This window comes from Panulirus ornatus, chromosome 15 (genome assembly GCF_036320965.1).
Source record: "Panulirus ornatus isolate Po-2019 chromosome 15, ASM3632096v1, whole genome shotgun sequence".
NCBI classification, from domain to species: Eukaryota; Metazoa; Arthropoda; class Malacostraca; order Decapoda; family Palinuridae; genus Panulirus; species Panulirus ornatus.
In genome coordinates, this window is record NC_092238.1 from 32,527,678 (window position 1) to 32,641,902 (window position 114,225).

At 35.7% G+C, this 114,225-nt stretch overlaps 2 protein-coding genes and 1 pseudogene across 2 annotated transcripts; 2 read left to right on the top strand and 1 right to left on the bottom strand.

Moving 5' to 3' along the window:
• The first annotated feature begins 3,305 nt into the window (after window positions 1-3,305).
• Window positions 3,306-44,874, top strand: Gcat (Glycine C-acetyltransferase). The gene is made up of 8 exons (XM_071670733.1): window positions 3,306-6,361; window positions 8,201-8,418; window positions 12,015-12,116; window positions 17,116-17,323; window positions 24,482-24,668; window positions 28,788-28,983; window positions 37,904-38,081; window positions 43,960-44,874. Exons 1-8 carry the CDS (start codon window positions 6,337-6,339, stop codon window positions 44,115-44,117), a joined length of 1,272 nt encoding a protein of 423 aa, XP_071526834.1. The 5' UTR covers window positions 3,306-6,336; the 3' UTR covers window positions 44,118-44,874.
• On the top strand, window positions 29,180-30,422 carry LOC139753830 (cyclin-dependent kinase 10 pseudogene; annotated as a pseudogene).
• A 2,685-nt stretch (window positions 44,875-47,559) lies between the features above and the next one.
• Window positions 47,560-72,367, bottom strand: LOC139753831 (type 2 phosphatidylinositol 4,5-bisphosphate 4-phosphatase). The gene is made up of 6 exons (XM_071670734.1): window positions 72,254-72,367; window positions 61,718-61,893; window positions 59,208-59,417; window positions 56,837-56,886; window positions 53,725-53,870; window positions 47,560-49,162 (listed from the first exon to the last, which is right to left on the bottom strand). Exons 1-6 carry the CDS (start codon window positions 72,354-72,356, stop codon window positions 49,077-49,079), a joined length of 771 nt encoding a protein of 256 aa, XP_071526835.1. The 5' UTR covers window positions 72,357-72,367; the 3' UTR covers window positions 47,560-49,076.
• Between the last annotated feature and the right edge of the window lie 41,858 nt (window positions 72,368-114,225).

A 114,225-nucleotide genomic window follows, 5' to 3' on the forward strand; every position in this document is an offset into this window, starting at 1 on the left:
CAATAGCTTCATTGTGCAAGCTTCTTGTACATTCTGTTCTTCAATTTTTCCCATTCTCCAGGGATTTTATCAAACCTCCAATATTTCTCCCAATATGTTCCCACTACCATTCCAGTTAGTTTATTTCCAAATACTTAAACTCATCCCCAACTTCCAGTTTTTAACTACACCATCAAATCCCACACCCTGAATCCCCATTATATTAAATACTTCCTTAATGTTTATGATTAAGTGCTAATATGCTTGTTTTACTAAATATTTATTTTTTCGTACATGTTTGCTGAGAGGTAGTTCTCAGGACAGATGAAGAATGGCCTCATTTGCTCACATTCACTCTAGCTTTCATGTAAAATACATAAAGCCAGACAATATTATCCACAGCCAAGCCTCAGAGTGATCCCGGGATCATGTAGCATCAATTCCTATGGTGTTCCCAGGAATCATTTAGCAGTAGCTCCCACCTCTCAGAAGAATTGTTCAATATCCCTGTCATAAATATGCTTTAAAAATGTAAAGATTGTGATCAGGTCACCCTTCACTCCTCTTTCTTCCAGGTGGACAAATTTAAAAGCCTCCAGCCATTCCTTGTGAGTCAACTCTCCTAATTCTTGTACTAAATTTGTAGTGTTCTTAATTTTGGTACTGTATCTGTTGCCTTTCTCTGGACCTTTTCTGTGTATATGTTTTTGAGGATTTGCCAAAACTAAGCCTGGCACACGCTTATGTCAGTAACAGCTCATTCTTGTGATATGATTACTTTCACAGTTCGGATATGTGTTCTTGTGGTGTCAGTACTGGCATTGGTCGGTTATGTATTCTCATGGCGTCATTACTGGTACTGATTGGGTTGTGTTCTTGTGGTGTCATTACTGGCATTGGTTGGTTATGTGTTCTCGTGATGTCATTACTGATACAGATTGGGTTGTGTTCTCGTGGCGTCATTACTGGCACTTGTCAGGTATGTATTCTTGTAGTGTCATTACCTGTACTGGGTAGGTGTGTGATCTTGGGGTGTCTTTGGTGGCACTGGTCGAGATATGTTCTCTTGGTGGCACTGGTTGGGTGTGTGTTCTCGATGTATCACTAATTGCACAGGTTGGGGATGTGGTCTCGTGGTGGCACTGGTTGGGCACAGGTCAGGGATATGTACTCGTGATGTCATTAATGACATGTGTCGGGTGTGTGTTCCCATGGTGTAATGACTGGCACTTGGCATGCGTTCACGGAATCATTCCTGGCACTGGTAGTATGTTTGTAACTGTAATGTTGTGAGGTTTATTAAGTAAATGTGTGATGTTTAAAGATATGCAGTGTAATCGTGTGTGTGTATTTTTGTATCGGAGTTTTCTAATTGTAAGTTACGTAAGTAATAGATATTTGGATTATTTAGTGTCTTATTCAGGAGTATATAACAGACCTCTCTTTTTTTTAGCACCAATAATTTTATAGTTTGTGAGGGAGTTTGACGTATGGTGTACGGGAGGCTAGCCGACATCACTCACATTGTGTCACCACTTCCCTTACATGCCGCACTCATTTTCCGGCCATTCCTCCCTCTCACTGTCGGGAACTTCAGTGAAGAGGGCTAATGGGAAGGTGATAACAAGTAATGGTGATGTGAGAAGGAGATGGAGTATTTTGAAGGTTTGTTGAATGTGTTTGATGATAAGAGTGGCAGATATAGGGTGTTTTGGTCGAGGTGGTGTGCAAAGTGAGAGGGTTAGGGAAAATGATTTGGTAAATAGAGAAGAGGTAGTAAAAGCTTTACAGAAGATGAAAGCCGGCAAGGCAGCAGGTTTGGATGGTATTGCAGTGGAATTTATTAAAAAAGGGGGTGACTGTATTGTTGACTGGTTGGTAAGGTTGTTTAATGTATGTATGATTCATGGTGAGGTGCCTGAGGATTGGTGGAATGCTTGCATAGTGCCATTGTACAAAGGCAAAGGGGATAAGAGTGAGTGCTCAAATTACAGAGGTATAAGTTTGTTGAGTATTCCTGGTAAATTATATGGGAGGGTATTGATTGAGAGGGTGAAGGCATGTACAGAGCATCAGATTGGGGAAGAGTAGTGTGGTTTAAGAAGTGGTAGAGGATGTGTGGATCAGGTGTTTGCTTTGAAGAATGTATGTGAGAAATACTTAGAAAAACAAATGGATTTGTATGTAGCATTTATGGATCTGGAGAAGGCATGTGATAGAGTTGATAGAGATGCTCTGTGGAAGGTTTTAAGAATATATGGTGTGGGAGGCAAGTTGTTAGAAGCAGTGAAAAGTTTTTATCGAGGATGTAAGGCATGTGTACGTGTAGGAAGAGAGGAAAGTGATTGGTTCTCAGTGAATGTAGGTTTGCGGCAGGGGTGTGTGATGTCTCCATGGTTGTTTAATTTGTTTATGGATGGGGTTGTTAGGGAGGTGAATGCAAGAGTTTTGGAAAGAGGGGCAAGTATGCAGTCTGTTGTGGATGAGAGAGCTTGGGAAGTGAGTCAGTTGTTGTTCGCTGATGATACAGCGCTGGTGGCTTATTCATGTAAGAAACTGCATAAGCTGGTGACTGAGTTTGGTAAAGTGTGTGAAAGAAGAAAGGTAAGAGTAAATGTGAGTAAGAGCAAGGTTATTAGGTACAGTAGGGTTGAGGGACAAGTCATTTGGGAGGTAAGTTTGAATGGAGAAAAACTGGAGGAAGTAAAGTGTTTTAGATATCTGGGAGTGGATCTGGCAGCGGATGGAACCATGGAAGCGGAAGTGAATCATAGGGTGGGGGAGGGGGCGAAAATTCTGGGAGCCTTGAAGAATGTTTGGAAGTCGAGAACATTATCTCGGAAAGCAAAAATGGGTATGTTTGAAGGAATAGTGGTTCCAACAATGTTGTATGGTTGCGAGGCGTGGGCTATGGATAGAGTTGTGCGCAGGAGGGTGGATGTACTGGAAATGAGATGTTTGAGGACAATATGTGGTGTGAGGTGGTTTGATCGAGGAAGTAATGTAAGGGTGAGAGAGATGTGTGGAAATAAAAAGAGTGTGGTTGAGAGAGCAGAAGAGGGTGTTTTGAAATGGTTTGGTCACATGGAGAGAATGAGTGAGGAAAGATTGACCAAGAGGATATATGTGTCAGAGGTGGAGGGAACGAGAAGTGGGAGACCAAATTGGAGGTGGAGAGATGGAATGAAAAGGATTTTGAGTGATTGGGGCCTGAACATGCAGGAGGGTGAAAGGCGTGCAAGGAAGAGAGTGAATTGGAACGATGTGGTATACCGGGGTCGACGTGCTGTCAATGGATTGAACCAGGGCATGTGAAGCGTCTGGGGTAAACCATGTGTGGGGCCTGGATGTGGAAAGGGAGCTGTGGTTTCGGTGCATTATTACATGACAGGTAGAGACTGAGTGTGAACGAATGGGGCCTTTGGTGTCTTTTCCTAGCGCTACCTCGCACACATGAGGGGGGAGGGGGTTGTTATTCCATGTGTGGCGAGGTGGCGATGGGAACAAATAAAGGCAGACAGTATGAATTATGTACATGTGTATATATGTATATGTCTGTGTGTGTATATATATGTGTACATTGAGATGTATAGGTATGTATATTTGCGTGTGTGGACGTGTATGTATATACATGTGTATGTGGGCGGGTTGGGCCATTCTTTCGTCTGTTTCCTTGCGCTACCTCGCTAACGCGGGAGACAGCGACAAAGCAAAATATATAAATAAATATATATGTTCATTACACTTGGTCGAGATCTCCCGCGTTAGCGAGGTAGCGCAAGGAAACAGACGAAAGATTGGCCCAACCCACCCACATACACATGTACATAATTCATACTTGCTGCCTTTATTCATTTCCTTCTCCACCCCGCCACACATGAAATGACAACACCCTCCCCCCGCACGCGCTGGAGGTAACGCTCGGAAAAGTCAAGGCCACATTCGTTCACACTCAGTCTCTAGCTGTCATGTATAATGCGCCGAAACCACAGCTCCCTTTCCATATCCAGGCCCCACAAACCTTTCCATGGTTTACCCCAGACGCTTCACATGCCATTGAGTTTGTTACTGTAGTACTAGTTATCAGTCTGTTGATATATTCATGTGCCAATTTGTCAGTTTTATTATTACTTGAACAAAGTGGTTTCGTGTTGTATACCATTTTGCTCTATTAATGTGCTCGCACTGTATTTGCCTACCACGAACAACTACGTCTAGGAAATACACACATTAATTTTATACATTAAAGTGTGTATTCCTCAGTGTAGACATACAGTATACACATGCATAGTGCCAAATGTGAGACGGCTTGGAGAGCCGAGGCAGTTGGTGGTGGTGTGTGGAGAAATGATCGTGATACCTGGGGCAGTTTTTTTTTTTTTTTTTTTTTGTCAGGTTGCACAGACTGTCATTATTGCGGTACACACTGGAAGGTCACCTTTTCTCTGCATGTTTCTGTATGTGTGTGTGTGTGTGTTGATATGTCTGATTTAATACTGTATTTTTGTGAAGTACGAAGGGAAGGAATAATGCGAGCAGCGTCAAAAAAGACGTAGATTGGCCTAGTACGGCGACTTGCAGTTTTCATGACGTCTAGCTATGTTCTGTGAGCGTTTGTCAAGTAATCCTCAAAGTGTTGGTTACACGTAAAGAGCTCTGGATTTTATTGACCGTATGTTGTAGGCCATATTAACAAGAAACATCATCATATGGACATACCTTGGGACACACTCGCGCAAGCTTGTCATGGTATACAGGTGCTGTTCCCCAAGCCACAAAAAAGACTGTAGACACGTGAATGTCATTGGCCGTTTTTTTACTGTTATTCATTGCATTTAAACAGGAAAGGTTTTTGAACAACCCTATATATTTCTACTTAATTACACGAACACGCAAATTATATATATATATATATATATATATATATATATATATATATGGTTGAAGGTACTGTAGTTCCAACGATGTTGTAAGATTGTGAGGCATTGGCTCGAATTGCGGAGGGTGAACGTGTCGGAAATGAAAGAGAACAATATATATATTGAGGTGGTTCAAATGAAAAAAAAAAAAAAAAGAGAACGCTCTTGTAATAAGGAGAGTGTGCTCGAGAGCAATGTACTGGATGTGATGCGAGTATGATCCACCGTGTTTCTGTGAGGATGAGAGATGCCAGTTAAATGCAATCTTGTATGTTTGGTCTACCTGCGTTAGTGACGTAGACATTCACTAGTTTCATGTGGATATCGGCCTTCTATTTTTTGGGAATGGAAGTTACGAAACCGTCTGTGGTGTCATTCACCTTGGCATCGTGTTGACGTAAGCACACATATATATATATATATATATATTTATATATATATATATGCTCGCCATTTTTCTTGTTAGCCTCATTTGCGTACATTTATTCATTCTTTGTCTTTAGTTATTTGCCGAAACCACAGCCCCCTATCAACCGTCAGACCCCACAGACCTTTCCTTGTATTACTGTGACAGATTTATATGCCCTGTTTACAAGTTTATATGCTTATTCGAGTATGCAGATACTCCAAATCATACCAACGCTAGTCATCAGTATTTGATAGTCAAGGATTGCAAGTTTACTATTTTAGCGCTGAAGTGTGATTGTTTGATGGAACTTGCTGGTTTCCATGGAACGTCTTAGTATACTATTAAAGCGTTGAATAGTGAACGCTGTGTAACTTGTGTTTTCCTTAGAACGCATGAAGATACAGGATATATATATTAGTCTACATTTGCACTAATATGAATGCATGTATAAGAGCGTTGCCAAACAATGTGGCATTACCTGAAAAAACGACGTCCACTCAAGTATTTTTGGCCGAGTGTGGTTGGCACATGCCCGATTCAGCCAAGACTCCCATTGGTCGAGCAGTCGGGCGTCACAAACACTGCGAATTTTAATTTTTCGTTACATAGGGTAACCAACCAACCAGTCATACATGAAATTATATATTTTCCCTTGTATTAAAGTGTATTTAGAGCCATGTTTAACATGTGTATACTCTTGTATATGTATACTCTTGTATATGTGTATGTATAGATATAGGAAAATGTTTGGGAGTTTGCACTCCGGCCATATTAGATAAGTATCGCTAGAGGCGAAATCTTCCGCAGGAGCTCTCTCCAGTCTTCTTCAGCTCTGGCTGAGGAATGATCACCATTTCTCATATTTCAGCTGTTGGAAATATTTTTGATATTGTTTAGAGTTCATTTAAGATAGTGTTGGCTGTACGAATACGTAGTGATATTTGAAGCCTCGCCTCAAAAGAAGCGGGAGAGACGTGGAGATACCTCGTGCTAGGCGGAAAGGTGCAGGACCCGCATCCATCGTCAGAGATGGCAGCATTTATCATTAGAAGAGGTAAGGGTTACATCTCTCTGTCTCTCTCATATATATATATATATATATATATATATATATATATATATATATATATATATATATACACATATATATATCCTCTTTTTCAATCTTCCCTCAGTCATTCTCTCTGGCCAAACCATTTCAAAACACCCTCTTCTGCTCTCTCAACCACACTCTTTTTCTCTTTTATTACCACACATCTCTCTTACCCTTTCAGTACTTACTCGATCAAACCACCTCTCGCCACATATTGTCCTCAAACATCTCATTTCCAACACATCCACCCTCCGCACAACCTTATATATAGCCCATGCCTCGCAACCATATAACATTGTTGGAACCCCTAGTCCTTCAAACATACCCATTTTTGCTCCGAGATAATGTTCTCGCCTTCCACAAATTTTTCAACGCTCCTAGAACCTTCGCCCCCTCCCCCATCCTGTTGCTCACTTCCGCTTTCATGGTTCCATCCGTTGCTAAATCCACCTTCAGCTATCATAAACACTTCACTTCCTCGAGGTTTTCTCCGTTTAAGCTTACCTCCCAATTAGCTTGTCCCTCAAGCCTACTGAATTTAATAACCTTGCTCTTATTCACATTTACTCTCAACTTTCTTCTTTCTCACACTTTACATGCAGCACTCAGGAACCTAGTGATATTCACCATTAAGGGCCACATATCCTGAAGTATTGCTATTTATATGCCTCTGTGGGCAGAGTGCTGGGTAATTTGGAAGTAAATGCTCTATTTTCTTTAAGGTATTTGTATCATGGACATGAAGGGTCTTGCAATATGTTGAAACTGTTTGTAGTCATTTAAAGCTACCTAGTTATTTCATTGTGACTATTTTTCAGTGTTATATTTCTTTGGGGTGGGATCTGTGAGCAGATGTTGCAGAAAAATGAAGTAGGGGCAAGGTTTTTATTTCTTCCTGGTAGTTGGTGGATACTTACAGAATACTAAAAAGGTCTAGACCCATATAAAACTCATGGTCCTGATGAAATTTCATCATATGTGCTGAAGACGTTTGAAGATGCATTAGACAAATCTCTTAAAATACTGTTCAAGATATCACTGGAGAAAGACAAATTGCTAAGGGATTGAGCATAGTTACGCATCATTTCTGTGTATAAGAAAGGAAACCAAGAAGAGGCACTGAACTTCAGACCAGCCTTAGTCAGGTGTGGTCCCAAAGATTTGGAAATGATAGAAAGCAACCATGGCAAACAGTGAGTGTTGTATGGGAGAGTGGTGATTAAGGGGATGAAGGCATATACAGAACATCAGATTGCGGAGGAACACTGTGGTTTTAGGAGTGTTGGAGGATGTGTGGATCAGATGTTTGCTTTAAAGAATGTGCAAGAAATACTTAGAGAAACAAGGATTTGTATGTGGCATTTTTGGATTTAGAGAAAGCATATAACAGGATTGACAGAGATTCCTTGTGGAAGGTCTTATGAATGTATTGTGTGGGAGAAAAGCAACAAGAAGTAGTGAGAACTTTTTTTTAGTGTAAGGCATGTGTCAGAAGTTTTGGGGAGAGATAGAGAGACTAGACTGGAGATATAAGGGTGGAGTGAAAAACATTTTGAGTGGTTGGGTCCTGAATATGCAAATGAGTGAAAGGTACCCATGGGATAGGGGGCTGTGGCTTTAAAGCATTGCACATGACTGCATGAGAATAGATGAGTGAATGTGGCCTATCTTTGTCAGCTCCTAGCGCTTTCTCATTGACGTGGGAAACGATGGATATGAAAAAAAGGAACATATATGCTGATAGCCACATAGAAAGTGAAGCACAACTCTTATTAAAACTCATGTGAAGTAACATTGCAGGGCCAGGCTACTTGAAGTGTTGCCAAACAGGAGTCCGTTTGAGCCATGCGCAGGCTGCTTGTCGGGATATCCTGGAGGGTGAACTAGAAGGCATCAGGGAAGCAGGCACATGGAAGACTGAACGTGTCATCACCAGTAAACAAGCAGTAAAAATCAGAGTTCAAGGAAAGGAGTCTGGAATTCTTAACTTCTGCTCCAATAATTACCTTGGTCTTTCAGTAAGTAAAGTTTTTGTTTATTCTCTATCTTCTGCTTCAATATTTGCTATCTATATATCTATCTATCTATCTCTGATGCCTGTTACCTCTGGGAACTCCCTCAAGGAGGTGGCCACAGCAAAAGAGTCTCCATAACTGGTGAACTCCATTGCCATTCTTTGCTTTTAGTACCTCACCCTTAACAGGCCACTGGTAGAGGGCTGCTCTTGAGGAGTATTTCCAGAGGCTCTTACCTAACGTTCTTTCTGACTCCTACCCGATCAATCTACCAAATGTTCCAACTGCTAATTTACCTAATGTTCCCTCCTAATATTCTTACCTACTATCTCTACCTAATGTTCCTACTTACTACTTCTATGTATTAATCCTACTGTTTTGCCATAAGGCAGGGCCAGCACATATTACTCACCACAGGAAAATTTAGACATACGAAGAATGAGTTGTGTGAGTTGAGTGTTGTCATTTATTATCTCTGACAATGCGAGATTGTACATTTGTGGGCAGAATGCCGGCAGTCCATGTGTTGGTAAGGCAGAAAGAAAAGACAGTTACCTGAGTCAAAGGAGTGCCACTTGACAACTACTGAAGTGTTGGCTTTCTACACAGAAGTCACTAACCCTCCCAATACCCAGGCTGGTGGTAATGGTTATGTACCTGTTTGGTTAGTGGCAGCCTACCAACTATTAGTATATTTGTTTCTGTATTTTAGTTCTAAGTAGCTTTTGTAAATGTAAATCACCCTTCCCCACATATGAACATTCTGCATTAGTACATCAGTTTGCATCCAAATAGTTATTTAGCAGATTGATAGTTCTAAGATGGAGTGAGCTACTCGTCAGTTTTCAGTAGCTCATAATTACCTGGAACGGAGACCCAGCTCTCTTACTGGCAGTGGAATCATGGTCATTATTATTGTTTCCTTCAGTATATGAATTCAGAGTCAACATCAAAATCTGGTGATGTATTGATGTGTTGATAATATATTTTAAGATAGTTCCATATTTTATCAGTCTTTATAAGCTCAGCTCTTATATGTTACTTGTCTTTTACTTTTGTGTGGGTCATTTCCCTAGTGAGCAAGGTAGCATTGATTACTTTTATTCATCTGTTTGTACTCTACGGGGAGGGAGTTTTACACTCTTGGGGCCCCATCTCCTGAACATTCTTCATTGTCAAACAGGTTCTTTGATTTACATATGCTGTCTGCACTAACCATGTCTTTAGTAATTTTATTCCGTTCATCTGCGACTTTATACTGTAATGGTACTTTTTTACATCTTTTTGAACAAGTTATTTGCTTGATTTCATGTTATGTCCTCTGCTTGTCCTGTCCCTTCTTTTTTCAAAGAGCTGTTTATTGTTTATGTCATCAATTTGGTTGAAAAACTTAAAAGGTTTTGATTAGGTCACCTTGCACTCTTCTCTCCTTCAAGGGGTGCAAGATTAAAGGTTTAGGATTTTCCTGTAACTCACTTAATGCTGGTACCATCTTTGTTGCCTTTCTCTGGACCTTCTCATTTAGCTCTTTGCACTTCTTTAGATGCAGTAACCAAACTTTTGAGGCACTTTTTATTTTAGATCTTATGTAGGATATATCAACAGCTTGCTATTCTAACATTTGCCAGCAGATGGCATGTCTCTTTAACTATTCCTGTAATGTGGGACTCAGGTAACAGGTTAGGGATGATGACCCCCAGGTCCTTCCAGCACATAGAATACCAAAGCTTATTCCTTGCTAGGTAATTATCATATTGAGGCCTTCTTTCAGTTTGTTGTATCCTTATGACTTTATATTTAGTTGGGTTGGATTTCATCAGCCATGTATAAGACCAGCTTCAAAATCTGTGAGTATATGCAATCCTCTTTACTTCTTTCCCCTATGACCTTTGCGTAATTAAGTGGGAGTCCATACCTGTAGGCAAGTCACTTACATAGATCATGAAAAGAATGGTCCCATAACAGAACACTGCAAGTGAAAAATTGCCTTTTGTGAGGCTTTGTTCACTAGGTATACAGTCTAGTCATGGAACTTATGACTTGTTACTTTTTAGGAGTGGCACAACCTTAGGCAGCTGAATTCTTTAGAAAGACGTAATGGGTAATACCAAGACTTTATCATAGAAATTGGTCTTAGGGTGATTATGAATATTTATCATAGAAATTGGTCCTGGGGTGATTATGAATACTATATAGAATAAATTATCTATCATGCCACATTATCTCATTGATGCATTACTTATATTCAAGTTTTTGGTGTATTCTCAAATCATTAGAATTTGTATCAGTATCCATTTCTTTTCCCGTACAGTATCTGTATGTAGATGGTGAAATATTGTTGATTGTCCCATTTTTCATTTGCTCATATTTGTTTTCATTCAAACCTGTTAGGTTCGCTTCTACCCTTTTAATATATGATATCCAAATCTCTTAGCAGTTTTTCATGATCATCATTTTCCACTGCTTTGCTTACTCTCATGTCATTTGCAGAATATCTGACTATATTCTCTCTTATTACCTTTTTTATGCCTGCTATCATAATTTTGAGGAGTATTGAAGCTAGTACTCTTCATTCTGGTACACCTGAAAGAACATCTATTTGTTAGAAGTTCTTTGATACATTTTCCTGTTTTTCCTTTTATATTTTGATCTGCCACTTTCTTTATTAGTATATACTTCATAGTTTATCAAGTAATTTTGCAAAATCAAGTTTAACGAAGTCTTTTCTTTTCCCATTCATTTATGTTTCATTTATGCTGTTATAGTAAACTAGTAGATGTGTTTGTATGCTTTTACATTGTCCAGTGCTGTGCTGTCCCTCATTTATGGGTTAGTGTGAAAGATGATTCACAATGAGTTTTTTCATCACTTATTTAATACTTTAAATATTTACAGTGTTGAGTTGACTGGTCAGTTATTTTGGCAGCAGTTTGGTTTCTTTGTGAATTGGTGACTGAAGAGGGAGTAGAAGGATATAGTGAAGGATGCTTTGGGGTTTTTGTGCCTGTACATTCAAGAGAGTGAATGGCGTGCATTAGATGAAATGAATTGAATTGTACTGTTTTTTTGTTATTATTATCCCAGAAAGGGACCTAATATTACCCAGGGCAACCTTTCCAGGGGCTCCTGCAGCTCAAAGACTGCACTACATTTGATAAGCAGCAGGGACAGAATGGAGTCCTTTGAAACAAGAAATTCTTTGACAAAACTATTTTTTGTCAAGTGACAGTGATACAGCCTAGCCAAAGTGATTTTTCTCTTGCAATTTAATGTAATGCAAGGGAAGTCTGGTAAAGCAGAACTAAGGAATTGTATAATTATAATGTATGAGGGGTATTGTACTTTCATTGGGCTGAATCAGGACAGATGAACAGAAGAGATAGACTGTGGAGTGGTATTTGTGGTTTGGTTACCTATGTTGTGCTCTGGTTTTGGTGCATTAACACAATAGATAGAGACTGAAAGTTTGCAAGTAAGGCCATTATTAATTTGTTTCCTTAAGGCTACCTTGCTAAGGTAGGAGATTTAGGTAGGTTTGAAATAAAAATTGATTTTGCATATCTTATAAACCTAATTGTTTATAATGTTTTCTTCCTCAGAGCCATCCAGAAGTTATTCGAGCAGGGAAGGATGCACTCGACAAGTATGGAGCAGGACTCTCTTCTGTCCGTTTTATTTGTGGTACACAGGACATTCACATGGTGAGTATGTTGGTAAAGCGTTAACTAAAAGATTTCAGTGTGCAACAATGGTCTTGGTTTCATTACTGCATTTTACTGAAATATCAGTCATGGTAATTGGTTTGGTGAAGAGAGGTGGTGCAAATCTTGCATAAGATGAATTTTGCAAAGTGACTGGAGTGGTTAGGATTATGGTGAGATATCTTATGAAGGGGATGGCTGTGCTGCTGAATAGTTAGTCAGGATTTTATCTGAATGGATCCTGTTGCCACCCTGCCACACATGAAATGGCACCCCCTCCCCCCGCCTGCGCATGAGATAGCACTAAGAAAATACAAGAAAGGCCACGTTCGTGCACACTCAGTCTCTAGCTGTCATTTTAATGCACTGAAACCTCAGCTTCCTTTCCACATCCAGGCCCCACAAACTTTCCATGGATTACCCAGGACGCTTCACATGCCCTGTTTCAGTCCATTGACAGCATGTCGACCCCGGTATACCACATCGTTCCAGTTCACTCCATTCCTTGCATGCCTTTCACCCTCCTGCATGTTCAGGCCCCAATTGCACAAAATCTTTTTCACTCCATCCTTCCACCTCCAATTTGGTTTCCCACATCTCATTCCCTCCACCTCTGACACTTATATCCTCTCTGTCAATCTTTCCTCGCTTATCCTCTCCATGGGACAAAACCATTTTGATACACCCTCTTCTGCTCTGTCAACCACACTCAACCACAGGGAGATGGAGTTAGTATTTTGAAGGTTTGTTGAATGTGTTTGATGATAGAGTGGGAGATATAGGGTGTTTTGGTTGAGGTGGTGTGCGAGGCGAGAGGTTCAGGGAGAATGATTTGGTAAACAGAGAAGAGGTAGTGAAAGCTTTGTGGAAGATGAAAGCCGGCAATGCGGTGGGTTTGGATGGTATTGCTGTGGAATTTATTAAAAATGGGATGACTGTGTTGTTGACTGGTGGGTGAGGATATTCAATATGTGTATGGTTCATGGTGAAGTGCCTGAGGATTGGCAAAATGCATGTAAATTGCCATTGTACAAAGGCACAGGGGATAAAGGTGAGTGTTCAAATTTCAGAGGTATAAGTTTGTTGAGTATTACTGGGAAATTATATGGGAGGGTATTGATTGAGAGGGTGAAGGCATGTACAGGGCACCAGATTGGGGAGGAGCAGTGTGGTTTCAGAAGAGAGGATGTGTGGATCAGGTGTTTGCTTTGAAGAATGTGTGTGAGAAATACTTAGAAAAGCAGATGGATTTGTATGTAGCATTTATGGATCTGGAGAAGGCATATGATAAGAGTTGATAGAGATGCTCTGTGGAAGGTATTAAGAGTATATGGTGTGGGAAGTAAGTTGCTAGAAGCGGTGAAAAGCTTTTATCAAGGATGTAAGGCATGTGTACAATTAGGAAGAGAGGAAAGTGATTGATTCCCGGTGATTGTCGGTTTGCAGCAGGGATGCGTGATGTCTCCATGGTTGTTTAATTTTTTTATGGATGGGGTTGATAGGGTGGTGAATGCAAGAGTTTTGGAGAGAGGGGCAGGTCTGCAGTCTGTTGTGGATGAGAGGGCTTGGGAAGTGAGTCAGTTGTTGTTCACTGATGATACAGCGCTGGTGGCTGATTCAGGTGAGAAACTGCAGAAGCTGGTGACTGAGTTTGGTAAAGTGTGTGAAAGAAGAAAGTTGAGAGTAAATGTGAATAAGAGTAAGATTATTAGGTTCAGTAGGGTTGAGGGACAAGTCAGTTGGGAGGTAAGTTTGAATGGAGAAAAACTGGAGGAAGTGAAGTGTTTTAGATATCTAGGAGTGGATTTAGCAGCGGATGGAACCATGGAAGTGGAAGTGAGTCAGAGGGTGGGGGAGGGGGTGAAGGTTCTGGAAGCGTTGAAGAATGTGTGGAAGGCGAGAACGTTATCTTGGAAAGCAAAAATGGGTATGTTTGAAGGAATAGTGGTTCCAACAATATTATATGGTTGTGAGGCATGTGCGGAGGAGGGTGGATGTGTTGGAAATGAGGTGTTTGAGGACAATATGTGGTGTGAGGTGGTTTGATCGAGTAAGTAATGAAAGGGTAAGAGAGATGTGTGGTTGAGAGAGCAGAAGAGGGTGTATTGAAATGGTTTGGTCACATGGAGAGAATGAGTGAGGAAAGAGTGACAAAGATGATATATGTGTCAGAGGTAGAGGGAACGAGAAGTTGGAGACCAAATTGGAGGTGGAAGGATGGAGTGAAAAAGATTTTAAGCGATCGGGGCCTGAACATACAGGAGGGTGAAAAGCATGCAAAGAATAGAGTGAATTGGAACGATGTGGTATACCAGGGTTAACGTGCTGTCAATGGATTGAACCAGGGCTTGCAAAGCATCTGGGGCAAACCATGGAGAGTTTTGTGGGGCCTGGATGACACTTATATATGTAATAATATGTATGTTTCCCGCATCAGGGAGGTAGTGCAAGGAAAACAGACGAAGAAAGAACTAACTACCCACATACACATATTTATACATAAATGCTAACACATGCACATATACATGCATATACATTTCAACATATACATACATATACACACACAGGCATATACATATATACACATACTTATTCATACTTGCTGCATTCGTCCATTCCTATTGCCACCCTGCCACACATCCTGGAAAGGACAAAAGAGGCCACATTCCTTCACACTCAGTCTCTAGCTGTCATGTGTAATACTGAAACCACAGCTCCCTTAACACATCCAGGCCCCACAGACCTTTCCATGGTTTACCCCAGATCCTTCACATGCCCTAGTTCAATCTATTGGCAGCATGTTGACCCCAGTATACCACATCATTCCAATTCACTCTATTCCTTGCACGTCTTTCATCCTCCTGTATGTTCAGGCCCTGATTGCTCAAAATCTTTTTCACTCCATCCTTCCACCTCCAATTTGGTCTCCCGCTTCTCCTTGTTCCCTCCACCTTGACACTTATATCCTCATTGTCAGTCTTTCCTCTCATTCTCTCTATATGTCCAAACCATTTCAACACACCCTCTTCTGCTCTCTCAACCACTCTTTTTGTTTCCACACATCTCTGCTACCCTTTCATTGCTTACTCGATCAAACCAGCTCACACCACATTTAATCCTCTAATATTTCATTTCCAACGTATCCACCCTCCTCCGTATCTATAGCCCATGCCTCACAACCATATAGTATTGTTGGAACTGCTGTTCCTTTAAACATGACCATTTTTGCTCTCCCAGGGGTGAATGAAAGGGAAAAAGAAGAGGCAAGGGAAAGTATTTATGAATATTAAAGGAAGTGAAACACCTGTTTTAAGATGTGCCAGGTCATAGTTATAGGAAAGACATGAAAAGGTAGACTTTCAAAACTGCAGTGTGGGGAAAGCAACAATTTATTATCAAACTGGCTCATCCTTAAGTTGCCAATGGCCACACAGTGATGTCACGACACAGCATCTTGCCAGTCATTGTCTGGTCTAGCTGGTGGTGGAGGCAAGCAAGCAGCTATCTTTTGAGAGTAAAACCCATAGTGATGTCTATATTAAGGAGGACATTGTACAAGGCAAGTGGATCAAGCTTCGGAGTTAGCCTAGGAGAGTTGATAAGTTGGACTGCTTTTGACTTGACTTTGTCAAGTAAGGATGCAAAGATATAAATGGAGCAACTGTTTGTAGACCGTTCCATAATGTTATGATCTGGAATACTCATATTAGTATCTTCAGTGTCCATGATAAGTGTTATATCATTTGGAAATAATAAATTTCGTCGGCCTAAGTGTGATTGGAGTTAATTGAATGTCACATATGGTCAGTAGTTTGTTTAATTGTTCTCATTCATCTGCTAATGCTTTGTTATCATGTTGGAATTTTGAATCATCATCCATATTGTAAACCATTCGTTTTTTTCTATTTTATAAGATAAGAATTAAAGGTACTTGACCAAGTTATTGTTGTTTCTGACCTGTTTGTATTCTTTAATATCTTTTCAATTTTTTTTAATACTTTATTGAACTCTTCCATTTCTGTTTTGGGTGATTTGTAAGTAACATTGTTACTAGTGTTTATGGCTGGAATGTTTATTGTTTGTGATTTACATATCTTGTGAAATAGATTCAGTATCTGGTTAACTTTTTTGCTTACTATTGACATGCATTGTTGAAACTTAGTTGGCTTAAATTGCAAAATCACTTTGCCTGATTTTGTCTCTTGTCAACTTTAAATGTCTCATATCCTTTAGAATCAGCTTTGCTTTTGATTTTCTCATTCATCCATATTTCAGTTAGGTTGACAAGTCTTTTCTGGAATTGTTTGTGATTCATCTTAGCATATTCATGTTTAATATTTTCCTTGGTAAGCTTCTTGTAATCTCAAGTAGGAGGGGAAGACCAAGTTGATGGAAAGATAAAAAGGCTATGAGGTGCAGAGCCTGCACATTTAGGATGTGAAAGGCATGCATGGGATAGAGAAAATTAGGACAATGCTTATAGGGAGTGACATGCTGTCCATGGACTGAAGCAAAACATATGAAGTGATGTGGGAAACACAGAGTTAGTCTGAGGCTTGGCTGTGGATTGTAAGCTCTGGTTTCAGTGCATTGTTCTAAACAATTACTGATTGGATATAAGTGAGGCCTTTATTTTCATGTCTTCCTTGCTAAGACATGAAAGAGCAAACAAAGATTAAAATTAATTGTTTTGAACACACATCCAGTGAGTGTTATACTGATGGTTATTTCAGATGAAAAGGAAAGTACAACTTGCTCAGTGAAATAACTTTTTTATTGAGCACTTTCAAAAACACTTGTGTAAGTAGGGCAGAGATGTTGTGGCCTAGTTTTTTCTTTTTTCAAAAGCAGTTACAGCACCATTAGTGTTGCAGAATTTAATATCTTTTTACCACTTTCATCCTGAAAACCAAATAATTACACAGATCATACATGTAGTAAAGTTCAAAGGCTCTGAAACAGTATTTTTCTTAGTGTATTTGAATCTTTATTATTACAGGATTTGGAAGAGAAAATAGCAAGATTTCATGGTCGTGATGATGCAATATTATATGCCTCTTGCTTTGATGCCAATGCTGGACTATTTGAAATATTACTTACACCTGAGGATGCTGTACTCTCTGATGAATTAAATCATGCCTCAATAATTGATGGCATTCGACTTTGCAAGGCCCGTAAGCTTAGGTACCAGCACAAGAATATGCAAGGTATGTTATTTTAATGTTAATCTTTGTAAAGGTGTATACATAGATATACATAGATGAGTGAGGAAGCAGGATCATTAAGCATCAATGGTTTCAATGATGATTGACAAGTGTGCAGAGGAGAGGTTACAGGATGTTAATAAACATGATGAGAGAGGTAGCAGGTAGAAAGTCAGATTGTTTCTTGATGGACATGAGAGTGAAAGTTGGGATAGGGACCTATCAATTTATGTTTCATTGATTTTCACCATTTTTAGAATAACATTCATGGTCCATTAACATCTTTTTTTTTTATTTATGTAAGTTTGGAATAACACGACCATTATCAGGCAGACAGTGCAGTGGTATAATGTCTCCAGTGCTGTGCGAGAAGCACTTATACACATTGTGTGGATACAGTATGTAGCCTTTGAGTGCTATAGTACTTTGTGCTGCTATATATTATTGGGTAAGATTATTACTTAGGAAGGAAATTATGCTCGCAAGCAAATTTTCAGTATGGACAAGACCATATTATCGTGAAAGAGAATGCCTTTGAGAATGTACATTTCCCTTGAAAAGAAGATGAAACCAGGAATCAGTGCTGCCAAGGATCACTTCATGCTGTTTTGGGTGGGGGGGATGCTGACTGCTAGGTGACTGCAGCTTAAATCATTAATGGTCTACAATTCAGAAAATTCCAGGGGTTGTAAAAGATACATGAAGCAGTATTTGCATGTCTATTATTATTATTCTAATCTGAAGGGGTAGATAACAGGCATAGTTTTCTGTGATAATTTTGCTACAAAGTTCCAGATAGAGCTGAAGGAGTATTGTGTGAAAGAAAATATAAGTTTGAAGATTCTCATTCTTATCAGTAATGCCCCTGGCCATTTACCCACAATACAAGACATTTGTGAGAACATAAATGTAGTTTTTCTTCTGTCCAACACTACATTAATCCAGTCAGTGGACTAGGGATGACATCTGCTTTTAAGTCCTACAATGTAGGGAGAACATCTGCAAAGCCTGTGAAGGCTACATAGAATGACAAGATGACTGTGAAGGAAACCACATTATTCCTTCTCAGTCTGATGCTCTGCGTATATCATGACACTTTCAATTGCCAGTGTGCGATAGAACTTAGCAGGTGCACTTAGCAAACTTATGTAGTTTGAACACACATTTGTCTTTTCCACTTTATACAATAGCCCTATATATGCTTTCTGCTAATTCTCAGGCTCCTCACCATGATCCATATATGATTATTTTTTTTTGATATACTTAATCGTCATCTCCCATGTCAGTGAGGTAGCACAAGGAAACAGATGAAAGAATGGCCCAACCCACCCACATACACATGTATTTACATACACACCTACACACGCATATATACATACCTATACATTTTAACATATACATACATATACATACACAGACATATATATACACATGTACATATTCATACTTGCTGCCTTCATCCATCCCATTACAACCCCACCACACATGAAATGGCACCCCCCCCTCCGTGCATGCGTAAGGTAGTGCTAGGAAAAGGCAACAAAGGCCTCGTTCATACATTGAATATCTCCACCAACCAGTCAACAACAATCACCCCCTTCTTTTTATAGATTCCACTTTAGTACCATTCAAACCCACCACCTTGCTGGCTTTCATCTTCCACAAAGCTTTCGCTACCTTATCTCTGTTTACCAAATCATTCTCCCTGATGCTCTCACTTCTCACACCACCTCGACCAAAACACTCTACCATCAAACACATTCAACAAACCTTCAAAGTACTCTGTCCAACTCCTTCTCACTTCACCACTTCTTGTTATTACCTCCCCATTATCCCCCTTCACTGATGTTCCCTTTTGTTCTTATGTCTTATGCACTTTATTTACCTCCTTCCAAAACATCTTTTTATTCTCCCTAGAATTTAATGATGCTCTCACTCCAACTCTCATTTGCCCTCTTTTTCACCTTTTGCACTTTCTCTTGACCTCCCACCTCTTTCTTTTATACATCTCCTAGTCATTTGCACTATTTCCCTGCAAAAGTCGTCCAATGCCTGTCTCTTCTCTTTCACTTACAACCTTACTTCATCATCCCACCACTCACTACCCTCTCTAATCTGCCCACCTCCGACCTTTCTCATGCCACTGGCATCTTTTGCGCAAGGCAAGCCATCAGTGCTTCCCTAAATACATCCCATTCCTCCCCCACTCCCCTTACATCATGTGCTCTCATCTTTTTCCATTCTGCTCTCAATCTCTCTTGGTACTTCCTCACACAAGTCTCCTTTCCAAGCTCACTTACTCTCACCACTCTCTCTCATCACTCTCTTTGCCCCAACATTCTCTCTTCTTTTCTGAAAATCTCTACAAATCTTCACCTTCACCTCCACAAGATAATGATCAGACATCCCTCCAGTTGCCCCTCTCAGCACATTAACATCCAAAAGTCTCTCTTTCACATGCCTATTAGTTAACACGTAATCCAGTAATGCTCTCTGACCATCTCTCCTACTTACATATGTATACTTATGTATATCTCTTTTTTAACCAGGTATTCCCAATCACCATTCCCTTTTCAGCACACAAATCTACAAGCTCTTCACCATTTCCATTTACAACACTGAACGCCCCATGTACACCAGTTATACCCTCAACTGCCACATTACTCACCTTTGCATTCAAATCACCCATCGCTATAACCCAGTCTCGTGCATCAAAGCTGCTAACACTCTCACTCAGCTGCTCCCAAAACACTTGCCTCTCACGATCTTTCTTCTCATGCCTATGTGCATACGCACCAATAATCACCCATCTCTGTCCTTCTACTTTCAACTTTACTCATATCAATCTAGAGTTTACTTTCTTACAGCGACAAAGTATAATAAATAGATAAATAGATATATGTATCCTCTACCACTTCTGAAACCACACTGCTCTTCCCCAATCTGATGCTCTGTACATGCCTTCACCCTCTCAATCAATACCCTCCCATATAATTTACCAGGAATACTCAACAAACTTATACCTCTGTGATTTGAGCACTCACTCTTATCCCCTTTGCCTTTGTACAATGGCACTATGCACGCATTCCGCCAATCCTCAGGCACCTCACCATGAGTCATACATACATTAAATAACCTTACCAACCAGTCAATAATACAGTCACCCCCTTTTTTGATAAATTCCTCTGCAATACCATCCAAACCTGCTGCCTTGCCGGCTTTCATCTTCCGCAAAGCTTTTACTACCTCTTCTCTGTTTACCAAATCATTTTCCCTAACCCTCTCACTTTGCACACCACCTCGACCAAAACACCCTATATCTGCCACTTTATCATCAAACACATTCAACAAACCTTCAAAATACTCACTCCATCTCCTTCTCACATCACCACCACTTGTTATCACCTCCCCATTTGCGCCCTTCTCTGAAGTTCCCATTTGCTCCTTTGTCTTACGCACTTTATTTACCTCCTTCCAGAACATCTTTTTATTCTCCCTAAAATTTAATGATACTCTCTCACCCCAACTCTCATTTGCCCTCTTTTTCACCTCTTGCACCTTTCTCTTGACCTCCTGCCTCTTTCTTTTATACATCTCCCACTCAATTGCATTTTTTCCCTGCAAAAATCGTCCAAATGCCTCTCTCTTCTCTTTCACTAATAATCTTACTTCTTCATCCCACCACTCACTACCCTTTCTAATCAACCCACCTCCCACTCTTCTCATGCCACAAGCATCTTTTGCGCAATCCATCACTGATTCCCTAAATACATCCCGTTCCTCCCCCATTCCCCTTACTTCCATTGTTCTCACCTTTTTCCATTCTGTACTCAGTCTCTCCTGGTACTTCCTCACACAAGTCTCCTTCCCAAGCTCACTTACTCTCACCACACTCTTCACCCCAACATTCACTCTTCTTTTCTGAAAACCCATACAAATCTTCACCTTAGCCTCCACAAGATAATGATCAGACATCCCTCCAGTTGCACCTCTCAGCACATTAACATCCAAAAGTCTCTCTTTTGCGCGCCTGTCAATTAACACGTAATCCAATAACGCTCTCTGGCCACCTCTCCTACTTACATACGTATACTTATGTATATCTCGCTTTTTAAATCAGGTATTCCCAATCACCAGTCATTTTTCAGCACATAAATCTGCAAGCTTTTCACCATTTCCATTTACAACACTGGACACCCCATGTATACCAATTATTCCCTCAACTGCCACATTACTCACCTTTGCATTCAAATCACCCATCACTATGACCCGGTCTCGTGCATCAAAACCACTAACACACTCATTCAGCTGCTCCCAAAACACTTGCCTCTCATGATCTTTCTTCTCATGCCCAGGTGCATATGCACCAATAATCACCCATCTCTCTCCATCAACTTTCAGTTTTACCCATATTAATCGAGAATTTACTTTCTTACATTCTATCACATACTCCCACAACTCCTGTTTCAGGAGTACTGCTACTCCTTCCCTTGCTCTTGTCCTCTCACTAACCCCTGACTTTACTCCCAAGACATTCCCAAACCACTCTTCCCCTTTACCCTTGAGCTTCGTTTCACTCAGAGCCAAAACATCGAGGTTCCTTTCCTCAAACATACTACCTATCTCCTTTTTTCACATCTTGGTTACATCCACACACATTTAGACACCCCAGTCTGAGCCTTCGAGGAGGATGAGCACTCCCCGCGTGACTCCTTCTTCTGTTTCCCATTTTAGAAAGTTAAAAAATACAGGTGTTTGCTTTGAAGAATGTATGTGAGAAATACTTAGAAAAGCAAATGGATTTATATGTAGCATTTATGGATCTGGAGAAGGCATATGGTAGAGTTGATAGAGATGCTCTGTGGAAGGTATTAAGAATATATGGTGTGGGAGGCAAGTTGTTAGAAGCAGTGAAAAGTTTTTACCAAGGATGTAAGGCATGTGTACGTGTAGGAAGAGAGGAAAGTGATTGGTTCTCAGTGAATGTAGGTTTGCGGCAGGGGTGTGTGATGTCTCCATGGTTGTTTAATTTGTTTATGGATGGGGTTGTTAGGGAGGTGAATGCAAGAGTTTTGGAAAGAGGGGCAAGTATGAAGTCTGTTGGGGATGAGAGAGCTTGGGAAGTGAGTCAGTTGTTGTTCGCTGATGATACAGCGCTGGTGGCTGATTCATGTGAGAAACTGCAGAAGCTGGTGACTGAGTTTGGTAAAGTGTGTGAAAGAAGAAAGTTAAGAGTAAATGTGAATAAGAGCAAGGTAATTAGGTACAGTAGGGTTGAGGGTCAAGTCAATTGGGAGGTAAGTTTGAATGGAGAAAAACTGGAGGAAGTAAAGTGTTTTAGATATCTGGGAGTGGATCTGGCAGCGGATGGAACCATGGAAGCGGAAGTGGATCATAGGGTGGGGGAGGGGGCAAAAATCCTGGGAGCCTTGAAGAATGTTTGGAAGTCGAGAACATTATCTCGGAAAGCAAAAATGGGTATGTTTGAAGGAATAGTGGTTCCAACAATGTTGTATGGTTGCGAGGCGTGGGCTATGGATAGAGTTGTGCGCAGGAGGATGGATGTGCTGGAAATGAGATGTTTGAGGACAATGTGTGGTGTGAGGTGGTTTGATCGAGTAAGTAACGTAAGGGTAAGAGAGATGTGTGGAAATAAAAAGAGCGTGGTTGAGAGAGCAGAAGAGGGTGTTTTGAAATGGTTTGGTCACATGGAGAGAATGAGTGAGGAAAGATTGACCAAGAGGATATATGTGTCTGAGGTGGAGGGAACGAGGAGAAGTGGGAGACCAAATTGGAGGTGGAAAGATGGAGTGAAAAAGATTTTGTGTGATCAGGGCCTGAACATGCAGGAGGGTGAATGGAGGGCAAGGAATAGAGTGAATTGGATCGATGTAGTATACCGGGGTTGACGTACTGTCAGTGGATTGAATCAGGGCATGTGAAGCGTCTGGGGTAAACCATGGAAAGCTGTGTAGGTATGTATATTTGCATGTGTGGACGTATGTATATACATGTGTATGGGGGTGGGTTGGGCCATTTCTTTCGTCTGTTTCCTTGCGCTACCTCGCAAACGAGGGAGACAGCGGCAAAAAAAAAAAAAAAAAAAAGAAGATATATGTATATATACACTAAATATTCTAACCAATCAACAGCTCAGTCACCTTTCTTAAGAGATTGAACTGCAACACCATCCACTCTAGCTGCCTTTCCACACTTCATCGTACACATTACTTTCATCACCTCTCCTCTCTTCACCAAACGTTTTTCTGTGACTCTCATTTCACGCACCTCCCTTACCCAAACAACCTACATCTGCCACCCTAATCATCAAACACATTCATCATTCCCTCAGAATACTCACTTGTACTAGCACTATTAACCTCCTTTCAAAATATCGTATTCTCCCTGAATTTCACTGATATTCACTCACCCCAACTGTCATTTGCCTCTTTTTCAACTCTTGCGTCTTTCTCTTCACCTGCTGCTTTCTCTTGTACACCTCCCATTCATTTACACTCCTTCCTTACTTGTAAGTATCAACTATACATCTCCCAGTCATTTGTCCTTCCCTGTAATTACCACCCACACATGTCCTTTTCCACTAGCAACTCTACTTCGTCATTCCACCACTCGCTACCCTTTCTCTCTTGCGTGCATCCCATCTTCCACATGTGATGCACATCTCTTGTACATGCCATCACTGCTTCCCAAAATATCTCCCATTCTTCATCCACTCCTCCACCCACTCATGTCCTTTTCCACTAGCAACTCTACTTCGTCATTCCACCACTCGCTACCCTTTCTCTCTTGCGTGCATCCCATCTTCCACATGTGATGCACATCTCTTGTACATGCCATCACTGCTTCCCAAAATATCTCCCATTCTTCATCCACTCCTCTTGCTTCATTTACTTGCCACTTTTGCCAGTTCTATACCCAGTCTATCCTGATATTTCTTTACATGTCTCTTTTCCAAACTCACTCTTTTTCACTACCCTCCTCTCATTAATATAATTTCCTTGTATGATGTCTTTTCAAATATGGATTTATTTCAAAGTCTTTCATAAGATAGTCTAATGTTAACTTTGTGATAAGAAACAACAGCATTGTAGTCTAATGTTTACTTTGTAATAAGAAACAGCAACATTATTTTTTCTGTAGACCTTGAGACCAAGCTCCAAGAATGCAAAGATGAGGCCCGCATGAAAGTCATAGCAACAGATGGCGTGTTCAGTATGGATGGTAACGTGGCTCCTTTAGCGGAAATGTGTAATCTTGCTGACAAATACAATGCATTAGTTTTTATTGATGAGTGCCATGCTACAGGATTCTTTGGTGCTACTGGAAGGTTAGTTATGGTTCTCAAAACATTCATTAAATTTGAACCTGAAGGCAGTATTGATTGATTAAGACAATGGTTATATGAAGTTTACTGTTATTGAATATATATTGCATGTTAAAGCAATGAAATATTCAGTTATATAAGTAAAATTTATGTTTCATAAGATTTTGAATTTTATGATATAGGCTGTTTATGTGTGGATGGGCTATTCTTCATATGTTTCCGGGCACTACCTCAGTGATGCGGGAAACGGCAGTTAAGTATAATAAGTAAAAGGAATGATTTTATTTTTATCATACTTTGTTGCTGTCTCCCACGTCAGCAAGGTAGCGCAAGGAAACAGACGAAAGAATGACCCAACAACACACATACACATGCATATATATAAAGCCTGCACACGCACATATACATACCTGTATATTACCATGCATACATACATATACATACACAGACATATACATATATGCACATGTACATACTCATACTTGCTGCCTTCATCCATTCCCATTGCCACCCCACCACATATGAAACAACATATATTTTATTTATTTATTTATTATACTTTGTCACTGTCTCCCGCATTTGCGAGGTAGTGCAAGGAAACAGACAAAAGAATGGCCCATCCCACCCACATACACATGTATATACATAAACGCCCACTCACGCACATGTACATACCTATACATTTCAATGTATACATACATACACAGACATATGCATATATACACGTGTGCATATTCGCACATGCTGCTTTCATCCATTCCTGCCGCCACCCTGCCACACATGAGATGGCACCCTCCTCCCCCCGCGTGCATGCGAGGTAGCGTTAGGAAAAGACAACAAAGGCCAGATTCGTTCACACTCAGTCTCTAGCTGTCATGTGTAATGCACCACAACCACAGCTCCATTTCCACATCCAGGCCCCACAAAACTTTCTATGGTTTACCCCAGATTCTTCACATGCCCTGGTTCAATCCATTGACAGCACGTTGACCCCGGTATACCACATCGTTCCAATTCACTCTATTCCTTGCACGCCTTTCACCCTCCTGCATGTTCAGTCCCTGATCACTCAAAATCTTTTTCACTCCATCCTTCCACCTCCAATTTGGTCTCCTACTTCTCCTCGTTCCCTCCACCTCTGACACATATATTCTCTTTGTCAATCTTTCCTTACTCATTCTTTCCATGTGACCAAACCATTTTGATACACCCTCTTCTGGCTCTCTCAAACACACTCTTTTTATTACCACACATCTCTCTTACCCTTTCATTGCTTACTCTATATCAAACCACCTCACACCACATATTGTCATCAAACATCTCGTTTCCGACACATCCACCCTCCTCCGCACAACCTTATCTATAGCCCACGCCTCGCAGCCATATAACATTGTTGGAACCACTATTCCTTCGAACATACCCATTTTTGCTTTCCAAGATAATGTTCTCGCCTTCCACACATTCTTCGACACTCCCAGAACCTTCAGGCCCTACCCCACCCTGTGACTCACTTTCGCATCCATGGTTCCATCCGCTGTTAAATCCACTCCCAGATATCCAAAACACTTCACTCCCTCCAGTTTTTCTCCATTCAAACTTACCTCCCAATTGACTTGTCCCTCAACCCTACTGTACCTAATAACCTTGCTCTTACTCACATTTACTCTCAGCTTTCTTCTTTCACACAACCAGATTCAGTCACCAGCCTCTGCAGTTTCTCACACGAATCAGCCACCAGCGCTGTATCATCAGCAAACAACAACTGACTCACTCCCCAAGCCCTCTCATCCACAACAGACTGCATACTTGCCCCTCTCTCCAAAACCCTTGCATTCACCTCCCTAACAACCCCATCCATAAACAAATTAAACAACCATGAAGACATCATGCACTCCTGCTGCAAACCGACATTCACTGGGAACCAGTCACTTTCCTCTCTTCCTACTCGTACACATGCCTTACATCCTCGATAAAAACTTTTCTGCTTCTAGCAACTTGCCTCCCACACCATATACTCTTAATACCTTCCATAGAGCATCCCTATTAACTCTTATCATATACCTTCTCCAGAAACACCTGATCCACACCTCCTCTACCACTTCTGAAACCACACTGTTCTTCCCCAATCTGATGCTCTGTACATGCCTTCACCCTCTCATTCAATACCCTCCCATACAATTTCCCAGGAATACTCAACAAATTTATACCTCTGTAATTTGAACACTCACCTTTATCCCCTTTGCCTTTGTACAATGGCACAATGCATCCATTCTGCCAATCCTCAGGCACCATGAACCATACATACAATGGATATCCCCACCAACCAGTCAACAACACATTCACCCCCTTTTTTTTAATAAATCCCACTGCAGTACCATCCGAACTTGCCGTCTTCCCGGCATTCATCTTCCGCAAAGCTTTCACTACCTCTTCTTTGTTTACCATACCTTTCTCCCTGACCCCTCTCACTTTGCACACCACCTCGACCTAAACACCCTATATCTGCCACTCTGTCATCTAACACATTCAACAAACCTTCAAAATACTCACTCCATCTCCTCACATCACCACTAATTGTTATTACCTCCCCATTAGCCCCCTTCACCGATGTTCCCATTTTTTCTCTTGTCTTACTCACTTTATTTACCTCCTTCCAAAAACATCTTTTTATTCTCCCTAAAATTTAACGATACTCTCTCACTCCAACTCTCATTTGCCCTCTTTTTCACCTCTTGCACCTTTCTCTTGCCCTCCTGTCTCTTTCTTTTATACATCTCCCAGTCATTTGCACTATTTCCCTGCAAAAATCGTCCAAATGCCTCTCTCTTCTCTTTCACTAATAATCTTATTTCGTCCCATCACTCACTACCCTTTCTTATCTGCCCACCTCCCATGCTTCTCATGCCACAGGCATCTTTTGCGCAAGCCATCACTGTTTCCCTAATTACATCCCATTCCTCCCCCACTAACCTTACGTCCTTTGCTGTCACTTTTTCCATTCTGCACTCAATCTCTCCTGGTACTTCCTCACACAAATCTCCTTTCCAAGCTCACTTACTCTCACCACTCTCTTCACCCCAACATTTTCTCTTCATTTCTGAAAACCTGTACAAGTCTTCAACTTCACCTCCACACGGTAATGATCAGACGTCCCTCCAGTTGCCCCTCTCAGCAGATTAACATCCAAAAGTCTCTCTTTCACGCACCTATCAGTTAACACATGATCCAATAACACTCTCTGGCCATCTCTCCTACTTACATACATATACTTATATATATATATATCTCTTTTTAAACCAGGTACTCCCAATCACCAGTCCTTTTTAGCACACAAATCTACAAGTTCTTCACCATTTCCATTTACAACAATGAACACCCCATGTACACCAATTATTCCCTCAACTGCCACATTACTTACCTGTGCATTCAAATCACCCATCACTGTAACCTGGTCTCGTGCATAAAAACTGCTAACACACTCACTCAGCTGCTCCCAAAACACTTGCCTCTCATGATCTTTCTTCTCATGCCCAGGTGCATATGGCACCAATAATCACCCATCTCTCTCCATCCACTTTCAGTTTTACCTGTAGCAATCTAGAGTTTACTTTCTTACATTCTATCACATAATCCCACAACTCCTGTTTCAGTAGTAGTGCTACTCCTTCCTTTGATCTTGTTCTCTCACCAACCCCTGACTTTACTCCGAAAACATTCCCAAACCACTCTTCCCCTTTACCCTTGAGCTTCATTTCACTCAGAGCTAAAATATCCAGGTTCCTTTCCTCAAACATATTACCTATCTCTCCATATTTATCATCTTGGTTAAATCCACATACATTTAGACACTCCAATCTGAGCTTTCGAGGAGGATGAACACTCCCCATATGACTCCTTCTTCTGTTTCCCCTTTTAGAAACTTAAAATATATGGAGGGGAGGGTTTCCAGGCCCCCGCTCCCATCCCCTTTAGTCGCCTTCTACGACATGCGGGGAATGCGTGGGAAGTATTCTTTCAACCCTACCCTTAGGGATAACTTTATATATATCTATATTGATAGCTAAGAGAGACCTAACCTTTTAAAAAGTATGGGAACTTAGAATTTTTCTTTCCTGCTTACAGAGGAACAGAGGAGCATTTTAATTTACCCCCTGGAAGAGTGGACATCATTAATAGCACCCTGGGCAAAGCTCTTGGTGGTGCTGCTGGAGGTTATACCACTGGACCCAAAGAACTCATCACACTTCTTAGACAACGGGCAAGACCTTATCTCTTTTCAAATTCTGTGCCTCCACCTGTTGTGGCATGTGCCAACAAGGTTAGTCCATGGAACAACCCTGGAGATGAGGAATAGATGACTGAGAAGTTCTATACCTCACTTTTTGCATAGTACATTTAATTAGCTACATTGAAATACAGCAAATCCAGGATAAATTTAAATTTTGATTTCATTGACAGTTTTTAATGTTTGCCCTGGAAAACTAAGATAATGACTACTTTTCAATAATATGGGTTTAAGTGATGTCCAGACTTGAAATATTGTACTAATGATTTAATTTATGTAAGGAGTACAGGCTGATTCACCTGACCTTGAGGACAAAACAGAACAACAACTCAAGAAAGAGATATTAGGAGCTGCTAAAAGGAGAAAGATGAGTAAACATGGGGAAAAGCATGATACCTGCAGCTTGTCCACAAAGAAACCTAGCCTTCTCTCTCTTCTCACTGGTCAACCCTTTGAGGTTCCAGAAAAAAACATCTATTTGGGAAGTGCAGATTTGTTGGAGAATTTGAAAAAATCAACCATGTTGGAGAATGAACGTGTGGTGTTGTGTATGGTGCTTGAAACACAAAGTCAAATGAAATTATAGCCATTTAGAAAATGCAAATGGAAAAGGAGAAGGATGGGTTGCCAATATCTGGGCTACGTGAGATCATGTTGCTACAATCATGCAGTCATTGAAATATTGTTTGTTTGAAGGTGGTGGTTGTTGCATGTAGGACTTAGCTAGTTTGCTGGACAACATGCAGACACCATTCATGGAAACACAAGTCAAATGTATTATGATAAAGGCATTTAAGGGTCTTCCCTATCTTCATAGAAAGCAGATCATTCTTCGAAATGAGAAGGTCTCCAATCTTCTTCAAACAAATGTAGAAACATTTAAAATAGCTAACTTTGGATTAGCCCATGAATTAGGATATCTGATGTCTCCAATGATGCTACAGGTTGTAAAATGTTGGTATCATGCTCCTGAACTACTGTTTCAGGCCAAGACACAGACAGGTGTGGATGTGTGGGCAGCTGGCTGTATTCTTGGGGAACTCCTGCTATATATATAAGATGCTACTTCCTGGTAAATAGAAAATTGAACAGATTTATCTCATTATTGATCTTTTAGGCACATTTAGGCCTGAATTCTCACAGTTGCCAGCTATTGAGAACTTATATTAAAGGTTCAACCATACAGCAACTTGAAGATGAAATTCCCTACATTGTCACCATCTGGCCAATGTTTGCTCAACTTTCTCTTCATGTATGATCCCAAATGTTCGAGCTGCAAGACAGGAGTATCTTGAGTGCTCCTATTTCAAGGAACACTTTACATATTGATATCACACTTGAATATTCAATAGCCCTCCCATAGGGACATGAGGCAACAGCTTTTCCAGAGATGGCTGTCTCGGTATTTTTGCAGAAATAACACAAAAGAAGATGTCACCTTTCAGCAAAGCTACTGAGGAGATTGAGAACAAAAGTTTGGAGACTGTAAAGTTTGGAGACTGTAGAAGCAGTTGGACATCATGTCATCCAAATTATGCACCATCTCTGAAAACCTCGAATATCCCCTTGTACTTTGACCATAAGGTCTTAGACTTTTTCAAGACAATGAGTGTTCTAAAACCAGTATGAGGAGATGATGATATGACGACAAAGATAAAAGTTTTCCTCGGGCTACATATCATGCGTCATAAAGCCAACAAATTTCTTTGTAATATACTTGCCTTACTATCAAGTACATTACTCAATTGGATCAGTAGAATTAGTATGAATGTTGCTGGAATACCTCCACACTTCAGTTGTTGAAGGATAAATCAGAACATTTGAAGCCAAAGGTCTTTGTACAGTAGTGGTTTTTAGGCAGCCAATGACTAGGGAGTCTGCTTGGGTATTGGGAGGGTTATTGACAGCTGTGTAGTGAGCCAGCATTTCATTGGTTAAGTTGCACTCCTATGACCCAGGTAACTGTCTTTTCTTTCCACCTCACCTGCACTTGGACTACTGGCATTCTGTTTACAAACACAATCTCTCTTTGTCACACATAACACTTGACATTACTTAACTTGCACAGTTCAGTCGTCTTAACTCTAGATTTAACCAGGGGGAGCGCTGTGTTTTAGCCCTACCATTTGGTAGTATGGTGGGAGCAATAGGTAGAAGTAGTAGGTAGGAACATTAGGCATAAGCATTAGGTAGAAGTAGTCAGTAGGAACTTTCAGTTGGAGCATCTGCAAACACTGCGCTAGACTTGCCCTCTGCCAGTAGCCTGTTAAAGGACGAGGCACTAAAAGCTAAGAAGCAGCACTAGAGTTCTCTAGTTGTGGAGACTATTGCTGTGGCCACCCCCTTGAGGGAGCTCCAGAATGGAACAGGCATCAGAGATATAGATAGTTGGATAGATTGTTATAGTACATTTCTTCAAATATGCCAGTATAGAAAATATTATCCAAATGATAAACCCTGTAAGTGTTAAGATTCTAATATTTAAAATGGGTGTGGACAGACAGTCTGTGGCATTTTTAGAATATATTTTATGCATAGGTGTTTAATTGAAGATGTCTCCATTTTGCTAAATTTCTTTTTGTTTCTCTGATTTATGATGGACCAAAACATAAGCACTAGAGTACCATGATGGAACATAGTCTTTGGGACATCTGAAATGTACTAATTTATTATTATTATTTTTTCATACATGTCCACTGTTTCCTGCACTTGGGAGGTAGTGCCCGGGATAGACAAAGAAGTGGCCTCATTTGCTCATATTCACTCAGCTGTCATATAGAGAGCACCAAAACCAGTGCCTCCAGTTCACAACCAGGCCTCACAGACCTTTCTGTGGTTTCCCTTGACCACTTCATGTGCTCTGGTTCAGTCCTTAGACAGCATATCGTGCCACATCCCTCCAATTTGCTCAATCCCTTGCATGTCCCAGATCCTCCTGCATGTTCAGGCCCTAAACGCAAAAAGGATCTTTCACTCCATCCTTCTACTTATTCCTTAGTTTCCCACTTTCCTTTCACTTCTGACATGTATACCATCTCAGTTATCCTCTCCATATGCCAAACATTTCAGTACATCCTCTTCAGCTCTTTTATATATACTCTCCTTACTACCTTGTCTCTCTCTTACCCTTTCTCATTAGATCAGCTCTCATTACACCACATTGGTGTCCTTAAAGATTTTTTTTCAATGCACGGGTGCCTCAAGTCTAAAATACAGAGGGAATGGTAAGAAGGGGAAGGAATGGTATAATAAAAGATGTCACAAATTAAAGGAGCTTCGAGATGTGCAGTGTTGAGCACATAAACAGCATTCTAACCTGCTAGTATTGGCATGATGTAAGAGAGCATGCGAATGAGTATAGCAGGATAAGAAAAGAGGAATAAAAAAACTTTGAAATGAACAATGTCGACAAGGTAGCTGAAAATCCAGAACTTATCAATAATTTTATGAGGTCTTGAATACAATGAGTAATGTGTGGAAAGAAAGGTCACTTTTTTATGGGGAAAAATGGGTATTCTCGATGGTGTAGTAGGACTGTTAGTACTATATGGATGTGAGGTGTAGGTCTTGGACAAGAATGTAAAAGGTAGGGTCAAGGTGTTAGGAGTTAAATGTTTGAGAACAGTATGTGTTGTGAGGAAGGTTGACCAAGAAGAAGTATTTTATGAGTGGAAGGTAGTAGTTGGTAGGTAGTCTCCTGCCTGGATATCAGGAGACATAGTAATGGCTGCATAGTTAACCTACACTTCAGTGGTCGTCAAGCTACATTCTTTGACCCAGGTAGCTATATTTTCTTTCTGCCTCACCCACATCTGGACTGCTGGCATTCAGTCCACAGACTTACAATCTATCCATGTCAAACGTAGTGCTTGACAACACTTCTCTCACATAACTCATTCTTTATAACTAGATTTTCCTCCCTTTTTCATTACAAAACTTAATAAACTAGGTTTTACTCACATTTACTTTGAACTTGCTTCCTTCACAAACTCTCCCAAACTTGAAATCCAGCTTTTACAGTGTCTTGCTTTCAATCTGCCACTAGCTCTGTATCATCAAACTACTGACTCACTTCCCAGGCCTCATCCAAAGCAGACTGCAAACCTGCTTCCCCTCTCTCTGTTCTCACCCTTTTACTACTTACTCAATTAAACCACCTTTCACCACATAATGTCCCTAAACATATCTTTTCACATGCATCCTTGTCTATAGCCCATGCCATGCATCCATACAAAATTGCTGGAACTTATTTTCCTTCAAACATACCCATTTTTGCCCTCCCAGCTAATGACCTCTTTCCACACATTTCTCAATGCTCCCAAAACCTTTGACCCCTCATCCACCCAATGTCTCTGGCTCTTTCATGGTTCCATTTGCTGCCATATCCACTCCCAGGTATCTGAGACACTTCTCCATACTTTCTCCATTCAAATTTTTTTTTTTTTTTTTTTTTTTTTTTTTTTTTTTTTTTTATATACTTTGTCGCTGTCTCCCGCGTTTGCGAGGTAGCGCAAGGAAACAGACGAAAGAAATGGCCCCCCCCCCCCATACACATGTACATACACACGTCCACACACGCAAATATACATACCTACACAGCTTTCCATGGTTTACCCCAGACGCTTCACATGCCTTGCTTCAATCCACTGACAGCACGTCAACCCCTGTATACCACATGACTCCAATTCACTCTATTTCTTGCCCTCCTTTCACCCTCCTGCATGTTCAGGCCCCGATCACACAAAATCTTTTTCACTCCATCTTTCCACCTCCAATTTGGTCTCCCTCTTCTCCTCGTTCCCTCCACCTCCGACACATATATCCTCTTGGTCAATCTCTCCTCACTCATTCTCTCCATGTGCCCAAACCATTTCAAAACACCCTCTTCTGCTCTCTCAACCACGCTCTTTTTATTTCCACACATCTCTCTTACCCTTACGTTACTTACTCGATCAAACCACCTCACACCACACATTGTCCTCAAACATCTCATTTCCAGCACATCCATCCTCCTGCGCACATCTCTATCCATAGCCCACGCCTCGCAACCATACAACATTGTTGGAACCACTATTCCCTCAAACATACCCATTTTTGCTTTCCGAGATAATGTTCTCGACTTCCACACATTTTTCAAGGCTCCCAAAATTTTCGCCCCCTCCCCCACCCTATGATCCACTTCCGCTTCCATGGTTCCATCCGCTGACAGATCCACTCCCAGATATCTAAAACACTTCACTTCCTCCAGTTTTTCTCCATTCAAACTCACCTCCCAATTGACTTGACCCTCACCCCTACTGTACCTAATAACCTTGCTCTTATTCACATTTACTCTCAACTTTCTTCTTCCACACACTTTACCAAACTCAGTCACCAGCTTCTGCAGTTTCTCACATGAATCAGCCACCAGCGCTGTATCATCAGCGAACAACAACTGACTCACTTCCCAAGCTCTCTCATCCCCAACAGACTTCATACTTGCCCCTCTTTCCAGGACTCTTGCATTTACCTCCCTTACAACCCCATCCATAAACAAATTAAACAACCATGGAGACATCACACACCCCTGCCGCAAACCTACATTCACTGAGAACCAATCACTTTCCTCTCTTCCTACACGTACACATGCCTTACATCCTCGATAAAAACTTTTCACTGCTTCTAACAACTTGCCTCGCACACCATATATTCTTAATACCTTCCACAGAGCATCTCTATCAACTCTATCATATGCCTTCTCCAGATCCATAAATGCTACATACAAATCCATTTGCTTTTCTAAGTATTTCTCACATACATTCTTCAAAGCAAACACCTGATCCACACATCCTCTACCACTTCTGAAACCGCACTGCTCTTCCCCAATCTGATGCTCTGTACATGCCTTCACCCTCTCAATCAATACCCTCCCATATAATTTACCAGGAATACTCAACAAACTTATACCTCTGTAATTTGAGCACTCACTCTTATCCCCTTTGCCTTTGTACAATGGCACTATGCACGCATTCCGCCAATCCTCAGGCACCTCACCATGAGTCATACATACATTAAATAACCTTACCAACCAGTCAACAATACAGTCACCCCCTTTCTTAATAAATTCCACTGCAATACCATCCAAACCTGCTGCCTTGCCGGCTTTCATCTTCCGCAAAGCTTTTACTACCTCTTCTCTGTTTACCAAATCATTTTCCCTAACCCTCTCACTTTGCACACCACCTCGACCAAAACACCCTATATCTGCCACTCTATCATCAGACACATTCAACAAACCTTCAAAATACTCATTCCATCTCCTTCTCACATCACCGCTACTTGTTATCACCTCCCCATTTACGCCCTTCACTGAAGTTCCCATTTGCTCCCTTGTCTTACGCACCCTATTTACCTCCTTCCAGAACATCTTTTTATTCTCCCTAAAATTTACTGATAGTCTCTCACCCCAACTCTCATTTGCCCTTTTTTTCACCTCTTGCACCTTTCTCTTGACCTCCTGTCTCTTTCTTTTATACTTCTCCCACTCAATTGCATTTTTTCCCTGCAAACATCGTCCAAATGCCTCTCTCTTAGGAGTGAATGTTGGGGTGAAGAAGGTGGTGAGAGTAAGTGAGCTTGGGAAGGAGACCTGTGTGGGGAAGTACCAGGAGAGACTGTGTACAGAATGGAAAAAGGTGAGAACAATGGAAGTAAGGGGAGTGGGGGAGGAATGGGATGTATTTAGGGAATCAGTGATGGATTGCGCAAAAGATGCTTGTGGCATGAGAAGAGTGGGAGGTGGGCTGTTTAGAAAGGGTAGTGAGTGGTGGGATGAAGAAGTAAGAGTATTAGTGAAAGAGAAGAGAGAGGCCATTCAAATTTACACTCCCAAATAACCTGCCCCTCAGCCTTGCTAAACCTATTAAACATACTTTTACTCACTTTTACTCCCAATTTCCTCCTTTTGCACACTTTCCAAAACTTAGTCACCAATGTCTACAATTTCTTACTTGAATCTGCCACTTAGAGACTAAACCCTCTCCTTACATGCATGTACCCCCCCTCATCACCCCATTCACAAACAGATTAAATAGCCATTGTGACATCACACACACCCTTGCAGCAGACCAGTCTTCACTTGAAACCACTCACTCTCCTCTCTTCCTACTTGTGCACATGCCTTACACCCTTGATGAAAACTTCTCACTGCTTCTAGCTGCTTTCCTTCCACACCATATATCCATAAGACCTACAGGAATTACTATCTGCCTTATCATATGCTTTCTTCAGATCCACAGATTCCATGCTTAAATGTTTCTCTAATTATTTCTCACAGACATTCTTTAAAGCAAGCACCTGATCCATACATCTTCCTCTTCTAAAACCACTTTGTTCTTACAAACACTTTGTTCTTACCCAATGTGATACTCTGTATATGCCATCACCGTCTATCATTCCCTCACCTTGTCTATCATTACGTACATATATATGTAAGGTGGTGAAAGGTGGTTTGATTGAATAAGTAGTAAAAGGATAAGAGGGAGTGGTTTCATAATAAGAGAGAGCTGAAGGGGATTTGCTGAACTGGTTTGGATGCATGGAGAAAATGAGTGAGGAGAAGCTGACAAAGAGGATATATGTGTCATAAGTTAAGGAGACATAGAAGACCAAATTGGAGATGGAAAGGTGGAGTGATAAAGATTATGAGATTTGGGGCCTGAATGCACAGGGTGGTGAAAGGTTTGCATGGAAAAGAGCAAATTGAAGTGATGTGGTATACAGAGGTTGGCATGTTGTCAGTGGACTGAACGAGGGTATATGAAGCTTCCTGGGGAAACCACAGAAAAGTCTGTAGGGCCTGGTTACAGGTTAGGGGCTGTGGTTTTGATGAACTACTTGACAGCTAGAGAATGGATGTAAGTGAATGAAATCTTTCTTTAGCTGTTCCTGGCGTTACTTCGCTAACGCGGAAAATGGCAGGTAAGTAGGGAAATTTTGGTGATGGTGTCAACATTCACAGAAACATGTAATACCACCCTTTCATATGCCTGAAGGACAGCTGAGCATTGAAGGCATTGAACACCCACAGATCCCCCTCTCATACCTTAATCTACAACTTAGTCTTGATATGGTGGAAGGAAATCTTGGTTCTCAATTTACCTAGTGGCGAGGTTACTCGAGCACTGTAATATGTATATGTATGGGTGGAGTGGTTGAAGGGTTACAACACTAACTTCTTTTTCACCTCTCCTTTGCCAGTTACCTATTTTTTTTGTCATCCCTGATTTCTCTTGTTCCTGTTTGCCATTTCGTGCTTAAGTAAGGTAAACTTCGGAACAGATGACTAAACCTTAAAGGAAGTCTTCACTTGGCTTTTCCTGTTCATTCTTTTAGAATGTAATTCAGAGGATTACAAGCCCACCCTCCACTTTTAGTTACCTTCTTTAGTATGTGTTAGATATATGTGTAGTATCCTTTCTCTACTATCCCTAGTTCTTTCAAAACATTTTCTTATTCCTCCTGAAGTTCATCAGTATTCTCACCCCATCCTTAATTTCTCTCCCTGCTCAGCAATCATAACTTTCTTATGACCTCCTTCTGCTTTCTCTTGTTTTTCTCGTGATGCACTCCCTGCAAATACTATCCATACATCTATCTCCCTTTTCATTTTTATGAGCAGTTTAACTCCTGCACTCCACCAGTTGCTGTCTTTTCAACTCCCACCTTCTGTATGCCCCTTAGTTCATCTGTAGACACAAGCACTGCCTCCATTAATACCTTCCACTCTTACCTGGAATATCAGTAAATATTTTTAGGTTGGTACTATTAACCTACATTGAAAGTTAATGGTACAATCGCTTGCTGAAGGATTAAAAGTTCAATGAACCATCAATCGACCATGAATATTGTTTGTTTATTCATTTGACCATGAATATTATATTGTTTTTATTCATGTTTTTATCTTTATCCATAGGTATTTGACTTGCTTCTTGGAAGTTCAGGGTTTGCTGAAAAGGTTCAAGCCAACACAGATAGATTCAGATCTCAGATGACAGATGCAGGCTTCACCTTAGCAGGCGAAAACCATCCTATATGTCCTGTCATGTTGGGGGATGCTCGTCTTGCCTCCAATTTTGCAGACCAAATGCTAGGTAGGTACCAAAATAACTGAAAATTTAAAGTTTTAGAGTACATTAACATACTTTGAAGGAAAAATGTTGCACATATGTTGCTTTCTTGTAGTATGTATAAAATTTTGTGGTAGTATTGAAGGTGCACCACAGGAGAGGAAAAAAGAACCATAACATTGAAATGTAAAATTAACATTATCAGTTTATGGATTGTAGGATAAAATATCTTTTCATCTCCAATTTGGTCTACCTGTTCTTGTTCCCTCCACTTCTGACACTATCTTCTTTGTTAGCCCCTCCTCACTCATTTCCAAACACAACTATCTCTTATAAGACACTATCTTCTTTGTTAGCTCCTCCTCACTCATTTCCAAACACACCTCTCTCTTAGTAAGACATTATCTTCTTTGTTAGCCCCTCCTCACTTATTTCCAAATAAACCTGTCTAATGTAAGACCTTTTATTACTCAACTTGATCAAACCACTTCACACCACATACTGTCTCAAATATTTCATTTCCAACACGTCCACTCTTGTCCACAAATCCTCATCTACAGCCCATGACTCGCGTCCCTATAACATTGTTGGTACTACTATACCTTCAAACGTATCTATTCTTCCCCTCCCAGACAGTGACCTCAGTTTCCACATTTTTTAGTGCCACCAGAACTTTCACCCCCTTACCCATCCTATTCCTCACTTCTGCTTCCATGGTTCCATTTGCTGCCAGGTCCATTCCGAGATAGCTAAAATGCTTCTCTTCCTCCAATTTTTCTCCATTCAGACTTGTTAATATTATTATGACAATCACACTAGTATGTGATTATTTCATTTAAAGATAATTGCTCTTCAGCAGATCAACTCATTTATTGAAATTTGACAGTACACTACATGTTTCATGGAAGAAATCTACATCATCAGGTGTGTACAGTTCAAAAAGTTCAAAAGCCATTTCACAGACCCAGCAAAATCTATTGAGATATGTCAGTTTTTGCTGGTACATGTCTGAGTTTTTGTGTTACGGTTCGAAACTTAGGCAAGAGTTTTGGAAAGAGGGGCAAGTATGCAGTCTGTTGTGGATGAGAGAGCTTGGGAAGTCAGTTTGTTCGCTGATGATACAGCGCTGGTGGCAGATTCATGTGAGAAACTGCAGAAGCTGGTGACTGAGTTTGGTAAAGTGTGTGAAAGAAGAAAGCTGAGAGTAAATGTGAATAAGAGCAAGGTTATTAGGTACAGTAGGGTTGAGGGTCAAGTGAATTGGGAGATAAGTTTGAATGGAGAAAAACTGGAGGAAGTAAAGTGTTTTAGATATCTGGGAGTGGATCTGGCAGTGAATGGAACCATGGAAGCAGAAGTGAATCATAGGGTGGGGGAGGGGGCGAAAATTCTGGGAGCCTTGAAGAATGTTTGGAAGTCGAGAACATTATCTCGGAAAGCAAAAATGGGTATGTTTGAAGGAATACTGGTTCCAACAATTTTGTATGGTTGCGAGCCCTGGGCTATGGATAGAGTTGTGCACAGGAGGGTGGATGTGCTGGAAATGAGATGTTTGAGGACAATGTGTGGTGTGAGGTGGTTTGATCGAGTGAGTAATGTAAGGGTAAGAGAGATGTGTGGAAATAAAGAGTGTGGTTGAGAGAGCAGAAGAGGGTGTTTTGAAATGGTTTGGTCACATAGAATGAGTGAGGAAAGATTGACCAAGAGGATATATGTGTCGGAGGTGGAGGGAACAAGGAGAAGTGGGAGACCAAATTGGAGGTGGAAAGATGGAGTGAAAAAGATTTTGAGTGATCGGGGCCTGAACATGCAGGAGGGTGAAAGGCGTGCAAGGAATAGAGTGAATTGGAACGATGTGGTATACTGGGGTTGATGTGCTGTCAGTGGGTTGAACCAGGGCACGTGAAGCGTCTGGGGTAAACCATGGAAAGTCCTGTGGGGCCTGGATGTGGAAAGGGAGCTGTGGTTTCGGTGCATTATTACATGACAGCTAGAGATTGAGTGTGAACGAATGGGGCCTTTGTTGTCTTTTCCTAGCGCTACCTCGCACACATGAGGGGGGAGGGGGTTGTTATTACATGTGTGGCGAGGTGGCGATGGGAATAAATAAAGGCAGACAGTATGAATTATGTACATGTGTATATATGTATATATATATGCCATTTTATGTGTGGCAGCATCAGTGGATGAAGTCAGCATGCATGAATATGTACATGTGTATATATGTATATGTCTGTGTATTTACATGTGCGTGTGTTGGCACTTATGTATATACCTCTGTAGATGGATGGGTCGAGCCATTCTTTCGTCTGTTTCTTTGCTCTACCTCGCTGACACGGGAGACAGTGACAAAGTATAATAAATTAATATATATATATTATTCAGAAGTAGAGGATGTGTGGATCAGGTGCTTGCTCTGAAGAATGTATGTGAGAAATACTTAGAAAAGCATTTATGGATCTGGAGAAGGCATATGATAGAGATGATAGAGATGCTCTGTGGAAGGTATTAAGAATATATGGTGTGGGAGGCAAGTTGTTAGAAGCAGTGAAAAGTTTTTACCGAGGATGTAAGGCATGTGTACGTGTAGGAAGAGAGGAAAGTGATTGGTTCTCATTGAATGTAGGTTTGCGGCAGGGGTGTGTGATGTCTCCATGGTTGTTTAATTTATTTATGGATGGGGTTGTTAGGGAGGTGAATGCAAGAGTTTTGGAAAGAGGGGCAAGTATGAAGTCTGTTGGGGATGAGAGAGCTTGGGAAGTGAGTCAGTTGTAGTTCGCTGATGATACAGCACTGGTGGCTGATTCATGTGAGAAACTGCAGAAGCTGGTGACTGAGTTTGGTAAAGTGTGTGAAAGAAGAAAGTTAAGAGTAAATGTGAATAAGAGCAAGGTAATTAGGTACAGTAGGGTTGAGGGTCAAGTCAATTGGGAGGTAAGTTTGAATGGAGAAAAACTGGAGGAAGTAAAGTGTTTTAGATATCTGGGAGTGGATCTGGCAGCGGATGGAACCATGGAAGCGGAAGTGGATCATAGGGTGGGGGAGGGGGCGAAAATCCTGGGAGCCTTGAAGAATGTGTGGAAGTCGAGAACATTATCTCGGAAAGCAAAAATGGGTATGTTTGAAGGAATAGTGGTTCCAACAATGTTGTATGGTTGCGAGGCGTGGGCTATGGATAGAGTTGTGCACAGGAGGATGGCTGTGCTGGAAATGACATGTTTGAGGACAATGTGTGGTGTGAGGTGGTTTGATCGAGTAAGTAACGTAAGGATAAGAGAGATGTGTGGAAATAAAAAGAGCGTGGTTGAGAGAGCAGAAGAGGGTGTTTTGAAATGGTTTGGGCACATGGAGAGAATGAGTGAGGAGAGATTGACCAAGAGGATATATGTGTCGGAGGTGGAGGGAACGAGGAGAAGAGGGAGACCAAATTGGAGGTGGAAAGATGGAGTGAAAAAGATTTTGTGTGATCGGGGCCTGAACATGCAGGAGGGTGAAAGGAGGGCAAGAAATAGAGTGAATTGGAGTCATGTGGTATACAGGGGTTGACGTGCTGTCAGTGGATTGAAGCAAGGCATGTGAAGCGTCTGGGGTAAACCATGGAAAGCTGTGTAGGTATGTATATTTGCGTGTGTGGACGTGTGTATATACATGTGTATGGGGGGGGGGTTGGGCCATTTCTTTCGTCTGTTTCCTTGCGCTACCTCGCAAACGCGGGAGACAGCGACAAAGTATAAAAAAAAAAAAAAAAAAAAAATATATATATATATATATATATATTATCCCTGGGGATAGGGGAGAAAGAATACTTCTCAGGTATCCCTGCGTGTCGTAGAAGGCGACTAAAAGGGAAGGGAGCGGGGGGCTGGAAATCCTCCCCTCTCGTTTTTCATTTTCCAAAAGAGGGAACAGAGAAGGGGGCCAAGTGAGGATATTTCCTCAAAGGCCCAGTCCTCTGTTCTTAACGCTACCTCGCTAACGCGGGAAATGGCGAATAGCATGAAAAAAAAAAAAAAAAATATATATATATATATATATATATATATATATATATATATATATATATTTGGTAAACAGAGAAGAGGTAGTAAAAGCTTTGTGGAAGATGAAAGCCGGCAAGGCAGCAGGTTTGTATGGTATTGCAGTGGAATTTATTAAAAAAAGGGGGTGACTGTATTATTGACTGGTTGGTAAGGTTATTTAATGTATGTATGACTTATGGTGAGGTGCCTGAGGATTGGCGGAATGCGTGCATAGTGCCATTGTACAAAGCAAAGGGGATAAGAGTGAGTGCTCAAATTACAGAGGTATAAGTTTGTTGAGTATTCCTGGTAAATTATATGGGAGGGTATTGATTGAGAGGGTGAAGGCATGTACAGAGCATCAGATTGGGGAAGAGCAGTGTGGTTTCAGAAGTGGTAGAGGATGTGTGGATCAGGTGTTTGCTTTGAAAAATGTATGTGAGAAATACTTAGAAAAGCAAATGGATTTGTATGTACCATTTATGGATCTGGAGAAGGCATATGATAGAGTTGATAGAGATGCTCTGTGGAAGGTATTAAGAATATATGGTGTGGGAGGCAAGTTGTTAGAAGCAGTGAAAAGTTTTTACCGAGGATGTAAGGCATGTGTACGTGTAGGAAGAGAGGAAAGTGATTGGTTCTCAGTGAATGTAGGTTTGTGGCAGGGGTGTGTGATGTCTCCATGGTTGTTTAATTTGTTTATGGATGGGGTTGTTAGGGAGGTGAATGCAAGAGTTTTGGAAAGAGGGGCAAGTATGAAGTCTGTTGGGGATGAGAGAGCTTGGGAAGTGAGTCAGTTGTTGTTCGCTGATGATACAGCGCTGGTGGCTGATTCATGTGAGAAACTGCAGAAGCTGGTGACTGAGTTTGGTAAAGTGTGTGAAAGAAGAAAGTTGAGTAAATGTGAGTAAGAGCAAGGTTATTAGGTACAGTAGGGTTGAGGGTCGTCAATTGGAAGGTAAGTTTGAATGGAGAAAAACTGGAGGAAGTAAAGTGTTTTAGATATCTGGGAGTGGATCTGGCAGCGGATGGAACCATGGAAGTGGAAGTGGATCATAGGGTGGGGGAGGGGGCGAAAATCCTGGGAGCTTTGAAGAATGTGTGGAAGTCGAGAACATTATCTTGGAAAGCAAAAATGGGTATGTTTGAAGGAATAGTGGTTCCAACAATGTTGTATGGTTGCGAGGCGTGGGCTATGGATAGAGTTGTGCACAGGAGGATGGATGTGCTGTAAATGAGTTGTTTGAGGACAATGTGTGGTGTGAGGTGGTTTGATCGAGTAAGTAACGTAAGGGTAAGAGAGATGTGTGGAAAAAAAAAGAGCGTTGTTGAGAGAGCAGAAGAGGGTGTTTTGAAATGGTTTGGGCACATGGAGAGAATGAGTGAGGAAAGATTGACCAAGAGGATATATGTGTCGGAGGTGGAGGGAACGAGGAGAAGTGGGAGACCAAATTGGAGGTGGAAAGATGGAGTGAAAAAGATTTTGTGTGATCGGGGCCTGAACATGCAGGAGGGTGAAAGGAGGGCAAGGAATAGAGTGAATTGGATCGATGTGGTATACCGGGGTTGACGTACTGTCAGTGGATTGAATCAGGGCATGTGAAGTGTCTGGGGTAAACCATGGAAAGCTGTGTAGGTATGTATATTTTGCGTGTGTGGACGTATATGTATATACATGTGTATGGGGTGGGTTGGGCCATTTCTTTCGTCTGTTTCCTTGCGCTACCTCGCAAACGCGGGAGACAGCAACAAAGTATAATAAAAAAAAATATATATATATATATAATAATAATAATAATAATTTATATATAAATGTGTGTGTGTATTATTTTATTACATTATTTTCTTATTCAAATTATGCCATATATGTTTCCCCTTACCAGAAAGAGGAATATATGTGATCGGCTTCAGTTATCCTGTAGTGCCTAAAGGCAAAGCAAGAATTAGAGTCCAGATCTCTGCATCACATACATTTGAAGACATCGATCAGACTGTCGAAGCTTTCAAGCAGGTTGGCAAAGGCCTTGGAGTTATTGGATGATTGTGTGTATCTGTATACATACAGATATTAGATTCTACATGCTTGTGATGATACAAAAAATTAAGACCTATCATTGTTTATTCGTTGGTGAAAGGGATTTCAGTCTCATTAAGGATCTTCTTACTGCAAAGTAGATTCCGCTACTAGGAGTAGCTCTGCATTGAAGTTGCAGGAGTCCTGTTAGGGAAAGGGGTCCTAGACTTATGCAATAATAATAATAATATATAAAAAATATATAAAAAAAAAATATATAATAATATATATATATATATATATATATATATATATATATATATATATATATATATATATATATATATATATACTTAATTCCCAAGAACCCCTTATATCTTTACGTGGCTTCTTCACTGCTTGAATATATATACATTTAATGTGTGTGTACAAGTGGATGGCAAAATATATATATATATATATATATATATATATATATATATATATACATATGTGTGTGTGTGTGTGTGTGCACAATCACCCCTGGAAAGAGAAAATAAGAGTACTCTCATTTATTACAGCCTCTAAATGAAAGTATTCTCTCTTTTCTCTTTCTGTGCATATACCTATTCAAGGTGAAGTGAAGGATCTGCACACACACACACTTATATATATATATATATATATATATATATATATAATATTGCAGCTCTTTTGACAAATGAGAATTATGACATGATACAAGGGGAAGGTAGTTTAATTGTACAAGAAATCGGGATATGTAATAAAAAATAAAATATACTGACCTGCTTATTTATTTATCTATTCCTATAATATTTGCAGGATTTAAATTCTGCAGCATGCAGTCCAACTGTGAACTAATCAGTTCTAAGAGTAACATTTGCTAAGTTTTTGTATTTAAAAGGGCAACTCCTTCACAGTACTTAAACTGTGTAGTACTTGTAATTTCAATTTCTATACTTTTTAATATTGGTCATCCAATCTCTCATTGTTAAATAACTGTACTTATCTTTCACAATAACATTATCAGGTTAACCATGCTAAACTTTCTGGAACATAACTATTTCCTGAACAAGGCATGTTAACTCAAAGTATTCTTAGTCACCTAACTCATGAAGTTCAGGTGTAACCTGGTGGTAAACATAATGAGTATTTAGTGTCTACGTTTGATATGCCATTTTCATCAGGTTGAATAATGCAGTCTCCTCTCACTAGTCCTATTCTTGCACAACTTTTATGTTCTTTGAAGCTTGCCTTCCCATAACAATCCCTCAAGGATGATTTGCATATGCATCATTCAAAATACTAATTTTTGACATACACTAGACATGGTATGATTCAAATGCTTTAAAAATTCACAAAATTCATTTTTCATTTCTAAGTAGCCATTTCTATTACCATATTAATAGGAAGACCCCTTATGAGTCAGTCTTTCAGGAAAGTAAAGAATAATGTCAAGAACAATGTGAAGTGGGACTATGTAAGGAGGGAATGTGTCATTCCCACTAACCTCACACATTTGAAGTATATATAACTATCTTTCCTTTATGTGAACCTGGGTTTTCCCCCCATTTTTGCCAGCCATTTACCCTTACTTTGTCTATTGTGAAAAGCATAATTTATTTTTTGTCAGCCATTAACGACACCAGAGGTAATGCTACGACAAAAAATTGCCTCATGCACTCGCAACCACTCTCTAGGTGTCATTATTTACCACCAACCATAGCCTGTGTATGAAAGAAAAGTTATTTTTTTATATTTATTTTGCTTTGTCGCTGTCTCCCGTGTTAGCACAAGGAAACAGACGAAAGAAATGGCCCAAACCACCCACATACACACATATATACATACACGTCCACACACGCAAATATACATACCTATACATCTCAATGTACACATATATATACACAAACACATATACATATATACACTTGTACATGTGTATATATGAATATGTCTGTGTGTATATATATGTGTACATCTCAATGTACACATATATATACATCTCAATGTATAGGTATGTATATTTGCGTGTGTGGACGTGTATGTATATACATGTGGATGTGGGTGGGTTGGGCCATTCTTTCGTCTGTTTCCTTGCACTACCTCGCTAACGTGGGAGACAGCGACTAAGCAAATAAATAAATACATAATTCATAGTCTGCCTTTATTTATTCCCATCGCCACCTCGCCACACATGGAATAACAACCCCCACCCCCCCTCATGTGTGCAAGGTAGTGCTAGGAAAGGACAACAAAGGCCCCATTTGTTCACACTCAGTCTCTAGCTGTCATGTAATAATGCACCGAAACCACAGCTCTCTTTCCACATCCAGGCCTCACAGAACTTTCCATGGTTTACCCCAGATGCTTCACATGCCCTGGTTCAATCCATTGACAGCACGTCGATCCCGGTATACCACATCGTTCAAATTCACTCTATTCCTTGCACGCCTTTCACTCTACTGCATGTTCAGGCCCCGATCACTCAAAAAGAAAAAAGTATGTTCAGTATAAAGAGCATTAGTTAAAGTCATCCCCACACTTCTTTTAACAGAAAGTTGTCAAATGGGCAATTCACCCCTATCCACATTAGCATTGGACTACGCCAGCACATCCATCATTGCTTGGTGGAACAAACTTCCTTTACACAAACACATTCTCCATAACACTTGAAACCACAATGTTCCTCCCTAAACATGTGTTCAGTAAATGCCACTACTGTTTGTCACTACATCCCCAATACATTGTTCTGGGTGTGGAAAAAGTTTCATACCTTTGTAATTCAAGCATTCACTTTACATAAGAGCACTATAAATGCATTCTGCCCCTGCTCATGCACCTCACCTCAAGCCATACAAACAATGAATACCCAAGAGGAAGCAATCAAAACTTATTGTTACCTCTTTACCCCCTTTCTTGATTAATGCAACTTGAGTCCCATCAACTCTTGCAGTCTCATACTATATAAAAGTACTTCTTTACATCTTAACATTTCTTGCTTAATTTCATGTTATGTCCTCAGGTTGCTCCATCCCTACATCTCTTGAAGAATTGGTCAGTCAACATCCTTCAACTGTTTTGAAAGAAAAGAATTTAAAAACTTAAAAGTTGTAATTAGATCCTCCCTCATTCTTATCTCTTCTATGGTGGTCGAGTTCAATGCCTTTCACCTTTCCCTGTAATTTAGCTCTCTAATTTTGGTGTGTGTGTGTGTGTGTGTGTGTGTGTGCAATTACTTGTTTGTAGTATTTGTACTATACTCATGGGGAGGCCCCTTTTCTTGAACATTCTCTATCATACAATCTCTTAAATTTAAACTTGATGTCTTCATGAGTGTGTGTGTGAGTAATTCTAAGAAACATTTTGAAAGTAAAATATGTTTAATCATGGATACTAAAGTAAAATATGTTTAATCATGGATACTAAAGATCTTAATTCCTATCCAGATTAAATGTAAATAACTGACACAGATTATACACAGTTTATTATATATAGATTATATAAGGAATTTTACTTTGAAATATGAAATCTAATGCTTACAGAGTAATCCCACATATTTCCCTCACCTATGTTACTATCATCATACTTTCTTTTCCAATTACTATATGTTTTACTTTAATTCTTTCACTACTACATAATCATAAAACACTTGTTTTAAAACTATTTCAAACAGAGTGCTTATTCTGTCAAACTTTCAAAAACTAGTTGTATTTAAGGATTTCTTAAAAACAAAATAAAATAAGCCCAACAGCAGCAAGTAAGGCTGGTTTTAGTTGACATTATTTATGAGAGGACGGGTACACCTACTAATCAAAACTTATCAAGATCTGTGATTAATATTTAGAGACACTAAAAACTGAATTCTTAAATAAACTTGTCTGAAACTGACAAAACAAAGGCCTATTTGTTATACTGATTAATGCATTAAGAAATAAAAAATCACATTGGTTTACTTTTTTGTCTACAAAACTGCAGATCTCAAGAACATTTAAGAATTCAGTATCGAGGTGAGCATATTACTACAGTACAGTAAAGGACAGCTTCCTAGGATCATTTGCTTATCACAGGTTTCTATACTTAAAACTATAATGACTTCAAAACCCTACTAATGTTGATAACACTTTGTCAAGACATCAACAGTATCCTGGCAATAACTGCTGTTCATTCAGCAGTAGGTATTCATGTCTCCTAAATATACATAAAAGATATAATTATATAATACTTATCATATAATGTGAACATTGCCTATTTATGCAAATATGAAAAAGTTATTTTTGTCATTCTCCTTCATAATGGGACACTGGGAAATGTTTGACAGACCAAAGCAGTAAGGTAAGAGAAAAATTAGAATACAGATGCAATTACTGACCACAAAAAGTATTATGAGCAATATATGTGGCAACTTAGCATCACAAAAACAGTAATTGCTGAATTAATATAATAATCACTTACCTTGCAATGAAAATTTGAATTAATCACCCTGCTTATAATGGGAATCTTCACTCAGCTGCCAACATGCCCAATGATCTCCATAACTTAACACATGGTATAATTTGTCTTTCAGAATTCATAAAATTAAGTAAAAAGGGGCATGAAAGGACAATATAAAACAGTAACATGATAATAACAATAAGCTTGGCAAAAAATATTTTTGAAAACTAGGAAGTAATTTATAAATAGCTACATTATATTACGTGAAAGAGTAGGAAACTAAGATAAAAAATATAACTATAATTTTTCATTAACATATGTAACCAGTAAGTAAAGAATGCTTACAGATTGATCAGAAACTACCAATCATTTATACAAACCAGGAAGAAAGATGAGGGTTAATTCAAACACAGCTCAACGTTACAAGTTTTGAATACATGAAAATTGTTATAAATCTGTTGTTTGAATTTCATCATCTGACTTACTGAAATGAATGTACAAGGAAAACATGGCAAAGTACTAAAGAAATGCTCATGTTGTTTACAATTTAGCTTATAATGGGCCTTCAATGAGACTGATCTTCATGGAGCAGTAGTAGACTGTTCGGTAGAAGAGAATGAGTGAGACAAGGAAGGCCACTGGAAGACAAAAAGAAAAAAAAAATTATATATCAAATGGTAGGCAACTCTAAAAGACACTACCTTTCCATTTGATAAACTATACCAAAGTAAGCTAATTGTAACAGAACTATCAATATGTATGCCTTTTCATAAATTATCATTCCCTTTATGAAGCATCTAGAATTCTTCTTATACCAATATTCTTTGGCATTAACTCTGTATTTTACTTTGGAGTCAATCACAATTATTTGGTGACGACAAAAATAATAATTAAAATTCTTCTGTTGTGCAGAAAGGTAACTGACATTCCTAGCAATACTATCAATACATAAAGAATAGTAGATAGTAGGCAGCCAACAACCAGGGAGGTATATCACCAGTACTACCCGCCTGGGTATCAGGATGGTTAGTGACATTTGCTTAGTGAGCCAGCACTTTAGTGGTTGTCAAGTTGCACTCCTCTGACCCAGGTAGCTGTCTTTTCTTTCTGCCTCACTAGCATGTGGACCACTGGCATTCTGTCCACAAATATACAAGCTCTTCTTGTCATATTTAACACTTGACAACACTTAACTCATGCTGCTCATTCTCCATAACTCTAGATTTTCCTGCGGTGAGCACTATGCATTAGCCCTGCTTTTTAGTAAAATGGTAGGACCAGTAGATAGAAGGTAGGAACATTTAGGTGGTAGAAACATTGGGAGAAGTAGTGGGTAGGAGCATTAGACAAAAGTCATTATGAATATCAGGTAGGAGCCTCTGCAACCACTGCACTAGACTTGCCTTCTGCCAGTGCCCTAGCCTGTTAAGGGTGAGGCACTAAAGGCTAAGAAGAGGCACTGGACTTCTTTAATTATGGAGCTTCTCTTGCCATGGCCACCTATTTGAGGGAGTTCTAATTGGAACAGGCATCAGAGATATAGATAGATTGACAGATAGACATACTAAATAACATCGTGTGCTCAGAATTCATACTTACCACAGCCTTCTAAAATTGTAGGATGACATTTGAAAAACCTTTTACTGTTAATGAAGTGAGCTAAAAGCTTGAGAGATCCTCTAAGATATATTCTACAAAAACTGGGGTTAGGACACTCTAACTCTATACCTTTCTGATTACATACACATACATTTAGACACCAAAGCCTGAGCCTATGGGGAGAATGAACATTCCTTGCTTGACTCCTGCCCCTACTTTCAGAAACTGACATGTAAGGATGTGAAGGTTTCCAGCTCCTTTTAGTCACTTCCAACACCCTGCAGAAATACGAAGGAAGCATTCTCTCTCCCCTAACTCTGAGGATATGTTGTTGTATGAGAGTATTATTCCTACTGTGGCATTCCAGTAGCTTTAAGGCCATTTTAAAGGAGCATGTTTTACGGTGGTTACATTCCCGACGAAAAATTCTCCCAATACAACTACATGTAAAACTACATGTAAAACAACTTTTCATTAATATACCATTCTCTACCATGATGTAATGTAAACAATCTAATTAAATAACTGTTTTCATATCACAAGTAAATCATGAAATCTAATGATACTTAGTATTACTAAAGAGGCTGGTGAAAAGGATCTAAGGTGGTAATGGAGTGGGTGAGGGTGGAGTAAGGAGGTACTGGGAGGGAGAGGCTGGAGTCTAAGGATTGTCTATACTCCCCCTATATCATCTGATTTAACAACTGTTTCAATCAGAGACGAAGCGTGCCTTTGTCATCTGAAAAAATTATCCAAGTTTAGCTGTGTGGCCTGCCTTTTTCTTTTTCTATAAATCATTCTATAGGTATGCAAGGCATTTGTAGGCTACCTAGAAGTCAGGGTACATTCACAGTAAGGATTCATTTCATAAATGAAAGCCGCCAAATTTTCTAAATGATCAAACACTTCTGTTAAGCCCTTTGTTGTAATTCTGATTATGGTAAGGCATGTATTTGTACTTGTATCTCCTCTCTCTACTTGGAATTTATTGCCTTCAAGTACATGAGTTCCTTATTGGTCATATCCTCAGAATGTGAATGCAGCCAGTCACATCTTGCTCTTCAGTTTCTTAAGGGCCAACACCTGACAAGAGTAACAGCTGTCTGCCAAATCTCAGTGGGTGTTTCTTCCAGCCCAAAGCCTAGGAACTATGCACAGACTCATACTAGAGCACATTCCAAACACTGTTCATTATTGTGGGTTTAACTTCTTTCCACAACAAAGCAACATAGTTCACATGTTACTGTAATTCTTCCACCATTCCCTGATCAAAGGCCTCCACTCTCCACCTATACCATTAAGGAGTTGGTGGAATGTTCTCCTCAACTAATATGCCTTAATAGTGATCCATGGGCTGAAGCAAGAAGGTAGCACTTACAGGGAGCAACTTCACCCTAAAATCTGAATTTATTTGTCAGTTGCTCAATCCAATAAAGGCAGGCGGTTAACTAATATTCGTATGGTAAAAGCCAGGCAATGTTAAGTAACGTTGGATTATTTTGCATCTTAATTGTTTTTTGAATTCTGGCAAAGTGGCATCACTGTCATCTACTCTCATGACCTCTGTATACCCTTTCCTGTAACTAGCTATCCTTGCTCACCAACCTACGGTTAGCACCAGTATTAGCCGTTGTCTAACATTCATACAGTTGACAGGCGGGCAACATTACATAACGTTGGGCCCTTTTTTGTCATAACTGTATGTTGAAATTGGGTGATGTGGCATCTCATATGTACTATCATGCTCTCTGTTTGGACATGCCAGTAAACAGCCACCCACACTCACCCAGCTGGGGTCAACATTTGTATTAGCCAAGACAATGGAAGGTGCCTAGTACTCCCCTCCTCCTACAGCCAGCTATTACGCAGTATCATGTAAGTAACACTTTTACCTTCATTTTTCATCCAGTTTCATCTATTTATGTATGTATTGGCTTATTCCTTGATACTTTATTACTCCTAAAATATGCCGCTTTACACAGATGTACGAAAAAAAAAGGAAAAAAAACATTGCCCGCCTTTAATGTGTTAAGATGGCCCAACATAATGTCAAGAATAAGCAATGCTTTACCGGACAAGTTGATATTAGCGCAAGAGTGAAAGATGCTTTGAGTGACTGGGGCCTGAACATGTGATAGGGTAACAGGCATGCACGAATCAGAGCAAACTGGAGCAATGTGATTTACAAGGAGTGACATATTGTCAATTGGCTGAACAATGGCATATATAGTGGCATGAGGAAAACACAGAAAGGCTGTGGGGTTGGTTACGGGTAGGGGCACTGGTTTCAGAGCATTAAGTATGACATAGATACAGGATATGAGAAAGTGGGAGCCTTTTTACCTGTTCCTAGCACTGTCTCAATACATGAGAAGTGAAAAAAAAATCCATGAGATAGACGGGAGAAAGAATACTTCCCACGTATTCCCTGCGTGTCATAGAAGGCGATTAAAAGGGGTGGGAGCAGGGGGCTGGAAATCTTCCCCTCCTGTTTTTAAATTTCCAAAAGAAGGAACATAAAAGGGGGTCAAGTGAGGATATTCCCTCCGAGGCTCAGTCTCTGTTTTTAACACTACCTCGCTAATGCAGGAAATGGCGAATATGTATGAAAAAGAAAGAAAAAAAAGTTTGGAAAGATGCCTTGACCATACAACCTAAAGAGAATCTGAGCTGAAAGTAACCTGGGGCAAGTGGGTTTGATAACAGCATGTTTGTGACAGTCTCTGGCTAAAAGCAAGCTGCCACTTTTTAACTGAGAAATAGCAATGAGAGTAAAAAGGAAGTGTTTTTGAGAGTAGAAAGGAAGTGTTTCCACACCAAAGAGACAGAGGGTTAGATCATAACTGGAATTTCTGAAAAATGTACAAAAAGATATTTCATGATTACATGACAGACTGCTGAGGAGAAAAGTGCTATCTTTTTAAGCAATATAATCCTGAAAAGTTTATCAAGACTTTGTTTGAAATGAATATTCATGAAAAATAAATATTTCTATATGAAATCATGTAATTACATGATATCTATGGCAGTTATTAAAGGCAATGGTATGTAATAAAACCAACATTAAAAATCATACACAATACCTCAAATGCAAATTGTGTAAGAAAATAACATGGGGTAAAATTCAACTATAAAGAATGCTCAATGTGTATGAAAATTATGACAGTGTTAAGAGTTCACTCTACCATCAGTGAAATATTGTTTGTGATCCCTACAACTCAGCAGTGCTAACCATATATGCCTGAACATAATGTAAATATTATTTATAACCACACCCTTAACAAGGAAAAATTGGATGTCAAAAAATTATGTAATTAAAAGCACCATAAACATTTATCAATTGCATTTGTATTATGTCCTATTGTTAGACATTAATAAAAATACATAGCTATGAAAAGTTAATACCTGAGATCAATCTAAAAACAAATGATTCTACAATATTTCTAACCACCTACTTCTTGCAGGCATACTGACACCAAATACTGGACAACCAATTTGTGAACCCTCAGATTACTAGCAAATTCAATTATCAGATGCATAACAGCTAAATCTACGTAAATCTAGTGAAAACCAAAGGGAAAGAAAGTGATTATGTACTTACCAATATATGCTACATAGATTCCAGGGTAATTTGAAGTGTAATTAAGAGTTGTAATAGTAAGGGCAATTCCAATGCCCAGGAAAATCAACGCTATCACTACAAAAACTATTCCTCGACAACGTGCAAATTCTGGACCAACTGATGACCTGCCAGGGATAGAGAAAAAGAGGAGACTCAATAATGTTGCACAGTACATAACATTACAATGCATGCATTTATTGCTGTACTAAACAATACCGAACCATGCCCATAAAATTACAATACACTCACATCAAAATACATATTGGTACGTAAGTCCTTTTCACATCAGTAAAAAAGATTTTGTGTGATCGGGGCCTGAACATGCAGGAGGGTGAAAGGAGGGCAAGGAATAGAGTGAATTGGATAGATGTCATATACCGGGGTTGACGTGCTGTCAGTGGATTGAATCAGGGCACGTGAAGCATCTGGGGTAAACCATGGAAAGTTGTGTGGGGCCTGGATGTGGAAAGGGAGCTGTGGTTTCGGGCATTATTGCGTGGCGGCTAGAGACTGAGTGTGAACGAATGGGGCCTTTGTTGTCTTTTCCTAGTGCTACCTCACACACATGAGGGGGGAGGGGGATGGTATTCCATGTGTGGCGAGGTGGCAATGGGAGTGAATGGGGGCAGACAGTGTGGATTGTGTGCATGGGTATATATGTATGTGTCTGTGTATGTATATATATGTGTACATTGAGATTTTTTTTTTTTTTTTTTTTTTTTTTATACTTTGTCGCTGTCTCCCGCGTTTGCGAGGTAGCGTGTGTGGACGTGTGTGTGTGTATACATTGTGTATGGGGGTGTGTTGGGCCTTTTCTTTCGTCTGTTTCCTTGCGCTACCTCGCAAACGTGGGAGACAGCGACAAAGCAAAATAATAAAAAAAAAGCTTCACAAAAATATGTACTAAATCTCAGGCCATAGAAGACAATTAACCCTTAATATGCTGCCATCATCATCCGACATTCCTTGCAGGACTGCTCATATCATCACGTGATGATTCAACTCTTCCTACTTGTTTAAAATCCCAGCTGTTTGCTTTTGTCAATTATCCATCAATGTTACTAAGAGCCTAGAAGCACACACATGGAAAAAGCCTAGAAGCACACACATGGAAAAACATAAAGTATCTGTCTCCTCCAGAACATTAAAGAGAGAGCATATACATGTTATCCAGCATGATGCCTTATGTAAGCAATGATTAAAGTAATTATGAATGTAACAGTTTCTGTGCTAACAATGATGATATTTTAGTAATAAAAAGATGTATTTCTTTATTCATCAATGGAAATAAAGTTGGTCCCCATTAAAAATATATAACACACGAGAGGATATATGTGTCAGAGGTGGAAGGAATGAGGAGAAGTGGGAGACCAAATTGGAGGTGGAAGGATGGAGTGAAAAAGATTTTGAGTGATCAGGGCCTGAACATGCAGGAGGGTGAAAGGCGTGCAAGGAGTAGAGTGAATTGGAACGATGTGGTATACCAGGGTCGACATGCTGTCAATGGATTGAACCAGGGCATGTGGAGCGTCTGGGGTAAACCATGGAAAGTTCTGTGGGGCCTGGATATGGAAAGGGAGCTGTGGTTTCAGTGCATTATTACATGACAGCTAGAGACTGAGTGTGAATGAATGTGGCCCTTGTTGTCTTTTCCTAGCGCTACCTCGCGCACATGAGGGGGGAGGAGGTTGTTATTTCATGTGTGGTGGGGTGGCGATGGGAATGAATAAAGGCAGACAGTATGAATTATGGACATGTGTATATATGTATATGTCTGTGTGTGTATATATGTATACGTTGAGATGTATATTTGTGTGCGTGGAAGTGTATGTATATACATGTGTATGTGGATGGGTTGGGCCATTCTTTCGTCTGTTTCCTTGTGCTACCTCGCTAACGCGGGGGACAATGACAAAGTAAAATAAAAAATATATATGTGTGTATATGAGTGGGTGGACCATTCTTCATCTGTTTCCTGGCACCACCTCACTGTTGCGAGAAATGGTGATCAAGTACAATAATAATAATAATGATAATAATAATAATAATAATAATAATAATAATAATAATAATAATAATAATAACAATAATTATGTATATACATGTGTATGGGGGTGGGTTGGGCCATTTTCTTTTGTCTGTTTCCTTGCGCTACCTCGCAAATGCGGGAGACAGCGACAAAGCAAAATAAAAAAAAATACAATAATTATTTACATTTATTTTGCTTTGTTGCTGTCTCCCGCATTAGTGAGGTAGCGCAAGGAAACAGACGAAAGAATGGCCCAACCCACCAACATACACATGTATATACATACACGTCCACACACGCAAATATACATACCTATACATTTCAACGTATACATATATATACACACACAGACATATGCATATATACACATGTACATAATTCATATTGTCTGCCTATATTCATTCCCATCGCCACCTCGCCACATATGAAATAACAACCCCCTCCCCCCCTCATATGTGCGAGGTAGCGCTAGGAAAAGACAACAAAGGCCCCATTTGTTCACACTCAATCTCTAGCTGTCATGTAATAATGCATCGAAACCATAGCTCCCTTTCCACATCCAGGCCCCACAGAACTTTCCATGGTTTACCCCAGACGCTTCACATGCCCTGGTTCAATCCATTGACAGCACGTCGACCCCGGTATACCACATCGTTCCAATTCACTCTATTCCTTGCACGCCTTTTACCCTCCTGCATGTTCAGGCCCCGATCACTCAAAATCTTTTTCACTTCATCTTTCCACCTCCAATTTGGTCTCCCAATTCTCCTCGTTCCCTCCACCTCTGACACATATATCCTCTTTGTCAATCTTTCCTCACTCATAAGTTACAAACTCATCTACTGTGATGCTCAGTAAATATTCTAAATGGCTGGAAACATAGATGAAATGCCAAATTCTTATCTACTTTGAGAAAGACCTAGACTTTTAACATCCTACCTAATCAAATCTTTAGGAATGTGAAAAAGTTAACACAAACTGTATTGCTAGGACATATGCTGGAGAAAATCTTATTTAAGTTTTCACTTATCCATTTACAGCTGTATGCAATGTTATACTTACACTTTTCTGCAGTGTGGACATCTAGCCAGAGCATTGTTAAGTGTGTTAAACTGAAATAAAAACAAAAAGTATCATTTTCCAACATTCAAAACATTTTCCAAGATTAATACCAACTACACTACTATCTTCAATATCCATGTCTACTACTGCAACAATGCAGAGGCTTGAAAGATATACATGAGCATTTCAACTGGAAGATAGGCAACCAAGTTCTAAGATATGCTGTAAATGAACTATATTCATATATAGCATAAAGCTTCTGCTGAAAAACATGAAACATTTTCATTACTTATTCCCACAGTGGCATCCAATTTTATAAGACTTAGTTAAAGTGAAAGTAGGGGGTTCAAGGTTAATGGATCGATCATGTACATACCAACAATACATCAACACAAAATCTAGAGATGGAAAAGATACAAAGTAATTACATTCCATCCGTGGATATGTTAAAGAAAAAAAAAACTGGTTGCGTAATAGGATTTGTCGAAAAGATGAACCAATTTTAACATTCACATACTTAATACTGTGTTCTCTAAAACACCAACCATACTAGTGTCACATGACACAAAACATTCACCCTCCAAACTACAAACATCAACACACAAAGGCCAAAAACACACTAAACACCCTCAGATTGCATGATAGCACTTGCATCAGAAATGAAAAAGAATCCCTTAGTATCCTCAAGAAATGGTTCATCCAATCTAACATGAACTATGCCTTCTCAGCCTGATCATCCTTTCAAAAACAAATACACTACAATTGCAAACCACACAAGACTAATCACTCAAGACAACCAGCAGTTGCTTAGCAACCATAAATATTCAAATCTGCTCAATAAAACAAATATCTTTCAAAAGTCCAGCTCAGCATACTCATCAACTTGGAAGATTAAAGAAAGAACATCATTTCCACAACATAGCCTGAAGCACACTGAGCGAGTCTGCTGGTGCTTACACCATTAGAAACACTAATCTCTATGACCAAAAGAAAAATGATTTCACCCTTAGAACACCATGTGCTTGTAACCACAATAAACCTTAGCTGTGAATCGTCTTTGAAAATACAGAGGGGGTGGACAAGGTTTTTTGTGGACACTGTATAATAAGCTACTGTACCTGCTACTCCATTAATTACTGCCTCTAAAGTAGGGGCTTTCATTCCATTATGTCTTCTATGAATGTTAAAAGTACTCAAGGAAGTATAGAACTTTCTGCCTACACATAATGTAATGTAACACATTGTAATCTCATGTGTCCTTTTCAAGTTTTGCAATAAACTTGCTATAGCCTGCAAAATTAAGAAAAATTATTTAGGATGGAGGCTATACACCTCAACCAGTGTTTACTGTGGACAAGGCTGGCATACTTCAAGTTTGCATGTAACCCAGGATATGATTAGCTTTTTCCTTGGAAGGATTTTAAGCTTACGTCCATGCAAGTATTTCATTTAGAAAATATCAAGGTCCTGAACAGCTATGTACATATAGTATAACCCGTAATTTGGCAATAGTTGTTGAAACATAATTCAGGAGAGATGGAGACATCTCTAGTGCCCCTCCTTCTCTCTCCTTTCATCAATACATTTTTCAGTATGTTTCCATCAATGGAAACTGTTAAGAGTGAGGTATTTTTTAAATTATGTTTTAAACTTGACTGCTACAACCCCCCCCTAAATTTCCAATACTAAATCCTATAAGCATTAATTTTTCCTCATGTTTCTTGTTTCTTTGTACAGATGCTTCCTAACATATGTTGCAGTTCAATTCTAGCAGACTGGTCAAATCTCAAAATGGACACAAGTCAAACATATGTCAGCATGACATGCAGAATTCGTATACCCGTACAGCATTCTTTTATCCTACTCAATTTCTGTTGTGATTATCTCCGTTTTTTATCAACCAACTTTATAAAGTGACTGTAGTTTCTTCTTACCTCAGATTTAAGACTGTTTAGTTCAAAGACAGATTCATTCAAACCTTTAATGAGCTTTTCAGCAGCTCCTTAGCCAGCACTTGCTATTTCACCAGTGACTCAAACATTGTGCAAGCTATATCTTCCTTTTAAATCTACTGTGATTTTAGGGAGACTAATATAAATGCAAGTAACAAAAGAGGAATGGATGGGTACCTAAATCCTAAACTTTACAAACCTTAAAACAACTTTCAAAAAAAGGTTGGGATGATAAAACAAAACCTCAGGATTAAGGTAATGGGTTAGATTCCCTAATCTTCTCTTTTATGGAAAATGACAAATATAATTAAAAAGACAAACAAGAACAGGCAGCTTTTGCAAGATCACTAAACCAAAAATACAACTGTAATATGTGAAAGGTTCCTGTGCAGATAATAACAGAAAAAGCATCAACTTACAATAAAAGTGTCATGGCAATGAGCACAAGTGACCCGACACATTCCTGGAACATTAGGCCAGGAGGGATTGGCTGGAGAAGGAGACAAATTGATGATCCTCTTGCAATTTGGCCGTGGACAAGCTATCCGCTGAGAGGAGCTCTTACAGATCAACAAGCAATTACATGGACAGCGAACATACTTCTTGCCAGGTGGAGCATTCTTGATAGGCTATAAAAAAGAGAATTGTAAAATTTATATATTAGTTAATCCCCTTACCAACTATCAAACCACTGGAGAACAACGAAAAAACAATAAACTGAAATAAAAACACTTGCCTCTTTAGGCAACTAAGGTATACCAAAACTTTAAAAATTTCCACTTAAAACGTAAACATCCCTGAACACACAGAGTATACACATTGTTAGTAAAGTCATCCTAAAGGACCAAAAAAGCTTGACCTGTGACTTACAGATGATCAAGAAGGTTTCAGATGTCTTGATGTGCAGGTTTCTTCTACTATATTCCAAAACAGTCACCTGGAGACCTATCACTTCAATTACAGATATTACAACTTACTAGCTTTCAGAGTACTTACAAAAAAATTCCTATATCCTTTAGTTCTTAAACTGTATTGGGCCAATTTCCATATATTCTGTGATCAGAAATTTCGGGTAAGAACATTCACAAGCTGCAGTAATGCATGATATACTTCAGAAGTGGAGCCATCAGATACAAAGGTTACACGAGGAAGTCAGAACATTAAGAAAATATCAACAAAACCATGATGACAAACATGTAACATACAAGCTACCTGAATTCCATATTAGAAGACTGGTGCCATGGGGATAAGTAATGGTAAATAAAGGTGACAAGAAAAACTCACTAAACTAAGGACCAGTATCAATGACAATCACCCTCTGTAAATAACAGGAAAAGACAGAAGAAAACAGATGAGTAAGCACAGTGGAGAAACTACCTAACACAACGTGATTTCATCTGAAAGGAGTCACACACAGGGGACCTTAAAAAAAAATTTTCTATCATTCATTATCAATTTACCCTAGGACCCCTTATCCTCGGACTCCTGCAGTTCCAAGGTTGTGTTACAACAGTAATGGTAAAAGGAAGGACTCCAGTAGAGTGAGAAGTTTTTCAAATAGACTGTGCTCCAATCATACACCCTCACTGAAGGTGAACTTTCACTTGTAGTGTAACTATAGACTGGCAGTCTAATAATGCCTTAGAACTTCCAGAAAAGAATAAGCACTATCCTAAAGAGACAAAGGGAGAAGTGTGGGTGGATTTCCAGATGGCATAATATTCTCCAGCAGGATGCTAAAAAAAAAGAGAGGTGGTAGGTACCAGAGGACAGCGTGAATCAATTAATTACCTACACAGAATGGAATGGAGGACATATATGAATGGTGACTTTTCCAATTCAGTCAAGGTAAATAGTACATTTGCATAAAGTCTTAAGGTCTTTGCTATTCCAAACCTATGTATCAGATTTGCCACAAGGACGCACTTGCTTAATTTTGGAGTTACACGAGTATCCAATCTTGCAGCAACCTTCAAAAAGCCCTACAGTCTCCAGCATTGGTCAGATACACAAGGAAATCTAACCCAGTCAAATGCAAAATGAATTACAGTGCCTATGCACCTGACTATGAGAAGGATGATGATGAAGGTCAAGTGTTTTAGAAACAGCTGAGTGAGTGTATCAGCAGCTTTGATGCTAGGTATCTGGTCATAGTGATGGGCGATTTAAATGTAGGAGTGAGTAATGTGGCAATAGATGGTATAAATGAGGGACATGGAGTATTTACTAAGGTAAATGGGAATGGTGAAGTGAGTGCAAAGTTGTGAGATGAAAAATGCTTGGTGATTGAGAATACCTGGTTTAAAGAGAGGGGTCTTATATAAGTAGTATACTTGGGTGAGTAGGAAAAGTGGATAACATGCTAACTGATAGGTGTGCAAAAGAAAGACTCTTGGATGTGAATGTGTTGAGAAGGGTATCTGGTGGGATGTCTGACCATAACCTGGTGGAGGCAAGGGTGAAGATTTGTAGGGGTTTTCTGAAAAAGGGGAAAGATATGAGTGAGAAGAGGATGGCGAGAGTAAGTGAACTTGGAAGAGACAAGTGTGAAAAAATGCCACAGCAGACTGGGTGTAGAAAACCAAAAGTTGAGAGTATAAGACAGAAGGGGAGTGGGTGAGGAATGGGAGATATTTAGGGATGCAGTGGTATATATGGTATATATGGCAAGCAGGGGGTGGGAGAAGGGCAGGCAAAAAAGGGTAGTAAGTGGTGGGATGAAGTTGCTAGTGAAAGAGAAAAATAGTACAGCCAACAACATTTTACACACAAAAACTTGTACAAAACAGCATGGCAAAAAAACAACTGGGATATTATATCGCTAATATGAATGTATGAGAAATTCTATGTAAACAGCCTGATCACATGTAACCTCCACCAAAACAGGTGTTTTAAACCAAAATTTAAAGTAAAATTAGTTCACACTTACAGTTGCTTCATTACACTGATTGCATTTCACAACATGTTGGTCCACCTTCCCCGAAATGTCTATCATGGCCTGACACACTCGACAAGTAACCATGGGTACACCAGATGATGAGGGGGTATATGGTGGAGGCAACTCATCTGGACCAACTGGGGACACCAGTGTCCCTTCACCTGTTCCTGTGAATGGATGAACAGAAAATAATAAGCAACAAGTCATAAATCACTGAAAATTAAACAATCACCCTCCACTGCTGACTTAGGCTATCGTTCAAACTAAAGGGAATATGCTATTGATCAAGGCAAGGCAATTGATCCCTGGCCTGTGACTGTGCTATCAGCCATAGATCACGAACTTATCTTCTTTCTTACACAGTTTCAAATTGGTCTGAGCAGCAGCCAGATTAAGGGTACCAAAATCAACAAGAAGACCCTAAAAGCAGATAAAAAGAATTAATACAGCCAATGGAGTTATGTTTTCCATCTTCATAATCTGAAGTAGCACAATTGTACAATTTAAAAGTGCTCACCAATAATTCTTCCTTGTTTCTTATCCTGAAATGTACAATTTGGCTAAATTAATGACATATGATTACAAAAAAGTTGAAATGACGGAGGTGGCATCTGGCCCGTCTAAGGATAACAGAGTAATCACAAAGGCCATCCTGCTGTGATATGAATGATGCCTTAGGAGAGGCTAAAGGCAGATTTTGCAACTCATCCATCTTTGGAGCTGATGTGGATGTGCTTGAAGGATCAGTGAAAATAAGTTCCGGCTCAAGAGCATCAGGCAAAGGGATTGATAAAGGAAGTGACGTTGCCAAAACTGAGTGTGTACGATGGTTTGATGTATTCTTAAAGAATTCTTGTCGGATCACATGCTTCATGTAATAAGCTTAACAATTCAAATTATTGCTTACAATCAAATGTGACAAATAAGGATGCCTGGTCTAGACAAAATAATGGCAATTCCACAAACACAAATGCCATTTCAGTTAGCCCCAGTACCCTGGCAAGTGCCAGACCAAGGGAACTGTGGACTTTGGACAGCCAAACTGAAGAAGTCAGTGTATGTGGCCATTCAATTTTGCTTAGTATCCCCAGTAAACCTACTCCCTGCTTAATTACATTTCAGTGGAATTGTTGGATAGTGAATCCCATTCATTCAGGAATCTAGTGGAATAAGGGAAGGTTCTATTCTTGAGAGAACACTCACGCCTAATTTTCAAGAAAATGTATGATTAAAATGCCAAGAGATATGTAGTAAAACACAGGTATACAATTAATCTAAGAATGTAAAAAAGAATTACAGGTTAAGACTATTGCTTTTAGGGAAAATACATTATATCAAGGACAGGCACATTACAGTGATTCTGATCTTCGATCAAGACACTCAAATTTAGCCCCATGTCCTCCATAACTTCACCTTTAATATGACTGATCATCACCATACTTAAACACATTATGCTGAAAGCACATGACATTACTTTATCTGCATGCTTAGCATTGTTCTCAGTAATGTTGGCAAATCAAACGCTCTGGCAACATCAACATTGCACTGACTAGCATCAAAACCCTTCACAATCTATAACTCTACCTCCAAGCAGTTGCTCTTCCAGCTCTTCTTTTCAAAAGCACAAGCTTCACTTTGGCACTTTCCATGCACAACTGTTGGAGTTCATACTGAAATCTTATACAGAAAACTTTTTATTTTTTCTATATCTGCATTATCTAATTTTTCATAAACACCAAGCAAGTTAATCACCAAACAGTAAAACAGGATGGCAGGGTCTAAGTGTTTTTCTGTATTCATTTTACCTACCCCTCCATCTGGGATGGTGTAACTGCTTTGAAGATTCAAAGCCCTTCAAAGCCCTTCACCTTCTTCCACATAACCTTACAATTCTGAAGACAGATTGGCAGGCAAAAAAAACCCAGTGAAAACAACTAAACCTTGAAAAGAAAAAAAGGCATGTGGTATGTGAGGCTTAACTCGAAACACTGTCTTTCACCTCTATCACCGTGGAAGAAGCCACATGGCACCAATGCCTCCTAAAATGATAGTGTAAACCTAAGATTAAAAAGTGTTTCAGACTTTTTACTGTCGTAGAGACAAGTACATAGACACTAGCAAAAACAAGTCTCTGCATAACAAAAACAATGAAAACAAACAGATTACACAATCATAAAATCATCATATCACACCTATGCTGCCACAAACAATCTATTTTACCCTAAACTAATAACAGATCAGAAACCTGTAACTGCTTCTGATGAGAGTAGTACTACTACAAATATGCTCATGAACAATCTCCAACGATACTAAAAAATATCAACGAAGACAAAACAAACTGACAATACCATAAAAAGTTCCTCGTGTCATTCTATCCGCACCAAACCCACATCTGGATGATAAGAACTGAAACAAAAAGACCCTATGCAGTAAAAACATTTGAGATCAAGACCGGGAAAGTAACCATTAAGTACTGTAAGATTCTGGAATCATTTTACTAAATCAAACTTTGACAAACACAACATATGGTAACATTAACAGGCATCAACAAATAGGCTGACATGGTATACTTTACCATTACATATCTAAGAACCTATCAATGTAAACACAACCTAACCTAAAAATCAATAATAAAATCAATACATCAAAACCATGTACTCTATAAAATCCACTCTGACATTTGTAAAATATGCCTTGATCATGGCCATCTTGGGTAACACTGAGTTCTGAGGAAAATGATGAAGAAATTAATCTGGGCTCCTCAGCTCTTTGTAGACCTAACTATTTAAGGTAGAAAGGTTACAGGAAGAAGGAAACACAAAATAAAAAGTATTACAAAGCTTTGCTGTTTGAGGAAAGGAAGTGGTATCGTAACTGTCAATTCTCCACAAAGAAAATATGGGAAGCAGCAGCCACACATGCCACGAGTCCAAGTTTGGTGAAAAGGAAACAAGCTGACAGCTCACAAGAGAAGTGACAAAATGATACTTGAAGAACCAGGGGAAGGCAGCAGCATCACTGCTGACAGAAAGGGATTGTTAGAGAGAAGCAATGCGTGGAGAATTAATGAAATGGACAGCTTTTGATTCCACTCTGGGTATCAAGAAAGGTGAGGGGAAAAATCAATGAGTATGCAGATAATCCAAAATAAAAGCTTTATAATTTACATTACTGTCTACCAATCAAAGGGTTTTCCAGTCACTACTTTCAATTCCTTGTTTAAAGAACTGCATTATTGCTTCCAGTAATCAATACTCAAATCAAAAATACTCTCACTACAGCTTCCATCCTTTATTTCAACAAATGGTCAAAACAAAATAAAAACACAGACCAACAAATTTTCTTTTCCAATTTTCTTCTCCATGCTACAAAACTATACCTTAACTAAAGAGCACCTATGGTACGATTGTACCATCACAGCAAGATTAGTGCAGAGAGCTCACCACACAAATTGTTTCCTATATATCATCTTTTTCCTCACCTGCTACTCCTCCATTCAACATATACATGTATCTCACTAGTTGCACAATGCTATTCTTTTCTTTTCAGTGGCTACTCTGGCATAATCATCCATTCTAAGCTCATCTGTTACTGCCTTTTTTTTTCTATTAGCCTAGTTTTATTTTGAATGATTTTAAAGCTACTCTGTAGATTGTTCTACTTCTGGTATGGCATAATATATGCATTCTAGCCTCCTAGCTGGACATTTGTTTTCATTTGCGGCCTTTTTAATATATTTCCAGGATCTACATATGATTCTGTAGCTACATTGCTGAGTTTCCTTCAGGTTTTGAATGTTACTAAAGCTTTAAACCTTCTATTTGATGCCATGCATATAATACATATCTTTATGTCTCTCCAAACTAGAGAATTCAAGTTCTTTCAGACTTTCACGGAAGTTCATGTGCCAAAATCCAATGATTTTAAAAGTGGTGTTTTGAATTCTAATCTATTTCATTTTTGATTAACAGGCAACCATGCAACACAACAGTATTTGATTTTATTTCTAATATATACATTAAACAATTTCATCATTAGTTTTCCTTCTACTATTATAAAAGTTCTTATCACTAAATTACTCATCATTCTGCTGGAGAACATTATCTTATCAATGTGTTCCTTAAATTTATGTTTTTCATTTATAACTATTCCTAAGTCTTTGACATCAATCAATTTCTATTTCTTTTCATGTATCACTTAGTAATACATAAACCACTATCTATTTCTTTTCCTGTACAGTCTTTGCACACATAAATCACTTTCAATTTCTTTTCCTGTATGGTCTTTGCATGCAAGAGCTGAAATATTACTTATCTTTCCATGAATTGTTCGTTCATATTTTTCTTTTGTGTTAAGCTCCACTATCTTCTCTTCCAATAATGTGTATAGAGTAGTGCTCAAATTGTGCAACCTAAAAACCTGCCCTAACCAAACAAAATGTCAAATGAAGAGCCAAACACTTCAGGGATGTGGTAATATTGAAACAATCACATAAAGAAGGTTAGTCTATTTACTTGGTTCATTTCTTTTATAAAAAGAAAGATAATACATACAGAACAAAAATAAGCCTAATCTTACATTCCTTAGCAGCTGCAATGCAATTGTCAATATGTTACACTATTACTGGAATTACTGAAATTTCCTATACATAAAAAAAAATCAAACTACCTGTACTGAAATTCCTAAAAACATTTACTCTCATGTAGCAAATGATGAATTCTACCACAAAACTATTGTAGGAGATGTCAGAGAACTCTTCTTTGCAGTCATATTGAAGTGAGGGGGACCTTTGTTTTAAAGTTTCACCAATCAACCTTATCTAACCCTAACAAGGGGGCTCTGTCCATCTCAATGTTATCTTCAGATGGATCATAAAACTACAAAAACACAACAAGAAGCCCGGTCACCTGCTAACCATCTTCCCACAAACAATTCAAACTGCTAAAAGTGAGCATGTCACTTGAGACCACACATGAGCAAATCATTAATCATAATTCTTAATAAAATTAATCGTACGCATTAATGTTTTTTCAGAATAAAAAAATACTACCAGAAGACTCTCCTAATCATTCTATGTGATATTTCAACTAAAGTGCTTCGACTGCATGAGGGGAGTAAACAATTACCGAACACTGCAAGTGGAGTTAGTTCCTAGAAACTAAAATCAGCTGCTATAATTCTCATTGATATATTGAATGTGCTGCATTCTAGGGCAGAATTACCCCATAATACAAATAAAACCATGAAAAAATTCTATTCAGCGTATTCTATGCGAGATATCATGTATGACAATATAACTGACCCTGTAGGGTTGTCATAAAACATGGCACATTACCCAATTACAAAACCTTCTTAGCATTCCCCCATATAACCCATCCTTAGAACTAAGAAATGCCTCATCTATCAATTTCAATTGTGGAAAGAATTTTTATAGTGGAAACCAACTTATCTCTGTTCTATTTTCATAAATATGGATGCTCCGACAACCAACTCCACAACTGCTGCACTCATATTTTTTTCTCTGAAATTCTATTAATTTGCTTACTATTCATGCTTTATGTTTCAATCTTCCTTACATCATCTCCAATAAATGTCTTTTATGAATTACAAAGGATTTTCAGTCCAATCTTACATTCAGACCTAACATTTATCAGTCTGGTTTCATATCATTATTCATCAGTCTGCTTTCATGTCATTATTCATCAAAGCTCCAATATCCTCTCCAACCTCAAACAAAAATTCTATTACTTCCACATATAATCATGAACTTTATTTCTCATTTCCTTTTCTATAGTGTTCCTTTTTGCATTTTCCCACCTGGAATTTGAAAAGCGTAACTTGTCTAAGTGTTCCGGTGTAGCATATTAGTGATGCTTTGAATGGCATTCCAGATTTTGGTTTCATCCAAAAAAAAATCCTTAAACAATTTACAATTTCAAAAAATGGACCCCAAAACAGATCCTTGGGACTCTACTGTCTACTCCACTCCCATCCAAATTCCCTCCATATATCAAAGCCCCAGTCTTCCTGTTAGAAATGATAAACAAATTTTTCCTTGTGTTGTGGAAATGAAATGTTTTCCTTGATGGATTTTGGAATGCTGAAAAAAATGACCAAGAAAATGCTCAATTGGCTAAGTTTACAAAGAAAATTCACTATCTTATGTGACAGAGTTGATAGAGATGCTCTATTGAAGGTGTTAAGAGTATATGGTGTGGGAGGTAAGTTGCTAGAAGCAGTGAAAAGTTTTTATTGAGGATGTAAGGCATGTGTACGAGTTGGAAGAGAGGAAAGTGATTGGTTCTCAGTGAATGTCGGCTTGCGGCAGGGGTGCGTGATGTCTCCATGGTTGTTTAATTTGTTTATGGATTGGGTTGTTAGGGAAATGAATGCAAGAGTTTTGGAGAAAGGGGCAAGTATGCAGTCTGTTGTGGATAAGAGGGCTTGGGAAGTGAGTCAGTTGTTGTTCACTGATGATACAGTGCTGGTGGTTGATTCAGGTGAGAAACTGCAGAAGTTGGTGACTGAATTTGGTAAAACAGTGAAAGAAGAAAGCTGAGAGTAAATGTGAATAAGAGCAAGGTTATTAGGTACAGTAGGGTTGGGGGACAAGTCAATTGGGAGGTAAGTTTGAATGGAGAAAAACTGGAGGAAGTGAAGTGTTTTAGATATCTGGGAGTGGATTTAGCAACGGATGGAACCATGGAGGAGGAAGTGATTCACAGGGTGGGGGAGGGAGCAAAGGTTCTGGGAGTGTTGGAAGGCGAGAACGTTATCTTGGAGAGCAAAAATGAGTATGTTTGAAGGAATAGTACTTCCAACAATGTTATATGGTTGCAAGGCATGGGCTATAGATAAGGTTGTGCAGAGGAGGGTGGATGTGTTAGAAATGAGATGTTTGAGGACAATATGTTGTGTGAGGTGGTTTGATCGAGTAAGTAATGAAAGGGTAAGAGAGATTTATTTACCTATTTATTCATTATACTTAGTCGGTCTCCCGTGTTAGCGAGGTAGCACAAGGGGAAAGATGTGTGGTAATAAAAAGTATGGTTGAGAGAGCAGAAGAGGGTGTATTGAAATGGTTTGGTAACATGGAGAGAATGAGTCAGGAAAGGTTGACAAAGAGTATATATGCATCAGAGGTGGAGGGAACAAGGAGAAGTGAGAGACCAAATTGTAGGTGGAAGGATGGAGTGATAAAGATTTTGAGTGATCGGGGCCTGAACATACAGGAGGGTGAAAGTCATGCAAGGAGTAGAGTGAATTGGAACGATGTGGTATACCAGGGTCGACTTGCTGTCAATGGATTGAACCAGGGCATGTGAAGCGTCTAGGGTAAACCATGGAAAGTTTTGTGGGGCCTAGATGTGGAAAGGGAGCTGTGATTTCAGTGTATTACATGACAGCTAGAGACTGAGAGTGAACGAATGTGACCTTTGTTGTCTTTTCCTAGCACTATCTCTCGCAAGTGCAGGGGGAGGGGGGTGCCATTTCATGTGTGGCGGGGTGGCGACGGGAATGGATGAAGGCAGCAAGTATAAATATTTACATGTGTATATATGTACATGTCTGTGTATGTATATGTATGTATACGTTGAAATGTATAGGTATGTATGTGTGTGTGCGTGGGCATTTATGTATATACGTGTGTATGTGGGGCTGTTGGGCTATTCTTTTGTCTGTTTCCTTGCGCTACCTCGCTAACGCGGGAGACAGTGAAAAAGTATAATAAACAAATAAATGTTTTACATGTATTACACAATATATTGGTGACACAGGGTACAGTCAATGGCTTCCCTTGATTAAGTGCATTGCTTCTTCACCTGTCGCTTGTATACAATTATTGGAGCATCTCGTTTCTACCAAATAATAGTCAACTAACACCAATGAACTTCATTTCCCCTAGTACTGTTTTTCTATCACCAAAATGTCTTAATGGACATCATAGTTCTGCCTTACTGTTTGGCAAGTTCCATACCTCTGATAAGGTCATTTAATCTATTCAGTGTGGTCCAGAATGATTCATCAGACATCATGTTTGGAGCAAAATTAGGATCTCTTGATGTTGATGGCTTCCATTTTTCATAAATTTTGTTGTCCTGTTCATCCTCTAATTCCAAGGAAAATAAGTCTGGGGGATCCAGAATGGGTATTCCTTCACCATGAAGGAACAGGCACATTGCAGATGGTGTACTTGGATAGCTTAAGTTCCATTTTTTCTTCTTGGAAACCTTTCCAGACTGGAAACACCATAAAGAAGTAACAGTCACTGTTATAATCTGTCGGCTCTCTCCATACAATGGCCTGGCAAAAAGCAGTGATCATCTTTTATAATTCAATCACCTGCACAGGCTTGTTGCACAGGCTCTGCAGCACATGCGTGCAGCTCAAATCTTGTCCTGGTCACTAACCCTATCACCAAAGTACAGATTGTAGTCTTCTGTGATAATTGGGGTTATGGCACACTATTGTGATGCAAAAGTCATCTCCCCACAAATATAACAAAAGTTATCTGCACTGTTCATACACTTATAAGGCATCCTTGTACTTATTTGAAGGAGAAATCACTCAACAGCCTTTAAGACAACTGAGCAATACATTTCAGCAGAATGAGAGAAAAACGGCACATGCTAACACACGATGTGTTCAAATTAGCACATGCTAACACACAATTACAGTATCTGGGTAAGCTCCAACCCAAATACCGACTTGGAGATTGGAAAAGCAACTGCATGACAAGAGCACAACACGAACAGAAATGTTGGGGTATGAAAAAATTCTTTGGGAAATAAATGACACGTGTACTGGGTGACTCCGAAGGAAATAATATGTAGCAAGTAGGGTGATATGATACTTGGGTGCTGGTTGCACCATCCACTTCCCACGCTTAGGGTTGCAAGATCATGCATCAAAGCGAACAACAACAAAACCAGTTCAAATAGTGCAAAGTGGGACCCATCCTACACCTTCAAAACTATAGCCAATAAATAATCTTAAGTTTCATACTCACGCTCAGCATCCCAAAATTTAGTAAAGGCTAGTTATCTCATTTCCAAAACATTTTGGGTCTTGATAACCTCATTTGTTTGCCAATCTAATTTAGTACTTTGCCCTGAATGGCAAACACCTTTAATATAATGAGTAGCCTTCAATGGGGAACAGCAATCAATGTTTAGTGATATAAATACTGTGTTAACGTGATATTCTTTGCCAATGAATGATGTCCAATATTCAGAGGATTCCAACAGGTTGGTGAAGCAACTCTTATGTACCATAAATCAATTTTGAAGTGTTCTAAAAAAAAAGTATTTCAACTCAAAACTGGATACACATTTGTCTTTAACTACTACCTCTTTTACTCCACATACCACAAAACAAATGTAACTTGTCTGCAACAGACCCATTTTGTTTCTTGAAAATCTGTTTCTATCCTACAAGGAGCTTTCCTTTATCTATCAATTTATGAAATATCAAGGTCAGGAGCTAGGCAAGTCCTTAACGAGTTTCAGGTGAACAATATCCAATGATTTGGATCGAGATGTCTGTTTCTTTTCAATATCCTCCAAGAGAATGGTGACAGAGCCATCCCTCATGTTCATTTACTATTTACTAGATTTGAATAAAAGTGCTGCAAAGCCATTACATCCCTGAGTGTTCATTTTGAGTGCTTTTACCCAAAAATTTCCCTCATACCTCAAAGCCCTGCCCAATTTAAGAAATATTCAAAACTGATGAGAATATACAGTGCTACACCAAAATTCTTTATATCAACTCTACACATTATAAGGACCCTATTAGTACCAATTTCGTTAACTTCTATCATCCAGAAAACGCCTGTCCCTCCCCCCATTTTTTTCTTTTACCATATACAAAGCTCATATGCAAGCTCTTCAACTGTTAACATATTCACAAAACACAAAACTAGCATAGTACATCAAAATCAATCATTATATAAAGGTTATAGCGAATCGAAGCTAAATCAAATATATGCCACTATCTAATCGTTTTGCAGTTACTCAAACGAATCCTTCATGAAATATACCTTCCACTCAATTTATTCATGTTTGTCAAAATGTCATTTTGCTCTGACATGAGCCGTCCAAAGAAGGGTGAACTTTAGAATACAAAAATTTTGAACATATATATATGTACGTAGAACACAGAGCGTTCAATACTTGAATATATATGAGAGTGATTACCATTAGTCCATTGCCTTCACAGATGACTAATCATGTGACAGATGTACCCATCAACAACAATGACTCGGGGTGCCTGCCCTCAACTCTCACTACGACTTGCCACACTCACGTTTTTTTTACTTCCCTCACTCATGTACTTCCCAATAAATGTTTTTCTGGAGATAGCAAATACCGACTATAAACGTCAGTGGAATACACTGTTGTCATGATACCGAGCGAGCGGGTTCAGAGGTGGTGTCAAGTAGCCAACTGTTTATTTTTCCTCGACACTCTACAACATGCCTATAACCCTTACCCTATTTATTACACATGTGTTAAGAAAACATACCTTGACTTGTGGGTGATGTTGGCCCTCCATAAGAAGCCTGTCCAAGTACATTTTGTCCACCTCCGATGAGCGGGGTTCGCTCCTCGGCCATTGTAATGATCATATGAGCGCCATTCCAACAATCTGTATTATCATCTTTGCAAAATGTAAATTTCCCTTGAAACTCAGACATAATTCTAAAATCATAGTCTTATAAGTATAAATAAATGAGTTTTACAAATAAATTTTCTCGTTACTCAATAAGAATATAATCTAAGAGCTTTGATCATTTTGAAAGGAGTTAACTTTACAGCCATGACACGAAGATCTATGCCAAACAAATGGCACCCGGGACCTTTAAATCTAATACTGTGAAATTTCGTAGGTGGTACTGAAATGATACTCTATAATATTACTCTATCAATACACGTAAAAGTTGATTTGTTTTCTCAGTATCAGAGATACTCAAACTGTTAATATACATACATACATACATACATACATACACATACACACACACACACACACACACATATATATATATATATATATATATATATATATATATATATATATATATATATATATATATATATATATATACATATATATACTATCCCTGGGGATAGGGGAGAAAGAATACTTCCCACGTATTCCCTGCGTGTCGTAGAAGGCGACTAAAAGGGAAGGGGGGGGGGGGGGGGCTGGAAATTCTCCCCTCTTGGTTTTTTTTTTTTTCCCAATGAAGGAACAGAGAAGGGGGCCAGATGAGGATATTCTCTCAAAGGCCCAGTCCTCTGTTCTTAACGCTACCTCGCTAACGCGGGAAATGGCGAATAGTATGAAAGAAAGAAAGAAAGAATATATTCATAGGTCCCGGGTGCCATTTGTTTGGCATAGATCTTCGTGTCACGCCTGTAAAGTTAACCCCTTTAAAAACGATTAAAGCTCTTAAATCAGATTCTTATTGAGTGAGAAAATTTATATGTAACACTCATCCACCCCCCCCCCCCCTCCTTTTACCGATGTTCTCAATTTGTTCTCTTTTCTTATATTATTAACCTCATTCCAAAACATCGTATTCTCCGGAAAGTTTACTGATACTCGCTCATCCCAACTCTTACTTTCCCCTTTTCCAATCCCTGCACCTTCCTCTTGACTTCCTGCCACTTTCTCTCATACATCCCCCAATCGTTTGCACCGCGCAAACGCATCTATTTTCTCTCTCACCAGCAACTTTAATTCTTCATCCCACCACTCACTCCCCTTTCTGATATATATATATATATATATATATATATATATATATATATATATATATATATATATATATATATATATATCCCTGGGGATAGGGGAGAAAGAATACTGCCCACGTATTCCCTGCGTGTCGCAGAATGCGACTATAAGAGGTGGGAGCATGGGCTGGTACTCCTTTCTCCTGTTTTACTTTCCAAAAGAAGGCCACAAGGATGATTACACTTCAAAATCTACCAACGAAAGATCTTGCTCTTCGTTCTGATGGCTGGAGGGGACAGTCAGCTTCAAAGAGCAGCTTCTTTTGCGTGCCAAGAAGTCTTTTTCACAAGTATCGAAACAGTGCAAAATATAATAATACAGATCGCTGGAGATCACGATAGGTCTGTTCTCACACAGCCTAGTTATAATGCCGTAATCTCACTTGTTGCATGCAGGTGAGCTCCTGACACGCCAACAGAGATCATGTCGATGTGTTTCAGATTTTTTTTTTTTTGGATCAGGTCAAACCTAAATTCAACGAGATCTTTGATTTCCTTCACCTGGAGCAAACGTCACCATTGTAAGAACTGACTCCTCTGGTACTATAATAACTGCCAGCAATGAAGATAATGTTCCAGGGAAACTTTAAAGCTGTTTACATACACTCTAAGACGTGAAATGCATCTCGAATTTGCTAAGACCGATCAACCTTTACATTCCTACACTTGCTGAGATTGGTTGCCAAACGTTCGTCCTAAAAATATCCTGTCAACACATCGACATTAACTTCATATCCACAGCTAAACATTTTTATGATGATCTCTTGATTTAGACTGACTTTGCTTATGAAACTGAATAAGGATTCACCCCATTAAGAGCTCTTTGGAGGGGTGATTTCCATCAAAGCTTAATATGGAGTTATAATGAATGGCTCTCGTAAAGTTCTTTAAAATAAAAGGTTTCAGAAAATGAAAATAAATGTGAAAATAAATGTGAAAATGAGGAAAAAACGAATTTTTGACACCAGATTTGCATTCAGCACGGAAAATACTTCTTATAATGAGTTTTTAAAGGAAATCTAATTTTCTGAGAAAAATACCAAAAATTGAAGGTAATAGTTCAGGGTATTTTTTGCCTCTAAAAACTTTTTGTTTCAAAAATTGAAAGATAAGATATTCAAACACTTCTGAATTTGAAATAATTATGGAAAATATAAAACAATACTCTCACTTACCTATAATTACCCAGTAAATACGATGCAAAGTAACAAAAATACTTTTAAATTGACTTCATTTAACAGATTAAATAAATGTGAAAATGAAGAAAAAAACGTATTTTTGACACCAGATTTGCATTCAGCAGGGAAAATACTTCTTATAATAAGTTTTTAAAGAAAATCTATTTTATTGAGCAAAATGACAAAAATTGAAGGTAATAGTTCAGGGTATTTTTTGCCTCCAAAAACTTTTTGTTTCAAAATTGAAAGATAAGATATTCCAACACTTCTATATTTGAAGTAATCATGGAAAATATAAAACAATGCTATCACTAACCGGTAATTACCCTGTAAATACGGTGCAAAGTAACAGAAATACTTTTAAACTGACTTCATTTAACAGCTTAAATGAATGTGAAAATGAAGAAAAAACGTATTTCTGATACCAGATTTGCATTCAGCGGGGAAAATACTTCTTATAATGAGTTTTTAAAGGAAATCTATTTTATTGGGCAAAATGCCAAAAATTGAAGGTAATAATAGCTCAGGGTATTTTTTGCCTCCAAAAACGTTTTGTTTCAAAATGGAAAGGTAAGATATTCAAACACTTCTATATTTGAAGTAATCATGGAAATTATAAAACAATGCTATCACTAACCGATAATTACCCAGTAAATACGATACAAAGTAACAGATATACTTTTAAATTGACTTCATTTAAAAAGCTTAAATAAATGTGAATATGAGGAAAAAACGTATTTTTGACACCAGATTTGCATTGAGCAGGAAAAATACTTCTTATAATGAGTTTTTAAAGGAAAACTAATTTTCTGAGAAAAATGCAAAAACTTGAAGGTAATAGTTCAGGGTATTTTTTGGCTCCAAAAACTTTTTGTTTCAAAATTGAAAGATAAGATATTCAGATACTTCTACATTTGAAGTAATCATGGAAAATATATAACAATACTCTCAATTACCGATAATTACCCAGTAAATACGATGCAAAGTAACATAATTACTTTTAAATTGACTTCATTTAACAGCTTAAATAAATGTGAAAATGAGGAAAAAACGTATTTTTGACACCAGATTTGCAATGAGCACGAAAAATACTCTGTATAATGAGTTTTTAAAAGAAATCTAATTTTCTGAGAAAAATGCCATAAATTGAAGGTAATAGTTCAGGGTATTTTTGCCTCCAAATCTTTTTGTTTCAAAACTGAAAGATAATATATTCAAACACTTCTATATTTGAAGTAATCATGGAAAATATAAAACAATGCTATCACTAACCGATAATTACCCAGTAAATATGATGCATAGTAACAGAAATACTTTTAAATTGACTTCACTTAAAAAGCTTAAATAAATGTGAATATGAGGAAAAAACGTATTTTTGACACCAGATTTGCTTTCAGCAGGAAAAGTTCTTATTATAATGAGTTTTTAAAGAAAATCTAATTTTCTGAAAAAATGCAAAAAAATTTAAGGTAATAGTTCAGGGTATTTTTTTGCTCCAAAAACTTTTTGTTTCAAAAGTGAAAGATGAGATATTCAAACACTTCTAAATTTGAAGTAATCATGGAAAATATAAAACAACGCTCTCAATTACCGATAATTACCGAGTAAATACGATGCAAAGTAACAAAAATACTTTTAAATTGACTTCATTTAAAAAGCTTAAATAAATGTGAATATGTGGAAAAAAACGTATTTTTCACACCAGATTTGCATTCAGCAGGAAAAACACTTCTTATAATGAGTTTTTAAAGGAAATCTAATTTTCTGAGAAAAATGCAAAAAATTGAAGGTAATAGTTCAGGGTATTTTTTGGCTCCAAAAACTTTTTGTTTCATAATTGAAAGATAAGATATTCAAACACTTCTATATTTGAAGTAATCATGGAAAATACAAAACAATGCTCTCACTTACCGATAATTAGCCAGTAAATACGATGCAAAGTAACAGATATACTTTAAAAATTATTTTATTTAACAGCTTAAATTAATGTGAAAATGAGGAAAAAACGAATTTTTGACACCAGATTTGCATTCAGCACGGAAAATAGTTCTTATAATGACTTTTTAAAGGAAAACTAATTTTCTGAGAAAAATACCAAAAATTGAAGGTAATAGCTCAGGGTATTTTTTGCCTCCAAAAACTTTTTGTTTCAAACTTGAGAGATAAGATATTCAAACACTTCTATATTTGAAGTAATTATGGAAAATATAAAACAATACTCTCACCGATAATTACCCAGTAAATACGATGCAAAGTAAAAGAAATACTTTTATACTGACTTCATTTAACAGCTTAGATAAATGTGAAAATGAAGAAAAAACGTATTTTTGACACCAGATTTGCATTCAGCAGGAAAAATACTTCTTATATGAGTTTTTAAAGGAAATCCAATTATCTGAGAAAAATGCAAAAAATTGAAGGCAATAGTTCAGGGTATTTTTTGGCTCGAAAAACTTTTTGTTTCAAAACTGAAAGATAAGATATTGAGAAACTTCTAAATTTGAAGTAATCATGGAAAATATAAAACAATGCTCTCACTTACCGATAATTTCCCAGTAAATACGAAGCAAAGAAACAGAAATACTTTTAAATTTATTTCATTTAACAGCATAAATAAATGTGAAAATGAAGAAAAAACGTATTTTTGACACCAGATTTGCATTCAGCGGGGAAAATACTTCTTATAATGAGTTTTTAAAGAAAATCTATTTTATTGAGCAAAATGCCAAAAAATTGAAGGTAATAGTTCAGGGTATTTTTTCCCTCCAAAACCTTTTGTTTAAAAATGGAAAGATAAGATATTCAAACACTTCTATATTTGAAGTAATCATGGAAAATATAAAACAATGCTATCACTAACCGATGATTACCCAGTAAATACGATGCAAAGTAACAGAAATACTTTTAAATTGACTTGATTTAACAGCTTAAATAAATGTGAAAATGAGGAAAAAACGTATTTTTGACACCAGATTTGCAATGAGCACGGAAAATACTCCTTATAATGAGTTTTTAAAGGAAATCAAATTTTCTGAGAAAAGTACCAAAAATTGAAGGATATTTTTTTGCTCCAAAAAGTTTTTGCTTCAAAATTGAAAGATAAAATATTCAAACGCTTCTATATTTGAAATAATCATGGAAAATATTTAACAATACTCTCACTTACCGATAATTACCCAGTAAATACGATGCAAAGTAAAAGAAATATTTTGAAAATGACTTTATTTAACAGCTTTAATGAATGTGAAAATGATGAATAAACGAATTTTTGACACCAGATTTGGATTCAGCACGGAAAATACTTCTTATAATGAGTTTTTAATGGAAATCTAATTTTCTGAGAAATATGCCAAAAATGGAAGTTAATAGTTCAGGGTATTTTTTCCTCCAAATACTTTTTGTTTCAAAACTGAAAGATAAAATATTCAGACACTTCTATATTTAAAGTAATCATGGAAAATATAAAATAATGCTCTCACTTACCGATAATTACCCAGTAAATACGATGCAAATTAACAGAAATACTTTTAAACTGACTTCATTTAACAGCTTAAATAAATGTGAAAATGAGGAAAAAACGTATTTTTGACACCAGATTTACACTGAGCACGGAAAATAATTCTTATAATGAGTTTTTAAAGAAATCTAATTTTCTGAGAAAAATGCCAAAAATTGTAGGTAATAGTTCAGGGTATTTTTTGGCTCCAAAAACTTTTTGTATCAAAATTGAAAATTAAGATATTCAAACACTTCTATATTTGAAGTAATCATGGAAAATATAAAACAATGCTCTCACTTACCGATAATTAGCTAGTAAATACGATGCAAAGTAAGAAAAATACTTTAAAAATGATTCTATTTAACAGCTTAAATGAATGTGAAAATGAGGAAAAAAAAAGAATTTTTGATAACAGATTTGTATTCAGCACGGAAAAACCCTTCTAATAATGAGTTTTTAAAGGAAATCTATTTCATTGAGCAAAATGCCAAAAATTGAAGGTAACAGTTCAGGGTATTTTTTTGCTTCCAAAAACTTTTTGTTTCAAAATGGAAAGATAAGATATTCAAACACTTCTACATTTGAAATAATCATGGAAAATATATAACAATACTCTCACCGATAATTACCCAGTAAATACGATGAAAAGTAACAGAAATACTTTTAAACTGACTTCATTTAATAGCTTAAATAAATGTGAAAATGAAGAAAAAACGTATTTTTGACACCAGATTTGCATTCAGCAGGAAAAATACTTCTTATAATAAGTTTTTAAAGGAAATCTAATTTTCTTAGAAAAATATAAAAATTGAAGGTATTAGTTCAGGGTATTTTTTGGCTCAAAAACTTTTTGTTTCAAAACTGAAAGATAAGATATTCAGACACTTCTATATTTGAAGTAATAATGGAAAATATAAAACAATGCTCTCACTTACCGATAATTACCGAGTAAATACGATGCAAAGAAACAGAAATACTTTTAAATTGACTTTATTTAACAGCTTAAATAAATGTGAAAATGAGGAAAAAACGTATTTTTGACACCAGATTTGCATTCAGCGGGGAAAATACTTCTTATAATGAGTTTTTAAAGGAAATCTAATTTTCTGAGAAAAATGCCAAAAATTGAAGGTAATAGTTCAGGGTATTTTTTGGCTCCAAAAACTTTTTGTTTCAAAATTGAAAGATAACATATTCAAACACTTCTATACCTGAAGTAATCATGGAAAATATATAACAATGCTCTCACTTACCGATAATTACCCAGTAAATACGATGCAGAGTAACAGAAATACTTTAAAAATTATTCTATTTAACAACTTAAATAAATGATAAAATGAGGAAAAAACGAATTTTTGACGGCAGATTTCAATTCAGCACGGAAAATACTTCTTATAATGAGTTTTTAAAGGAAATCTAATTTTCTGAGAAAAATACCAAAAATTGAAGGACATTTTTTGCCTCCAAAAACTTTTTGTTTCAAAATTGAAAGGTAAGATATTCAAACACTTCTATATTTGAAGTAATTATGGAAAATATAAAACAACACTCTCACTTACCGATAGTTACCCAGTAAATACGGTGCAAAGTAACAGAAATAATTTGAAATTGACATCATTTAACAGCTTAAATAAATATGAAAATGAAGAAAAGACGTATTTTTGACACCAGATTTGCATTCACCGGGGAAAATACTTCTTACAATGAGTTTTTAAAGGAAATCTATTTTATTGAGCAAAATGCCAAAAAATTGAACCTTTTGTTTCAAAATGGAAAGATAAGACATTCAAACACTTCTATATTTGAAGTAATCATGGAAAATATACAACAATGCTCTCACTTACCGATAATTACCCAGTAAATACGATGCAAAGTAACAGAAATACTTTTAAATTGACTTTATTTAACAGCTTAAACATATGTGAATGAGGAAAAAACGTATTTTTGATACCAGATTTGCATTGAGCACGGAAAATACTTCTTATAATGAGTTTTTAAAGGAAATCAAATTTTCTGAGAAAAATGCCAAAAATTGAAGGTAATAGTTCAGGATATTTTTTGGCTCCAAAAACTTTTTGTTTCAAAATTGAAAGATAAGATATTCAAACACTTCTATATTTGAAGTAATCATGGAAAATATAAAATAATGCTTTCACTTACCGATAATTAGCCAGTAAATACGATGTATAGTAAGAAAAATAATTTAAAAATTATTCTATTTAAAAGCTTAAATGAATGTGAAAATGAGGAAAAAAGAATTTTTGATACTAGATTTGCATTCAGCACGGAAAATACTTCTTATAATGAGTTTGTAAAGGAAATCTAATTTTCTGAGAAAAATACCAAAAATTGAAGGTAATAGTTCAGAGTATTTTTTGCCTCAAAAAAAATTTTCTTTAAACTTGAGAGATAAGATATTCAAACACTTCTATATTTGAAGTAATTATGGAAAATATGAAACAATACTCTTACTTAACGATAATTACCCAGTAAATACGATGCAAAGTAACAGAAATACTTTTAAAGTGACGTCATTTAACAGCTTAAACAAATGTGAAAATGAAGACAAAACGTATTTTTGACACTAGATTTGCATTCAGCAGGAAAAATACTTCTTACAATGAGTTTTTAAAGGAAATCTAATTTTCTGAGAAAAATACAAAAAATTGAAGATAATAGTTCAGGATATTTTTTGGCTCCAAAAACTTTTTGTTTCAAAACTGAAAGATAAGATATTCAGACACTTCTATATCTGAAGTAATCATGGAAAATATAAAACAATGCTCTCACTTACCGATAATTACCCAGTAAATACGATGCAAAGAAACAGAAATACTTTTAAATTGACTTCATTTAAAAGCTTAAATAAATGTGAAAATGAAGAAAAACCGTATTTTTGACACCAAAGTTGCATTCAGCAGGGAAAATACTTCTTATAATGAGTTTTTAAAGGAAATCTATTTTATTGAGCAAAATCCCAAAAATTGAAGGTAATAGTTCAGGGTATTTTTTACCTCCAAAAACTTTTTGTTTCAAAATGGAGAGATAAGATATTCAAACACTTCTATATTTGAAGTAATCATGGAAAATATAAAACAATGCTATCACTAACCGATAATTATCCAGTAAATACGATGCAAAGTAACAGAAATACTTTTAAATTGACTTCATTTAAAAGGCTTAAATAAATGTGCATATGAGGAAAAAACGTATTTTGGACATTAGATTTGCATTAAGCAAGAAAAATACTTCTTATAATGATTTTTTAAAGGAAATCTAATTTTCTGAGAAAACTGCAAAAAATTGAAGGTAATAGTTCAGGGTATTTTTTTGGCTCCAAAAACTTTTTGTTTCAAAAATGAAAGATAAGATATTCAGACACTTCTATATTTGAAGTAATCATGGAAAATATAAAACAATGCTCTCACCGATAATTACCCAGTAAATACGATGCAAAGAAACAGAAATACTATTAAATTGACTTCAAGAGCTTAAATAAATGTGAAAATGAGGAAAAAACGTATTTTTGATACCAGATTTGCATTCAGCGGGGAAAATACTTCTTATAATGAGTTTTTAAAGGAAATCTAATTTTGTGAGAAAAATGCCAAAAATTAAAGGTAATAGTTCAGGGTATTTTTTGGCTCCAAAAACTTTTTGTTTCAAAATTGAAAGATAACATATTCAAACACTTCTATATCTGAAGTAATCATGGAAAATATATAACAATGCTCTCACTTACCGATAATTACCCAGTAAATACGATGCAAAGTAACAGAAATACTTTAAAAATGATTTTATTTAACAACTTAAATAAATGAAAAAATGAGGAAAAAACGAATTTTTGACACCAGATTTGCATTCAGCACGGAAAATACTTCTTATAATGAGTTTTTAAAGGAAATCAAATTTTCTGAGAAAAATACCAAAAATTGAAGGTAATAGTTCAGGGCATTTTTTGCCTCCAAAAACTTTTTGTTTCAAAATTGAAAGGTAAGATATTCAAACACTTCTATATTTGAAGTAATTATGGAAAATATAAAACAACACTCTCACTTACCTATAGTTACCGAGTAAATACGGTGCAAAGTAACAAAAATACTTTGAAACTGACTTCATTTAACAGCTTAAATAAATGTGAAAATGAAGAAAAAACGTATTTTCGACACCAGATTTGCATTCACCGGGGAAAATACTTCTTACAATGAGTTTTTAAGGAAATCTACTTTATTGAACAAAAATTAAAATTGCCAAAAATTAAAGGTAATAGTTCAGGGTATTTTTTGGCTCCAAAAACTTTTTGTTTCAAAATGGAAAGATAAGATATTCAAACACTTCTATATTTGAATTAATAATGGAAAATATAAAACAATGCTATCACTAATCGATAATTACCCAGTAAATACGATAGAAAGTAACAGAAATCTTTTAAATTGACTTCATTTAAAAAGCTTAAATAAATGTGAATATGACGAAAAACGTATTTTTGACACTAGATTTGCATTGAGCAGGAAAAATACTTCTTATAATCAGTTTTTAAAGGAAAACTAATTTTCTGAGAAAAATGCAAAAAATTGAAGGTAATAGTTCAGGGTATATTTTGGCTCAAAAAAAATTTTGTTTCAAAATTGAAAGATGAGATATTCAGACACTTCTATATTTGAAGTAATCATGGAAAATATATAACAATGCTCTCACTTACCGATAATTACCCAGTAAATACGATGCAATATAACAGAAATATTTTTAAATTGACTTCATTTAAAAGCTTAAATAAATGTGAAAATGAGGAAAAAACGTATTTTTCACACCAGATTTGCAATGAGCACGGAAAATACTCCTTATAATGAGTTTTTAAAGGAAATCTAATTTTCAGGGTATTTTTTGCCTCCAAAAACTTTTTGTTTCAAAATTGAAAGATAAGATATTCAAACACTTCTATATCTAAAGTAATCATGGAAAATATAAAACAATGCTATCCCTAACCGATAATTACACAGTAAATATGATACAAAGTAACAAAAATACTTTTAAATTGACTTCATTTAAAAAGCTTAAATAAATGTGAATATGAGGAAAAAACGTATTTTTGACACCAGATTTGCATTCAGCAGGAAAAGTACTTATTATAATGAGTTTTAAAGGAAATCTAATTTTCTGAAAAAATGCAAAAAAAAATTGAAGGTAATAGTTCAAGGTATTTTTTGGCTCCAAAAACTTTTTGTTTCAAAATTGAAAGATAAGATATGGAAACACTTCTAAATTTGAAGTAATCATGGAAAATATAAAACAATGCTCTCACTTACCGATCATTACCAAGTAAAGACGATGCAAAGTAACAGAAATACTTTTAAATTAATTCCTTTTAACAGATTAAACCAATGTGAATGAGGAAAAAACGTATTTTTGATACCAGTTTTGCATTGAGCACGGAAAATACTTCTTATAATGAGTTTTTAAAGGAAATCTAATTTTATGAGAAAAATGCCAAAAATTGAAGGTAATAGTTCAGGATATTTTTTGGCTCCAAAAAATTTTTGTTTCAAAATTGAAAGATAAGATATTCAAACGCTTCTATATTTGAAATAATCATGGAAATTATATAAAAATAATCTCACTTACCGATAATTACCCAGTAAATACGATGAAAAGTAAGAAAAATACTTTGAAAATGACTTTATTTAACAGCTTAAATGAATGTGAAAATGAGGAAAAAATGAATTTTTGACACCAGATTTGCATTCAGCACGGAAAATACTTCTTATAATGAGTTTTTAAAGGATATAGAATTTTCTAAGAAAAATGCAAGAAATTGAAGGTTCAGGGTATTTTTTTTGGCTCCAAATACTTTTTGTTTCAAAACTGAAAGATAAGATATTCAGACACTTCGATATTTGAAGTAATAATGGAAAATATAAAACAATGCTCTCACTTACCGATAATTACCCAGTAAATACGATGCAAAGTAACAGAAATACTTTTAAACTGACTTTATTTAACAGCTTAAATAAATGTGAAAGAGGGAAAAAAAACGTATTTTTGACACCAGATTTGCATTGAGCACGGAAAATTCTTCTTATAATGAGTTTTTAAAGGAAATCTAATTTTCTGAGAAAAATGCCAAAAATTGAAGGTAATACTTCAGGGTATTTTTTGGCTCCAAAAACTTTTTGTTTCAAAAGTGAAAGATAAGATATTCAAACACTTCTATATTTGAAGTAATCATGGAAAATATAGAACAATGCTCTCACTTACCGATAATTAGCCAGTAAATACGATGCAAAGTAACAGAAATACTTTAAAAATTATTTTATTTATAAGCTTAAATGAATGTGAAAATGAGGAAAAAACGAATTTTTGATACCAGATTTGCATTCAGCACGGAAAATACTTCTTATAATGAGTTTGTAAAGGAAATCTAATTTTCTGAGAAAAATACCAAAATTGAAAATAGTTCAGGGTATTTTTTGCCTCAAAAAAACTTTTTGTTTCAAAATTGAAAGATGAGATATTCAAACACTTCTATATTTGAAGTAATTATGGAAAATATAAAACAATACTCTTACTTAACGATAATTACCCAGTAAAAACGATGCAAAGTAACAGAAATACTTTCTAACTGACTTCATTTAACAGCTTAAATAAATGTGAAAACGAAGAAAAAACGTATTTTTAACACCAGATTTGCATTCAGCAGGAAAAATACTTCTTATAATGAGTTTTTAAAGGAAATCTAATTTTCTGAGAAAAATGCAAAAAATTGAAGGTAATAGTTCAGGGTATTTATTAGCTCCAAAAACTTTTTGTTTCACAACTGAAAGATAAGATATTCAGACACTTCTATATCTGAAGTGATCATGGAAAATATATAACAATGTTCTCACCGATAATTACCCAGTAAATATGATGCAAAGTAACAGAAATACTTTTAAATTGACTTCATTTAACAGCTTAAATAAATGTGAATTGAGTAAAAAAACGTATTTTTGACACCAGATTTGCAAATACAAAAAATTGAAGCTAATATATAGTTCAGGGTATTTTTTTTGACTCTAAAAATATTTGTTTCAAAAATGAAAGATAAGATATTCAGACACTTCTATATTTGAAGTAATTATGGAAAATATAAAACAATGCTCTCACTTACCGATAATTACCCAATAAATACGATGCAAAGAAACAGAAATACTTTTAAATTGACTTCATTTAAAAGCTTAAATAAATGTGAAAATGAAGAGAAACCGTATTTTTGACACCAGATTTGCATTCAGCAGGGAAAATACTTCTTATAGTGAGTTTTTAAAGGAAATCTATTTTATTGAGAAAAATCCCAAAAATTGAAGGTAATAGTTCAGGGTATTTTTTGCCTCCAAAAACTTTTTCTTTCAAAATGGAAAGATAAGATATTCAAACACTTCTATATTTGAAGTAATAATGGAAAATATAAAACAATGTTATCACTAACCGATAATTATCCAGTAAATACGATGCAAAGTAACAGAAATACTTTTAAATTGACTTAATTTAAAAACCTTAAATAAATGTGAATATGAGGAAAAAAAACGTATTTTCGACACTATATTTGCATTAAGCAAGAAAAATACTTCTTATAATGACATTTTAAAGGATATCTAATTTTCTGAGAAAAATGCAAAAAATTGAAGATAATTGTTCACGGTATTTTTTGGCTCGAAAAAGTTTTTGTTTAAAAAATGAAAGATCAGATATTCAGACACTTCTATATTTGAAGTAATCATGGAAAATATATAACAATGTTCTCACCGATAATTACCCAGTAAATATGATGCAAAGTAACAGAAATACTTTTAAATTGACTTCATTTAACAGCTTAAATAAATGTGAATTGAGTAAAAAACGTATTTTTGACACCAGATTTGCAATGAGCACGGAAAATACTTGTTATAATGAGTTTTTAAAGGAAATCTAATTTTCTGAAAAAACTTTTGCTTCAAAATTGAAAGATAACATATTCAAACACTTCTATATCTGAAGTAATCATGGAAAATATATAACAATGCTCTCACTTACCGATAATCATCCAGTAAATACGATGCAAAGTAACAGAAATACTTTAAAAATGATTATATTTAACAACTTAAATAATGAGAAAATGAGGAAAAAACGAATTTTGGACTGCAAATTTGCATTGAGGACGGAAAATACTTCTTATAATGAGTTTTTAAAGGAAATCTAATTTTCTGAGAAAAATGCAAAAATTGAAGGGCATTTTTTGACTCCAAAAACTTTTTGTTTCAAAATTGAAAGATAAGATATTCAAACACTTCTATATTTCAAATAGTCATGGAAAATATAAAACAATGCTATCACTAACCGATAATTACACAGTAATTATGATACAAAGTAACAGAAATACTTTTAAATTGACTTCATTTAAAAAGCTTAAATGAATGTGAATATGAGGAAAAAACGTATTTTTGACACCAGATTTGCATTCAGCAGGAAAAGTACTTATCATAATGAGTTTTAAAGGAAATCTAATTTTCTGAAAAAATGCAAAAAAATTGAAGGTAATAGTTCAAGGTATTTTTTGGCTCCAAAAACTTTTTGTTTCAAAATTGAAAGATAAGATATTGAAACACTTCTAAATTTGAAGTAATCATGGAAAATATAAAACAATGCTCTCACTTACCGATAATTACCGAGTAAATACGATGCAAAGAAACAGAAATAATTTTAAATTCACTTCATTTAACAGCTTAAAAAAATGTGAATGAGGAAAAAACGCATTTTTGTTACCATATTTGCATTGAGCACGGAAAATACTTCTTATAATGAGTTTTTAAAGGAAATCTAATTTTCTGAGAAAAATGCCAAAAATTGAAGGTAATAGTTCGGGATATTTTTTTGCTCCAAAAATTGTAAGATACGATATTCAAACGCTTCTATGTTTGAAATAATCATGGAAATCATATAACAATACTCTCACTTACCGATAATTACCCAGTAAATACGCTGCAAAGTAAGAAAAATACTTTGCAAATCACTTTATTTAACATCTTAAATCAATGTGAAAATGAGGAAAAAATGAATTTTTGACACCAGATTTCCATTCAGCACGGAAAATACTTCTTATAATGTTTTTAAAGGAAATCGAATTTTCTGAGAAAAATGCAAAAAATTAAAGGTATTTTTTGGCTCCAAATACTTTTTGTTTCCAAACTGAAAGAAAAGATATTCAGACACTTCTATATTTGAAGTAATCATGGAAAATATAAAACAATGCTCTCACTTACCGATAATTACCCAGTAAATACGATGCAAAGTAACAGAAATACGTGTGAATTGACTTTATTTAACAGCTTAAATAAATGTGAAAATGAGGAAAAAACGTATTTTTGACACCAGATTTGCATTGAGCACGGAAAATTCTTCTTATAAAGAGTTTTTAAAGGAAATCTAATTTTCTGAGAAAATGCCAAAAATTGAAGGTATTTTTTGGCTCCAAAAACTTTTTGTTTCAAAATTGAAAGATAAGATATTCAAACACTTCTATATTTGAAGTAATCATGGAAAATATAAAACAATGCTCTCACTTACCGATAATTAGCCAGTAAATACGATGCAAAGTAACAGAAATACTTTAAAAATGATTTTATTTAAAAGCTGAAATGAATGTGAAAATGAGGAAAAACGAATGTTTGATACCAGATTTGCATTCAGCACGGAAAATACCTCTTATAATGAGTTTTTAAAGGAAATCTAATTTTCTGAGAAAAATACCAAAAATTGAAGGTAATAGTTCAGGGTATTTTTTGGCTCCAAAAACTTTTTGTTTCAAAACTGAAAGACAAGATATTCAGACACTTCTATATTTGAAGTAATCATGGAAAATATAAAACAATGCTCTCACTTACCGATAATTACCCATTAAATACGATGCAAAGTAACAGAAATACTTTTAAATTGACTTTATTTAACAGCTTAAATAAATGTGAAAATGAGGAAAAAACGTATTTTTGACACCATATTTACATTGACCACGATAAATACTTCTTATAATGAGCTTTTAAAGGAAATCTAATTTTCTGAGAAAAATGCCAAAAATTGAAGGTAATAGTTCAGGGTATTTTTTTGCTCCAAAAACTTTTTGTTTCAAAATTAAAAAATAAGATATTCAAACACTTCTATATTTGAAGTAATCATGGAAAATATAAAACAATGGTCTCACTTACAGATAATTAGCCAGTAAATACGATGCAAAGTAACAGAAATACTTTAAAAATGATTTTATTTAACAGCTTAAATGAATGTGAAAATGAGGAAAAAATGAATTTTTGACACCAGAATTGCATTCAGCACGGAAAATACTTCTTATAATGAGTTTTTAAAGGAAATATAATTTTCTGAGAAAAATACCAAAAATTGAAGGTTCAGGGTATTTTTTGCTTCCAAAAACTTGTTGTTTGAAACTTGAGAGATAAGATATTCAAACACTTCTATATTTGAAGTAATTATGGAAAACATAAAACAATACTCTCACTTACCGATAATTACCCAGTAAATATGATGCAAATTAACAGAAATACTTTTAAACTGACTTCATTTAACAGCTTAAATAAACGTGAAAATAGTGAAAAAACGTATTTTTGACACCAGATTTGCATTCAGCAGGAAAAACACTTTTTATAATGAGTTTTTAAAGGAAATCTAATTTTGTTAAAAATGCCAAAAATTGAAGGTAATATTACGTTCAGGGTATTTTTTGGCTGCAAAAAATTTTTGTTTCAAAATTGAAAGATAACATATTCAAACACTTCTATATCTGAAGTAATCATGGAAAATATATAACAATGCTCTCACTTACCGATAATTAACCAGTAAATATGATGCAAAGTAACAGAAATACATTAAAAATGATTTTATCTAACAACTTAAATAAATGTGAAAATGAGGAAAAAAACAAATTTTTGACACCAGATTTGCATTCAGCACGGAAAATACTTCTTATAATGAGTTTTTAAAGGAAATCTAATTTTCTGAGAAAAATACCAAAAATTGAAGGTCATAGTTCAGGGCATTTTTTTGCCTCCAAAAACTTTTTGTTTCAAAATTGAAAGATAAGATATTCAAACTCTTTATATTTGAAGTAATCATGGAAAATATAAAACAATGCTATCACTAACCGATAATTACCCAGTAAATACGGTGCAAAGTAACAGAAATACTTTTAAATTGACTTCATTTAACAGCTTAAATAAATGTGAAAATGAAGAGAAACCGTATTTTTGACACCAGATTTGCATTCAGCGGGGAAAATACTTCTTATAATGAGTTTTTACAGGAAATCTATTTTATTGAGCAAAATGCCAAATATTGAAGGTAATAGTTCAGGGTATTTTTTGCCTCCAAAAACTTTTTGTTTCAAAATGGAAAGATAAGATATTCAAACACTTCTATATTTGAAGTAATCATGGAAAATATAAAACAATGCTATCACTAATCGATAATTTCCCAGTAAATACGATGCAAAGTAACAGAAATACTTTTAAATTGACTTATTTAAAAAGCTTAAATAAATGTAAATATGAGAAAAAAAAAACGTGTTTTTGACACTCGACTTGCATTGAGCAGGAAACATACTTCTTATAATAAGTTTTTAAAGGAAAACTAATTTTCTGAGAAAAATGCAAAAAATTGAAGGTTCAGGGTATTTTTTAGCTCCAAAAACATTTTGTTTCAAAATTGAAAGATGAGATATTCAGACACTTCTATATTTGAAGTAATCACGGAAAATATATAACAATGCTCTCACTTATCGATAATTACCCAGTAAGTACGATGCAAAGTAACAGAAATACTTTTAAATTGACTTCATTTAACAGCTTAAATAAATGTGAAAATGAGGAAAAAACGTATTTTTGACACCAGATTTGCAATGAGCACGGAAAATACTCCTTATAATGAGTTTTTAAAGGAAATCTAATTTTCTGAGAAAAATGCCATAAACTGCAGGGTATTTTTTGCTTCGAAAAACTTTTTGTTTCAAAATTGAAATATAAGATATTCAAACACTTCTATATTTGAAGTAATCATGGAAAATATAAAACAATGCTATCACTAACCGATAATTACCCAGTAAATATGATGGAAAGTAACAGAAATACTTTTAATTTAAAAAGCTTAAATATATGTGAATATGAGGAAAAAACGTATTTTTGACACCAGAGTTGCATTCAGCAGGAAAAGTACTTATTAGAATGAGTTTTTAAAGAAAATCTAATTTTCTGAAAAAATGCAAAAAAAAAATGAAGTGTATTTTTTGGCTCCAAAAACTTTTTGTTTCAAAATTGAAAGATAAGGTATTGAAACACTTCTAAATTTGAAGTAATCATGGAAAATATAAAACAATGTTCTCACTTACCGATAATTACCCAGTAAATACGATGCAAAGTAACAGAAATACTTTTAAATTCACTTCATTTAACAGCTTAAACAAATGTGAATATGAGGAAAAAAAAAGTATTTTTGACACCAGATTTGCATTGAGCACGGAAAATCCTTCTTATAATGAGTTTTTAAAGGAAATCTAATTTTCTGAGAAAAATGCAAAAAATTGAAGGTAATAGTTCAGGGTATTTTTTGGCTCCAAAAACTTTTTGTTTCGAAACTGAAAGATAAGATATTCAGACACTTCTATATTTGAAGTAATCATGGAAAATATAAAACAATGCTCTCACTTACCGATAATTACCCAGTAAATACGATACAAAGTAACAAAAATACTTTTAAATTGACTTTATTTAACAGCTTAAATAAATGTGAAAATGAGGAAAAAACGTATTTTTGACACCAGATTTCCATTGAGCACGGAAAATACTTCCTATAATTAGTTTTTAAAGGAAATCAAATTTTCTGAGAAAAATGCCAAAAATTGAAGGTAATAGTTCAGGGTATTTTTTGGCTCCAAAAACTTTATGCTTCAAAATTGAAAGATAAGATGTTCAAACACTTCTATATTTGAAGTAATCATGGAAAATATATAACAATGCTCTCACTTACCGATAATTACCCAGTAAATACGATGCAAAGTAACAGAAATACTTTTAAATTGACTTCATTTAACAGCTTAAATAAATGTGAAAATGAGGAAAAAACGTATTTTTGACACCAGATTTGCAATGAGCGCGGACAATACTCCTTATAATGAGTTTTTAAAGGAAATCTAATTTTCTGAGAAAAATGCCATAAATTGAAGGTTCAGGGTATTTTTTGCCTCCAAAAACTTTTTGTTTCAAAATTGAAAGATAAGATATTCAAACTCTTCTATATTTGAAGTAATCATGGAAAATATAAAACAATGCTATCACTAACCGATGGGGATGAGAGAGCTTGGGAAGTGAGTCAGATGTTGTTCGCTGATGATACAGCGCTGGTGGCTGATTCATGTGAGAAACTGCAGAAGCTGGTGACTGAGTTTGGTAAAGTGTGTGGAAGAAGAAAGTTAAGAGTAAATGTGAATAAGAGCAAGGTTATTAGGTACAGTAGGGTTGAGGGTCAAGTCAATTGGGAGGTGAGTTTGAATGGAGAAAAACTGGAGGAAGTGAAGTGTTTTAGATATCTGGGAGTGGATCTGGCAGCGGATGGAACCATGGAAGCGGAAGTGGATCATAGGGTGGGGGAGGGGGCGAAAATTCTGGGAGCCTTGAAGAATGTGTGGAAGTCGAGAACATTATCTCGGAAAGCAAAAATGGGTATGTTTGAAGGAATAGTGGTTCCAACAATGTTGTATGGTTGCGAGGCGTGGGCTATGGATAGAGATGTGCGCAGGAGGATGGATGTGCTGGAAATGAGATGTTTGAGGACAATGTGTGGTGTGAGGTGGTTTGATCGAGTGAGTAACGTAAGGGTAAGAGAGATGTGTGGAAATAAAAAGAGCGTGGTTGAGAGAGCAGAAGAGGGTGTTTTGAAGTGGTTTGGGCACATGGAGAGGATGAGTGAGGAAAGATTGACCAAGAGGATATATGTGTCGGAGGTGGAGGGAGCAAGGAGAAGAGGGAGACCAAATTGGAGGTGGAAAGATGGAGTGAAAAAGATTTTGTGTGATCGGGGCCTGAACATGCAGGAGGGTGAAAGGAGGGCAAGGAATAGAGTGAATTGGAGCGATGTGGTATACCGGGGTTGACGTGCTGTCAGTGGATTGAATCAAGGCATGTGAAGCGTCTGGGGTAAACCATGGAGAGCTGTGTAGGTATGTATATTTGCGTGTGTGGACGTATGTATATACATGTGTATGGGGGGGGGGGGGGTTGGGCCATTTCTTTCGTCTGTTTCCTTGCGCTACCTCGCAAACGCGGGAGACAGCGACAAAGTATAAAAAAAAAAATATGATGCAAAGTAACAGAAATACTTTTAAATTGACTTTATTTAAAAAGCTTAAATGAAGGTGAATATGAGGAAAAAAACGAGTTTTTGACACCAGATTTGCATTCAGACGGAAAAGTACTTATTATAATGAGTTTTTACAGGATATCTAATTTTCTGAGAAAAATGCAAAAAAATTGAGGGGTTCAGGGTATTTTTTGGCTCGAAAAACTTTTTGTTTCAAAATTGAAAGAGAAGATATTGAAACACTTCTATATTTGAGGAATCATTGAAAATATAAAAAATGCTCTCAATTACCGATAATTCCCGAGTAAATACGGTGCAAAGTAACAGAGATACTTTTAAACTGACTTCATTTAACAGCTTAAACAAATGTGAATATGAGGAAAAAACGTATTTTTGACACCAGACTTGCATTGAGCACGGAAGATGCTTCTTATTATGAGTTTTTGTTTCAAAATTGAAAGATAAGATATTCAAACGGTTCTATATTTGAAATAATCATGGAAAATATATAACAATACTCTCACTTACAGATAATTACCCAGTAAATACGATGCAAAGTAAGAGAAATACTTTGAAAATGACATTACTTAACAGCTTAAATGAATGTAAAAATGAAAAAAAAATGAATTTTTGACACCATATTTGCATTCAGCACGGAAAATACTTATCATAATGAGTTTTTAAAGGAAATCTAGTTTTCTGAGGGTATTTTTTAGCTCCAAAAACTTTTTGTTTCAAAATTGAAAGATAAGATATTCAAACATTTCTATATTTGAAGTAATCATGGAAAATATAAAACAATGCTCTCAGTTACCAATAATGAGCCAGTAAATACGATGTAAACTAACAGAAATACTTTAAAAATGATTTTATTTAACAGCTTAAATGAATGTGAAAATGAGGAAAAAAGGAATTTTTGACACCAGATTTGCATTCAGCACGGAAAATACATCTTATAATAAGTTTTTAAAGGAAATTTAATTTCCTGAGAAAAATGAAAGAAATTGAAGGTAATAGTTCAGGGTATTTTTTGCCTCCAAAAACTTTTTGTTTCAAACTTGAGAGATAAGATATTCAGACACTTCTATATTTGAAGTAATTATGGAAAATATAAAAGAATACTCTCACCGATAATTACCCAGTAAATACGATGCAAAGTAACAGAAATACTTTTAAACTGACTTCATTCAACAGCTTAAATAAATGTGAAAATGAAGAAAAAAACGTATTTTTGACACCAGATTTGCATTCAGCACGGAAAATACTTCTTATAATGAGTTTTTAAAGGAAATCTAATTTTCTGAGAAAAATACCAAAAATTGAAGGTCGTAGTTCAGGGCATTTTTTGCCTCCAAAAACTTTGTTTCAAAATTGAGAAGGTAAGATATTCAAACACTTCTATATTTGAAGTAATTATGGAAAATATAAAACAACACTCTAACTTACCGATAATTACCCAGTAAATACGGTGCAAAGTAACGGAAATACTTTTAAATTGACTTCATTTAACAGCTTAAATAAATGTGAAAATGAAGAAAAAACGTATTTTTGACACCAGATTTGCATTCAGCGGGGAAAATACTTCCTATAATGAGTTTTTACAAGAAATCTATTTTATTGAGCAAAATGCCAAAAATTGAAGGTTCAGGGTATTTTTTGCCTCCAAAAACTTTTTGTTTCAAAATGGAAAGATAAGATATTCAAACACTTCTATATTTGAAGTAATCGTGGAAAATATAAAACAATGCTATCACTAATCGATAATTTCCCATTAAATACGATGCAAAGTAACAGAAACACTTTTAAATTGACTTATCTAAAAAGCTTAAATAAATGTGAATATGAGAAAAAAAACGTATTTTTGACACTAGATTTGCATTGAGCAGGAAACATACTTCTTATAATGAGTTTTTAAAGGAAAACTAATTTTCTGAGAAAAATGCAAAAAATTGAAGGTTCAGGGTATTTCTTAGCTCCAAAAACTTTTTCTTTCAAAATTGAAAGATGAGATATTCAGACACTTCTATATTTGAAGTAATCATGGAAAAAATATAACAATGCTCTCACTTATAGATAATTACCCAGTAAATACGATGCAAAGTAACAGAAATACTTTTAATTTGACTTCATTTAACAGCTTAAATTTAATGTGAATATGAGGAAAAAACGTATTTTTGACACCAGATTTGCAATGAGCACGGAAAATACTCCTTATAATGAGTTTTTAAAGGATATGTAATTTTCTGAGAAAAATGCCATAAACTGCAGGTAATAGTTCAGGGTATTTTTTGCCTCCAAAAACTTTTTTGTGCAAAATTGAAAGATAATATATTCAAACACTTCTATATCTGAAGTAATCATGGAAAAAATAAAACAATGCTATCACTAACCGATAATTACCCAGTAAATATGATGCAAAGTAACAGAAATACTTTTAATATAAAAAGCGTAAATATATGTGAATATGAGGAAAAAACGTATTTTTGACACCAGATTTGCATTCAGCAGGAAAAGTACTTCTTAGATTGAGCTTTTAAAGGAAATCTAATTTTCTGAGAAAAATGCAAAAGAGAAAGAAGGTAATAGTTCAGAGTATTTTTTGGCTCCAAAAACTTTTTGTTTCAAAATTGAAAGATAAGATATTGAAACACTTCTAAATTTGAAGTAATCATGGAAAATATAAAACAATGCTCTCACTTACCGATAATTACCCAGTAAATACGATGCAAAGTAACAGAAATACTTTTAAATTCACTTCATTTAACAGCTTAAACAAATGTGAATATGAGGAAAAAAAAGTATTTTTGACACCATATCTGCATTGAGCACGGAAAATCCTTCTTATAATGAGTTTTTAAAGGAAATCTAATTTTCTGAGAAAAATGCAATAAATTGAAGGTAATAATAGTTCAGGGTATTTTTTAGCTCCAAAAACTTTTTGTTTCGAAACTGAAAGATAAGATATTCAGACACTTCTACATTTGAAGTAATCATGGAAAATATAAAACAATGCTCTCACTTACCGATAATTACCCAGTAAATACGATGCAAAGAAACAGAAATACTTTTAAATTGACTTCATTTAACAGCTTAAATATATATGAAAATGAGGAAAAAACGTATTTTTGACACCAGATTTGCATTTAGCGGGGAAAATACTTCTTACAATGAGTTTTTAAAGGAAATCTAATTTTCTGAGAAAAATGCCAAAAACTGAAGGTAATAGTTCAGGGTATTTTTTGGCTCCAAAAACCTTTTTGTGCAAAATTGAAAGATAACATATTCAAACACTTCTATATCTGAAGTAATCATGGAAAATACATAACAATGCTCTCACTTACCGATAATTACCCAATAAATACGATGCAAAGTAACAGAAATACTTTTAAACTGACTTCATTTAACACCTTAAATAAATGTGAAAATGAACAAAAAACGTATTTTTGACACCAGATTTGCATTCACCAGGATAAATACTTCTTATAATGAGTTTTTAAAGGAAATCTAATTTTCTGAGAAGAATACAAAAAATGAAGGTAATAGTTCAGGGTATTTTTTGCCTCCAAAAACTTTTTGTTTCAAAATGGAAAGATAACATATTCAAACACTTCTATATTTGAAGTAATCATGGAAAATATAAAACAATGCTATCACTAACCGATAATTCCCCAGTAAATACGATGCAAAGTAACAGAAATACTTTTAAATTGTCTCCATTTAAAAAGCTTAAATAAATGTGAATATGAGGAAAAAAACGTATTTTTGACACCATACTTACATTGAGCACGGAAAATACTTCTTATAATGAGTTTTTAAAGGAAATCTAATTTTCTGAGAAAAATGCCAAAAATTGAAGGTAATAATAGTTTAGGGTATTTTTTTGCTCCAAAAACTTTTTGTTTCAAAATTGAAAGATAAGATATTCAAACACTTCTATATTTGAAGTAATCATGGAAAATATAAAACAATGCTCTCACTTACCGATAATTGGCTAGTAAATATGATGCAAAGTAACAGAAATACTTTAAAAATGATTTTAATTAACAGCTTAAATGAATGTGAAAATGAGGAAAAACGATTTTTTGACACCAGAATTGCATTCAGCACGGAAAATACTTCTTATAATGAGTTTTTAAAGGAAATCTAATTTTCTGAGAAAAATACCAAAAATTGAAGGTAATAGTTCAGGGTATTTTTTGCCTCTAAAAACTTTTTCTTTCAAACTTGACTGATATGATATTCAAACACTTCTATATTTGAAGTAATTATGGAAAATATAAAAAAATACTCTCACTTACCGATAATTACCTAGTAAATACGATGCAAAGTAACAGAAATACTTTCAAACTGACTTCATTTAACAGCTTAAATAAATGTGAAAATGAGGAAAAAACGTATTTTTGACACCAAATTTGCATTCACCAGGATAAATACTTCTTATAATGAGTTTTTAAAGGAAATCTAATTTTCTGAGAAAAATGCCAAAAATTGAAGGTAATAGTTCAGGGTATTTTTTGGCTCCAAAAACTTTTTCTTTCAAAACTGAAAGATAAGATATTCAGACACTTCTATATTTGAAGTAATCATGGAAAATATAAAACAATGCTCTCACTTACCGATAATTACCCAGTAAATACGATGCAAAGAAACAGAAATACTTTTAAATTGACTTCATTTAACACCTTAAATAAATGTGAAAATGAGGAAAAAACGTATTTTTGACACCAGATTTGCATTTAGCGGGGAAAATACTTCATACAATGAGTTTTTAAAGGAAATCAAATTTTCTGAGAAAAATGCCAAAAACTGAAGGTATTTTTTGGCTCCAAAAACCTTTTTGTGCAAAATTGAAAGATAACATATTCAAACACTTCTATATATGAAGTAATCATGGAAAATATTTAACAATGCTCTCACTTACCAATAATTACCCAATAAATACGATGCAAAGTAACAAAAATACTTTTGAACTGACTTCATTTAACACCTTAAATAAATGTGAAAATGAAGAAAAAACGTATTTTTGACACCAGATTTGCATTCACCAGGATAAATACTTCTTATAATGAGTTTTTAAAGGAAATCTAATTTTCTGAGAAGAATACAAAAAATGAAGGTAATAGTTCAGGGTATTTTTTGCCTCCAAAAACTTTTTGTTTCAAAATGGAAAGATAAGATATTCAAACACTTCTATATTTGAAGTAATCATGGAAAATATAAAACAATGCTATCACTAACCGATAATTACCCAGTAAATATGATGCAAAGTAATAGAAATACTTTTAAACTAACTTCATTTAACAGCTTAAATAAATGTGAAAATGAAGAAAAAACGTATTTTTGACACCAAATTTGCATTCACCAGGATAAATACTTCTTATAATGAGTTTTTAAAGGAAATCTAATTTTCTGAGAAAAATGCCAAAAACTGAAGGTAATAGTTCAGGGTATTTTTTGGCTCCAAAAAATTTTTGTTTCAAAATTGAAAGATAACATATTCAAACACTTCTATATCTAAAGTAATCATGGAAAATATATAACAATGCTCTCAATTACCGATAATTACCCAGTAAATACGATGCAAAGAAACAGAAATACTTTTAAATTGACTTCATTTAACAGCTTAAATAAATGTGAAAATGAGGAAAAAACGTATTTTTGACACCAGATTTGCATTTAGCGGGGAAAATACTTCTTATAACGAGTTTTTAAAGGAAATCAAATTTTCTGAGAAAAATGCCAAAAACTGAAGGTAATAGTTCAGGGTATTTTTTGGCTCCAAAAACTTTTTCTTTCAAAACTGAAAGATAAGATATTCAGACACTTCTATATTTGAAGTAATCATGGAAAATATAAAACAATGCTCTCACTTACCGATAATTACCCAGTAAATACGATGCAAAGAAACAGAAATACTTTTAAATTGACTTCATTTAACAGCTTAAATAAATGTGAAAATGAGGAAAAAACGTATTTTTCACACCAGATTTGCATTCAGCGGGGAAAATACTTCATACAATGAGTTCTTAAAGGAAATCAAATTTTCTGAGAAAAATGCCAAAAACTGAAGGTATTTTTTGGCTCCAAAAACCTTTTTGTGCAAAATTGAAAGATAACATATTCAAACACTTCTATATCTGAAGTAATCATGGAAAATATTTAACAATGCTCTCACTTACCAATAATTACCCAAGAAATACGATGCAAAGTAACAAAAATACTTTTAAACTGACTTCATTAAACACCTTAAATAAATGTGAAAATGAAGAAAAAACGTATTTTTGACACCAGATTTGCATTCACCAGGATAAATACTTCTTATAATGAGTTTTTAAAGGAAATCTAATTTTCTGAGAAGAATACAGAAAATGAAGGTAATAGTTCAGGGTATTTTTTGCCTCCAAAAACTTTTTGTTTCAAAATGGAAAGATAAGATATTCAAACACTTCTATATTTGAAGTAATCATGGAAAATATAAAACAATGCTATCACTAACCGATTATTACCCAGTAAATATGATGCAAAGTAATAGAAATACTTTTAAACTGACTTCATTTAACAGCTTAAATAAATGTGAAAATGAAGAAAAAACGTATTTTTGACACCAAATTTGCATTCACCAGGATAAATACTTCTTATAATGAGTTTTTAAAGGAAATCTAATTTTCTGAGAAAAATGCCAAAAATTGAAGGTAATAGTTCAGGGTATTTTTTGGCTCCAAAAACTTTTTCTTTCAAAACTGAAAGATAAGATATTCAGACACTTCTATATTTGAAGTAATCATGGAAAATATAAAACAATGCTCTCACTTACCGATAATTACCCAGTAAATACGATGCAAAGAAACAGAAATACTTTTAAATTGACTTCATTTAACAGCTTAAATAAATGTGAAAATGAGGAAAAAACGTATTTTTGACACCAGATTTGTATTTAGCGGGGAAAATACTTCTTATAACGAGTTTTTAAAGGAAATCAAATTTTCTGAGAAAAATGCCAAAAACTGAAGGTAATAGTTCAGGGTATTTTTTGTCTCCAAAAAATTTTTGTTTCAAAATTGAAAGATAACATATTCAAACACTTCTATATCTAAAGTAATCATGGAAAATATATAACAATGCTCTCACTTACCGATAATTACCCAATAAATACGATGCAAAGTAACAGAAATACTTTTAAACTGACTTCACTTAACAGCTTAAATAAATGTGAAAATGAAGAAAAAAAAGTATTTTTGACACCAGATTTGCATTCACCAGGATAAATACTTCTTATAATGAGTTTTTAAAGGAAATCTAATTTTCTGAGAAGAATACAAAAAATGAAGGTAATAGTTCAGGGTATTTTTTGCCTCCAAAAACTTTTTGTTTCAAAATGGAAAGATAAGATATTCAAACACTTCTATATTTGAAGTAATCATGGAAAATATAAAACAATGCTATCACTAAACGACAATTACCTAGTAAATACGATGCAAAGTAACAGAAATACTTTTAAATTGGCTTCATTTAAAAAGCTTAAATAAATGTGAATATGAGGAAAAAAAACGTATTTTTGACACTAGATTTGCACTGAGCAGGAAAAATACTTCTTATAATGAGTTTTTAAAGGAAAACTAATTTTCTGAAAAAAATGCAAAAAATTGAAGGTAATAGTTCAGGGTATTTTTTGTCTCCAAAACCTTTTTCTTTCAGAACTGAAAGATAAGATATTCAGACACTTCTATATTTGAAGTAATCATGGAAATTATTATAAAACAATGCTCTCACTTACCGATAATTACCCAATAAATACGATGCAAAGTAACGGAAATACTTTTAAATTCACTTCATTTAACAGCTTAAACAAATGTGAATATGAGGAAAAAAAGTATCTTTGACACCAGATTTGCATTGAGCACGGAAAATACTTCTTATAATGAGTTTTTAAAGGAAATCTAATTTTCTGAGAAAAATGCAATAAATTGAAGGTAATAGTTCAGGGTATTTTATTGGCTCCAAAAACTTTTTCTTTCGAAACTGAAAGATAAGATATTCAGACACTTCTATATTTGAAGTAATCATGGAAAATATAAAACAATGCTCTCACTTACCGATAATTACCCAGTAAATACGATGCAAAGAAACAGAAATACTTTTAAATTGACTTCATTTAACAGCTTAAATGAATGTGAAAATGAGGAAAAAACGTATTTTTGACACCAGATTTGCATTTAGCGGGGAAAATACTTCTTACAATGAGTTTTTAAAGGAAATCAAATTTTCTGAGAAAAATGCCAAAAACTGAAGGTAATAGTTCAGGGTATTTTTTGGCTCCAAAAACCTTTTTGTGCAAAATTGAAAGATAACATATTCAAACACTTCTATATCTGAAGTAACCATGGAAAATATTTAACAATGCTCTCACTTACCAATAATTACCCAATAAATAAGATGCAAAGTAACAGAAATACTTTTAAACTGACTTCATTTAACACCTTAAATAAATGTGAAAATGAAGAAAAAACGTATTTTTGACACCAGATTTGCATTCACCAGGATAAATACTTCTTATAATGAGTTTTTAAAGGAAATCTAATTTTCTGAGAAGAATACAAAAAATGAAGGTAATAGTTCAGGGTATTTTTTGCCTCCAAAAACTTTTTGTTTCAAAATGGAAAGATAAGATATTCAGACACTTCTATATTTGAAGTAATCATGGAAAATATAAAACAATGCTATCACTAACCGATAATTACCCAGTAAATATGATGCAAAGTAATAGAAATACTTTTAAACTGACTTCATTTAACAGCTTAAATAAATGTGAAAATGAAGATAAAACGTATTTTTGACACCAAATTTGCATTCACCAGGATAAATACTTCTTATAATGAGTTTTTAAAGGAAATCTAATTTTCTGAGAAAAATGCCAAAAATTGAAGGTAATAGTTCAGGGTATTTTTTGGCTGCAAAAACTTTTTCTTTCAAAACTGAAAGATAAGATATTCAGACACTTCTATATTTGAAGTAATCATGGAAAATATAAAACAATGCTCTCACTTACCGATAATTACCCAGTAAATACGATGCAAAGAAACAGAAATACTTTTAAATTGACTTCATTTAACAGCTTAAATAAATGTGAAAATGAGGAAAAAACGTATTTTTGACACCAGATTTGCATTTAGCGGGGAAAATACTTCTTATAACGAGTTTTTAAAGGAAATCAAATTTTCTGAGAAAAATGCCAAAAACTGAAGGTTCAGGGTATTTTTTGGCTCCAAAAAATTTTTGTTTCAAAATTGAAAGATAACATATTCAAACACTTCTATATCTAAAGTAATCATGGAAAATATATAACAATGCTCTCACTTACCGATAATTACCCAATAAATACGATGCAAAGTAACAGAAATACTTTTAAACTGACTTCATTTAACACCTTAAATAAATGTGAAAATGAAGAAAAAAAGTATTTTTGACACCAGATTTGCATTCACCAGGATAAATACTTCTTATAATGAGTTTTTAAAGGAAATCTAATTTTCTGAGAAGAATACAAAAAATGAAGGTAATAGTTCAGGGTATTTTTTGCCTCCAAAAACTTTTTGTTTCAAAATGGAAAGATAAGATATTCAAAAACTTCTATATTTGAAGTAATCATGGAAAATATAAAACAATGCTATCACTAAACGATAATTACCCTGTAAATACGATGCAAAGTAACAGAAATACTTTTAAATTGACTTCATTTAAAAAGCTTAAACAAATGTGAATATGAGGAAAAAAAACGTATTTTTGACACTAGATTTGCACTGAGCAGGAAAAATACTTCTTATAATGAGTTTTTACAGGAAAACTAATTTTCTGAAAAAAATGCAAAAAATTGAAGGTAATAGTTCAGGGTATTTTTTGTCTCCAAAACCTTTTTCTTTCAGAACTGAAAGATAAGATATTCAGACACTTCTATATTTGAAGTAATCATGGAAATTATAAAACAATGCTCTCACTTACCGATAATTACCCAGTAAATACGATGCAAAGTAACGGAAATACTTTTAAATTCACTTCATTTAACAGCTTAAACAAATGTGAATATGAGGAAAAAAAAAAGTATTTTTGACACCAGATTTGCATTGAGCACGGAAAATACTTCTTATAATGAGTTTTTAAAGGAAATCTAATTTTCTGAGAAAAATGCAATAAATTGAAGGTAATAGTTCAGGGTATTTTATTGGCTCCAAAAACTTTTTCTTTCGAAACTGAAAGATAAGATATTCAGACACTTCTATATTTGAAGTAATCATGGAAAATATAAAACAATGCTCTCACTTACCGATAATTACCCAGTAAATACGATGCAAAGAAACAGAAATACTTTTAAATTGACTTCATTTAACAGCTTAAATAAATGTGAAAATGAGGAAAAAACGTATTTTTGACACCAGATTTGCATTTAGCGGGGAAAATACTTCTTACAATGAGTTTTTAAAGGAAATCTAATTTTCTGAGAAAATGCCAAAAACTGAAGGTAATAGTTCAGGGTATTTTTTGGCTCCAAAAACCTTTTTGTGCAAAATTGAAAGATAACATATTCAAACACTTCTATATCTGAAGTAATCATGGAAAATATTTAACAATGCTCTCACTTACCGATAATTACCCAATAAATACGATGCAAAGTAACAGAAATACTTTTAAACTGACTTCATCTAACACCTTAAACAAATGTGAAAATGACGAAAAAAACGTATTTTTGACACCAGATTTGCATTCACCAGGATAAATACTTCTTATAATAACTTTTAAAGGAAATCTAATTTTCTGAGAATACAAAAAATGAAGGTAACAGTTCAGGGTATTTTTTGCCTCCAAAAACTTTTTGTTTCAAAATGGAAAGATAAGATATTCAAACAATTCTATATTTGAAGTAATCATGGAAAATATAAAACAATGCTATCACTAACCGATAATTACCCAGTAAATACGATGCAAAGTAACAGAAATACTTTTAAATTGTCTTCATTTAAAAAGCTTAAATAAATGTGAATATGAGGAAAAAACGTATTTTTGACACCATACTTGCATTGAGCACGGAAAATACTTCTTATAATGAGCTTTTAAAGGAAAGCTAATTTTCTGAGAAAAATGATAAAAATTGAAGGTAATAATAATAGTTCAGGGTATTTTTTTGCTCCAAAAACTTTTTGTTTCAAAATTGAAAGATAAGATATTCAAACACTTCTATATTTGAAGTAATCATGGAAAATATAAAACAATGCTCTCACTTACCGATAATTAGCCAGTAAATATGATGCAAAGTAACAGAAATAATTTAAAAATGATTTTATTTAACAGCTTAAATGAATGTGAAAATGAGGAAAAAACGAATTTTTGACACCAGAATTGCATTAAGCACGGAAAATACTTCTTATAATGAGTTTTTAAAAATCTAATTTTCTGAGAAAAATACCAAAAATTGAAGGTAATAGTTCAGGGTATTTTTTGCCTTTAAAAACTTTTTCTTTCAAACTTGACTGATATGATATTCAAACACTTCTATATTTGAAGTAATTATGGAAAATATAAAACAATACTCTCACTTACCGATAATTACCTAGTAAATACGATGCAAAGAAACGGAAATACTTTTAAACTGACTTCATTTAACAGCTTAAATAAATGTGAAAATGAAGATAAAACGTATTTTTGACACCAAATTTACATTCACCAGGATAAATACTTCTTATAATGAGTTTTTAAAGGAAATCTAATTTTCTGAGAAAAATGCCAAAAATTGAAGGTAATAGTTCAGGGTATTTTTTGGCTCCAAAAACTTTTTCTTTCAAAACTGAAAGATAAGATATTCAGACACTTCTATATTTGAAGTAATCATGGAAAATATAAAACAATGCTCTCACTTACCGATAATTACCGAGTAAATACGATGCAAAGAAACAGAAATACTTTTAAATTGACTTCATTTAACAGCTTAAAAAAATGTGAAAATGAGGAAAAAACGTATTTTTGACACCAGATTTGCATTTAGCGGGGAAAATACTTCTTATAATGAGTTTTTAAAGGAAATCTAATTTTCTGAGAAAAATGCCAAAAATTGAAGGTAATAGTTCAGGGTATTTTTTTGCTCCAAAAACTTTTTGTTTCAAAATTGAAAGATAAGATATTCAAACACTTCTATATTTGAAGTAATCATGGAAAATATAAAACAATGCTCTCACTTACGGATAATTAGCCAGTAAATACGATGCAAAGTAACAGAAATACTTTAAAAATGACTTTATTTAACAGCTTAAATAAATGTGAAAATGAGGAAAAAACGAATTTTTGACACCAGAATTGCATTCAGCACGGAAAATACTTCTTATAATGAGTTTTTAAAGGAAATCTAATTTTCTGAGAAAAGTACCAAAAATTGAAGGTAATAGTTCAGGGTATTTTTTGCCTCCAAAAACTTTTTGTTTCAAACTTGAGAGATAAGATATTCAAACACTTCTATATTTGAAGTATTTATGGAAAACATAAAACAATACTCTCACTTGCCGATAATTACCCAGTAAATACGATGAAAAGTAACAGAAATACTTTTAAACTGACTTTATTTAACAGCTTAAACAAACGTAAAAATGAAGAAAAAAGGTATTTTTGACACCAGATTTGCATTCAGCAGGAAAAACACTTCTTATAATGAGTTTTTAAAGGAAATCTAATTTTCTGTGAAAAATGCAAAAAATTGAAGGTAATAGTTCAGGGTATTTTTTGGCTCCAAAAACTTTTTGTTTCAAAATTGAAAGGTAAGATATTCATAACATATTCATACATATATATAGATAACATATTCAAACACTTCTATATTTGAAGTAATCATGGAAAACATATAACAATGCTCTCACTTACCGATAATTACCCAGTAAATACGATGCAAAGTAACAGAAAAATAATTAAAAATGATTTTATCTAACAACTTAAATAAATGTGAAAATGAGGAAAAAACAAATTTTTGACACCAGATTTGCATTCAGCATGGAAAATACATCTTATAATGAGTTTTTAAAGGAAATATAATTTTCTGAGAAAAATACTAAAAATTGAAGGTCATAGTGCAGGGCATTTTTTGCCTCCAAAAACTTTTTGTTTCAAAATTGAAAGGTAAGATATTCAAACACTTCTATATTTGAAGTAATTATGGAAAATATAAAACAACACTCTCACTTACCGATAATTACCCAGTAAATACGGTGCAAAGTAACAGAAATACTTTTAAATTGACTTTATTTAACAGCTTAAATAAATGTGAAAATGAAGAAAAAACGTATTTTTGACACCAGATTTGCATTCAGCGGGGAAAATACTTCTTATAATGAGTTTTTACAGGAAATCTATTTTATTGAGCAAAATGCCAAAAATTGAAGGTAATAGTTCAGGGTATTTTTTGGCTCCAAAAACTTTTTGTTTCGAAACTGAAAGATAAGATATTCAGACACTTCTATATTTGAAGTAATCCTGGAAAATATAAAACAATGCTCTCACTTACTGACAATTACCCAGTAAATACGATGCAAAGTAACAGAAATACTTTTAAATTGACTTTATTTAACTGCTTAAATAAATGTGAAAATGAGGAAAAAACGTATTTTTGACACCAGATTTCCATTGAGCACAGAAAATACTTCCTATAATGAGTTTTTAAAGGAAATCTAATTTTCTGAGAAAAATGCCAAAAATTGAAGGTAATAGTTCAGGGTATTTTTTGGCTCCAAAAACTTTTTGTTTCAAAATTGAAAGATAAGATATTCAAACACTTCTATATTTGAAGTAATCATTTTTTTTTTCTTGATTTGTCGCTGTCTCCCGCGTTTGCGAGGTAGCGCAAGGAAACAGACAAAAGAAATGGCCCAACCCACCCCCATGCACATGTATATACATACGTCCACACACGCAAATATACATACCTACACAGCTTTCCATGGTTTACCCCAGACGCTTCACATGCCTTGATTCAATAAACCGACAGCACGTCAACCCCGGTATACCACATCGATCCAATTCACTCTATTCCTTGCCCTCCTTTCACCCTCCTGCATGTTCAGGCCCCGATCACTCAAAATCTTTTTCACTCCATCTTTCCACCTCTAATTTGGTCTCCCACTTCTCCTCGTTCCCTCCACCTCCGAAACATATATCCTCTTGGTCAATCTTTCCTCACTCATTCTCTCCATGTGCCCAAACCATTTCAAAACACCCTCTTCTGCTCTCTCAACCACGCTCTTTTTATTCCCACACATCTCTCTTACCCTTACGTTACTTACTCGATCAAACCACCTCACACCACACATTGTTCTCAAACATCTCATTTCCAGCACATCCATCTTCCTGCGCACAACTCTATCCATAGCCTACGCCTCGCAACCATACAACATTGTTGGAACCACTATTCCTTCAAACATACCCATTTTTGCTTTCCGAGATAATGTTCTCGACTTCCACACATTCTTCAAGGCTCCCAGAATTTTCGCCCCCTCCCCCACCCTATGATCCACTTCCGCTTCCATGGTTCCATCCGCTGCCAGATCCACTCCCAGATATCTAAAACACTTTACTTCCTCCAGTTTTTCTCCATTCAAACTTACCTCCCAATTGACTTGACCCTCAACCTTACTGTACCTAATAACCTTGCTCTTATTCACATTTACTCTTAACTTTCTTCTTTAACACACTTTACCATACTCAGTCACCAGCTTCTGCAGTTTCTCACATGAATCAGCCACCAGCGCTGTATCATCAGCGAACAACAACTGACTCACTTCCCAAGCTCTCTCATCCCCAACAGACTTCATACTTGCCTCTCTTTCCAAAACTCTTGCATTCACCTCCCTAACAACCCCATCCATAAACAAATTAAACAACCATGGAGACATCACACACCCCTGCCGCAAACCTACATTCACTGAGAACCAATCACTTTCCTCTCTTCCTACACGTACACATGCCTTAAATCCTCGATAAAAACTTTTCACTGCTTCTAACAACTTGCCTCCCACACCATATATTCTTAATACCTTCCACAGAGCATCTCTATCAACTCTATCATATGCCTTCTCCAGATCCATAAATGCTACATACAAATCCATTTGCTTTTCTAAGTATTTCTCACATACATTCTTCAAAGCAAACACCTGATCCATACATCCTCTACCACTTCTGAAACCACACTGCTCTTCCCCAATCTGATGCTCTGTACATGCCTTCACCCTCTCAATCAATACCCTCCCATATAATTTACCAGGAATACTCAACAAACTTATACCTCTGTAATTTGAGCACTCACTCTTATCCCCTTTGCCTTTGTACAATGGCACTATGCACGCATTCCGCCAATCCTCAGGCACCTCACCATGATTCATACATACATTAAATAACCTTACCAACCAGTCAATAATACAGTCACCCCCTTTTTTAATAAATGCCACTGCAATACCATCCGAACCTGCTGCCTTGCCGGCTTTCATCTTCCGCAAAGCTTTTACTACCTCTTCTCTGTTTACCAAATCATTTTCCCTAACCCTCTCACTTTGCACACCACCTCGACCAAAACACCCTATATCTGCCACTCTATCATCAAACACATTCAACAAACCTTCAAAATACTCACTCCATCTCTTTCTCATATCACCACTACTTGTTATCACCTCCCCATTTGCGCCCTTCACTGAAGTTCCCATTTGCTCACTTGTCTTACGCACTTTATTTACCTCCTTCCAGAACATTTTTTTATTCTCCCTAAAATTTAATGATACTCTCTCACCCCAACTCTCATTTGCCCTCTTTTTCACCACTTGCACCTTTCTCTTGACCTCCTGTCTCTTTCTTTTATACATCTCCCACTCAATTGCATTTTTTCCCTGCAAAAATCGCCCAAATGCCGCTCTCTTCTCTTTCCCTAATAATCTTACTTCTTCATCCCACCACTCACTACCCTTTCTAATCAACCCACCTCCCACTCTTCTCATGCCACAAGCATCTTTTGCGCAATCCATCACTGATTCCCTAAATACATTCCATTCCTACCCCACTCCCCTTATTTCCATTGTTCTCACCTTTTTCCATTCTGTACTCAGTCTCTCCTGGTACTTCCTCACACAAGTCTCCTTCCCAAGCTCACTTACTCTCACCACCCTCTTCACCCCAACATTCAGTCTTCTTTTCTAAAAACCCATACAAATCTTCACCTTAGCCTCCACAAGATAATGATCAGACATCCCTCCAGTTGCACCTCTCAGCACATTAACATCCAAAAGTCTCTCTTTCGCGCGCCTGTCAATCAACACGTAATCCAATAACGCTCTCTGGCCATCTCTCCTACTTACATACGTAATCATGGAAAATATAAAACAATGCTCTCACTTACCGATAATTAGCCAGTAAATACGATAGAAAGTAACAGAAATACTTTAAAAATGATTTTATTTAACAGTTTAAATGAATGTGAAAATGAGGAAAAAACGAATTTTGACAAAATTTGTATTCAGTACGGAAAATACTTCTTATAATGAGTTGTTAAAGGAAATATAATTTTCTGAGAAAAATACCAAAAATTGAAGGTAATAGTTCAGGGTATTTTTTGCCTCCAAAAACTTTTTGTTTCAAAACTGAAAGATAAGATATTCAGACACTTCTATATTTGAAGTAATCATGGAAAATATATATCAATGCTCTCACTTACCGATAATTACCCAGTAAATACGATGCAAAGTAACAGAAATACTTTTAAACTGACTTCATTTAACAGCTTAAATAAATGTGAAAATGAGGAAAGAACGTATTTTTGACACCAGATTTACACTGAACACGGAAAATACTTCTTATAATGAGTTTTTAAAGGAAATCTAATTTTCTGAGAAAAATGCCAAACATTGAAGGTAATAGTTCAGGGTATTTTTTGGCTTCAAAAACTTTTTGTTTCAAAATTGAAAGATAAGATATTCAAACACTTCTATATTTGAAGTAATCATGGAAAACATAAAACAATGCTCTCACTTACCGATAATTAGCCAGTAAATACGATGCAAAGTAACAGAAATACTTTAAAAATGACTTTATCTAACAGCTTAAATGAATGTGAAAATGAGGAAAAAAAACGAATTTTTGACACCAGACTTCCATTCAGCACGAAAAATACTTCTTATAATGAGTTTTTAAAGGAAATATAATTTTCTGAAAAAAAATAACAATAATTGAAGGTAATAGTTCAGGGTATTTTATGTCTCCAAAAACTTTTTGTTTCAAAATTGAGAGATAAGATATTCAAACACTTCTATATTTGAAGTAATTATGGAAAATATAAAACAATGCTCTCACTTACCGATAATTACCCAGTAAATACGATGCAAAGTAACAGAAATATTTTTAAACTGACTTCATTTAACATCTTATATAAACGTGAAAATGAGGAAAAAACGTATTTTTGACACCAGATTTGCATTCAGCAGGAAAAATACTTCTTATAATGAGTTTTTAAAGGAAATCTAATTTTCTGAGAAAAATCCAAAAAATTGAAGGGTATTTTCAGGGTATTTTTTGCCTCCAAAAACTTTTTGCTTCAAAAATAAAAGATAAGATATTCAGACACTTCTATATTTGAAGTAATCATGGAAAATATAAAACAATGCTCTCACTTACCGATAATTCCCAAGTAAATACGATGCAAAGAAACAGAAATACTTTTAAACTGACTTTATTTAACAGCTTAAATAAATGTGAAAATGAGGAAAAAACGTATTTTTGACACCAGATTTCCATTGAGCACGGAAAACACTTCTTATAATGAGTTTTTAAAGGAAATCTAATTTTCTGAGAAAAATGCCAAAAATTCACGGTATTTTTTGGCTCCAAAAACTTTATGTTTCAAAACTGAAAGATAAGATATTCAAACACTTCTATATTTGAAGTAATCATGGAAAATATAAAACAATGCTCTCACTTACCGATAATTAGCCAGTAAATACGATAGAAAGTAACAGAAATACTTTAAAAATGATTTTATTTAACAGCTTAAATGAATGTGAAAATGAGGAAAAAACGAATTTTTGACACCAGATTTGCATTCAGCACGGAAAATACTTCTTATAATGAGTTTTTAAAGGAAATCTAATTTTCTGAGAAAAATGCCAAAAATTGAAGGTAATAGTTCAGGGTATTTTTTGCCTCCAAAAACTTTTTGTTTCAAACTTGGGAGATAAGATATTCAAACACTTCTATATTTGAAGTAATCATAGAAAATATAAAACAATACTCTCACCGATAATTACCCAGTAAATACGATGCAAAGAAACAGAAATACTTTTAAATTGACTTCATTTAACAGCTTAAATAAATGTGAAAATGAGGAAAAAACGTATTTTTGACACCACATTTGCATTCAGCGGGGAAAATACTTCTTATAATGAGTTTTTAAAGGAAATCTAATTTTCTGAGAAAAATGCCAAAAATTGGGTATTTTTTGGCTTCAAAAACTTTTTGTTTCAAAATTGAAAGATAAGATATTCAAACATCTATATTTGAAGTAATCATGGAAAATATAAAACAATGCTCTCACTTACCGATAATCAGCCAGTAAATACGATGCAAAGTAAGAAAAATACTTTAAAAATGACTTTATTTAGCAGCTCAAATGAATGTGAAAATGAGAAAACGAATTTTTGACAGATTTGCATTCAGCACGGAAAATACTTCTTATAATGAGTCTTTAAAGGAAATATAATTTTCTGGTATTTTTTGGGTATTTTTTGCCTCCCAAAACTTTTTGTTTCAAAATTGAAAGATAAGATATTCAAACACTTCTGTATTTGAGGTAATTATGGAAAATGTAAAACAATACTCTCACTTACCGATAATTATCCAGTAAATACGATGCAAAGTAACAAAAATACTTTAAAATTGACTTCATTTAACAGCTTAAATAAATGTGAAAATGAAGACAAACGTATTTTTGACACCAGATTTGCAATCACCAGGAAAAATACTTCTGATAATGAGTTTTTAAATGAAATCTATTTTATTGAACAAAATGCCGAAAATTGAAGGTAATAGTTCAGGGTATTTTTTGCCTCTAAAAACTTTTTGTTTCAAAATTGAGAGATAAGATACTCAAACACTTCTATATTTGAAGTAATCATGGAAAATATAAAACAATGCTCTCACTTACCGATAATTACCCAGTAAATACGATGCAAAGTAACAGAAATACTTTTAAATCGACTTCATTTAAAAAGCTTAAATAAATGTGAATATGAGGAAAAAACGTATTTTTGACACCGGATTTGTATTCAGCAGGAAAAATACTTCTTATAATGAATTTTTAAAGGAAATCGAATTCTCTGAAAAAAATGCAAAAGGGGTATTTTTTGACTCTAAAAACTTTTTGTTTCAAAATTGAAACATAAGATATTCAAACACTTCTATATTAGAAGTAATCATGGAAAATATAAAACAATACTCTCACTTACCGATAATTACCGAGTAAATACGATGCAAAGTAACGGAATTACTTTAAAAATGACTTTATTTAACAGCTTAAATGAATGTGAAAATGAGGAAAAACGAATTTTTGACACCAGATTTGCATTCAGCACGGAAAATACTTCTTATAATGAGTTTTTAAAGGAAATCTAATTTTCTGAGAAAAATGCCAAAAATTGAAGGTAATAGTTCAGGGTATTTTTTGGCTCCAAAAACTTTTTGCTTCAAAATTGAAAGATAAGATATTCAAACGCTTCAATATTTGAAATAATCATGGAAAATATATAACAATACTCTCACTTACCGATAATTAGCTAGTAAATACGATGCAAAGAAAAATACTTTAAAAATGACTTTATTTAACGGCTTAAATAAATGTGAAAATGAGGAAAAAACGAATTTTTGACACCAGATTTGCATTCAGCACGGAAAATACTTCTTATAATGAGTTTTTAAAGGAAATCTCATTTTCTTAGAAAAATGCCAAAAATTGAAGGTAATAGTTCAGGGTATTTTTTGGCTCCAAAAAAGTTTTTGCTTCGAAATTGAAAGACAAGATATTCAGACACTTCTATATTTGAAGTAATCATCCAAAATATAAAACAATGCTCTCACTTACCGATAATTACCCAGTAAATACGATGCAAAGTAACAGAAATACTTTTAAACTGACTTCAATTAACAGCTTAAATAAATGTGAAAATGAGGAAAAAAACGTATTTTTGACACCAGACTTGCATTCAGCACGGAAAATACTTCTTATAATGAGTTTTTAAAGGAAATCTAATTTTCTGAGAAAAATGCCAAAAATTGAAGGTAATAGTTCAGGGTATTTTTTGGCTCCAAAAACTTTTTGTTTCAAAATTGAAAGATAAGATATTCAAACACTTCTATACTTGAAGTAATCATGGAAAATATAAAACAACGCTCTCACTTGCCGATAATTAGCTAGTAAATACGATACAAAGTAAGAAAAATACTTTAAAATGACTTTATTTAACAGCTTAAATGAATGTGAAAATGAGGAAAAAAACGAATTTTTGACACCAGATTTGCATTCAGCACGGAAAATACTTCTTATAATGAGTTTTTAAAGGAAATCTAATTTTCTGAGAAAAATAACATTAATTGAAGGGTATTTTTTGCCTCAAAAAACTTTTTGTTTCAAAATTGAAAGATAAGATATTCAAACACTTCTGTATTTGAAGTAATTATGGAAAATATAAAACAATACTCTCACTTACCGATAATTACCCAGTAAATACGATGCAAAGTAACAAAAATTCTTTAAAATTGACTTCCTTTAACAGCTTAAATAAATGTGAAAATGAAGAAAAAACCTATTTTTGACACCAGATTTGCATTCACCAGGGAAAATACTTCTTATAATGAGTTTTTAAATGAAATCTATTTTATTGAGCAAAATGCCAAAATTGAAGGTAATAGTTCAGGGTATTTTTTGGCTCCAAAAACTTTTTGTTTCAAAATTGAAAGATAAGATATTCAAAGGCTTCTATATTTGAAATAATCATGGAAAATATATAACAATACTCTCACTTACCGATAATTACCCAGTAAATACGATGCAAAATAACAGAAATACTTTAAAAATGACTTTATTTCACAGCTTAAATGAATGTGAAAATGAGGAAAAAACGAATTTTTGACACCAGATTTGCATTCAACAAGGAAAATACTTCATATAATGAGTTTTTAAAAGAAATCTAATTTTCTGAGAAAAATGCCAAAAATTGAAGGTATTTTTTGGCTCCAAAAACTTTTGTTTCAAAATTGAAAGATAAGATATTCAGACACTTCTATATTTGAAGTAATCATGGAAAATATAAAACAATGCTCTCACTTTCCGATAATTACCCAGTAAATACGATGCAAAGTAACAAAATACTTTTAAACTGACTTCATTTAACAACGTAAATGTGACAATAAGGAAAAAACGTATTTTTGACACCAGATTTGCATTCAGCACGGAAAATACTTCTTATAATGAGTTTTTAAAGGAAATATAATTTTCTGAAAAAAAAAATGCCAAAAATTGAACGTAATAGTTCAGGCTATTTTTTGCCTCCAAAAACTTTTTGTTTCAAAATTGAAAGATAAGATATTCAGACA

Coding starts and splice junctions, on each gene's coding strand:
- Gcat (XM_071670733.1), top strand. CDS start 6,337: ATGGCAGCATTTATCATTAGAAGAG. Junction 17,324..24,481: donor CCAGCACAAGAATATGCAAG/GTATGTTATTTT, acceptor TTTTTTCTGTAG/ACCTTGAGACCAAGCTCCAA. Junction 24,669..28,787: donor TTCTTTGGTGCTACTGGAAG/GTTAGTTATGGT, acceptor TCCTGCTTACAG/AGGAACAGAGGAGCATTTTA.
- LOC139753831 (XM_071670734.1), bottom strand. CDS start 72,356: ATGATCATTACAATGGCCGAGGAGCGAACCCCGCTCATCGGAGGTGGA. Junction 59,418..61,717: donor ATCAGTGTAATGAAGCAACT/GTAAGTGTGAAC, acceptor TCTTTTTTATAG/CCTATCAAGAATGCTCCACC. Junction 53,871..56,836: donor TGTCCACACTGCAGAAAAGT/GTAAGTATAACA, acceptor TATCCCTGGCAG/GTCATCAGTTGGTCCAGAAT.